General features: G+C 31.2%; 4 protein-coding genes across 14 annotated transcripts in view; 2 read left to right on the plus strand and 2 right to left on the minus strand.

Moving 5' to 3' along the window:
- Positions 1–229: 229 nt before the first annotated feature.
- Positions 230–38,781, minus strand: LOC148617289 (phagosome assembly factor 1-like). Its single transcript, XM_088584888.1, has 14 exons — positions 38,586–38,781; positions 34,229–34,311; positions 33,336–33,419; positions 19,268–19,311; positions 13,854–13,933; positions 12,216–12,295; positions 10,098–10,201; positions 9,100–9,212; positions 8,083–8,159; positions 7,273–7,413; positions 6,566–6,648; positions 4,955–5,066; positions 3,416–3,547; positions 230–1,319 (listed from the first exon to the last, which is right to left on the minus strand). The coding sequence occupies exons 1-14, from the start codon at positions 38,647–38,649 to the stop codon at positions 1,257–1,259; spliced, it is 1,260 nt and encodes a 419-aa protein (XP_088441014.1). The 5' UTR covers positions 38,650–38,781; the 3' UTR covers positions 230–1,256.
- Positions 38,782–42,465: 3,684 nt separating this feature from the next.
- On the plus strand, positions 42,466–76,651 carry LOC148617290 (core-binding factor subunit beta-like). Of its 3 annotated transcripts, XM_088584889.1 has the most exons (7): positions 42,466–42,660; positions 42,772–42,858; positions 45,288–45,407; positions 52,068–52,184; positions 55,149–55,268; positions 59,054–59,112; positions 74,089–76,651. In XM_088584889.1, the coding sequence occupies exons 1-7, from the start codon at positions 42,499–42,501 to the stop codon at positions 74,189–74,191; spliced, it is 768 nt and encodes a 255-aa protein (XP_088441015.1). In that variant the 5' UTR covers positions 42,466–42,498; the 3' UTR covers positions 74,192–76,651. The 3 variants fall into 3 exon arrangements, with proteins under 3 accessions (XP_088441015.1, XP_088441016.1, XP_088441017.1); XM_088584890.1 differs by lacking the exon at positions 59,054–59,112 and having other exon boundaries at positions 42,468–42,660; XM_088584891.1 differs by lacking the exon at positions 59,054–59,112 and having other exon boundaries at positions 42,469–42,660; positions 55,149–55,346; positions 74,089–74,220.
- A 23,827-nt stretch (positions 76,652–100,478) lies between these two features.
- LOC148617291 (nitric oxide synthase, inducible-like) lies at positions 100,479–131,795 on the plus strand. Of its 3 annotated transcripts, none has more exons than XR_015922465.1 (27): positions 100,479–100,520; positions 101,238–101,730; positions 108,579–108,709; positions 109,268–109,430; positions 109,830–109,921; positions 113,487–113,628; positions 113,733–113,872; positions 114,716–114,890; positions 115,519–115,620; positions 116,453–116,647; positions 117,374–117,459; positions 118,066–118,210; positions 118,651–118,755; positions 119,317–119,366; positions 119,624–119,885; positions 120,359–120,503; positions 121,514–121,592; positions 121,837–122,036; positions 122,841–123,007; positions 123,363–123,573; positions 123,851–123,932; positions 126,078–126,202; positions 126,711–126,868; positions 127,321–127,512; positions 128,166–128,244; positions 128,900–131,319; positions 131,642–131,795. XR_015922465.1 is itself a non-coding variant. In XM_088584893.1 (27 exons), exons 2-25 carry the CDS (start codon positions 101,386–101,388, stop codon positions 128,241–128,243), a joined length of 3,570 nt encoding a protein of 1,189 aa, XP_088441019.1. In that variant the 5' UTR covers positions 100,479–100,520; positions 101,238–101,385; the 3' UTR covers position 128,244; positions 128,900–128,936; positions 129,873–131,588. The 3 variants fall into 3 exon arrangements, 2 of the variants coding, with proteins under 2 accessions (XP_088441019.1, XP_088441018.1); XM_088584893.1 differs by lacking the exon at positions 131,642–131,795 and having other exon boundaries at positions 128,900–128,936; positions 129,873–131,588; XM_088584892.1 differs by lacking the exon at positions 131,642–131,795 and having other exon boundaries at positions 128,900–131,588.
- Positions 131,796–134,627: 2,832 nt separating this feature from the next.
- LOC148617292 (katanin p80 WD40 repeat-containing subunit B1-like) overlaps positions 134,628–144,179 on the minus strand; it is a 23,753-nt gene continuing 14,201 nt past the window's right edge. For 6 of the 7 annotated variants that reach the window (XM_088584900.1, XM_088584898.1, XM_088584895.1 and 3 more), the window contains 6 exons: positions 143,162–143,283; positions 142,346–142,501; positions 141,909–141,985; positions 140,635–140,709; positions 139,439–139,555; positions 134,628–139,070 (listed from right to left, as the gene is read on the minus strand). In XM_088584900.1, coding sequence (XP_088441026.1) covers positions 138,938–139,070; positions 139,439–139,555; positions 140,635–140,709; positions 141,909–141,985; positions 142,346–142,501; positions 143,162–143,283 — 680 coding nt within the window. In that variant the 3' untranslated portion in view covers positions 134,628–138,937. The remainder of the gene's footprint in view (positions 139,071–139,438; positions 139,556–140,634; positions 140,710–141,908; positions 141,986–142,345; positions 142,502–143,161; positions 143,284–144,179) is intronic. The other variant, XR_015922466.1, reaches the window with a different exon arrangement.

A 144,179-nucleotide genomic window follows, 5' to 3' on the forward strand; every position in this document is an offset into this window, starting at 1 on the left:
AGTTTTTTTAAAGTAGGTTACTTTGTATTATCATAAAAAATATGGAAAAAAAACATCAATTCATTGCATATGTCTGCAAAAACAAAGCTGAAACAAATTGGCAAACTTTCAATATAGGAATTTAAAGATTTGACTTAAACCCTACGAAGACCTTACTTTAAATCCTTTCCCTTAATTACGGTAATGTACTAATCTATAAACATTCCATTGCAGTTAATAAAATAAAAAGTTAATAATACTTCATTTTAATACACTTGATAAAACTGATAAAATATAATACCAGTTGTATTTTGAAATGTTCAGTTGGACATTACATCTGAACATAGCACTTTCCTAAGTATATATCACAAATAAATCATTTCAGAAACAGTAACAGTTCACTTAAGAAAATGTAAAATGCAAAATCAAATTTCATCTGAAAAAAAAAAAATTGGCAACTGCCGTATACACTAGTATTTTTATAATATTACAATTTTTTTTGTAATTTGTTTTTCACAGGCACCTTCCCCACAAATAAAATACAAAACAAAGAATAAAAAAATTTAAAACTCATTCATAAACTAAAAATGAAGTTCAAGTATACAAGACCAGATAATAAACATTGCTATGGCAACAGCAATCTCTCCTTTCATACAGATGAGTACAACACAATGCTGAAATATACGTAACTACATATGGGATATATAAGATGAAAGACAAAGATATTTTACTACCAAAATCCCAATACAATACGCATGACAAGGAAATATCACTTATGAATTGTGTATGATTCAGAAAACATAAGGTCATGTACACAGGTTTTCATTAAGGCATACATATATTGAGAGTCATACAGAATGTTTGAGTAAAAACATCACTCGTTGATAAATATCATATAATATGTACAAATCACATCATAGGTTCTAATCAAACAATGACTTGTTTTGAAGAATGTGGAGATCTTAACATTGCCATTACCAAAGTCCCTGCCGTTAATTCTGGTCCACTCGACAGTTAAACAATGAACTCAGTTGTAGTTCTTCTATCAATGTTGTTCTTTCTGCCAAAAACACTGTGAATCATAAAAAATTCTAAGATTTAAGTTTCTTCTCATTCAAATCAGCAATATTGATCCATAATGTCAAGAACAGATTAATAAGTTCTGACTGGTGATGATATTGGCCAATCGCTGTTGCTGTCTGCTGCTGAATCAGAGGTGCAATGCAGGAGTAAAGCAACATCAACAATTTTTGCTAAACAATACTCATATTTTAAGATCAAGAAACACTAGTTTTATGTTTATATAAAGTAACTGAAGCTATATGTTGATTCTGCATGACCTGAAAAAGAAAAGAATTCTATGAATCAAGTATGTCAATAATATAAGAATGTGAAAAATACCAAATATATCAAAAATATCAGACAAAAGTCACAGACAGAATATTTTCGACTTATCCATTAAAGTACTTTATTATATAAATAGCAGTGATTTACCAAATGTTCTCAGTGAAAAAATTTTCTATATTTCACTGTTAAATAAATTCGGTAATTTCAATCTATGGCTTCTCCACGCTAGACATAACGACACAAATATCAATCTGCCATTCCCCAAATCTGAAATTCATGTTGAAATAGCAATGATGAAGGAGATCCATGTAATAAATAGAATAATCATATGGTTATCATGAAAAATCCAAAATATGATCACTCAAGAACCCAGCAACATTTAAATTGTGTCCAAAACAAATTCCACACACTTGTTCAATCTAGGTGTTTTTCAGCACTCGTGATTATGTTTTGGTTTATTCACTCTTTCCAGTTACTTATCCTATTATTCCAGTATACTTCAAACACATTATTAGGGGAAGGTAAAGCCATAAAAAACTTCTAGCATACACCATTTGCTACCTTTATGCACCCATAGCTTTCACCAAAAGCTTTTCAGTTTAAATTGAACGTCCCACTCCTTAAAGCTTCCCCTCAGATTGTAAAAAATAGAAATTATCTCAGACTATATGCATGTAGAAACAAAGGGACTTTCACTGAGAGTTTAATATTCTTGTCACATTTTGGTAGAAACGGGTGCCTGTATTCAACTTTTTTTCTCACGACAGACTTTCATGGTCACATATTATATAAGAGATGTTCAACTCAAATTAAGTATAAAATGGGACAACTGCTCAATTTACATTGTAACTGCCAACATGCCTTGATCACATTATTTTCACATAATAGAATTATGTTGGTTTTTCTATCCTTTAAAGTCAGCATCATTCATAATTTATTGTTTTGTGTGTTTAAATATCACTGGACAAGTATGGAAAGAGTGAGATCCTTTATCACATGTATGCAATCCTACCGTATTTTCATACACCTTTCCTAAATAAGGCTCTCTTGTTACTTTTTGTTTCATGTTGATGTATGCTAATTGATTTTGAATAACACATTAACTAGAACATCACATAAAATCATGCAAAATGTGATTCATGGTTGGAAAGCCAACATATTTATTTTTTTTATATATGTGTTCTGTTTAAAATTGTCATAATAAACAGAAAGTAACATGTGATTTTCATATTACTCAGGTTCATAGAAGATAAAAATTATAGAATTCTGTGACACCCAAATACAATACAAACTATTGGAATTTCCATGTGGATTATCTCCTTAGAACAGACTGATTTGAATGAATAATTACACATTTCATCATATTGACCTATAAAGGAAATTCAAAACAAAATTAAAAATATGTAGCCTTTTCTGGAGGTGTATCACATTTTACAGAATTTGCATGATTCTTAAAAAGACTGCTACTTATTTTTTATTAGAGCTGGTAAGCTTACTGTTAGTGTGAGTAATAGTCAGCATTGATGATTTTTGTTTGTTTTCTTTAGTATAATTATGGCTCTTCAGGTAGTATACTTAATAAACATTTTTACCATATCTTTACTTCATCATTATACAAAATATTTCTGACATTCATACCTTGTGAACCATGAATTTTTTGCTTAAATGGGTGTACAGTGCCTGGCTTCATAAAAAATTCTCATTGAAATTTTCCTCAAATTCTTCCAAAACTCAAACTTTGACCAATCAAACCAAATGAAATTGAAAATTTGAGGAAATTCTCAACCTGAGATTATTTTTTCATGAAACCACAACCAAACCTTGTTTCTAATTCTTTTTTTCCTTTACGGCTCTCCAGATTTTTTAAAATTTCCTTTCTTAAGGAGGTAGACCTAGGGTAAGGGATATAACTCTTGAAATCAGTGATATTTTCATTGGAGACAAAATGAAATCGATCCAAGTTTTACTTTGATGCTTACATGAAATTGATGTCAAATGCTGAATACAAAGGTTCCAATAATTTGTAAGATTTGTGTCCCTTACCCTAGATCTACCTTCTTAAACTGCTACATGAAATTTCATAATATACCTCAAATATAAGATCTTGCACACCATAACAGAATGTTGAACCAAATGGATTGCTAGTATTAGTAGAAGCTGATCTGTTTAATATCACTGGCTGTTGGTCAGGTCTAATTAGATCTTTCTGTACAGCATCCCACTGAGAATCAAAGCATTAAATAAACAATTACAGTTAAACCCGTTTTTAAGTGTCAGCCTCTGTAAGAATCAGGCAGTGGGTGAGACATGATATGAAAAAAAACACTGTTTTGAAAGATTAACTTGAATATTTGTACCATTAAAATCAAGGAAAATAGACAGGATTTCCATATCACTTTGATTAAATGAGTTATAATTTCATTGAAATGCACTGGAAATGAACAAGGACAGACAACTCTCTCAAAAATCTCATTTTTCTAATGTTCTACAGAAAACTTTCTGAGCAAATGCAGTGATGCAGAGATCAAATAATGGTCTTTTCAAATAGAGAAATCACCCTTAAGTGAAACTACATTGTCAGGTCAGTGGGTTTTTGACATGCATGTTTCTGATTTTTCCCATTTTGCCCGACTTTTACAAAAAACTTACAACTAAGTGTCATTCCAAGAGAGAGTGAATCATGATCACATAAAACAAGCCCTCTTTACATAAAGGGTAAATTTACTTTGAATGCACTACATAGGGATTTTTAGTGATAGTTATAAGAAAAGTTATTGCTGAATTCAGGTTGTCACTGAGACAGGTTTGACTCTATGTCTCTAGGAATGAAAAAAACATCAAATTAAGACAAAATCCTACTTTTTTACAGACATTAGTGAAAAAGATGTACAACAATGAACCATATTATTGAGGCTTGTGAATCTAATTTAGAGATGAAACAGTATGCATGGCTAACAATAAGATAATTTTCAATTTTTAATTCTGGTTTTATTTCCTATCAAAGTAAATTAGGTTTTTGTTGCTTTTAAATGTAGAGGAAGAGAGGGTTGGCGTAAAACTTAGCAGAAATAAAAAAAATCTGAAAAAACACTGTTTTTGATGTCATAAAATCTTTGGCCAATTGATGACATTGGCTGCAGTTTTATGGTGCTGGGGCCTGTTGTTTTGAGTTCATTTTATCAAATTTAAAGATATGCTCTAACAAATCTGAATTATTTGAATTATCTCCCCTTTAAATATATTTATGTATTGATTTTATACTCAATACTGACAAACTTAAGGAGGTAGACCTAAGGTAAGGGACATAACTCTTGAAATCAGGGGTAGATTTGTATCATATTCAATTTCACCAAAGCCTTTCAAGCTTTCCTTTGAACAGAATGAAATCAGTCCAATTTACTTTGATGCTTATAAAGATAGATGTAAAATGGCAAATACAAATGTTAAAATGATTTGTAAGAGTTGTGTCCCTTACCCTAGGTCTACCACCTTAAATTGAATTAGGTCTGATGAAATTTTAAAGGTATCAAAGTAAATGTACATAATATCGGAAATAACAGTACCAAGGGTGGGGGAGTATTACTGTCTTCTATTTTAATGTCAGGATGTATGGATTTGCAAGGTTTACCTTTGAGTAAGCTGTGATGATCACATCGTCTTCATCATTGTCTCCAGTCTGTATCAGTTTAGGTTTACTCTTCTCAACAACCACAGGAATCTTAAACTCACATCGATAGTACCTGGATTTGTAAAATTATAAATAAATAAATAAAACAAGGAGCTGGATGGAATCTTTCTCCCATAAATGAAGTTTTGGGTTAAGATGATCAACCTAAGAAGAGATCATGCACTCATCTTTACAAAGCTTACTGTCCAATAAAAACACAGGCTTTGGCAACATAACAGATGACTTGTGATTTTGCAACGTAACTTAATGATAGTTGTGGAAAATGATGGAGGTATCTTTCCTATCTACTGTATTTTGGTGTGTATAGTGCGCATTTATGTATTGTGTGCAGTGCAAATTTGAAGGTCTAAACGTGTGAAAAAAAGTTTTTTAGACTTAAGTTGCAGTAAAATTTTGTAAGACACAAAAATCGATATTTTACCCTTGATCGGTCAATTTATTTATCTTGATGCAGTATTTCCTATGAAAATGTGATGGAAAGAAACTTCTATGCAGACTAAAACATCATGTAAACATCAGTAGCTACATACATTGAAGCATGATAAAATTGACACAGGATGTATGAAATGGCTTATAAAATAAAATCGAAAGTCAGGAAAATAGGACATTTCCGGTTTTGGTTGTAACTCAAATTTCACAATTTTTCATTTAAAAACATACTTTTAAGAAAGAAAATCGTAAGGAACAATCAAAATAAGTACATGTATCAGAATAATCATTTTCAACTGTAAAAGCATATGAAAAGGAGGGTTTCACAAAAAAGGAAGTAGTTACTTTTTGGTTTTTAGTTGTTTCATATTAATTTCTAATCATGCCTTATAAGAAGGAAATATTGTACAACCTTAATTTGAAACATGTTATTAAGTCATTTGAACATGATTTGAAGAAAATATCACTAAAAATTTAATACTTAAAGATGCATTTTATGATTGGATAAACTTTCTGTCAGTAACATTTCACTTTCAGTTTGTTTGTTTATATTACGCAATGTCTTCACATACTGAAATCCTTAATTTCGTGGCCAATTTTTACGTATTGATGTATAATCTGCACCCCATGTTCTGGAAATGATTCTATGTAAAAATGTGCACATAATACACACCAAAATACGGTATTGATAGATTGTTTATAAGAAACAGGTAAAATGTCCTTACAGTCATTCTTAATGAATCTCTGATATTTCTGAAACATGAAAATTCATCGTCTCTTAATTTGTTCTGCTGAGCTTCACTTGTGTAAAGGACGAAATATATCAAAAGTTGTATGAAAAATCCCAAATTTTCAACAGGGACTTGTGTCAGAACCTATCATCCTTACCAAGCAGTAGATTATCATATTTCAAAACCTGAGAGAGTGAAACTATAATTAGCTCTTTCAATTTACCTGAAAATTACTTTGCTTGGATGAGATATCCACTGACCATTTTATACATAATGTTTTGTTTTAATGTAGACATGCATTCAGATTACACAGGTTTGAAATGCACTATGACTGAAATCAATGACTGCATGTGTTGTATTGAGAACATAAAAGGAATAAGTTTCAACTCACATATTAAAGTTATAATGGCCAGGAAAGTTAGTGTGAAGGATGAACTTTTTCACTTGATGTGTATTGGCATCTAGTAGAATGTCCTGTAAAATAGAACGAATAATTACGGTAATGGTAGTTTTTTCCATGAACTTAGACCAAGTTTTGCATGGAAATCCAATAATTATATTTGTTTTAAAATTGAATGTATTTTGCACATCTCTACATTATATACATTAAATTACTGGGTATCTACTGCATTCAATCTAAATATGAGAAAAATTACAACTGTAAACAATTCAATCATTGAAATAAAGACAAATCCTACAAAAGGCAATTATATTGCAGATCTGATCATTTAAAACAATCATCTTAAAAGCCAGCTTACAGAGTTGGGGAAAATGGTCGGAAATGGCAATATTTGTGAATTTTGCAATAAAATGTAAGATGAGACTGACATGAATTCTTGATTGATCACCAAGGTAAAATCAGCTTTCACAAACTCTGAGCTTCACAATTTGTATGAGAAAAATTTCATTTGGCAATTACATGTACAAACTTACATTCTTAAAGTGCACAATGTCCATATGAAGTATTTTAACTGCTTCATGGTAATAATTGACTAGGTTAACAACAACTTTTCATCCAATTAAACTGTTTATGCAAAAAGTGTCTTGAGTGAGAAGTAATGAATACCTGAATACTGAAAAGAAAGCAATAGCACTCACCACCCCTAGAGTAAAGTAGTTATAGAAATAATCAGAACATTGAGACCGGATCCTCTTCTGAACGTTAGGAGCATGGATTTTCATCTTGTCTTCAGCCTTGTAGTACACCTTGCCAGGACAACCTAAGGCACTGATTACATCCTGTCAATATAAAATTATATAGGATGTAACAATACATGCTGTAGAACTGATTGGTGGTTGTTCAACATCAAGTCCATAATGAAAGATTCTAATACTTTTATAATTTGAAGGATGCTAGTTTAGAGAAAAGTACTTTGAGATGTAAATTTCGGGGAGCTGGTACATGTATATTGGTCACTGAAGGAGCCAGTTAAGGGCAGATGCAGGGGACTAAGAAATTTCTCACCAATCAATGAAAGCCCTAAGACACATTTTGGCACCATTTTTTTTTATATTGTTGCCATACACTCCAAATATGACTACTATGAAAATATATCAATGATTCAATGTACTTTTGTTGATAGCAATTGCAAAAAAAAAGTTTTTAAAGATATAATCTCTTTATTATTCACTAAATAATATTCACAAAGAACAAAAGCATGACCATTATTTTGATATTATAATATGACATGCTTCAATGGTCTTTAAACTATAGTTGTGGCAAAATTTAGATAATCATATGACCAATGTCATAGATAAGTATAGCCTAATTTTAAAGATGTCACAACAGAATTTTGTTCCATAATGTTCACCATTTCATGCAGTATATAGGCTGCATCAATTAACCATAAACAAGCTAGTCCTATCCAGAAAATGTTAAATATGACAAAATTACACTTGTCTGTTTACCTGACTTGAATCACCAAATCTAACTATCCTCTCTACGACCTTCTTCCTAGGATCTATCAGTTTACCTGGACCATTACCTCAAAATAAAGAAATTCTAATAAGACATGATTCAAAGACTTTAAGACCACAGCCATGGTAAAACTTTGATTAACATATGACAGTCTTATTTCAAACACAATAGGTAAGTTTTACCCAATTGTCACAACAGAATTCTGCTCCATTATGGTTGCCATTTTGTGCAGCAAACAGGCTGCACAAATTAAAAGATATGAAGAAACTAGTCCTATTAGATTAGAAATAAATCCTGCAAACTCTATCATATCATTGTTTTACCACAACCTGGCCATTAATATTGCATTATTTTACCCCTAGTGAGGTAAAATAATGTGCCATAAATGACCAGCCCTTGGTAAAAACAATGATAAAACAGAGTTTCCGTAATTTATTTCTTTAATGGATTGAAATCTCTTGAATGACTTTTAGTTTCTAAGGATGCTATCAGAGAGAAAAGAACATATTTCCTTAAAAAGAAATGGCAAAGAAAGTTTTGAGGCAAAATATAATCTTTTATCAGATGTTAAACTTGTGACTCTTTTAGTAGTCATGAACTAGTAATTTAGTGAGCATTTTCTCAAAGGGATATCCCAACTACACTTAGAAATCTATCCTGTAAACCTTAACTTTGATTATTTCCCCTTGCTAGCATCCATCTACAATGACATATATACTTTTTACCATTTCGAGCGGGCATTGCCAGTTAAAAAAAAATTTGTTTTACTTTAAATATCAACAATCCAGATTGACGAATATTGTACAATTAGAGGAAAAACAAGTTTTTTAAATGTTTTAAGGAATCAAAATCAAGAATTGGCTTTAAAGACAATCTCAAATATGATTTTTCCAAAATCCAACCTCAATTAAAACATAGTCTTATCAAACTGAAGGAATTCATAAGCTTTGAGGAATTAATTCAGTCCCTGATAGTCAACCTCTCATCTACACCTTCAAATTATTTACCTTCTGTAACTAACAAAAACTTAATGCCTTTGGTCACATTTCTCTCACGTAGCACTTCTAAACAATCTAAATAACAGTTGCCATGGAAACAAATAATTGGTAGTGGGGGAGCCCTGCAATGAAAAAAATCATTGGAATAAAGATACATGGTTACAACACAGAAGTCATTAGCAAATGACTGTTGGCCAGACTTTTTTTTTTAAAAATGTTGAAACTAGTACTGTGTTTTTAGTGTATCTTTATTCAAATTAATGACAGCACAGCACAACACAGATTTAAACTATGATTGCCTGGAATCAAGCAATTGATAAATAACTGTTCCCATTGAAAGATAAACCACATAATAACTATACACTTATTCATAAATAGATTAAAAATTTTAAGAGTGCAATAAAAAGTACTGTTTACAGTGCATGAAATAATTCATTTTGTACATGGATTCCCTAGAAATTCCAAAGATTATTTTGTACATGGATGTCCTAGAAATTCCAAAGATTATGTTGTACACGGATGTCCTAGAAATTCCAGAGATTATGTTGTACACGGATGTCCTAGAAATTCCAGAGATTATGTTGATACAAACAATTATGACTATCCAATATACAAGAACTGGAAAAAAATACACAATGGAACAAATTTTTTCTTCAACTGGTGAAAAATACGTAAAAAAAACTTCAAAAATTTGAGTACACACTATATACCTATATAATTTATTATTAATGTACTGTAAATGTACTAATTTTTGCTATTTTCACCATGAAAAAAAAAATGGGAAAAATAGTACATGCAAAACTGATTTTAACACTATATAAAGCTAATCATGCGAATATGCTCATATGACAGAATCCTCGAAAATTAATACATTTACAGAATACCGAGGTACCAACTTTTTTGTCTTCAATGTATTTTATGTCTTCAAACCCAACACCATTGCCCTGGTACAATACCATAATGATAATAATGACAACAAATGTTTAAAACAAGACTACGATACTTACTTAGTTTCAGCTAAACTACTGCCAGTATATATACACATTCTTGATACAATAGGAGATGAACCATTAGGAAACTGGAGTGATCCCAAGCCATGAGCATATTTCGGCTGAAAAAAAAAAAAAATTAACAGACAAATAAGTTTCACCCATAGTAAGTACTTGGAATAAATGTTATAAATGATCATATCTTTATGGAACTATATGAATACAATGGATTAATTCAATTATTCAACTTGTATGCAACATTGTGTATACTCGGCGTCACATAAATAACATACTGTTAAAATTTGAATAAAAATATTTTCTACGACTTTATTGACACCTACCTTCGTTTAAATTGTCTTAAATGACTTGCTCATTCGTTTAGCCAAACGGCTTCTCCCTGAACATTGAATCGTTAAATTCCGGTCAGATTTTAATTCTAGGTGCCAATATTTAAATTGTAAAAAGTCGGCCATGTTTACAGTGATCGGGTTGCTAGGAGATGTTGTTTACGTTTAAATGGTTTGTCCAAAAACCGAAGAACCCAGAATGCATTTCGGCGTTATTTCGGATATCTCAGATTTATTTTACGCGAACAACGTACAATACCGAGAAGTTAATCAAGCAGACGATTGTCACCGGAGTTCGACGGGAACTTACGCACTTCGTTTGTAAACAAATCGTCCCGTAGAAACCAACATGGCGGATATTAGTATGGGATTTTCCCGTAAGGATTTGTTACGCATGATTTAAGCTAAAAGCGACTTGTTCAGGGAGAAGCCGTTTGGCTAAACGAATGAGCAAGTCATTTAAGACAATTTAAACGAAGGTAGGTGTCAATAAAGTCGTAGAAAATATTTTTATTCAAATTTTAACAGTATGTTATTTATGTGACGTCGAGTATAGTTGTAGTGTAGTACTCAAAATATGCCTTTAAAAATCAGGAACTCCATGAATAGTTATCCCAGAATGAAAAAAAAAAGGATTCTTATTTGATCAATTACAAAACTACTAATACTTCTTTGGTGGAAGTTTATTCTTCTCATATGAATACTAATTTGTGTGTTGGCTGAAAAGTAGTTTAATTGCACTTTTAAAGTAGCAGTCTTAGAAAGAATCATGCAAATTTTTAAATCTGATACACCTAAAAAAAGGTTACATATTTTTATTTTTGTCATTAAGTTGCTTTATAGGTCTGTATGATGAAATGTATAATTATTCATTCCAATCTGTCTGCCCTTAGGAGATAATCCACATTTTTAAAGGTCTCACTAACCACTTCCGGGTCAAATGGCCACCCCCCTATGCAGTACCAAAAAACACACTGAACCTAGACATATGCATTGTAAGTGCATTATTTGTGTGTATTATGATTAAAAGTAGTCAAAATAAAGCTGAGAATGTGTACTTTAAAATCATATATGTAATTAACTACAAAAGTGTATGAATATTGTTAAATGTGTGAGTAATTTGTCTCCAGGTAAAAATGTGGATTTTCAGTATCATTTATTCAAGTAAATTTTGTGAAGAATTTCTACAATCATTGTACCATTAGCATAATGATTTTGGAAGCCTTACTTTCCAAGCTTCGCAACGGTATGCAACTTTAAGATATCATTTGTCCTGGGAATTCACAGTGAGAACTTTGAAAATTACCTTTTTAACATGTAAAGTAATGGAAACATTAAAAGTTGTTAGTGAGACCTTAGTATCATTTACAGTTATCTCCCTTAAGTTTGAATTCTACAGTACATTCTAAATAATTTGTATCTCCTAAGAACAGGGGTTATATGAAAAGCCACAAGTTAATTTCTGTTTACCATAACATTTTATACAAAACATCAAAAATAAAAATATGTACGCTTTCCAACCATGAATCACATTTTGCATGATTTTTATATGGAGTACTACATGTACTTAACAAGTATCGGTAACAAGTAAATTAATTCTGTTTATGGATATCACAGATGATATAAAATTACAGGTATTTCTTCATAAGAATTCAGCACAATTCACATATCAATTATCATAATTTGCTTGAAAAATTATGAATTATGCATTTGCCTTCTAAAGTGTAAAGGTATTTTTCATTATACCTGCTAAGACATTGTCATTAACCTTAAGCAATTTATTTCTTACCTCAAACTTGGATTCAATAGGAAAATCAAATGACAGTCCTCTAAAATTTAGCACAAACAGCTGCTTCTCAGAGTTATATACTAAAAAATAAACACATTTTAATCTAGAGTTATCTTTCTTGATAATATGAAATACTTCATCAAGTAATATTTAAAATTGCAAATGGTAAGCCACTAAGCAAACATTTTTTTATCAAAACAGTGGTCTCAGATCATAGTATTAAGGATTTATTTCATTAGTTTCTTACAATACGTGAAGTACAGCCGTAAAACTTGTAAATGCTATGCCTAGCCCAAAGATTTCAAGTTCACAGATCAAAAATTTTAATTGTAAATCATCTTACTATTATTTAAAGAAAAATAGAACAATGGACTGTTGCTTTAAGCATACCTCACTCATAATCATAAAACTTATAAATAAAAAATAAAATAAATTTAAGGAGGTTGGCCTAGGGTAAGGGACACAACTCTTGCAAATCATTGCAACATTTAAATTTCATCAATCTTGTGTTAAGCATCAGAGTAACTTGGATTGATTTCATTCTCTTTCAAATGGAAGCTTGATTAGCTTTGGTGATACTGAATACAATACAAACATATTACTGATTTCAAGATTTATGTCCCTTACCCTAGGTCTACCTTTTAAGCCAATACAAAGATGATGTTCAAGGGATAGAGTTAGTCTTCCCTCAATCAAATGACAAATCATCTATAGAATGCCTTTCAATTAACTGCTAGTAGTCCTTTGTTTGTTTCTTTACTTCTGTTTTAACAAGGGACTTGGATATCTTTTAACTGACTTTTAGGTGTGTTTAATTGTGTGATATTTTTTTCAAAGTGACCAGATTTAAAAGGAGAAAGGTTGTGATCACACTAAAGTACTTGCCACATTTTTTTGCACCTGTCCCAAATCAGGAATTTCTGGCCTCTGTATGTATTGTTTTGTTCCCACTTTCAGTTTACTTTTATGTTGTTGGAGTATATGGGGGCAACTTTTTTGCTGTACCTGTATATTACATTGTTTTGGGGCCAGCTACAGTTCACTGAAGACCCATGGGTGACCTTGAGCTGACATCTTGGTGGGGTTGTTGTCGCTTTGACATATTTATCATATCCATTCTCATTACACTTCAATAGTTAACTGGACATTTGACAAGTAGATTTTAACTTATTTCCATTTCATATGAATTTTTAAATTTATTTATGATAGAAAAAAATATTTAATTTTTAATCTCATTTAAAATTGTCCAGTTCACTTCCCAAGGCAGTTTATCGGGTAATTGTCATTAATATCAAAAGAAAATGGACTTAACCCCCTGAACATTATCATTGTATTTGCAATAACAGGAAGTAAGTAAGCAGGAATCTTAGGAGAGAAGAGATATGGTACAAGTTACTGAAATAATAATCAATTCATACAAAACAGATTGGTCCAGTAGATGCTCACTATGTTACAGAAGTATGAAAATATAATGGACAAGGTAATTGTAATGTAATACCTACTCCAAGAGTGAGAATATATGTATTGTGGGAGTTTTATTCATTGTTTAAGAGAAAAATAAAAGTTTTTCAAACCAAAAATATGCTTTCAGATTACCTCATCATCATAAAAACCTACATGCATCTTGAGTAAACGTACCTCCAGGATGTGTGGCTCCAAATGATTGGTCTATCTGTTCTATAGTTGGTTGTACCTGGGGAGAACTGAAATGAACTCCACTGAAAAAGAGACAAAATATATATATTTACTATACAGCTATATTTATCAACCGATGAAAAACTTATACTTAGGTCACATGACCATTTTGAACCCTTTCTATTACACAACCTGAAGTTTCATATTGGATGTTACCTCCGTTATGCTCTATTGAAATAGCAATATGAATTATGTATTCGACACTAGAAAAGTAGGTATAGAAAAACCTGTCTATACCAAACTCCTTTTGGACTTTAAAACTGGTTTTCTTTGGACAGGTGTTTGGTTTACAATGGTTCAGAATACATTAATTCTGCAACTGTTCTATTAGAACAGTTCAAATGTTTGTTTGTTGGGGTTTAACGTCCGAGCAGCAATATTTCAGCTATATTCAGACGATGCATTCACTGTATATTTAAAAGTGATATGCAGTCAATGACTAGATTAACCTTTCTATTGTGAAATCATAAACGTTACACTGTTCTGCAGTTGCCTGGATGTTGCCTGCTTTGTTGTTATTCTTGATTATAACATCATTTTTCTTTTAAAATTATGTTGCAGAATGAAGACAAAATTTAAGATATACAAATTCGGTTTAAACCAACACAGCCTCACACTTTCCCATAGTTGTAAACCTCATCCGTATATCAGTTTTATGTCAAGTCTTGTTAATTTTAGTAATCACATGTATGGTAAGTGTTTTGTCCATCATTGAAGATTGTGTGGTGACCTATAGAAGTTTAATTGTTCGTTGCTTGGCTTTTGGTGAATGACGGTCTCACATCTCCCATCTTTTCATGGATGGAGCATCAATGACGTCCTATATATGCAAAATATAAGACCAGAACTATGAATGGCCACAATTTATTCTGATGGAAGTGACAAAATTTATTAACATAGAAATAGATGATTGTGCAAGTGCGGATGCACTACTTTGTCTTTGACATTGAGCTTCGTCTATCATAGGCATGGCTGCAATCATATTAACAATTATTGGCAAAAAAGACAAATAATAGTCTGGACCTGGAACATCTACTCTCAAAATCTTTGAGCTGTCTTAAAATTGTCTTGAATGCCTGTAAATTGTGTCAGAATTTTACTTACCATGTACATGGATGGTCAGACAAAAAGACAAGTAGATTTCCTTTATAATCAAAAGGCTATGTTGGTTAAAACAAAAATAGAAATCACTGGAGCCCCTTCTTATTAGCCCCCTTTTCAGAATTTCTGGTTCTTCTTTTGCAAGAGCTTGGAAATAGCTAGATATTGTTTCATCTCCATTTGTTATATAAATTTAATGTCAGGTCATTTCAAGTTCAAAAGATACAGTTTTGACTAAAATATTTCCCTTACATAACAATGCCCTTAAATTACACAAGACCTTATTTGGTATTAATATGTCAAACATGACATGATAAAGCATAATTATATCCAATGAAGATTAAATAAAGAATCTGGTATTTGACTCTTGAACACACCATGCAAGAGATTAAAATAAATGCCAAGCCGCAGGCTGCCATTTGCTGTATATTCGTCTAAATGGTTAAACACCAACTCGTGTACATTTATGGTGGTCAATCAGGTACTAATCACAATTTTTTTTATTACATTCATTAATAGTCATTCACATTTATTACTGGCCTGTTTTTCTCCTTAGAAAATCATCGATAGAAGTATCTATATAAAGCTTGGCAATCATGATTGTTACTAAATATAGAATTGGTAGAACAGCAATGGTATGCTCAACAGCAGGTTTTCTCACTCAGAGAGACAAAAATAAATCTATACTGCTAAAAATAACTCTTTTTAAAAGCTGTGTAGGAAATGTATTTAGTCATAATTGCAATAAAACCCTTTATAAACTGATTACTTGTGTTTTAATAACATCTGATCTTTTATCATGTTTATTGTTTATTTTTATAGGTGTATAAAAGTACAACAAGGTGGCGTTTTGTTTTCATCGTCAACAAATAAACAAGGGATTGCAGGTGATGTTATGCATGGAAAACTCCTACACAATAGAGGCCTTACAATTATGAGTAAACAGCCAACAGGCCCAAGGAGATAGTACAACAGAATTATCAGATTACAAAATGATCACCAAAAATTTTAAACTAATGAGATAATGGGTGCACCCAATTATCACTACCTTAATACTAGATAGAAGATAACTAATTTTAAATACATGTACATGAAAAATTTTCTAAACAGATTTTTTGTGTTTTCGACATATATTAAAAGCAATTATGTATTTCTTATATAATAAAGGTTTTTTGAAGAGGGTCCTCGAAAGTTGAATAGAAAAGAATAAGTAAGCGTAGGTGCCTCACATACATGATATTTGTTTCACATGTACCACAACTTCAAAAATTCTAATTTCTCCTGTAAAACTTGCATCATCAAAAGAGCAAGGTGAAGGTCATGTAATAGCTAAAAACCCAATGAAATTTGACTAACACTGTAAGAAAATTTAAATGTAAGAAATCTAGTATCTTCAAAAAATTGACTGAAACTTCAAACAACATTTTTAATGGATTAATTGAAAACTACATCCATATTGCAATCACCAATTAAAGTTTGTTTTTGCTTTCAAATACTTATGTCTATGCCGTTCCAAAGTTCAAAGGAGTATAACTCCCACAAAATTCAATGGATCATACGCATAACTACATGTCCCTACAGCATTTCAGGTAACTTAGCAATATAAAAGTGTGACAGTCAGACAGATAAGGCAAAAACAATATGTCACCCAAGTGGCATAATTACATGGACATTGCAGAGTATTTATCAGTGTCATACATATTCTTTTTTTTTTTTCTTTTTAAGTGGTAAAAACAAATATGTTATTAGAATTCAGGATTTAGGAATTTACAAAAGGTGTAAAAAAAAAAGGTGTAAAACTAACCCTACTCTGGAAGGTTCAGCCATGCCAGCATGTCTATGGGGTTAGGTCAGTAAAATAACAGAAGACATGTTAGGATAACTAGTCATGAAGGTGTGACTAACCCCACTTAGTAAGGGTAGGCTTACAGTTGTTTTTTTTTTTACTTGTTTTCCTAAACTCAAAATAATTCCAAATTCAATTACATGTAATAATTTATTTTAAAGAGAAAACCTATCAATCTATTCCTCATATATTCCTCTTTCTTAAACTCAAGGTCAATCATGTAATGTGAAAGTACTTTTATTCGTGGGTACCAATTTTTGTTGTTAAATGACATAACATCAGTTCGAAGATTCTTGAATTTGTGGAATTGAAAACTCTTTAATACAAACAAATGGGAAATTTCCTTTTCATTGGGAACTAAATTTCGTGGTTTACCAAATCTATGAAAACCACTAAAATTGGTTCTCCACAAACAATAATATTTCATAAGTATGATGTGTAAAAACAAACACCAGTAACTTGCAAAGGAGACACAATCAAAAGATTTCAACCTATAATAGGCAAAAAATGTAATAATTTTACACTGATCAATGATATCTTATATACATAGATTTCTTCATAATTCAAGTCTCTCCACCTACATAATAATGCTGAATTATGAAACAGAAGAACAATAAATTTCATGATAAAATATAAGTAAAAAAAAAACATATTCATACAAACAGTTTTATATTTAGGCCTATAAATAAATGAAAAAATTTGTTTCTTTTTTTATGTCAAAGTTTTTTTTTGTTTTTTATTTTGTATAATGAGCCATTGCTCACCCTGGAGAACATCACAATGAGTTATAATCATACTTTAATTTAATTGCACACTCAAAAGGTAATGGTTGCATCTTCCAATCCTCAACTAGTTCAACTAAGTCAAACACTTAAAACCAAAATTAACAAAAGTCTTCAGTTTCAATACAAAATGTAGTACTCCATTCAGTTATGGCTCTTAACAAAAACAGCATTTTGGACAGTTGTAATGAAAACATCTATAACAAATAATACATAAATCTCTTCTAAATAGACACAAAGGGATGTTTCTAGCCACGTGCCTTGACCACAACAAAAGGGGCGGGTGGCTAAAACCATGGAAAAATTGAATAATAGTCAAAAACACTATGTGTCCAGTTTAAGTGGCCTAACATGAAGTGGGAACTTCATTGATGGACAGATGTTTTTGAAGTTTTAAAAGATAATACGAAACAAATTAGCATAAACTGTGATCGTAGCAGATTTTCTTAAGCAATTTTAAATACACAGGTGTCCATACTTGAGTTATAAGTGTGAAATACTTTTGCAAACAGTCCTAACATGAGTTTTTAAACACTGACAAGAGATTTTAAGTGTACAAAGTGGCTTTAAATAAGGCAAAATAATATTATGTCTGTTTCCTGCTATCCTACCTATCCTAGTTTTTTGTGCCTACCCTGAACATTTTATGGCCATTTTGGCTCCAGCACTGTTAAAGTCTAGATTGTTTCCCCATTAACTTAATGCAAAATATTTTTTAATAATTTTGCTACCTACCTACCTTATTTATTTCTTGATGGTAGCAGGAAACAAGACTCTATTTATTCATTAATATTACTTTATTTCCCTGACATGGACACTGACCTAAAAATAGCCAGTACACAGAAAAAGTTCTTACTTTATTTTTATCCCATCACTAGAATGGTAAATCAAAAACTTTTAGAAAGATTTTTTAATCAGTGACCTAATTATATTACAACAGTTAACTTTTATGTAAACAGAGAATTATGGGTTTATTAGGTTAGTATAAGGAGATAAAACTGAACAAAAACAGTTAATTTGAATGCAAAATTATTTCATGTACCATTTCAGAAAATTATGGGGAGATACATGTATGAATGCCTACCCTACAAAAGAGGAGTTGGAGGATGGGGTATGATCACAGCTAATGTAGCCCTACTAATTCCAGTCAAATACCACCACGGGAATAAAAATCTGCACAGATCACAATAGAGTTTATTATATACCCTAAGGTTCTACAACATTAAACGATTTCTTTCACTTGATATTAGATGTCAGTTCTGGTAAGAATAAGGCAACATGGGAACAATCAGATAAGAAACATGCAATCTGACAATGTAATATCACTCAAAAATGCTTTTTCTATTTGAACAAGACTATTATTTAATATCTGCATCACTGGATTTGCTCAGAAATTTTTCAATAGAATTTTATCAGAGTTATCTACCCTTTTCATTTTCAGTGCATTTCAATGAAATCATAACTAAATTTACCAAAATGATATGGAAAATCTTTTCTTTTTTCCTAGATTCTGATGGAGCAATTAGTCAAAATAGTGTTTCCTTTTCTTGCCATGTTTCACCCCACTGCCTGATTCTTAGAGATTGACACTTTTAAAGGATGAGACAGGCTAAAAATGATGTACCTACCAATACTTCAGCTTGACTTTTCCCATATTGTTTACTTCAATCACCTAGAAAAAAATAACCATAGTTTATTTCAAGTGTAATGAATGGTATACATAGATTAAGTCCTAACATGGAAGTAAAATATCTAGATGTTATACTTCCATGGTCCTAATAACTATTAGCAGTCTCAGTGCTACACGTACAGGTTAATATTACCTGTACATGCATAGATTATTACAAGTATGTACCATATTAAGACATACGATACCAAGGAGCTTTGCTTGTTGGTTGATATAGGTTGATGATTGGAACTACAGCTATGCTTTTAAAGAGAATGGACATATTGAGAACATGTATGTCATAAAAGACAATAACCCCACCAGGATGAAAATTGTTAGCTCAAGGCCACCCACTTATCTTCAATGGACGATGAGGAAACCCTCATACCACCGGGCATGCTGCTGCTGTCCCCAAAACAATATTATACAATGGTGTATAGCAAAATAGTTGCTCCTACAGACTTTATAATCTATTAATGTATATTTCTTCAAGAATACAAATGGCTATTTTATTCCATTCAACCCATAAATATACATATATTTTTTTTGCTTTTTAATCCCATTGTAAAGCAACATCATTCAAAATTCATCAAGACTTTGCACACAAGGACCATGTATTCATAACCATAAAAACAGGACAAATCAGTTATTAATTCAACAAGATAGCCACATGTCACCCACTGCCGCAGAAAAAGATAAAAGTGCAAAAGTCCTAATAACTCCTGTTAAATTTGTCAAAACAAAATAGAGGCACGGCATGATTATCTACATATGGTGAATAACAATCCAACTAAATTTGAACTAAAGTTTCTGATGAGTTGTGTCCATAAAGTCAAGTGTGATGGATGCCAGCATGGACACATACATTTGTCCTTTTACATATTGTGTCGAGGGACAAAAATGGGGATTATAAGCCTGATATCAACAACTTTTTATTTTGATGGAGCAAAACTGTTTATCATATAGATTGCAGTGTTTATCAAATGTCCCTAGTGTGATAAATTTTGATAATACACACTGTGAAATAAATTCAGTAATTTCACTCTCAGACTTTCTCCTGCCGAAACGTCACAACTTTGATACTCAATCCACCAATCACAGAATTTAAAATTCATGTTGAAAATATCAAAAAATTAGGAAGAAAACCTATATAATAAATAGGACAATCAATTGGTTATTGTGAATAACCAAAATATGATTATGTGTGCCAAGAACACTTGAAGATTTAACTTGTGCATGGAACAAGTTCTGCTCACTCATCAAATCTAGGTACTCTTTAGCACTCATGATAATATTTTAGTTATTCACTCTTTTCAATTAGTTATCCTATCATTATATCATTACTTATAGTGAACACAGGATATTCATCATTAACTGATTTGTTCAACATGTAATAGTTTTCCTTTCCTCTTTCGTCTACCCCGACTTACCCTACTGGTGCACCTGGTCCATGCTCCCAGTTTTTAGTGGAGTCTGAGTTGCTCATTTGCTTTTGTTACTTTGAATGTATTATTTTAGTTAATTTATAGTCTTTGTTGTGTATGTCTGTTTTCCATGTGAGGTCTTTGTCCCTGGATTACATTCTTTTGATTACTGCTAGAGTCTTGTTTCCCCTTGCATAAATAAAAATAGGGCATCTAATGGAACATTTAATCATACCTAACCACAAAGCAAATTTTATTTAGACCTGCTTTAAACACTTGTAACATAAGTAAAAACCACTTTGCAGTGGGGGTATAATAAAAGATTTGTCTTTTCTGACCATGATTCATTATTTTTTAAGTATGCCTGTAGCCTTTTTCACAAAAAATCATAAGAGTAAAATTAGTCGTAAGTTGTGACGTCACAATACTTAACCCTATTATGATATCATAACTTACGACTAATTTTACTCTTACAATTTTTTGTGAAAAGGACTGCTGATTCTTACAGATTCCAGTTCTAAAAATAGCATTAGTGTCAGAATATGTAAAATTTATAAGACAATGTGTCGTTGTGATGCAATAATTAATGAACTAATCTCTTGGATGTTTCAAAATGGCATTTTGAAGAAAAAAGTTGTTTACATAGAAAAGTGAAAAAAGAATATCCCACATGTAAGTAAAGCAGATAGCAAACATGACAATCAAATAAAAATAAAAGTTATACCTATCACGCTTTATCTTGATATAAATGAAAGAAAACATGTGATATAAGGATTCCAAGAAATGGAAAAAAGACTCATAAACACCAAATAATCATAACCAAACATGGACAACCCTACTGTCAGTGGGCACGCCACAATGGTTTTAAACTTGTGAAACCATCATCATATGAATTCCACAGGAAAACAAATTAAAAGACTGAAATCAATTTCATAAGCATCTGATGTCACATCATGTTTTGGTCTGACATCAGATGGTTTTCTACGTAATTTACAGCAAATAAAATAACCATTGTGAAACCATAGCCAAGAGTAGGCAGGATTGTCAATCTAGATTTATGGATAACAATACACTAGAGACAGATAGAAAATAACCTATTTCAGTTAAACAAAAGTACCATGGATTTGCATTGTCATTCACTGATATAAATTCTATTCATAAACATGCTTGAAGACATCAAATATCGATTGTAAAAGACAAAGGCTTTGATTTGCCATGACGTATTTTTCAATATGGCTTCTCCCATACCAGTGAACATATGATAAACTTTCTTTTATAATCATCCTACTGGAAGTGAATTCAGGGTCACAGAGGGGCATTATTAGAGAAAAACAGCATAAAATATTGCATCATCACCACAATTACAGAAAACACAAACAAGTTTTGTATGATAAACTTACCTAAGGAGATTAATAACAATAATTTTCAATTTTTTTAAAGCTGAGGTGGGAGTAAAAATATGACGACTTCGTCACCTATTCAATTCCTCTTTTTTCAGAGAAATTTTTTTGGAAATGCTTAGGTTAGCTCCATCTTTGCCTTTTAAAAAGTACAAAAGTAAGGAAAGACAAATCATTTTATTTTACCATCAATTAATAAGCAGATGAAGAATCAAGAACTTTCAGACCCCAAATAGCAACAATCACACCGTATTAATTATTATAAGCAAACAAAGATAGTTTATAACTTCATAGAAATATGATTTATTGACTCTTTAAGTATGAAAAGATCATTTTTCATCGACCCCAAACATGACCAGATCTTTTTTCAAATATGCCCTAGCAGGTGGACCAACGGTCACTCCTTTGTCCTTATCTGACCACTGGTTACTTTATGTCCAAATTAACCTTCTACCCTAAAAATGACCATTCTCCGTCCACTTAAGGTGGACAAAAGTCAACAATATTTTTTCTTTGTTTGATGATAATGTGGATTTAGTGCCATTGTTTTTTTTATCCAAACAACTGGCCAAGCCACTTACAGTGACCATCGGTCACTTTCTTTTAATTTTGAACAATTGGAGGAGATTCATTGATGACCATGGCATCAAATGACCCCAACAGAAGGTCATCAAGATAAAATGAATTAATAGACTGTATCAAATTAACATTAATTTCTTTATTTAAAAAAAAAATTCACATCCAAAGAAAACTTGCTGGTTTTCCTTCCTTTTAGCAAGATTTGAAGTACTGAAATATCCAAGCTGCTGCAATAAGTTGCACACTCTTTAACTATATTTATAGTTTTAATAGATACAATTATTGGTATTTTAGTACAACATACTTAGTCTTCAATTCATCCATCAAATGTTCAGTAACTTATTGCCTTTGTTTGTAGTTCTAACTAGCTAAAGATGTAGCCATTACTGGTATATTCTTTAAACTTATTTTCAATTTCAATATAATAAAATTTCTGGTCCTTAAAACAACATTCTTTTTTTTATTCAATATTCAGTAATTTACCGCTTTTTTTTCTCTACTTCAGTGAAACATCACACCTTTCAAAAATTTAAACTGATACCATGAAAAATCAATTCAAATATGGAAAGTCACATATTTTTAATTGTCAATCTTATGTTTAAGCCATTTAGTTAATTAAATATAGAGTCGAATTTATCACTTAAGAAATACTTGTCTAACATTACACATCATTAACTTTGTTATTAAGCTTCAAAGGTCAAAAAGTGAATACAGCTGCTCCTATAAAACATGGAGTCTATAACCTTTTAAAAAATAGGGCATTGATAGAACATTAACTGATACCCTGCCACATAATGGTGAAAAAATCCTTGGATTTGGCTGGAATTTGAACTTAACCTGTATATTATGGTGATAAAGAACTGAGCAAAGCTTGGAAAAAATTCACTGATCCATTCTCAAAATGTAAGCAATAACCTGTCTTAAAAGACCATATTCAACATATCCCTGTGTGTAGGATTCTATGTAAAACATCTGTGCATTAAGATTACCTGTCTTATATGACCGTGATTTTGTTTTTCTCTAAATGGTCACTCAAAACAGGTTTGACTGTTCATAATTAGTTTTGTGACAGGATTTCATTTGCATATAATTTTTATTAATTTTTTTCAATGGTTGAAATGAAAAAAGGAAAGTGTAATTTACTGATTAAATGGAGAGATAAAAATACATAAATAAACAAGTACAAGTGCACTTAAAATTAGACATTCAAAAATGCATGTCAATGTCAATTTAAAGCCACTTGAAAATGACATTAAATTAAGATAATTATAATTCTATGAAACAGGGTGGTCTATTTATTCAAAGACAAAGTCAAGTCTTTTTTTTTTTTTTTTTTGGTCTCAAAAACATATCTGGCCTTTGTTTGCCATAACCATTCATTGCATTTTCTAAAAACACATCAATTAATCTCACTAAATGCTCCACACAATAATTAAACTGTTCAGCAGACTTTTTTCGGTAACAAAATCATGTTAAACAAGAAGTTAAGTTGACAGAGACAAATTCTGGACGTTGGCTCATAACATTTATATGAGAAGGCTAATAAGACACCATACAGAGTTCATCCTAATTTAACAAATTTGTCAATTGTTCTATGCCATTGAACAATAAAAACATAATTCATCACCCCTTTATTCAAACAATTGAGCAATATCCCGTTGAGAGGCTGACAAATAAATACAAAAAAAGGAAAAATATAATCTATCACTTTGTGATTCCGTTGTTATTTTTTTTGCATTGCAAAATATATGAATTTGTTGGAAAGCCCTTGGCTGTGAAGTGTACTACTGCTATATCTGACACTATTTGATATGGAGGATCAATGTCCTTAGTTTCTGTTCAATCAAAGGTGAAACTTCTACTCTATCACTTATGCAACATGGAAATGAAAAAAATGTATAATTTTGCCATATTTGTTTGATTAAGACCATAAATTTAACCCTGACCAAAAAAAAAAACATCCCAAACAAAAAAACATTGTAAATCCTGAAGACACAGTAATTTTTACAATATTTGTAAAACATGTTTGCATGTATTGGTTTTGGTAGTTTGGAAAAATAGTTTTGCATTGAGCCAAAACAAATTTCATGCATACTTTTTTTCATACTATAATATCTGTCTATCACGAAAATAGCCAAAATTAGTACACAATGAAAGTTAGTACACTGTTTAATTGATACATATGCAGTATACAACTATTACATGTAAAATGTAGGTAAAGGAAAAAAAGAAATGGACAAAGTCAAATGTTTGAAAAGATAGCATTTAAGCATGAAGCATTGAAAATAAGTGAAGTGTTTAAAGACCTCTCAATATCATAACATGATCAGAGGTCCATTTACTAAAATAATCTAATAGTAAGGATCACATTTGATTATGGCGTTTAATCTGTATAGATTGTCCATAGTTCTAGGTGGAGAGTCTTCAAATATCAATATTTGATCTATGATCTTTCAACTCCTTCATATATAGGTACAAGTACACACTAGTTATTTCAGTCTCAAGGCCGTCAAGTCTCCAATCTTCACTGCAGCCCTGTAACTGTTTCCTGATGAACTATGTATCACTCAGCTACATTACAGGCTTTGCTATAGGGTATGTAAGTCTCGTCATGTGACCCTGTGATTTCACAAAAATGGGTCCTCGTCTACCATTCAAAAGCATATAGATTTGTCATTTAGAGAACGTTGAGTTCAGTCTTAAGGGCAAAAATCTTTCTGTGTAAAAAATACAAACATAGTAAGAAAAAACATAAACTAGAAGATTTTGTATTGTTATACAGCGTTTCAAGTACCCAGAAGTAAACAATAAAATACAGATCAGTCTTCCCTTTTCAATATGTTCTATATCGGAAATTCCGGTAAAGAAAATGAAACTAGAATGAGACTTACATACCCTATACAGGATATGAAAAAATTCTCAGGGCATGAGCACTACTTTTTAAAAATTCATGAAGCTCTTTCCTGTGTACTGTACTAATTTGCATGAAGGGTGGGGTTCAGCACTGATTGTGACAGAGGTGAAAAAGGTAAATCAAGGTAACTGAGATTCTAGCAGAAATCAAAAGAATGTAATCCAGGGACAAAGATCAGACATGGAAAACAAAATCACACAACTAAGAGTAAAAAATAACCAAATAATGCATATACCAAGTAACAAAAGTAAATGAGCCACTTTGACTGCACTGAAAGCTGGAAGCATGAAAAGCTTTGAAATAGTATATCCATCCTTTGCACAGTAGATAGTAAGATCTCATGCTTTACAAGTATCATTTTCAAAGTTCCAGCATGATGAAAATACTAAAATGTACATAATTCAAAATAAAATGCTCAACAGAAAGCAGCTTGATTTGACCACATAAGTCAAACACTGAACCCAGGGGCAATTGAAGCTTGATTCAGTTCTAAATTCAGGTTGAAAACTAGACAAAGGGACACCCCCATACTCCATTTTAACACAGCTATCGCATACTGTTTGGTTGTCAAAGTTCATTTATGAGAAGATTGTTGTGTCTGAGAGAAACATCTGATGCCCCTGCATGTATTTTCTGATATATATAAAAGACAATTTATACTTACAAGCTTTAATTCTTTAGAATGGCAAATTCCATTAGAATGTAAAACATTAAAAGAAACAAAAACCCTAATAATACGCACATATATAATCATTCTGAAAAGTATCAACTTTGAACCCTAAATACTTTAGGAGGATTTAAGCAGAATAACTATATACCCTGAACAGGACAGACAGACAGAATTATGGACGGACTGACAGGGGTAAAACAATATGCCCCTCAACTGAATATTACAGGGGCATAAAAATATTTAACATACCATACATACTTGACCAGAATGAAAGTTATCAAGGAACTTAAAGTTTCAAACAGACATAACAAATTTCAGGAAATGCTTATTTTTTGTGCCTTTTATGACATCAAAAAACAATCCCTAAATTGCTTTTATATGGGATGGAACCTTGTAGATCTATATCACTAAAGAATCCATACACTTTTACTCTGGACAGTATCCAGAACTATAAGCTACATGAAAACTGTGAATGAAGAAGTACATGATCTGCCAATCTTCCAATTTTGAAATTTCATGTCTGATCAATTTTACCCATCTATATTGGAGCCTCTCAAGAGGTTACAAATCTATTGGTTCTGGTCCTCACTGCAACAACCCATTATAGCCTTATGTGCATAAGAGTTTGTATAATCTAATTATTTCATCAAAACCTATTATGATTTTAGGCCTTGCCTATGAGAGTTGGAGTAACTTGTGTTAAACCTCATGTTAAATACATGTACATGTAGTGAAGGTCACACATTCACAAGAGGCTATCCTCAGTTGAGATACATATACATGTACATGTTTATAGATTTTCAAACACTTTTGTCAAAACACATTTCATTTACTAGTTGTAAATAAGGTTATCAAGGACACAAACATATACAAATAAAAACTGTCAATATTTTCATTACTTTAATGAATAATGAACACAAACATTCTGAAACGCTATGCATACTTCCCAATATATTTCTTCTATATATCCAAATATATGAAAATATAGTAGGAGATACATTTTTCTATGCAATTTGGTATTTTTCCATAAAAAAAACTTTTCTATTGATATCCTGTTGTTGTCCCCCAATGTTGGATTCATTAAAAAATTGCAAAAATAGAAAATGCTTAGATTTTTCTATTTATCACTGGATCAAGGATATCTACTCACCGCACAAAACTCATTTATCTTTAAATATATTCCCCCATAAAACCAAGTTTGGGTTTTATATGTCAAAGGAACAATTAACAAATGTTTCGGAATGAAATATCTGTTTATATCTACTCACCGCACAAAAACTCATTTATTTATCTTTAAATGTATTCCCCCATAAAACCAAGCTAGGGTTAATTTGTCAAAGGAACAATTAACAAATGTTTCAGAATGAAATATCTGTTTATATCTACAAAGAACCTTAAAATACAATGTAACTCATGCAACTCATGAACTTTCTAAGTAGGAACTATTTTTGTGATGCAATAACAACTTTGTTTATAATTCACCACCATGTTGTATCGGTGATGTCTAGACCAGTTGAAATAGGCAAGACTTCTACTTTGTGCCTGTAAGAAGGTCAAATAAGTACTTCTGAGTCACCATTGCCACAATAATAATTTTGAGCCATTTATGTTTCAGACCTTCTACATAATATTAACATTACTGATGCTCCATCTAAGTTTTTAAACGTACTAAAAAAATTCTTACATCATAATTTCTACCATTTACAAACATACATCTTTTGACTATCCCTGTTTCCCTCAAGCTAAAAAGAGCCAGACTATTTTTTTTATATGCATACATCCTTTCCTGACAAAGATGGAAATCACAATTAACTGTAATTCAGGTGTTAAAAAACCACACAAATGTCTAGAGGACTTTGAACCCACAGTCTGAGTTGTTAAGAATGGAACAAAGTAAAATAATGTCTGTAGCATCAGGAACTTGAGTGGGATAATATAAACAGGAAACTGGTTGAAACTTTTTTCTACTTCTAGAGGGCTTTTTGACATCTATGTGGTATTTTGTAATTACTTTGAAATCAGTAGTTAAGGTTATACTGTGGAAGTATTTTAATTCATGCATACCGATTCTTGTGGATCAGGGAAGAAACACAAGTTCATGCATTCTTGAACTCGTTGTTTTAAAGAGTAATCAAGGGAACCAAGGTCCCAGCGGTAATCAAAAGAATGTAATCCAGGGACAAAGACCAAACATGAAAAAAAGACATACACAACAAAGAACATAAAGTAACTAAAATCATACATACAAAGTAACAAAAGCAAATGAGCAATTAGGGCTCCATTCAAGTTTTCAGTATAAACATTAAATGGGAATCTACTATTTGTTGGGAACCATATGTATGGTATGGCCTACCCATGAAAACCAACTGGTACCCCATGAACAATAGTACTTTCACATTAGCTTTATGACATAAACAAAGCTCGTCATACAAAATCAATTAAAGAACCTTAGTGAGCATGCTCACATACCCCACATGTCCCAATGTTGGATACTCAAGTAAACTTGACCTGTAACTTATCATGGTGAACGTATATACCAAAAATCATGTCAGAATCTGCAAGCGTTTAGAAAAAAGTTCGGAAACTGTTATTTCTTGGAATTTTGCTATGTTCAAGGCCCATAATTTCGGTAACAATCAACAGAGTGGATCGAAAGTTTAACTTGACCAGTAACTTATCATGGTGAGCTTATATACGAAAAATCATGTCAATATCTGCAAGCGTATAAAAAAAAGGCTGGAAAACTGAAGATGGACAAACGGACTGAGGGATGGACGGGTCAAAAACATTATACCCTGCATAACTTCGTTGCAAGGGGTATAAATAAGCCAAAACTGAAACCCAACTTTGTCTAAACCACAATACATGTACATGTACATTGACTTTGTAAAGTCAAATCTAGCTCAAAGACAATGTGTACTCTGTAATAACCTGTATTAAAGACAACATGTATTCAGCAATAACCTGTATTAAAGACAATGTGTATTCTGTAATAACCTAAATTAAAGACCAGGTGTATTCTGTAATAACCTAAATAAAAGACCATGTGTATTCTGCAATAATTTGTATTAAAGACAATGTATTCTGCAATAACCTGTATTAAAGACCATGTGTATTCTGTAATAACCTCAATTAAAGACCATGTGTATTCTGAAATAACCTAAATTAAAGACAATGTGTATTCTGCAATAACCTGTATTAAAGACCATGTGTATCCTGCAATAACCTGTATTAAAGACCATGTGTATTCTGCAATAACCTGTATTAAAGACCATGTGTATTCTGCAATAACCTGTATTAAAGACAATGTGTATTCTGTAATAACCTCAATTAAAGACCATGTGTATTTTGCAATAACCTGTATTAAAGACCATGTGTATTCTGTAATAACCTGTATTAAAGACCATGTGTATTCTGTAATAACCTAAATTAAAGACAATGTGTATTTTGCAATAACCTGTACTAAAGACAATGTGTATTCTGCAATAAGCTGTATTAAAGACTATGTATATTCAGCAATATTCTGTATTAAAGACCATGAGTATTCTGCAATAATCTGTATGGAAGACAACATGTATTTAGCAATAACCTGTCTTAAAAGACAGTACTAAAATATAACTATGAAGTGCTATGTTCTAAAGACCACCTGCCCTATGTGAACATGATTCCAATTCTTCCTTGGAAGGTCAATGAACACAGATTTGATTGAATACTGTATTTCGTATATCTGTACTTGTAAGGTTTTTTTTTTACTCATCTGTGGTACATGTGCATGTAGATAAATATTTACATTGAATATTATTTTCCATCCAAAATTTGTTTTCAATTCAAAACATCAATCCAGTTTCCATGTGGATAAAAAAGTAGGATCTGAACAGTTTAATCTTTACTAAGTGCTTTGGCAGTGCTTTATATCAGTTCATATACATTTAGTAACCGTGTATTACAGTAATATAAAACTGCACATGCAACCTATATATTGAGTTATTGATTGACCTCATAAAATTATGTGTAAGGAAAGTTTTAACTGTATAATGTTTATTTTATGCAGAATCGATGATCGATGAAATTTTATTTAATATTTTAAATTCATCATCAGTAAAATAGACCCTTTCATGTTAACTGAGGGGTAGTTGATTAAAATGTGTGATATATACTTAAGCAAAGTATGGCTGTGGTTTAGAACAAAAGAAGTGTATAATAAGCATAAACTTGGACTAATCCACAGTTAACACATAAGGGCAATATCAAATTCACTTTAAATATTATTAGTCTATCAAAACTCCACAGCTGTTATTATATCCTTGCAATGTTTACACACTTTTTAAGATCAGTAAAGTTAATCACAACTGATCAATAGTTTAATCATGTTCTAACATTAAAAAGAAATTTCAGATGAAAAATAATTATAGAACATTGCTAGAATGTCTTAAGTAATGTCTGAAGTAGTGTTCAAAGTCTGTAATTATCCTTTTTAGTGTTTTACACCATAATTCAACAGAATGGTCTTAATAGATCAGCCTATATCAAAGCATTATCTAAAGATGACCACGGAAACTGTAATAACACACACAGCAGTTGGTTGGTCAAGCTGTTTTGTGGCCAGTTCTATACAAAATAATGCAAGCAATGGACTTTAATTTGACAGTAATTATTATGTGTCAAAGTTCTATAGAAGTAAGTGTTAAATGATGTTTTTTGATGATGTTCCAAGTGATGGGCATTATTCAAATAAATACCACATTGACCCAAAATATTCCTTATCAATAAATTTTAGACACCATAGAGAGACTATGGCAAAAAAATTAAGTGGTCTGATTTCTATTCTTGTCCTTTAGACTTTCTTACCCTGGTAACCAGAATGGTCAGAATAGTGTTAAGGAACAAAATACATTTAAATTGTCATTTATAATTAAAATGAGGCTGCACATGTTGTTGCGCTTGTACAGAATACTTTATAATGAAAAAAACATTTCCTATAAATAGAAAAGCTAATTTTCAGACAGAAACCAAAATGGTTTACAACATATGCCCCATCTTCATGAACAATGTATATAAAGCAACATACCACATTTGATATCAGTCTGTCCGGTGGCAGTCGAGGTTTAGGGTAAAAAATTCCCTATCATTCCACATAGTGAAAAATAGCCATGAAGAAAATTTGTTAATATTGGACAAAAGGTATGTCCCATTTTTATTATTCTACAAACAAAATTTGAAATTAATCTACGAAGTTGAGATAATTTCAACAATTTTTTGACAGATGAACTAACAGAAGGAGATGTGATTCTAATATTCCACCCTTTAATTAAGTGTAATATAATATAGAATTAGATGTACTGCAAACTGAGATATATTTTCTCCTATTGTCATGGTAGGACATGCACCTTGTAAATATATTGACTGATTATTGTTTAACATATCCATTGGCAGATATTTCATGCATTCCTTGATGAGAACCATTGACCAATCAAACAGACTCTGGTAAAATGTACTACACTGACAGGCTAAGACAGAAATTTTATGGTGCTAGATGTCCTGAGCAGGTTGAGGAGTAAAAAGAATAAGCCAGTTGCTGTGTTAAGCTTGTCGTAAAAGGTGACCAAATGTCAATAAAACATTTTGTCTTTTACAACCTTTAAAAAATGTTTCTACCATAGGTCTTCTTCAGTTTCCTCTCCATCTAATTTCCTACACAACATCTTTCGTTTGAAGAAACACCAACAAAGATGCTAAAATTGCTAAAACAATGTAATTAACAAGGATACATGTAGAAAGATAAGCTATTGATAAAACAGCTGTTCAAAACCTATTACTTTGTCAGCATGATCTTATATAGCAGTTTACACTTTCATGTAATGTGTAATGATGTAATATTATAATTCAGAACATAGATCTCCTAGTTTCCACTCGGTACAAGAACACTATAAATTATGCGTAAGTACCAGCTACTGGTATACTGCACTAAACATGATGACTAAGAGGCTGGACAATCAATGTTGCAGGGTGGTCTAATTTGTCAATTAACCACAATATTCAGAATTAACTACAAGTCTGACAGACCATGCTTGTCAAAGAAACAGTTTACAGTGTATACAACATGCAGGTTTGGGTGAAATGATATGTGATTCTGACATGTGGTCTTAATAGTTTCTTGTAAAATGTATATGTACATGTTAAAATCTCTCAAAATATTAGGTCTTAACACTTTTACGGGTTTTTTCTTCTCAAAGATCACCTTTAGGTCAGGTATACCATTACAAGACATTGTGTCCTAGGAGCACGGGTATATCCCCACTTATACATGTCCCATAAAACAGCAAGTTGATATGGATGGCAACCAAAATCGCTTGTAACATATGCAATTTCTCCAACTATATAAAGCCACAATCTAATAAAAATTAGACCTATCAATTGTTCCATTCAGTCACTGCATGTAGGATCTAACAATACTCCATTCTACTTTCTGTTCAGAGATAGTGGGGAAGTTCCAGACATAAACCAGTGACATGACATATTTTCATCATGAATGATCAAAAACCCCAAAAATGATCAGGCAAGCCCTAGTTTAATAAATGTATTGGTGATTTTAAAAAAAACTTCCTCGATCAAATATTTTATTTTTTGTTTTAAAATTCCTTAGGGAATGTTTCTATTCTAAATTGTCTTTCCCATCTTAAGAAACATTACATCCAAAGGCCTCCATCAGTTTTCTACAACACATCTTTGTTGGTGTTTCTTCAAACGAAAGATGTTGCGTAGGAAATTAGCTGGAGAGGAAACTGAAGAAGACCTATGGTAGAAACATTTTTTAAAGGTTGTAAAAGACAAAATGTTTTATTGACAAATCTGGTACATGTACCAGTACAGGTGTAAAACTAGTTTTGAATATTGTTCATCTCAAAATGACAGGTCATAAGGCTAAGCAATTGAGTCAATACCTCAACAATTATAATAAACACAACAAATAATGTTACATTAATAAACATGTCTTAAGTTCAAAGATGTAAATGCAGAATATACAGATATTGATAATAACAAACCTTCAGTCTTTGTGAAACTGGGTCAAAGATCAAACGTATTCCATCTTGTGACAGAAACAAAACAAGATCCATCTGTAGTGGATACTGAAATAGAAACTTAAGATTATACAAGTGTAAACAACTTTATGAGTAAGTAACAGTACCTTGAACTGTTCTAGTTTGTTCTGTTAGATGGATGTGTTTGCCCAGCATAGTGTAAATTATTACAGAAAAGATTGTTGTACATGTACATGTACTTCGATTGAGATCTACATTTTAAATTTAAACTTTATCTACATGTAAGCATGTAAACCAGACTTTCCAAAAAGAATGGATTCTTACTCAAGTTGCAAAGCATAAAGATATGTATCAATTTACAAAAATTGGTTCAAAAATTTAAGTAGAATTAAATAATATACAATGTAATGAAAAACCAGTTAATCTACACTGAGTTTTCAATTAATATTCTACAGTAAGAACACCAAATATTGTACATATTTAAGAAGAACCAAAAGAGGAAGCCTATGCTATCAAGCAACTTATTTTCTAGGAATTGTTTTCACTTACTGTGAAAGTAATATTGTTCATGGATACAAATTTTAGTGGTTTTTGTGGGTTTGGTAAACCACAAAATTTGGTTCCCAAAAAAGGAGATTTCCACTGAGTTGTATACTGAAGACCTAAAAACCATGAATTTAAGAATCCACAAACTTGTGTTACTTTCCTAATCCACGAAAATTGGTATCCACGAATAAAAGTACTTTCACAGTATCTCACAAACAAAAAAATATGATTATTTCTGGACCCTAATTCCTATCGTATTTGGTTGAAGTCACAACCCCAAAATATATGTGTACAACAACAACTGGTTTACAGTATATACATGAATAAGTACATGTCAAATCTCTCCCTACCTGGTCACTGTACCAGACCTGTACACCTTTGATGTATCTATCCTGCCTCTTCAGTATACTTATTGCCTGATTGAAAGGCATACCTGAAAATTCAGTATGAAACATATAACATGTTGTACTATACATTAAAATATTTTCAGCTGAAATTTTCTAATAATTATATTTTTACCTCAATAAACGAAAAATCAGAAACAACTCAAACAATTGCTACATTGTAACTGTATGTGTTAATGTGAATTGTATTTACATGTACCAGTATAGCTTTCTAAGTTCAAGTGAGCATTTCAATGTAGGTGTATGTGAAATTATATATCAGTTCTGAGGCTACAAGATACTTTGGGAAGTATAAAAGGTTATTTTTTCATGTTTTTCCAAGGGTCAAAGATTGGTGCTGTATTCTAGTAATTTTTCAGACTGGCTTGTACATGTACACAATAAAAATAAAAGTTGATGACAAAGTCACTCAGACAATCACAATGACCAGATAGGTGCATGTGTAGATACATACATGTACATGTATGCTAGTCAAGATAGATCATTAAAAGGTCAATTGCATTTTGATATTTTATAAAAACTTGTATTGTCATGACCTATGATCTGTTTTTACTTCGATTCCATCATAGCCAATGACTTCTTTTATAAAGATGGTGAACTTACAGCTGTTTTACATGTACACTTGTATTTGCAGTCATCTGACTATTTTAATGCCTCATGTACATTCTTTGTACCACCAGATATTATAATATAATGCTACATTTTGTGTATACTTTTTTTTATTTACTTCCCAGGATACATACATAATTGTAGCCACAAATGTAAAAACCTACTCCTTGGAATAAAACAATTTAGGTAGTACTTTAACCCTGCAACATTTCTTGCGCATGTATGTCTTGTTTTGTTTTCACCTTTAGTTCGTTTTTTATGCAACTTGAGTTTATAAGGGCAACTCTTTCACTGTACCTGTGTATTATGTTTTGGGGCCAGCTGCAGTCTGCCCTATGGTATGAGGATTTCCTTGTCGCTCACTGAAAACCGATGGAAGGCATTAGGCTGACATTTTCATCCTGAGGCTTTTTTTGTCTCTTTGACTAACACACCATTCCTATTCTCGTTATATGTCATACAGACTTTTTTTATTTACACATGTGGAGGATTATTGGTGTATGAAGCCAATGAACGAAAATTTACATCATTCTTTATCAATCAGAAAGTATATAATAAGGGTAATAACAAAATTACTGAACACTTATCCAATCCATAATTAAGTCAAGTCTGAAAACAAATATGGTAAAACAGATTTGAAACCACCCAAGCAGCTGGTACCACAATGATCCTGACTTCGTACCAGCATTTCATACGAAATGGTGGGTTGAATCTAGGTTTTTCAGCACTCTAAACCTCCCTCTTCCACTGGGGTGTGAATATACCGGTGGTGATTAAATAGCATTTGCATGCCACTGTGTTGCGTCATAATCAGGAAATAAGTGGTCAAATCAACATGAAGAACAATTTACAAAAAAAATTATTACTTATTATTTTAGAAGAAACTGAATATTTTTCAACCAAGGACTGATATCTGAAAAAAGGATTTAGTAAAAGATCTTTTGAGACATATTTCTTAATACCCCTAATTCAGGAGTCTGTTATGTAGATATTTAAGTACAAGTAATTCAGAGTAGTTAGTACTTGCTCTAGCAATAGTGAAATATAAACGCAATATGCCAAAGATGAAAGTCTATTGCTGCACAGGTAAAGAAAATTTATAATATTAAAATTGAAGACATCTCTTTTATCATCAATACAAATGTAATAGTGCTGGGATAAAAAAGATTCAAACTATACTAACTATGCTTGGTGGTTATACAGACTTTCCTTTTGACTATAGCCTAGAATTTATCAGTTCTGTAATTTTGTTATTACCCTTCATTCCCTTTGTTACTGGTAGAACATTTAGTGTTGATAAAATATTAAACCCCCAAAAAATAATAATTTATTCAGAGTAATTTTATGTAAAATCTTGATTGGATTTTAGCAAAACCTATCTGTATGATTAAGATTGCTTGACAGATTACAGTTTAATGTCCAATGGCAGATATTTCATGCAATTCACTATGAGAATGGTAGACCTATCCAAAAGACCTTGGTTTGTACTAGTTGGACATGTGTAGGGAGTCGGAATTTCGGGTATCCCGAGTCCGAGCTCAACTTCCCCGAGCTGAAAATGATTATTGCCAATATCTTTTTTAAATTGAGATGAATTTCTTACATTTTTTATAAATTAATGACTGTGAGTACCATATAAATGTATTGAAATATTAAAAATAATGAGATATTTCGTTTGCTTTCAAGTATTGAAGAGAGTGTGTTTCAAAATGGGTATTTTAGGCATTCCGTCTCGGGAAAGGGAGGTAACTTGATCCAAAAACTGCCTAAATTAAAGAGTGCAATATCTGATCATTGAGTTTTGTTGGATACTAAATTAAAGAGTAATCAAGGGAACCAAGGTTATATCAGTAATCAAAAGAATGTAATCAAGGGACAAAGACCAGACATGGAAAACATACATACACAACAAAGAACACAAAGTAACTAGAATCATACACACAAAGTAACAAACGTCCACAGGAAATAAAGTCTGAGTTTATAAATACATTGTATGTTAAGTTTTTACCGAAAACATCTGCTATAAATGATAAAAATGTATATTTAATACTGAATTTATATAATTTTATATCATATTGCTATACATGTATTTTGTTGTTTGAAGAGTTGAAAGTCTAATTATTTTCACAAATATCCAAATGAAAAAAAAACAAAAACAAACTTTTTACATGAAATATGAAATTTGAAAACAAAACAGTTTAAAAATTAACTGTTTTTTATTAATTGGCAAGGGACCCATTTACTTTCATAATCTACTTACTTGTAACATGTATGAAAATAGGGGAAGGCCACATCTGTTTTTTTTTCTTTTGTTCAGTTTATTTTTTGTTTCAGTGACTTTATTATGACTTTTTTTCGTTAACCGTATTTTCAAGTGGTGTAATCTTTCATGTTGCAATTGTACATAAATGGATTAAAATACATCCTGACTCGCATGATGCTCTGTTGAAAATATTTTAACATTAGACAGGGACTTTATATTACACTAATATACACTCCCTGAATAAGATAATAATAATAATGATTACCGAAAAAATGAAAGTTAAGTTTAAATATATGATAAAGAAAAATAGAAATAATAATTTAAATATGACACTGTGAAAAATCCATTATTCTTATACTAGGAACATCTTTAACAAATATATATTAAATGAGACAAAACTATAATTTTTTTATTTGTTTATCATCAGAATTTGCACTCTTTAATTTAGAAAGTTTTTACAACCAATTACCTCCCTTTCCCGAGACAGGATACCTAAAATACCCATTTTGAAACACATTTTCCTTGATACTTGAAAGCAAAATTTATTTCTCATTAAATTGAATATTTCAATACATTTATATTATATTCATAGACATTTCTTTAAAATATCCAAGAAATTCACCCCATTTTAAAGAAGATATCTGCAATCATCATTTTCAGCTCGGGGAAGTTGAGCTCAGGCTCGAGATACCCGAAATACCGACTCCCCATGCTGTACTGGTTCTTTGTTGTGGTACATGTACCTCACATTCCATCCCACCCTGACACATTATCATACTGCAAGTTTCTATCACTACCATGGACAACATGACATAAGACAACTATTAAAAACCAGCCTTTCTTTTTTTTCTAAAATGGCATCAGGGTCTATTTAATCACCTTTTTGTGGTTGAAGGTGAAGCAACTACATGTACATATAAGTTATATATGAGGTAAACTTGAGCAAAAATCTACTGACTTCCAAGTATGATGTTCAGAAAGTGTGGGTTGGAGTATGGATGAACTGATTTCTACCCTCTCATTTTGTAGTACAGTAGTTTCTGATGTTATATTGGAATTAATTGGTTCATGCAATTTCTTATAGGGCCTTACTAGCTTTATATTAAGCAATGGGACACCAAAAAGGTACATTATTTATATTATTAAAGGTCCAATGAAAGACAGATTGGTACCTAAGCTTGAATCATAATTTTAGTACGAGTAGTTTGGCGATCAGCTGTTTTTGTGTACTTCGACCTTCACCTATACAGTTGGGGACGACGATCAATATTAATATTAAAGTAATTATCATAATACACGTTGAAGAAAATTGAACACCCTATCTTGATTAACTGGATATAAAGTGTTTGTTCCTTCTCCGCTGCGCATAAAGAAAATTTTATAAATTAATTTGATGTCTGATGAAAATCCGTTTATCCATCGAAAACTTACCAAGAATAAATTCCCATTGCTCGTTTCCAAGTGACCTTTCCGGGACAACTTCCAGATCGAGCATGGCAATTTTTAAAATGGTTTTCAATAAGCATGAATAAGGGGTCGTATTCTGTAATGTTAAGGAGTTATTTAAACATTTTAAGCTCTCATTTCTTGTTTGTTGTCATTATAAAATCGCCATCTTTGTTGTTTTGGTTTTTAGAACATGCGTACACATGTACAATACGTGAGGAAGTACTTTTTAGCGGGAAACTCAAAACTTATTCAACATCATCAAATTCTATTATTTTCATGTAGTACATTGTAAAACTTGAAAGCATGGTCTAGGATTTATTCTAGACTTCACTATTATCATAATGGTCCTACTACAACGTGATATTCAAGGCAACTAAGGCCCGGTTTCATAAAGGATCCCAAATTGAAATTTTCTCGGTCAAATTTTCATTTTCAATGATTGGTCGAAATTTAAGTAATTTGATTTGAAGAAAATATTAATTTGAGATTTTTTTATGAAATCTGGCCCTAGACTTTGCTAGAAGTTGAAACACTAACTAACTAAGGTTTTTTTTTTTAACGTCCTTGACTACCCTGTCGGGTCTCGCACGGACGCCCCGATTTGGTGGACTGTAGATGATTTTGCTTTTTTTATTTAAATTGTTTTTTATATTAAAAAAAGGGGGTAAAGGTAATATACTAGTAAATTATTGCTCAAATGTTAGAAATTAACTAGTAAATAGTAAAAATGAAATTTGAAAATGGACCATGTAAAGGAGGAAAATGCCAATTGAAACACTAACGTAATACATTTTTTATATTCGTATGCTATGATTGCAATATTACACAATGAATTGCAGCAACAGCAAAATATGCATACGATTTTATTGAATTTACGCATATTGATGATAATTTACGACCGAAGATATTGTTAATGTTATTTCACAAATAAACAGGTTAAATACTGGCTGACTTGTAACATTAGAGGCTGATCCTCGCTTGTATAAAAATTCTATCGATACTTTGATAAAAATGCTGTTGTAGTTTTTTTTTTAACTGACTACCTCCTCCATAAAAGGTTCAATTTATGATGTTGGCTATATTTGCATTATTATTTAAATCTTATCATCAAATTTCCTTTGAAGCGTAAATAAAGAAATGGACTTTTGTAGTCAATCCTTAAATTAAAAAAAAGGAAAAATCAATTTATTTTCTTAACGAGTGATGTATAATGTTGCGACTGTTTTATGATAAATAATCCAATACTATTACAAGTATTTTCTGCCTACTCGAATATGACTCAATGTGTCACCCTTCCCAAGTGATGATTAAAAAATTGTATCTATTTAATCTCGAACTATATATTATCACCCAGACAGTAGACGGATTCAGAAAGAGGTTGAAACCCTTTTTCATATAGAAAATTTGTGCAAAATTTACGCTTTAGCTCATAACCCCTTTTAAATTTCTGGAAGCCCTTTATATATACCACGTCTCAGAATGTGACGACTCTATTCGCTACACTAGTGGTCTAGGGCTTTAGTGCAGGCGGTGTTGCCATAGATGTCACAGCGGTACGAGTTCGAGTCCCGCGGAGGGAACGACCAAAAAATGTACAGCATATATAGTAGATGTACGTATGTAAGGAGAAAATTTAATGCACATCGTGAGGCTCTGAGAAAACATCTATATGACCTGGTGTGATATCGGGGTTTTTACGTGTATTTTAAATAAAAAGAATAATTTTTCAAATGAAAAAAGGAAGGAAAAATGGTATTTTTCCTTAGGTTATTTTATAGACATTAAGGAATAATGCGATACATTAATATATTTCACAAATTGTCAAAGTGATTGCATGACATGATGCTATTTCCTTTCATTTAATTTGGTTTTGGTTTGTTTATTTTCGACCGATAATTCCCTTTTATGTTCTATTGATTTTAACTGGAAGCTATGCGTATTGATATCTTTCTTTTTTTTTTTTATAAGAAACCCTTTATAAAGTTGGCGTTTGAAATAACTGGATGTTAACTATAGATTCGCTTCTTGCTGTGTATGAGATATATATGTTTGTTTTAAAGAAATCTATAACTCCTAATTTTCCTTACGCATATGACCGGCAAAGTTATAACGAAAATATTTAAAAAAAATAATAATACAAAAATTTTAATAACTACATGAGAAACTTAAACATCTTCCCACTGCATCTATATGTAGATCATAATCGTAATTCAAATATTGATTAAAATTATGAAGATGACTTAGCGAAACCAAAACTTCGAGAATGTCAAGTCTTCACGGCAAGAGTCGCCTCCCGTGTACTTGACATTATGATCGACTAAATGAATGAAAACATTTTCATGCAAATTGAAATTATATCGTTGGAAATGACTAAGTCCAACGCAAGGACTTGCTCGAATAAACACAATCTACAAAACTGTAAATGCTTATATTTGTGAATAAAATTAAATGAATTGGTTGATCTCCCATGTATACGCATTTGCAAAATTCGAAGGTTAGTTCGCGAAAAGAAAACCGTCATAATGACAGGTGCTTTTACGGGTTTGTCCTTCTCTTATTCTACATTGAAGTTGATCGTAAATAAAACTACAACTAAAATTCTTCTTGTGCGTTCAAACCTGAAAGTTAAGACTCGAGAACTAAACTATTCAGACCCACAAAAATATTCTGATTGTGCATGAGCAAGGAGTTGAAGGCAATGAAGTAAATTTGCTATATGTAAATCCTTGTTGTGAGTTACCGCAAATAAATATTAGTACAATAAAAAAATTTGTAGATATATATGTGCCGAATATGGAAATGTTTTCTCACTTTGTCTATAATGATAATTGCATTTTACACATGAATTCAAAAGCCAATCATAAAAGATTGCAAAACAGCGATATGTATTAACATGGAAAACACAATACTGTGAATCTTCTTCGCAGGCCCTGAAAAAAATGTATAGCTTTATCAGGGTCCATGATTTATACAATTGCGATTAAACAATTGACAAAAGTACTCTATAGCTACTCTGAAAGTCGAGGAAGCTTCAAATGAAGCTTTAATATTCTATAGTTTTCTCAAACCTTGTTTTGAATCCTTTTCATAAAGGAAAATTCACTAATTTTCTTTTAACTGTAATACAATCGTTAAGATCAAATCACTCCAATCCCCCTTTTCCAAATAATAAATGCGTATTAAATATTTTTAAGTTTTAAATATCAAGCCAGTCCCTTCCTAAAATCAGACTGTTTATCATGAAAATTAAAAGTATTAATAAAATATACACGACTAGTGCTTGGTGTAGGAGTAAGCATGAAATGTCTAAGTTCAAGTTATGATACAAAACAAATACTTGAAAACAAAGTCCAGACTCCTGTACAAAACCCTTTTGTTTATTAAAAGACGGGTGCGACATGCATTTTAAATCTCAGGGGCGTTACGAGTTGTTTGTCAATGAAAAATCACGCTTTCAACCTTTTCTGCTAATTTACAGTAATTAAGAACAGACATGGAGGCTCTCATTTAACAAACAACTTCGTGAAAACAAACATTTCTTTAAAACCGATTGCTTCCTTTCTTATTGAAATGCAATTATGTTTACATGCGACCAGTTGTAAATGTGTAGTAGAAAATCTAGGCCACGTCATTCCATATAAGGAATGGCCTCATGAATAATTCATATAATTCTCCGTATAAGGAAGATGATAATGAAATATTGATTGTCTGATTAGCATAATAAATAATTTCCGCTTACGTAGCGTAAACATTGAATTCCCGAAGTCGAGGATCGCCATATAAGGTAGTCCCCGGAGATCTCCGTGATCCCGAACATTCATGACTTATTCTTCGTCAACCAATCAAATCATATTCCGGTATTTCGTCACACCGAGGATATTGTTGTGATGTAGTAATGAATGAAGTGACCTCAGAAAGCATGCTTTCATTTGTAGCGAACACGTTGTGTTGCGAAGTTGGAAATAATAATTTTAGAACTATGCCAAGAGTTGTGCCTGATCAAAGATCTTCATTCGAAAACGACGAACTATTTAGAAAATTAAGCAGAGAGTGTGAGGTTAGGAATTAATAGTGTTTCTTATGTCTTACCTGTGGAAGTTCATATAAGTTCATTCAATGTACCGTGTCGTACAGGGAATATGTTTTAGGATTATGTCTTATATTTCAGGTAAAATACACTGGATTTAGAGATCGACCTTCAGAGGAACGACAACTGCGATTTCAAACAGAGTGCCGAGAAGGGCATGCTGACATAGTAAGTCTTAGATATTTTTTCTCAACCTAGTGAACTTATATTACTAAGTATGTTTTCGTGAGTAATATTGCATGAATTTTCTTTTTCATGTAAAGTGGACAATCCCCCAATAAGTTAATTCAGACTTTATTCATTTAATACGACACCAATGTGTATAATATAGGTCATCTTTTGTTTTCATTTTCAGCAAATGCCCGAACTGATTACCAATATTTGGCCGGGATATAATATGTATAGTACAAAAATAGCAATTTGGGAAGCCCAGATTTAACCCTTTATTTACGCAAAACCACAAACATTTACGCGTGTTCAATAGTGTACTAGAAAATGTTGGGAAGTAAATTGTGTTCACTATTTCCTGCTTTAGACGCATAAAACTTCGTGATCAATATATGTTTGTAAAAGTTTATGAACAAAAAAAAGTACAAAACTATATATGTTTGTAAAAGTTTATGAACAAAAAAAAAGTACAAAACTAGAAACTAAAGTAAATTTCAAAATTACAATTTGAAGATTGCTACGAATTAGGATGGGCGAATGAAATACCAGAGACTTTAGTATTCCAAATGTATACCTTACTAGGAAGTCACATGCTGAAAACTATATATATACATGTATATGAAAAATATTTCATAAGAGAAAAGGCGAGGCTGTTAGTTTTTATATTGCTAGTGTTTTCACAAGATAAAGCTGCAAGTACATCGTATTTAGAAAAAAAATATTGAATCATATAAATTTGGAAAGATCTTCAACAATTGATCAAGTAGAAAGTATATCCTGTTTCCTATATCGTTCGTGTATATTGTCACGTGCTTTTCCATGTTAAAGGTGCACGTAGGAACCTTCAACTTTTTTACCCATTTCTATGAATATACATGTATATCAGTTTTTTTCGATCCAAAGATCGATGTACACAAAGTTCAGCAGAGCATATTTTTCAATTCTGAGTAGCCCAGGATGCATAGAAATAGTATCCATGGGTTGGCCTCGAGCCACGAGGTCTGACCCTTGTATTAAGATGAGTGCTTGCATTTCTCAATACTTTACGTTATTCACAAAACAAGACCAATTTCTAGTATGTATTTAGCCGTGAAAAGATATAATATTCTGCCTCCATAACAAACAGGTCGAGCGCACCCTTTTCGCGCAGTGTTGTCAAAACTCAATTTAGGACTGTTAATTCAACCAAATATTTCTTGACTTTTCAATTTTAAGAAAACATACATCAAGCTTGTGGCACAAACTCCACTTCTAAAATTTTGTTTTCATGATATAACATGGTCATTGCTTTGAAATTTTTCGGTTGGGCCCAATGTACATTTGTTTACGAAACAACAACTTATTAATTTGTTTGTGAAAGTGTTGCTTATAAAATTGGATTTCTTATTTCATTTGGGATGAAGGGGATTTCAGGATCCCAGAATAGACCTCCAGGTTTCTGTCTTTTGATTTATTCATAGTTTTCCTATGATATTAATATTTTTGTAATTTCCAGCCTTCTTATTGTGTTGAAAATATATGGCACAGTTAAATGTATTTATTAGGTATTCATAATTTCATTATGATATTTAATTCAAGTCTAATAATGTTTATTAAAAATCCCAAAAATTAAACTTCGGAGTGGTTGTTGAAATTTCATGTTTATTTTGGTATTTGGTCAGTAAGTTTAGTCAATCAAGTTTATCCTTTCTGAAAGGGAAGGATATATTAAAAAAAAATGTTGCTTTAAGAAAAGTGATCAAAAATAATATTTCATGTTTTTTCTTGCACTGAACAGTTAATAAATGAGGTTACTGTGCATACAATTTTTAAATATTATACTAAGAAAAAATATTTCCCTTTCTCTCCATCTCTGTCTGTCTTTCTGATTGTCTTTATTTTTTTTATTTTTATTAATTGAGTTCAGTTTTTTCCAGTTTATTGTTAATGCATGTTATGCCAAGTAAAATTAATTAGTAGGTTCTCATCCCCTCCCGCCCCTAAAAATTGACAAAAATAATAAAATGGAGGCAGGAATTTCAAAATGAGGATATTTTGTGCATCAGTTTCTAGTACATTGTATTGAGATACTATAATGCACAAATCTTTCATTTCATGGTGGCTAAAAAAATGTTTTTACTCCGAAACTGATGTGGCCATGGATTTATACTTCCAATGGCTAAAATTAGGCTAGCAAATATTTGGTAAGAAATTAGAAATAAAAAACAAAATCCTCATATTTTTGTGATGGTTGGATAAGAATCTACCATTTAAGTTTCTTGGCCTTTCAAAAGTTTCTGAATTACCCATCCTTTTACGTTGATTTGAATAGAATGAATGATAAATCATCAGGTTTATTCAAATATTTTATTCTTCTTTTAACCTTTAACCCTAAAAAACATTACTTTGTTTATTGTTACAAATAAAGAAACAAATTTCTTATTTTTCAGTCATTTGTAGCTACAGGAACAAATTTACCTCTTTTATTTTCATCGAATAGTTGGTCAGAACGAGAGGAAGACCACATAACAACAAGAGAGTTTGTAGATTTTGACAGGGAGCCTGGTAAAGTAAGTAATTTCATACTTTTAAGTGGCACTGAAGAATTATTTTTTTATTATGAAAATTATCGTAGAACTATACCACAGCTTTGCATGAAAGATATTCTAAATTTCTGCAAACTGAAGATGTTTTTGTATGAATAATATGAATGTGCATTGTTGTGATGAAATTTGACTTGGGATGGGTTGTGGAAATCCTTATTTAAGGACTGTTATGTCATTTTCATCTTGGATATTTGATACAAGTGTATAGTTCTTAGATAAGATGACTGATTTTCCTCAAAGTGCATCATTCTAAAATGTACTAGTTTACAAAGTCAAGTTTCTGTACATGTGGATTTCAAACCATTTATCATCTTTTTAAGATTTTTGTCAAAACTCTTATGAATCAGCATGTACCTTTAGTTTTTGTTTCAGGAATAAATATTTTAAAGGATTGTTCATAAGTACAATATGGAGGAGTTGAAAATGAAATACTGAAAAAATCCACATGCATCAAAACATATTTTTAAAGCTAGAAAAAAATGTTAAAAATCTAAAATTAATTGTTTTTGTAACTAATAGCCTTGAAAAAGACATTCTTCTGAACAACTTTATATGCCATATTTTAAATTCATAATTATAATATTACAAAAAAGGTATCAATAAATGTAATATATTTATGAGTCTTGTATATGATCTCTAAAGACAACAATATAGTATTGTTTCTTTACATAGCTAACAAGGAAACAACATATTGAAACAGGGGCTGAATAATTTCATAACAATTTGATATACATACAAGCTATCAAGAGGGATTTTACAGGATATCCTAAGTGTCCCATGTTAAAGCATGTTTAAACAAAATTTCTTGGTATAAGTAATTATAACAAGAACAATATAAAGTGGGTATTTGTTTCTTTTGCTTTTCGTTGATGTAGACATTCCTGCTCTTTACAAGTTTGTGCAGAAAAAAAATATTCTTTGCAACTTTTATTTATTCTGTTTATTACAAAGTATCCCTTCCATGTAAATCTTGTATGACTTATTTCTACATTATCCTCTTTTAATTATGACACACATTGTTTTATGTTTCAAATGAAATTCACATTTTAAAATTTCTTCATTCATGGTCCTCAGCTTTTAAGGAATATATTCATCATTATATAGTTTTTTTTGTTTTTTTGTTTTGTTTTTTTTTTGGGGTGTGTGTAAAAATTCCACCTGTGGTTGATCCTTGAATTTGTAAAATTAGGATTCAGAGGTCCATTTGATTGAAAGTCTTAACTTTGGTAATAAGTCCCTATTACAAAAAAGTTACAACTGATCTAAAGTTTTAAGTTTAGTCAAACAGACATGTCGGGTTCAAAGGAGGGGGATGGTTGACTGACAATTATGTTATCCCCTCTTCTACAGCATTTAGTGATTTTCAAGGATTTCATCTTAAGTATTCAGGAAGATGACGAGAGGTTCCAAATGTTACTGGCATCTTTGTTAAATGAGTAAATCATTCTAAAGGACAAGAGAGAATTTCGTTAATGCATACCAGTCATTATAAACAACTACAATCTATAATATATATCAGTATATGTGCAGACACTTCCTGAAGCAGACATTGCTTTTCAAAAATATTTAACAAGAGATTGGTGTTTCCATCTTGTGATTTATTTCCTTTTAATTAAAAATATATGTAGTCATTGTCATCATTCAGAATTGTGTAAATGACAGTGTGTGACAGCATGTTTACTGAGTGCCTTTCTTGACTCTTTTCCTTCCTCTCTGTGATGACATCACAACATAAGTATCGTTACTACGTAATATCGTTGTTGATGATGAGAGCATCATAATTACCTTCCATGGTTCTACAACGATATTGAAAAAACGATCAATACTACCGCAGCTTATGGAATTACGCCAAACCGCAAGACAATTTTAACCATAGAACATACTCTAGATGATTACATTATAGGTTTATTCAGTATCATTACTAGGTGCATTGCTTTATAGGGCAAATATTGAATAGGGATAACATATTGTAATTGACGTGATTATGTATCAAAGCTTGTTTCTTTTGGAAGACGTTTTTCAACATGTATTGCCTGATCATAAGGCAATTACTCACTTTATGTACAAATGTGTAAACGTAGATATGTGTTTTGAACAGTTTTATCTTCGTTTGTCAGATTTTAGCCTTAGGCAGGTAAAAACGACAGCAATTACATATATTTGTTGACAGTTAATGCAAATACATTACGTATGTAATACACTAATGCACAGTAAGGTAGAAAATAACACCTTTCCCAGTTCCTTGTTTTCAGATTATGATTTTATGTTGTTTGTTATTGGAAAATCCTTTTTATTTGTAAATATTTTTGAAATAGTAGGTGTTTATAAAGAAGTCATGGCATTATTGAGAATATGATAATGATCTCCATAAATATTACATGTTGTAGGATTGTGTATTGAATTGTTGTTTTATTTCATTTTTATTTTTTAAATCTATGCTTTGATTTCTTTTGATCATGAATAGGGATATTTTCTTTTGTTCTTTTCCTAATGGTTGATTTTTTGTGCTGATCCAGAAGTTTAAGGTTTATATTAAAGAGTGTATGGCTTATTTACCATAAGAATAATTTTTAAGTAAGATTAAAAGAAATAACTTTGAAATTTCTTATATCAATAGTATTTTTTCAATTAATTAACATTTCAAAATTTAAATCTCCCAAGTTAATTTAATCTTTTGCCTTCCCCGAAGTCAAATTGTTATGATGTGGGATTGTCCATAAAAGGGGAGACAAATCCAGCAAGATTTACAAACATAATCAGAAATGGGTTTGATTATGATCTGCATTTTTCTAGGGTAGTGTATTTGCAGTGATTAAGTTGATGTTAGTGGGTGTCCATATTATTATCTAAACTCCCTCAAAGTAGGAGATCATTCAAAAGAATATTTTATTTCACCTGTTAAAGGTATCATAAATATAAAATGTACACCTTTGAAATATGGAACAGAAATTCAGTGGGTTGTATCAATTATTGATTATGTAATTGCATTCATTAAGAAATTGATAGAAGTCAAGCTATTTAAACAATTTGGCACAACATAGTTCTTTTGTCTGAAGGTAGGGTTGGTCAGTGATATAACCCTTGATAACTCATCCATGAGTCACCTGGCCAGTGACCCATTTACCTACCAAAATATTGGAAAACCCCCACCCACTCAAATCATTTGGCTTCACTTCAGTTACCTATGTAAATATACATTTACTTGAATTTTCTTTGTCCCAGGTCAGTTTTGTCAGATTTTTGTGAATTGATAACATAAGCCACTATTTATAGCAACATGTATTGAACACATTCCAAGTCCAAATTTTAGTATTGATTTTTAAGGCCTATCGAGAGAATACATGTATTAAAGAGCTTTAAATCTCACTTTAATACAGATGGGTAAATTAGTAAAAATATGTTTTTGTGTTGAAGAAAATTGAAAAGATAAAAAAATCATATTATTGTGTCGTGATGTAAAATATTTTGAAAATAATTGATTTACATAAATGTATGATTTATAGACTGTTGATTTCATCTGTATTAAACACCTATACAAGTTCAAATGGGTGCATGTCATTAAGTTAAACAAAAAACACTTTATGAAAAAGCACTCATAAACAAGGAATGTAAAAGCTATTAAAACATTTGTAACACATTTAGTGTTATTAAGCCTCAAAGATTTGGGAATTAGTCATTATAGCATAGGATGGTCAATTGATTCAGTGCATAGTTCTTTAGCAAGTGCTCTCTGATTCTTATCTTTCTGAGGCAGTAACCATAAAAAGATATGTTTCTTGCACTTTTCAAAACATATAACTGGCTCTGGTTTAGAAAAAAAACATTTAGCAATTAAGTCAATGGAGAAGTTGAAGTGTAAATAAATTGTTTTGAACCTTTCTTAGTCAAGATTGACCTTTGCTTCAAAAAACAGTGGTAATAAGCAAAGTACTTAATTTTAAGACTTTAAATGAAAACGTCAGTGGATAGCATATTTTTGGTCACTTTTTGTCTTAGAATATTCTTTTTTAATTTCATTTATGAAAAGGACTCTGAAAAGAAGCAATCAGGTGAAAAAAAACTTCATTTCAATAGGGACGGAAACATTTTTTTGCTTGGCCTGAAAGTGGCTCCCAGTGCAGTCTAAGTTGTTTTTCGTAACATATGTAATCTTTATTCATTGTGTTTAGCTACGAACCCATAATTAACTTGCACATATTGATATTCCATTTTAATAATTTCTTTCTATATGTGATTGTAAACATGATATTTATACTGAGATTACCGTCATGCAAGAAAAGTAAAAGTTAACAGCAGATGCTTTCATAATGATATTACTTAATGCATTTGATATTACAATGTGTTTAGATCCATTGACCTGTTTAAGGTGTCACTTAGTTTGTTTGAAAAATTTACAGTAGTTTTGACTACGAAATGAGTGTTTTATACTTTTGCCTGAGGCTTTATTTTTCACTCCTATATCACACATTATATGAATGTGTATTAACCATTTAAGACCGATCTGTCTGTCTGAATAATTTATATCCAAGTTTTATTGAAGGTTGTTTACCGAAAGAGTTCATTTTTGAAAGAGGGGTATTTTATTATATTTGAGGTCCACAACCCCCCTTTTATGAGATACAAAAATGCAGTTTCTTTTCCAAGTTTGCGTTTTTTGTAAACGAATTTCAAGTAAATCAGAAAAGGAATGATTCAACAGTCACTAAGCACTGATGTGAGATTAATGGGGGATTTTTTACAGAAACTTTTAATCGTGTATAGGTTTCGTTGGTTCATTTGAATATGGTAATTATTTTTAAATAGCTGTTACAGATGCTGTTATTGAATACATGCAAATACCTCAATTTGTCACAATTTTTTAGAGGACATGCACTCTTGATTAGCATTATTATAGAAAAAAAAATCTCCATAATTGGTATCAGTAACTACACCTTAAGGGGTGATTAAAGGCTGGATCAGTTTTTTACTGCTTCAGATGGTAAAATAAGATGTTAAACTTCAACCCCAATTCTACCGTGAACAAATCTAATTTTTTTATTTACAATGTGTGATAATTCTTTTGATACCTATGTATTTTTTATGAACAATTTGAATGGAATATGAAGTTTTACGCTTGTTAAGTTAAATTTGAGTTGCACTTCTGTGTAAGTTATAAATAAGTTTCTAAATTTGCAATCTGCTTTCTCCAGATTTTTAATGGTTTATTTCAACTGCTAGTAGAGTAAAAAGCAGATGACACTTTTTATAATACTCTTTTCCCAGCTGCAGCAATGGATCAATAGCAAGGCTTAAAAATTGAATTGTACATGCAAACAATAGTTCGGTAGTTTTCAAACCCTAGCCATTATCACTAAAATTTCTATGGATATACTATGCATATTTCTGTGATGTAATGCACATATTTGCATCACTGCATTCTTGCATTGTGACATCAGAGAGTTTATGACACACTTCGTCTGTTACATCACAACAATGCAGGTATCTATATTTATTTTGTATTTTGTGTGGGTGGTCAGTAATTAAATGTGGAGACTTGCCAGAAATAATCTTCATAAAATGGTTTTATCTGCATTTCTGATGACACGTTTATTGATTGTTGCCAAATCTAACTACAATGTAGTCATTTTCAACAACAGTAATAGCAAAATAAATATTGAGTAGGAAGTGTGAGTTATAATAACGGATGATTTTTGGCATAGCAGAGAGAATATTTGGGAAGTTGTGAATGGCATACCATGTGAATTTGGAACCTTGATTCTGGTGCAGTTAGTAATTTGTGGTATACAAGTATCTAATTACTTATTATGCATCATTACTGCTTTTAATTAAATTTGGAGGATCCTTACAGTTATTTTTAGCATGCAATATTAGAAACATGTGAAAGAAACTTTTTTAAGCAATAAACTGTGTAGAAAAAGGGGGGTGGGGTTGTTTTTTTTTTTTACTCATACATGTATTCGTTTCTACTGTGTTTGCAAAAACTTGCTGATAGAAAACATCAAAACATTCAATATTTTTACAATGAAAATATTTGAACTATCAGTAGTTTCCAATACATTTGACGGGTGTCCTTTCTGAAACAGGATGTGTTTCTTATTTTAGAATAAATGTAATTTCTTTGTAAAAAGTGTTTGTAGACTTACGGTAAACATACTAATTTCCCCAGTGTACTTATTTTCGCTATTTTCACGATGGACAGAAAACAGTGTAAAATAGTACACATGAAATTGATTTTAACACTTTATAACGCTAATCATTTTTTGGAAACTGCAAATATTGATAACCACAAATATGTTCACTTGACAGATACTGCGAAAATTAAATTTCTTTACAGTGTCTCCCAGTCTGCAATTTCCAATGTTTCATATTTGAAGAAAAATGTACATATTCCTCTTGGGTTGCTAGTTTATTACTCACTTTCTCAAAAAGGAACTCCTTTACCTTTAATGGAAGGTCTTTATTTTCACATTTTCTATAATCAATGAAAAGTCAGGTTCCTACAACTAAATCAGTCAGGTTAAAGACTTTAATGTTTAATCTTTATCCTTTGAATGCCATTACTAGTAACTTTTGACCTCATGAATTTTAACCCTTTATTAATACCAATTTTTGCTCTATTTTCAGGTCCATCTAAAGTCACAGTTCATCATGAATGGTGTATGTGTAGTATTCAGAGGCTCTATAGATTTAAACAGATTAGACGGGGTTGGATGTTTAGAGTTTGACTCAGAAAGAGCCGAGGTAAATATTTGCTCTGAAAAGTTATAATTACAGTGAAACCAGTGTAAACTGAACCCTGAATAAACCAGTAACCTGTCTTAACCAGACACTTTTAAAGTCCCCTTGTATCAATTTAAATGTATTTATAACCTTGTTTAACTGAACCAATTCTCAAGTCCAAAGGGATTTCGGTTTAGTTTGCAAGAATACAATTTTCATAAAGAAATCTTGTAAAGGTATATTTTTGCTTTTATGAAACCTTGTTTAATACTTTTGCAAAAAAAAAGAAAAAAAACAATCTAATATTTATTTATTTTCTTTTTTGTGATAGAAAAATGTGGGTTTTGCAAAGATGGTTAACATATCCTTTTCATTAAAGTTGATTAGCTTTTGGTTTTTCTCAGAGCAGTACTGATTCATGGTAGATTTCACCTTGTATTTTGTTACCCGTTCATTCTTTGTGAGGCCGAAAGGCATGGTCACTTTAAATTGTACAATTGATGTTTGTATTGCATCAATAAATCATTCTTATCATGCTATCACTCAAATTTTTAAAATCTTAGTAGCTTTAAGAGCTGACAAGATATTTGCAATGTTTTGAATTCATAGAAATTTAATGACTATTGCTAATCACATTTTATTGACCAATTGGAAACAATTCAACATCGTGACCAATCCTCCATAATGCCCTTTTCAAGGTCAAGCTAGCTAGTGACCATTTTAAATTTATGCAATACTTTATTTTACGCAAATGCTCGAAGCATGACTCTCTCTCCATTGTTCCTTCCACCTGCTCTGGATATGTTTTTCCGAGTCTTTTGTACTCTCGATACTCATTGCAAATAAATATTTGAATATCAAACTTCTGAAAGTTTATTATGAAGGAATAATAATAGTTAATCAGTTATTTGTCTCCATCATGAGTAGGAAATGAATATTTATATTAAAAATTAGATGGACAAATTATAATATCAGCTTTATATTAAGAAATCTCCCTTGGGACACAACATTCAAATAAATTGTTGGATAATGCTAAACCCTGTACATAGAGATGAAATCATGAATAATTTTTCCAACTTCAAAAGTTTCATTTTGATTAAAATTGATGCTAGATTCAAAATCAGGAAAATGGAGTTTTGAAAACAATGGGTTTGCTTCCTTTAGTGTTACCACAGAGCATATGGACTTAAAAATAATAAACAGCAAAAGGTCATGGCTTGTTTGCAGTTGTATCATGATTCACTGAAATTAAAACTGCAATTCTGGTGCATTTTGGTTTCTAAATGACTATGTTGGGAATAATTTCTACAGACAATTATTACATTGCACCAGAATTTGTAATGTTGCTTAATTAAAGACCAAGGTGGCAATACAATTGAATAAAAGGAAGAGATTATGACAGTTTTTGTGCTGTTTGGTGTTGTTACAAACAAAGAGAATTGTCATAGTTTGCATATGGGAAGGAAAATTTGGTTGATATTAATACTTAAGGTTGTTAAGGGGACTGTTTAATAAGAAGTGATTTATGGAGTCTGTGACTTTTCTGCTTCAGAATATCTCATGTTTTCTCTGTGTTAGATTTGTAGGTGTCTTAACATGGAATATGCATTGTCTTTAATCATGCTTCAGGAAACTTGAGATGATTTAATAAAGTTTGACATTTTGATGAGCCAAAATATCCTTTTTTTTTGTTTTAACATCTGCAGCAAAATTTTAAAATTCCATTTTTCAGTCTTTGCTCCAACAAAGCCCTGGATAAAGTTAGGAGTTTAAGGCCATTTCAGAAGTGTCTCATTTGACAAGAGTTATTAGAACTCTTTACATAATGTTTGAGGCCTATTTTCTATCTCAAAACTCATGCCATATGCTGATTTCTGTCAACTTGCTTCCATTATCATTCATTGTGGTTTCTAGACCCATTATGTAACTTCTAAGTAATCAAGACATTGCATTTGAAGATGGGTCATATGAGTAAGCCATAGCAGACTCTTCTTGAACGGGCTGCTATTTCGCGCAAGCTGCAGATAACCACAACTTCTTTTGGCTCCATCTGCTCCAGACCATATTCTTTCTCTATCTGTAGATCTATAACAATGAAAACAAAGGCAAGTGATGCAGATTGCAAACCTGAAAACTACAGTGATCAATTCTGAACATATCACATGTGTTCTCTAAATCATCAGCTTGCATCAGTTTCATTATGTCAAATGTTTCATAATTCTAGATGCAGCATCTGAGAAAAATAAACGTCTATGGGACAATGAGAACAAAAAGACAAAGAAAAAATCAATATCTGTTTAGATTGTCAGCTGTTTGAAGCCTATTCTCCCATTTTTATTGCATAGTATCCTATAATAAATGGGACAAACTAGCATATGCACTATGGATGCAGAGAGCTTGTGGGGGTAACAGAAAAGACAAAAAATGCCCTTCAACCAATTAAATTTTCATTTTGTTTGATGTCTTTGAATTAGCAGCACAATCTATACTAGCAGCTGACTGAATTTTTAACATCCTCTAATTCCCATGTTCCATGATAGCCATACTAATGCAGCTTAAACTGCATATGCCGCAATCACACTTTGGTTGCAGATGCTGCATATTAGGGGTGTCCTGCACAAGTCCTGCAAGTGTTTAGCATAATGAGATAATAACATAGCTTTCAAAGCTTCCAGGTGATGGATAGGTTATGTAAAAATCTCAAGATGCGGCATCTGAATCCTTTATAATTTCAACAATCTGTCTTGTTATTAAACTCAAAATAAATATGTGTTCAGTTAAAATACCCTCAAGAAAATCACTGGCAAATTATTTTATTGCATAATAGATGATCATGGCACTTGGTTTATTAAAATACAGCCATGTCAGGTCATATTTATCCCAAATAGCTTTGATAGTTAAATAGAGGTTAGGATAACAACTGCTTTCAACTAATTTGTCAAGTTCAATTGACAATCTAATTTGATTACCTCCCTTTTTTTCCAGGTTGAAGATGCAATGCTCAGAGAACAAGTTGAACAATATAACAGACGAATACGAGATTTTGAAATACGACAACAACAATATAGAAACCAACAAGATAGACAAGCCGAACAAGAAGCAGAGGTAGTTGAAGCATTGTTGTGCTTTTCCGAGGAACGGAAGTCGTAGCATTGTTTGTATACAATGTTGTTCGTGATTGGTGTATGTGATCTTAATTTGCTCACTTGCATGAAATACTTGCTTCATGCTATAAATGTCTTTATATATCAATATTATTGTATTCATTTGTACATGTAATTATTCTCTTTATAATTCTTTTGTAATTGGTCTACTAGTCTATTTTTGACATTGTTTGAAATCATTTTACAAAACACTTTTGTTATGAATCTTTACTCTGTTGCTAGAGGATAACTTTTAAGAATTCTAATTTCAATTTTGATAACATCAAGAAATGTGATACACTTATTTCAGAAATGAAAAGAGTCATCAGTTTAAAAAATATAGTTTTAAACAAGAAAAATGCTTCAATCAGACAAGATTGCAATAGTATATGAAATATTGAGTACATCTAAAAAAAACAAAAAAAACATGATATTTGTTTATAAAAATCTCAATATCGACTAGAAGTTTGTAATAGAGTTTTGCATTTGATTAATATAATTATTTAATACATAAATAAAAAAAATATTTAATGAATTTTTCTCTTTCAATTAAGATCAAATAAATGCTTTTTTTGTTGTTGTTTTATACATATTTTATATTGTAACTCTCTTCCTTTAAGCCTCTTTTTGTTGTTCTAGTTGACTGCTTTACCAGATTTTATTATTGTTTGTAGCTCTGATTTCTATTTTCAATGTTTTTCATGTCAATCTCTCTAATGTTATGCATGTTTTAAGATTTAAGACATCAATATATATGTACAGAATCTTAGCTGTTACTTTAAAGTTCATTGCCTTAGCGGACATATGTTCATTATTTTTCATTCACAACGATATTGTTTTGTTATATATTTGTTGGTAAGATATTGTGTTCCTCTAGTCAAATTTATATATTTATATTTTGTATATAGAAATCACACATTTTTGCCTTGCAGCTGTCATTCATCTCTGATAAAAGTTTGTTTCGCATTTGTACATAGACAAAATCATGTATGTTTGTTGGATAATGGGAATATTAAAGAAGAAATATTTATTCTTATCCTTATCCTGTCAAGTTTTTGCAAACATGCAGAATCATCCTTTAAACCAACAACTCAAAGATATCGCTCCATTCTTCAAATGAATCATATTCAGCTATGCATGATATTTTAAAAATGATTCTATTAATTCTTTATAGTTTAACAGTTTGTAATCTCCCATAAAAGAGCTATTTGTATGCACATCTCTTACAAAGTGTGCTTGCACAAAATTTTGCATCAAAAACACATTGTTTTGTCTTAGAAAGTTCCTGCTAGAAAAAATCAATAATTCCATCATAATGATTTAGAGTTATCTCCCATTATAATGTTTATATTTCCCATATCATAGTGTTATTCTGTTTTGTTTTTTTTTTAATTTCATATTCTATAAAATGACAAATGGTTGTACAGAAATCTTGTTTAATGTTAAATAAAAAAACTGTTGAATTCATTATACTTTTCTTTGTTTTATTTAGTTTTTCCCTCAGTTTTGCATGCATGTTTTATTATTTTTTTTCAGTAGCTATTGCTGTTCTTTGTTAGGACTTGCATGTCTTTTGTTGTGTGCTAAGGCAGGCTGGCACATGACTACTTATTGTCTTCTACCACCTGCAGTTGAAAGTAGGAAAACTATTTATTATTTAATATTATTTCTTATTCTGGTTTTTATTGCCTGATTCATTCAAATGCCAATTTTGTACATTAAGTTTGTAAATAGGTGTCACACTAGACGAACAATTGCATTTTTACTATTCTTAAATCATAAAAAGTTGGTTATTAAATTTTGAGTAGGGCTATTAGAACATAAAAAGTAATAACATTTCATTTTTAATATTCCATTGTTATATCATTCATAATTTATTTCTATAAATTCATTTTCAAAACCATGACCACCTGTGTATTGAGCTTTATAAAACACTACTGTATAATATACAGCAAACTTGCACTTTCAAGAATTTAAGTTGAATTATCCCCCTTTATTTTATGAAAGGTCTTTTCTAATTTACAAAGCAATGTAATCAATTATGTTTCCATAACTTTTCCACTTTATTCTGAATGGAACTCCTTTCTGCATTCAGTTCAACACTATGAGAAGTACAAATTATTTATTTTCTGCATATTTCACATATCTAGTCTCCTTCTGAACAACTATAGTTATTCAGATTAGTACACATATTGAACTGTTTAAGTCAAATGCATTTAAGAAGCGTTAAAACTCGTATTATTTCAAAAAGGGATGATACTAATGTAAAGGATATGTTGGTTTTCACATTAAACCTCTTATATAATATGCTAATACTTTGCGGTAAAGATTCCTTTGAATGTTTGTGTATGCTTTGACTAGACTTTCACAGGGTGATCTTTTAATGTTTGTGGGTACTTTGATAGCTACGCGTCTCCTAGAATTCTGTTAATCATAAGGACAAAGTAAGGAAATCAACGAGCCATTTGGTTTGATGAAGATGTTAACCGATTTTTTTTACCTTTGTTTGAGGAACTGATATTTCCTTGACTGACACTAACATATGTAATGTTTGCATTTATTACGTGGTTGTCGGAAAAAGTTATAAGTTGAACAAAGTGGATACAGTTTTTGTCATTTTATCCTGTCCGAAAAGTTGTGAATTTCATACAATCTCTGTGAAGTAAGAATACATCCCCATTTGAATCTATCACATTTTTCTCTTTTTTTTTTCTCGTAGAAATGATTCAATTCAAACTGACCAAAGATTTCCGTGAAAGAAACTTTATTCGCTCTTTACGTGAAAAATTTTTGTTGTCAGACCCATTATTAAGGATCTTCCCATAATTGTGATGTAACTCTTAGGAGCATGAATCAATTTCCCCCAACGGACAAGACGTTAAAATTTATTAATAGGACGACCTTCTTAATAATAAGTCACACTGATGTGCGTTTTAACTTCAAAGAGTTTTTTTTATAAACGACCATTGAAATTTGTGAAATAGCTCTATTTCAATAGATTGATTTTATGTTTTTTGTGTTAACGAATTGTTCGACAAAACGATGACATCTGTATGATATAAAACCTGTAATTCACACTGAGATGTTTTTTCTTCCAGCTTTTTATAGATAAAAACATCTTTCCTAAAGATTTTTCTTAATCGTGTGCTCCAAAATACGTGCATGCATGTCCATACGATAGGAATTTTGAAATAGATTTTAGTAGATATTTTTGAAGTTACGAATCAAAATTTTATTTTCGTAAGTCGTTTGAGTAGATCGACTGTTTTGGAAGATTTTACTTTAGATACATGGAATAGCTATTAGTTCAAATCGGAGTCAAGAATAAATGACAAGATGTATCCTTAGTGTTTCTGATCATTCAAAATTAAAACTTCCACGTTGTAAGGATTTTTCATAGTACTGCCCATATCAACGACGGGCTCCCAGAATGCAATGCGATATAAAGTTAAGTCTACATTCATGGAAAAATTGAGCATTTTGATCTTAGCTCAGGAATGTATAGGGTGGGCTTAAATTATATTTTTGTTTTCTTTGATTTATTGACTCCGGAATTTCAGATGAAACACTAGACGGGGAATATTTCTACATCAATATACTGTCCTTTTCCAAATGATGATAGTCATATTAAATTTATATTGTATGGTACAATGAGACCATACTAGTCAAGACCTGTACTTTGTGCATATGCTATATCAATTTTTGTTTGATCAAAAATTAATGTACATGGCTTATTTCCCAACACAGGTGAGTTCATCCACACAAACCAGAGGTGCCAAAACCATCCCGGACCCTCCAGTCAGAAAGTAAGAAACTGTATGTCTGCTTATAATGTACTGTAATGTAGTAGCGATTTATCACTGCTGACAAAGGAACTAGTAACGTTACGTTGCCGAAATTTTTATGAGCAATTGTAAATAGCTCAAATATAAGCAGATACATACAAAATCGGTGTTTTTTCCTTAAGTTACCCATTTGAGTTTGTTTGGTAGTAAAGTATACATACATAGCATTATTTTTTAATCTTTGTTAGAAAAAAAGTTTTATCTGCATCACAGCCGAAGTATATTTCAAGTCAGTAATAAAAAGAAATCACAATAATAAAAAATCAAAATCCTCTATAATACTTCATTAAAATGCGTTTTCCATACTTAAGAATTAACCGGACATAAATATAACATTATAAAATTTATTCAAGTCTGATTTGGATTATCAAGTCCCTTGCTTATATTTGTCTTTAGCAGTGATTATGTGTAACGTTACCAGCATTGCTAAATATACAATACACAAAGCGCTACATTACAGGGCATCGTTTATTTGTAGTAACTTTGGTTTGTGGGCATGAACTCGTTGTGTTACATTGCTTTTATATGTCATATTGTACGCATTCAATGAGTTTTTACATTCCTTTGAGGGAGTTTTTTTTAATTATACGTTTAGTGTCCTGTCGGCGTGTACGTTACAGTTTACATAAGAGAATTAATAGTATATTTGCATTACTGATAGGTCAGGTTTTTTGCATCCAGTTCTGAAATTGAAATGTTCTTTTATTTTGAATATTTAGTATGAATGATTAAAAGGTTTGCTCTTTTCATTTTTTCAACCATTTCATATCCATTTTATCAAACCATTAAAGATAAAATTATCGAGACAATTATGCGTATATAACAGTTGTAATACGTGTGGATTCTTAGCAATAAGAAAAATTGAGAACTTCGATAACCATCTGATACAAATTGTCAGTTTGGAAAAACATGAAAATTAAAGTGTTCTTCAAACAAGAAATCTTCAGATAAGCCAAAGTTAAAGAAATATGAAAGATTGCATAGTGTTGACGTTGAAGTTGTTTTGCTTGCTACCATCTGTTAGTGCCCTTATTTTTTTCATAAGAGCAGGTAAAACTTTCTAGTTCATTTGTAGGTTGGACCACACTATCATAGCTCAATTTTCTGTTGACAATGAAAAATGTAAATATTGGGTTACTAAACTGGTTGTTTGACAATGCTACTTCTTCATTCTTCTACCAGCATGATATTTGAATGTCATGAACCGTGCGGTAGAATCATATGTGTTGACAAAAAGAATAATTATCAATCCATTATCTTCAATGAAACAATGTTGTAGCAAATATGGTATTACTAGTTATTTCCGTTTGGTGTATAGTTGATTAAAATATGTTACATCGCTAAAAAATTTGTACTTGTAAAAGTTCCTTCTGTTACAAAGCGCATTTGGTTTAATATTGCGTTATTTCTTTGAACTGAATGCTAAAGGCTAGTTTTATAAACCACCATAATTAGTATCTAGTTATGAGAAGCAAGAGACACGTCTCCCAAAAGAGAGATTCAAAGGTTTAGCTTATTTTAATTAATAAAGACACGTTTTATATTGCAAAAGTTATCAACGAAGATGATTGATAAGTAATTCTAGTTTCACAATTTTAGCATTTCATAGAAAATATTTACTTAAAGGTTATTTCAACATTTTATAATGTTATTGCTAACAATATTAAAGATTAGTCCAAGATGATAAAAATATTATTACTTAAAACCCTTTGTGATAAAGACGACAAAGCTACGAGTTCAAAGGTATTTTTAGATTCAAACTCGTAAAACGTCATAACAGACAAATTTCAGTCACAAGTTATGGCAATATAATAAATATTCCCTAATGGAATTGAACATGACTAAATATTTTTTTCTTGCGCCAGCCTTGTTAATGGCATTTTATCATTATTTAACTATTCACAATGAACACAGAAACCAAGATAAAAGGATTCAGTTAATTAATCACAAAAAGACTCCTTCCTCCCTTAATTAAAATAAAATGAAAAAAAAAGTTTTTTTTTTATAATAATGATATTCATCATTGCATATTGAAAACAACAAGGAAATATTTGTCCTTCTGAATGTCCGACATTCATTCCCTTTTTATATCCAGAAAATGATGAGTTGTTCTGATAACATCAACTTTTTGATCTTTTTCTTTCGGACAATATCAATGTCAACATTTATCATGTTCGATTACAACACCTTTCAACACGAGTGAACAGCTGACACTTCCGTGCTATCAATTTGATCTCATTTCAGATAGTTTGCAAACAATAATTACAACAATTTAAAGTCGAATATCAAAACAACATTTAGAATTAAAATTGACAATGTTTCACACATCTTAATAAAGATGTCACATAGCAAGTCCGTTGAACCTGTTCCGATTCAGCAATTACATCAATAGTAATTAAATAAATTAAAATTTGTGTTTTTTACGCTCAATTGTACGTGCATCATGTAGGTATTTTTTAATTTTCTATGACTGATGGCTTAGACGATGAAAAATATTTATGTTGGAGGGAGCAAATGAAATGCAAATCTGGAGTCAAAGAATATCGTTTTAGTCTATAACCTTTTTTTTAAAACATATGCACTGTTAAATCGAACTTTATTCGAGAGAAAATTTCGTTGAGAAAATGATAATGATTTCCTCAGTGTGCTGTGATTAAATATAATGCATTTATATACTGTTTAGCATCCCCGAAAGGTTTTAATTTTTCCAAATACAATATACTGTTTTTTTTCTGAAGTAATTTAGAATTTTTTTAAAATAAAAAAAAAATACAGAGTACTTAGTACTCAATGACAGAGAGTTCTTCATTTTAAACCTTTTTTTCTGCTTTCGCAAATAATCATCATGCCCTTAAGGTGTTATATTTTGACAAAATTAATTTTATATCAATATTCAATAATTCAAGGTTTATGCATAATCTTAAAGGACATTAAGACACTAATAATGTTATAATTCAAGCTTAACAATCCGAAAACTATTAGAATTAAAAGGTCACACAGGGGCAATTGCATAAAAGATGAATTAGTAATCATATTTCCAGTGATGATGTAAAGACATCAAACATTGCCTTTACGTGCATAAGCTCCGAGGAGCTCTTATCGTAAATTTATCAGTTTAAATAGCCCTCAATTTTGCTGTAAATTTCTTTTTATGTTATTGGACAGATGCGATGAAGTGACCCCCATTGTCTTTTGATTAGACAACCTTATTTTCCCGGACAACACATGTTTTCAATAGTACGATTCCATGCAAGTCCTTCAGAAAAAAAATCTTGTTTATTATCAACACGTAATGAAAAAGAAATTTGAAATAATTTATATGAAGTGGGATATAATACTGACTGACATGTTACAATCGTGGGGGCAAGATTGGCCATAATAGGTTATCTTCATAGATCCATTTTCTGGAATGAACATCTTTCATCACTGTGGGGGTTACTAAGATTTCATCCAAGTTTTTTCATGATTGTATTATGAAAGTGAAGAGGACATTATCGTAAGATTATTATCTTCTGTATAGCGATGATGGGATGTTTTCATTCGATCTAAATTTAATTACGTTTTTTTCCTTCCTGTCCGTAGAATGTCGTGGACAAAATTTAATAGGTTAGAAAACTCTTTGTAGAGATGTGGGACCTTTGTGCGAATCTGTACCAATATGATTTTTATTGCATAAATTTTCGTGATCAGGAATAATAAAATTGTGGTCAAGATCAAATTAATTGTTGTTTCAATTATTTTTTCCCTTACAAAGCTTGATCAAATTGATAATTATAACGATAATTTACTCTAACGCATAAAAAATGGATAGTTTTCCATGTTTTAAAAGATTTACAGCATAAATTTCTGGTAAAATAACACCAGTCACACTTTTAGAGGGATAAGATAAACATTGAACAAATACGAATAAAACATCATCTGTTGTTAGTAGTCAGGCCAAGCGACCATTACGTATGATTTTTCGGCTAACCAGAAATCATGTAACAATTAACAAACTGTTGTTATTTTTATTTCTTTTTTTTTATGATGTGTTTTATTGTTTGCACACTTATGGTTTCACATTTTTTGCATAAGTTTCATTTTCCACTTTCTAATATGACATATTAACTCTCCTTTGAGTTTTTTTTCTCGCAGGCGTAAAATGCGTTACTAGCCTTGTTTGCATATAGTGTAATGATACAAACAAAGTACTCTAGACGTATGAGATATTTTTATTACATTGTTGGCGAGGATTTCTCGTGCAATCCTCGTGGCATAAATCTGGTAAATTACATTTGAAAGGTCAGCCAGGCCTCGCGTTACAGAATGCCTCGTTAAATGTGTACTTTTATTTCTTGTTTATTTTTATCAATAAAGTAAAATCGTCTATTTGACAGAAAGGACAAAAAAGAAAACAGCGTCAAAGGCGAATGAATTATTCGCTAATTGCATATGCTCTTTATGCACCATTATTTTTTATTACTTTGTCTTGTAGTAGTGAAACGCAATGTTTATTAATGTAAACAAAATTATTAGGTGAATATATAATTTGATATAAAGAATATCGAAAATATTTTCTTTGAAAATGAAAATGACAATTACTTGAAAATATTCATATTACATTAGAACATTTTGAAATGGAAAAAAAATAACGAATCTTTTTTGTTGGAAGTTTTAATATATTTTTTGGATTCTGTTTTTAATAAATGAATATAGAAATATTTTAGACTAAAACATAATTTGGTCTTGTTTCAAATGTTTTCATCATAATGGTTACGAGTGTAATTTATCATTTAGAATTTTCTCAACCAAATACCGACCGAAATTTCGAACGGATCGTCTTGGGGTTGATAAATCTTTACGAAAGAAAACCACTGTTTTGTTTAATACTAATATTTGACCGAACATCCATCAATTTTAAAGTATTTTTGACATTGAAAATTGGTTTCTAATTTCAAACGAAAAAGATAAACTGATGATCACATTTCTTCTCAATCAAATAAACGCTAATATTTAGTGCATTCTTAAGTTTGATTATTTTGCAATATAATGCGACCATCAAGCCCTGGACTGCTGTGGTTTATTGAATTACTAGCGTATTTTATTGGGTTTTAATGAAATATGCATGAAGCTGTGTGCACATCCGCTACCGTATTTATGTAAGGGATTAACAAGACGATTTCCTTGTTGACAAAACTATCTAAAGAGAGATCAAGTTTAATTGCCTTAATTGGCTAACATAATGATTTTATATGACTTTATAATGATGCACTTGCAATGTCTACTGCAACGCATTAACAAGCTTAATAAATTTTCTAAGGAGGTTGTTAACACACACAAAAGATCAAATTAACGGGACGTCAATAATGTCGTTCAAGTGAAATTATACTTCATGAAGAATATCTTTAAAATAACATTTGGTTTTTGTTTGAGTATATCTCGGGGAACTGAATCACGCGTTATCAGAAATGAGATTTTTTCCCTCTGAATTACCGTTTGATATGTTAATTTCATCATAAACCGATGATAATAACATTTTTTTTTAAATGTATTTATTATTTTCAACATCTTGGTGGTCAATAATACAAATATCCCATAAACTGAAAGAAACTTTTTCTTTTTTTCTTAAAAAGCCCTTCTGGAAGTGTATACTCTAAAATGATATTTATTCTTCATTAGTAGTATTTTAAACCTATGTTAGAAATAGACTTTAATAACGTTTAAATTTGTATACTAAGTTAACATTAATGGCAATTAAATTAACATTGTCAAATATTTATATGTCATTTGTGTAAGTATGACATTGATGACTAATTTTCATATCTATGACATACAGACAGAAATAATGGCCGGAAATAACTGACGTAACGTAATATTACCGGGATGTATTATTGAATAAAAATCTAGCTTTGTTTTATCAATGCATGTGAGGAAATGTTTAGAGAATTTCTTTATGTGCTTCCTTGCTGATTAAACCTGAATTTAGTCAGGTTTGTAATAGATATGCCAATATTCGTACTAGACATGTAGTTAAACTGCTGTCAGTACGTTAAGGTGGGTTCATAACAGTTTGTGAGTTTGTTGTATGCCAGTGCTCTGCAGTAGAAATAATCTAAAAGGTATTCTTATCTGCTTATTAAAAAATCTAAATTGTTTTTTTTCCCCATTTCATCCCATTATCGAAAATACATTTCAAGGAAGGTTTTATTATGACAGGGAAAGTTAGAGAGATAAAATATGCAATAAAACCAGCCCAAATTATTTTTTTATCAAATACATTGGTGGCACTATGTCATCATTATGATCAAACATAAATTTTCCATATTTTGTAATGTTTTCATAAACAAAATGGGTTGTTTAGTTAAAAATGAGCGATTTACATACAGCTCTGAACACAAAAAAGCAATAAATTTGCGAAGCATAGATCAACATCTTCACCTTCACTATACGGATCATAAAACCAGGACTCCATCATTGTCCAAAATGTAACTTGAATTGCCCGCACCATTTGTCATGGGCGTTATAGGGGTTTTTAGCCTGTAAATGTGATTGTAAGTCTTTCGCAATGTCGTGTGACTGACACGCTCCAGCCACACACCGGTTATTGTAAGGTATAGATAGACAGTATTTTAACATACCAGTATTGCTTTTTGAACTCGAATGATAATGTTCTTGTCACCTGTCCATCCTAATACAATTTTGATTTTTGTCATACCATTTAATTTTATGGACGGATTGAAAGATTTAAAATTAAAATGGATGTCAAGTTTTCCCTTTAATAAGCCAACATCTTTGTATTTTATTACTCTATGGGTTATAAAGGATATTTTTCAAGAAGTAAAAAATGAAATTGAGGTTTGTGATGCATAAGAATACTTTTCTGCCCTTATGAACAAGGTTAAACGATTATCATATAAAACCCTAGGGGCAGGTATGAAGACATTAAGAACGAGTATTGGACCAATGTTCAACATTACCATATTTAACTCAAAACCAGCCTTTCAATAGAAAGGAAATAGATAATATAAAATATTAATGTGGAAAGACATTGGTGCCTTTTCAAAAAGAAGGTCTTAATCATCATTATGATTCCTTAACCTAATGGTTTCACCAAAGGTGTTTGGTTTTTATGTTTGGTATAAGAATATTAAGGCGTATCAGAAGAACAGCTTGTAATGGTGATTTTTTCAATAATATATCCCCTCTATAATTATGTCCACGTGTCGTTGTTATTCTTAAATGTGAAAGTACTCGATACTTCAGAAAAAATATCACTTTTTCTTTGAACTAAATACAATAGGGGGCTATTGAATCGTTTGGAATAATAATACAGGCTTTTGCCATCTATTTCTCTGTTTTCATGATCATGACTTTATGGATTTTCGCAATAGCCTATTAAAGTGATAAACACTATTTCATTATTTCTAACGGAGTCTACAAAATTGATGAAAAAGTTTGAAAAATATGCAATATGATCAAGGCGGTGTCTGATGGTGTCTTTGTTACACATTATGTTGAAGTTAGCAACTTAACTAATATCACTCCATAATTAAAAAAAAAGTTAGGTTTTTCTAAGAGGAAAAGTATGGGATTAGTATTCCATTTTCTTTATAAAATAACAATTTTTTTTTAGTTTTTACTGTCCATTTTACCATTTATTTTGATCGAACTTGTAAGTTCCTGCATTTAAAAAAAAATCATCTAAAATCATCTTAATATTCCTTTACGGTTATATTTGATGACAAAGATGTTGATGTTCTGTAAAAAAATAGCGAAAAATAAAATTGTTTCAACATTCACAACAGGCTTCGTACATTATCTTAGTTAGTAAAATAAAACGCCCAAAACGACATAAATTTATTGCGAAATTTGGTTGAAAGCGAACCTAGAAAATGACCATCAGTCACTGTCCTCTTTGCAAGGATTAAAAATTGCGATAGCTTTTTCATGAGGAACGAACAAATATTGTAGTACAAAACATTTTGGTAATATTGTTTATTGGGCTTTGTTGACATCGTCAATTTACTTAGCAAATATTGCATTTAAAAAAAATCACATTGACGTTTTTAAATCACAACCCTAGATTAATCCTACGAGGAATGACCCATCCAGTGAAAGCTATATTTTTATATAGCCTAGCTAGCCGAATGGTCTAGGTCGCGGACTTTGTGCAGGCGGTGTTGCCATAGATATCACGGCGGTACGAGTTCGAGTCCCGCGGAGGAAACGACAAAAACGTTGCTTCGCAAATTTGACAGTTCTTACATCGTTGGGAATTTTTCAGACCTATATGGCTGTACTTGTATACCGTATCAGATCCTATACTGCCTTACCTTATACCATCAGAGATTGTTCTATTCAGTTACATCATTTGCTAATGTTCTCGCATTGGATTTACTTACGAGGAAGATGTCTAGAGCGTTGGGCTTAGTGCAAGCGGTGTTGCCATAGATGTCAGAGTGGAGAAGGGTTTCGAATCCCACTGAGGGAGCGACCAAATCTGCATCGCAAATTTGCAACCTTGCATCACACACACACACACACACATATATATATATATAGAAAGGTCTGAAAAATTCCCAGCGATGCAAATTTGACAGTTCTAACATCGTTGGGAATTTTTCATACCTTTCTATACGTTTACATATCTTCCCTGTATCAATTTGATCCGATGGAGCAGTTTAGCGAATAGAGTCGTCACATTCTGAGACGTTGTATATATATATTTATTTATTTATATAAAACACGAACATTCCTTTTGTATTCAACAGTTAAAATTAAGGGTAAACAGTTTACAGCAGAAAATTTGAAAGCTAGAGGAATAGATAGGGTAGAATTAAGAAGTGACAAAGAAAATATATGATATATTTTGCATGCATTATTATTATAACTTTTCTACTAAGTTCGAGAAAGGACGTACAAACATTCTACTGTCCATAGCTTTATTTATTTTCGCTTAAACAGGCAGTTCAGTCAGTTATTATCTTCGTTATAAATCGCACCCAGTTGCAAGATTATGTGTAGAAGCTTTGATTTTAGAATTTACTGTCTTTGCCTCTTCTTTGTAATCACTACTGTTATGTATTATACTACGTGCTTTATAGCAACAGATAATACTAAACATGCAGGTAAATATCCAATTCCCCACAGATACGTGTGGAATTGATTGTTGTTTCTTCTTCAAAATTTGTTTAACCTTTGATTATTTCTTGAATACAAAAGATGCTAAAATGACTCAACCGACTGCCTACATCTTATTTATTTTTCAAATTAAATTTGTTTTAATATTCTAGCAACTTTGTTATTTTAAGATAACTCAACCTTTTCTTTTATATTTATTGGTATTGTAAAAAAAATACCTACCCAAAACCTAAGGTGTATGGGCATTTAGCTATGAATATTGCCTGAAAATATCAACTGTATTATAATGACATAGAAGTTGTTCATAACAAAGTAAAATATACAAGTATACAAAAAATAATGAAAATTTGTGGCATTAGCTCATTGTAATGACATCATTATGGTGTCATAATTTGCGTCATTTAGCACAAAATGCTGAGAATTATATATTTTGTTGTTTTTAATTTTTTTGTTTGGACAAATTTACATTCAGAAAAATATGTACACACACATGAAACAATTTTATATTTTTACATATGTAATAATGAATGTATTCACCAAATATGACATAATATCTGACTATTGGTAAACTTCAAGCAAATTTTCTGTCCTCTTACTGCAAGAAATTACCAGAAGTCCTACTGTTTTATCATTTGTGATGGATCCAAATCTCCAAATTCACAATTAAAATATTTATCACTTTATTCTTAATTGCCAATGAGACCCTTTATCGCCCCTTCTATTTTAAGAAAAAACAGAGGAAGGGACTTAAAGGTATTTATGTAAAAATTGGTTCGTATCAAACGTATTTGGAAAAATCAATTTAAATAATTGAACACCACTGATTGAGAAAATTGACATTTTTTTTTTTAATATTTTCATCGTCCTTCTTTGATTCAGTTGTAACTCGTACCACTAGCAGACGTCTTCGGCAAACTTCTAAAATTAATCTTTAAAACCATTTAAAGGATATAAACGTAGCGTTTATGTCTTTTTATGTCTTTTCCCATCAATCTTGGAAATTAATTTTTGATTTTATGTCCGAAGAACAAATCTTTGAATTTTAAGTTGCCAATGAATTCTAAGTTGCCAACGATATCAGAATTTGGAGAAGGCCTTAAATTATCAATGTTTAGATAATATTTTGAGTTTTGTTGACTAAATATCTCATTTACAGTAATTTTCTTTGTGATCTTTGATTTATCTCTTTTTCTTGTATCATTTTACAATTGGCTATTGGCTGAAACATTGTCCACAATGATGAAAAAAGATGCTTTTACGGCTTACTGTAACAAGGGGCAACTGGTCTGGCCATTCAAAGAGATTACATCTGGACCAAAAACATCTTATTACTAAAATATCAAATGGGAACACATTTACAATTAATACCGATCAGGTTTTCTATTGAATTTGTTCCATTTTTCACTCTTGATTGACTGATTAAGAAAGGGCCATGTGATGTGACCATAGCTAGAGGATTAGACCCAGTGAGATGGACATGGACATTCAGGAAATCCAATTTTACACTTGCGTGGAGTTACATCCTATAAAAATATAAAATCTATAACAAATAAAGAAACTGGTCAATTACCATTGTAACTTTGTATCATTATTTTCCACAATTGTCAACGTCTGTCCACGATTTGCTTTGTCCGCCTTAGGAAAAAAGATTGAAGGGTTAATAAAGGACTTTCAGGTGATTTGAAACTTTTATTCTGTCAAAAATGACAGGACCGCTTGCAATTTAAAAACTAAGTCATCTTCACGTGCCCTTTTTATTTGTGTACAATTGTTCATGCCAATTGCATTCATAATCCGTTTTCATAAGTCCATCTGAAATGTAAATATGATATTTCATGTTGAGATGTTTTGAAATTTTATGAAAAGAATTGAAATTGTTTTTACCTTTGGTTTAACTCTTTTAAGAAGATAAAGATGTTTTCTGTGTGTTTGTTCCCAGATCTATATTTGAAAAATGCTTCTGTTTCTTTCCCAAGGTGTTTGCATTTCAATATATATATATATCTTTTTTTTGTTTTTTGTTTTGTTTTGTTTTGTTTTTTTGTTTTTTGGTTTTAGCACGGCATTTTAGTTTCTTTATATGTCTTGATTTGATCTTTGTTTTTCCTTTTGAATGTATTACAAAACTCAACTCATTTCCATTGTTATTTTTTCTTCCTCAAATAATCACGCTAAAAGTAATGAAATGATAATGATTATATTAATTATTATATATTATGTATGATAATATATTAATAACAATAAAGATAACTTGCGTACTCAGTACAGATTACTCTATACCTCGAATCAACTTTATTAACATCTGCGTAATTTCTAATTTTTTGCATTAATTTAAGTTTTTGTAATACATAAATTTGCAAAAATATAAAACACATTTTTTCATCTTGGATAAAACTGTCTGATAATTTTAGACATTACCATTCATCATTTACCACCCCAAATTATATAGTTCTTTTTTTTTGTAGTGTCAAGATATAAAGGCCCTATCCCTTCTTATTATATCAAGGATATGACTTTGACTTATGACCGACAAAATATGTCGCACCTGTCCAAAAATGCTTTTCTTATTGAAATCGCCCACGAACGTTATGATTTCTGTTTTGTTAAGCGTACTTTATGTTGCATTTGATGTATATCAGTGTATTTAGAACACAATGCAAAACAATTATACAGACCAGCGACTTAAATATATTGTTGTAGGAGGATTCCTTTGTTATTTAATTTGTATCGTAAGTCAAACAAATTGTCTATTCCATTTTTAAATCCCCCTCTATAATCTGTGTTATGCTTAAAAAAATCATAGTCTTATAGTGTGGCATGAATAAGATGTCTTTTTTCGTTTAAACAAGTTTTTATTTCATTATTTTTTCATTTTTTATTTTATTCTACTTTTTTACTTTTTTGGTTTTGTTTTTTTACTTGCTTGTTTTGTTTTTTGTTTTGTGTCTAAGCTCATCGGTCAGCACCTTTTAATTGGTTTATGTTTTTTAATCTTTTTTAATCTGTCGAAATAGTTTTTCCTTTGAATTGACCTTTTTGTCAATGATTCTATAGTTAAAAACACGATAACAAGTCGCATTAAAAAATCTATCTTCCTGATAAATAGAAAATAAATCTTTCAAATTCTTTTAAAATACCTCACATAGAGAATGTAATACGGCATGAACAAAAAAGGAAATCAAATTATTTTAAATATTTCAACTGATCCAGATGACACAATGACTAATATTTCTTTTATTCGACCGTTCTACATTTATATTCCTCTAAATTATATAGATTTTCTATCAGTGTTAACTTATCAATGGAAAGCTTACATAGTCACAATTTTATACTCTTTAAGACATAATAATCACTTTAGATCAGTAAAATAGTCGGATGTCAATGAAACTTTGGGTGTACCCGTTGACATTGAAATGTATACCAGGTACTAAAGTCGTAAAAATTCGGAAAGCTGTGATTTAGAATTGTACAGTCATTTCCTTTGGCAGTATATATGTTAGATTGAATAGGGTTTTTATCTGTAAGCTTAGCAATAGAATTGAATATTCTTTTATGTCTTATTGCTGTAAAAATTCTGATGTGGTCACACTTTTGTCGAAAATGTGCATTTTGCATATTTGGTTGGGCATAAAAAAAACGGAAATTTCAAAATGTTAAGGTAAAATATAGGGAAAAAGAAATATATCCTGCTCTTTTAGAAAAAAGGATAAAATACACCGGTATTGATCATTTTTAAAGTGTAAATTTCTTTTTTTAAAACGAATATTTAGAATTTCATTCGAATTTCGAATTTATATATTTTCATAGTTTCTTGTGAGAAACAATTTAATGACCACTGGATATAAAACTATACAAATATGATTATCCAATATATACAGTATGACTAATATGACCTGGCCTTGTAAATTGGCCAGTATGACATAAACGTGTTCCTAATCAAATTTCAATTTTATGGAATTTTGACTGTGGATCTAATAAAAAGTTACAATAGCTTCAAGTTTACATAGAAAACCACAAAAATTACAGGTATGTCTTTGTGACAAAAATACCTTAATTACTTGTCAATTTGACCTTGATAGACATTCCATATTATTAATGTTGGGTCAGTGTGTAAATAATAAAGTAGCTATACGCACTGTTTTTACTCTTTGATGGCATGCCTGTAATGATTTCCACGTTTTATATGAGATCATAATAACGTTCATAGTTTTCATTTATTTTGACAGATAAAAAATTATTTATAACCATATCCGGCCACCCCCCACCCCCCCTTACAAAAGTTAGCATTAAGCAGTAAAAAGTGTGGTGATTATGGTTCAATAAGAATGTAAAAGAAATAGAATCCACCATTTCCTATATTTAGTCTTATTTTTTCTGTTTTCTTTCCTTTTTAATTGTCTTAGAAACAATTAGTATACTTTTGGTTCTCTGAGTTGTTTCAGATTTGATAAGTACTAACAACTTGTTCAAGCTATTCCAACTGTTTGACATTATGGTTTGTGGTTAGAAATAAATGTAGATAAGTATTACCTAATAAAGACATTCATGTAACTGAATCACTTTTCCACACTTCTTTTTTTTTCATAAAGTATAATTGCATTCATATTTAAACAATTGTACTCAAAGTCACATTACTTTCGGAACGTGATCTTAAGTATTTTGCTTTCTAGCCACAAGATGTGGGTGGGCTTAAAGTTTAACTAAGTGTCCATATAGTGAATAACCGTGGTAGGTAAAACTAAGTTAAATAAGTTCATGCGTGTTAGCTTATATTTTCTATGTAGACGTTTTTTCAAAGTGGTATTTTGTTTCTGTTCTTGGAAATGTCGTTCTTCTTATTTTTTGTGTAAAGCATATTGAATGTTCTTGTTTCTGTCATTCTTTGAAAATTATTGTCTGACTTTTCTGATTTAACTAGAACACAAATAACTCATATTTTAGGTACATTAGCATTCGAGTCTTCATATTTTAGCGAAAGACGAGAAATTATCTATGCATATAAATTTCAAAAGTAATAAGAAAACATTTTTAAAAAATGAACGGCCTTGTATCATATTTGATTTTTGGCTAAACGCTGAAGGGAAGGTGAAAATTGAGTTGCAGCAAAGAAAATATCTAAATAATTCATCATTTATCTAAATGAAGAATCGGTCTATGGTAACCATTCACTTCCGACTATCAGAAATATAAGACCATCCGACATAAAAAAAAAATAGAAAAAAAATCCTTATCAATCGTAGTCAGAAGTATTATTACTAGATTTACAGACTTTAAAATTTGCAAATGAATTATTCAAAAGTTACTTCGAGGTGTCAACCAATATCAAGTACTTTTCCCTATTTTTTATTGCATTTGGTTGTGAGGTTTACCACAAAGTATATATTTTCCTTTGGTATATTTTTAAACGACAATAACTGAGATTTGTCTACGTAATCTAATTATGGGGAAATTATTCCCCAAAATGTACATGTGAAATTGTTTATTTTTTTGTTTTTTTTTTGTTTTTTTTTTTGAGTATACATTTCATATTGACGCATGTATGAAAAATGTTGTTTCTATGTACGTAAGAATACCTAGCATGGGACATTTTTACTTCCTGTTTGATGTTTCGAAACTAGTGTTTTCTACAACTTGCATTGTTTTCTTTCCATTTTACGTGAATATGCAGAAATATTTTCATTATAAAAAAAACCCAAAACAATCATACCCTCAGCAAAAGTGCAATCTTGTCTACAACGTCGACGTTTGTTAGTCAATAATTATTTCATATTCCTTGTACTTGTCAGTTTACTTTATTGAAACTATTTATTGTTTCAGACAAGTCGTAGAAGTTCGCGTTCCAGTCCCGCTGAGACCAGTGGTAGTGAATGACCCACGTAGAATGTTTCCACTGAAACGACGACATTTGTACATTTTGTAAATACAGAGCTCAAAAGGAAGATGATTTATTTATATATCAGAGTTTATCTATTGAAGATTATCATGCGAAGGTTGAACGATTGTGCAAGTTGTCCAGCAGTTTTTCGCGATACAGTAAGATAGATTGATGGGTGTTTAAATTTAAGATTTCCAGAGGTAAAAGAAAATCTTAATATAAACTGTTGGACGATACAGCAGCAGTGTGTCGGAGACAGTGGAATTATTCTTTGTTCTGACAAAAAAAATTATTTCGAGATTATAAAATGCCCTTTGATTTTATTGATGTTTAAAGCACTTCCACATATTTTCCTTTACCTTGATTTGAGCTTTTTTCCTTTTTCCGGATCATCCACTTGACTTTACAAAATGTCTATTTCAGACAGGTTTTCGGATTATTCCGGATTTAGTTAAGAAAGGTTTTTGGATTATTCAGGGTTCTGTTTAAACATGTCTTTTTAATATTTAGAGTTTTGTTTAAACAGGTTTTACTGTACCAGCCTCATTATGAATTAAAAATAAAGAATAAGGTGAGATTAACAAAACGCAAATATGAAATAATGACTACAAGCGTTTATCTCATCCATAATTTTCTTATCTGGCGTTTCAAGTCGGTAAACTTTCAAAAATGTGAAATAATTAACATGACGTTTTTGACGAGCTCATCAAAACAATAAATACTGGCGATTTTGTGTATTTTACAGTACAGCTTTTGTTAATATCTTAATATCATCAAGTAATGTACATTTCGATACTGTCTATTTCTTAAATCATTGATGTGGTTGTTCGTTGAAAAGTTACAAAATCTGTTTTATTTACAAGTTGTTTCTTTCTTTGCTGCCTGGGTTAAACAATATTTAAACAAAAAATCAAATAGACATTTTATCTTTTTCTTTGTAAGGAGTTGATTTTGTATTATTTTTCATTCTGTGTGCATTTATCATGTTTATTCGAAATCCTGTTTTGTTTACGAAAAATTTTATTGACAGTCATCGAAACACCATTTTAGTTGAAAATATAAATGCTAACATCACTCGTGTGAAATGTTTACGTTGAGTCCTATAAACTTTTACAAGCTTTTATGTTATTACTCTTCTTGTTTTTATTAAGTACTTCTAAAAGTAAAACATGGATTTCAGCTGGTAATTACGTATCTAAAAATCCATTTCATTATGTTTTAGGGTGATAATGTACGTAACACCTCTAGTCATTTTTGTTTTTCTTAAGGTATAGATATATGTGAACTAATATTTCATGACATACTTTATGAAATTGTATACCATGAACAAATGGGATATTTTTAACTTGTTTTATTTCATTGTATTTTTTTAAAATTTATTTATTGTTGCAAGTATTTATTTAAGTGTGACTTTGTTTTGTAGATATACAACAGGGGACTTTTTCAATTACACTGAAACTTGTCTAAACTTGACCCCATTTTGGACTTTAAAATTTGTTTAGTTTAAACAGATGTCCGGTTTACTGAGATTCAATATACACTGAAGTGGTGTTTAGGGACTTTAAATTGTTTCATGATAATATATAGAGATTTTTAAAAGATTTCCCAGGATTTGCTTTAGACAGGTTTCACTAAGTTTCAAGGTGGGCAACTGTCATTAAATATAAAGCATATTGTTTGTTCGTTCATTCCACATTCATATCATTCCACTTTTGCAATTTATAACCGGTGACTTTGATCTTTATTACTTTAATATATAAATGTGTGTTTTTTAAATGGCATTAATTTAATATTTGTGTGTAATTATGTTCCTTTTGTATATTTCTCAGACCTGTTTTACTACGTAAATATTTTATAAAATGAGACATGCAAGCTTGTCAAAATTACAAAATTTAATTACTTACATAGCCAATACGAACTCTTAAAAGCAAACGAAAATCCCCCAAAACATATCTCCGTAAGCGTATCACATATATCCCAATTCGTATTATACTTTCATTTTACTATGACCATAATTATATATAATTATTATCATAATAAAATGAAGCTTCAATACTAATTGGGATAAATATGATACGCTTACAAAGCTTGCAGAGATGATATTCATTTTTAGCGAAACTTTACGGACCTACAGAATAGATATGAACGCTTATTTTATTATCAAATTTATATTGTATTTAATATTTTTTTTTCATACCTTAGAACTATGTATGTGTGTAAATATTTTCTCGTATTGGAAACTTATTTCCATTTTTATTTGAAGGATAAAATATTATTTGGTTAGTTTGCTTTTTGTGTTATTCCTGGTCATACAGATTTAGATAACAACCAACTTTAGCTTATGTTTTTCTTATTGAGGGGTCAGTTCATTTTAAAGTCGATGGTTTTTGGATGAGTTTGTTTTCTAATTAATTTATGAAGCCACATAAGCACAATGTATATTGATTACTATTATAGTGTAATGATATTTGTGCCTGAATGGTTAAATAAAAATATATTTTTTGATTTGTTCATATATGGATGTAAAAAAGACATTTTTACGACAAAGATTAATTTATAAAACACTGAAGTGTCGGACACCATAGGTGATGTACGATAGTACTTGAGTTCTAGAAACTAGAAATTGCATCATTTATCAAGATTTTAATAAGTCAATAACATTGTATGAATTAACTGAATTAATTTATACATTGAAACACTCCAATAAAAGAGATCTCAACAATAACACGAAAGTCATATTACAGTGGGGACGATTAAAATGATAGGCAATAACAAAAGTTGATAAACTTAATGCAATAGTCATAAAGAAAAGTCAAAAGAAGATAGCGCTTATAGCAAATGACAATATCAAGACAGAAACCGGAAAGTTAGAAGCAATCGTAATGATTAATACGGAGGAAAAAACAGGTTTTTTTTTCAAGAGGGACGTCCCCTTCTGGTGTACTGTTTTAACGTGGAATTCGTGATTCTTATATAAGGTTTACTGTTTTTCTTGCATATATTGTTCGTTCCCTCTCTCTTGTGTTGGAATATCGTTTTGTTGTTGTTCTCTATATTTTAATTTCAATGTTTATATTATTTCATTCACTTGGTCTTCTATTTGGTGAAGTAACATTACGAACATCGAGAAAATTGTTGTTTACTGTTTCCAATATAGTGTTCGAAATTATCAATATTTAATTATGTCCGGATAAAAAACTAATATGTTTCTAAGCATAAACTAATATTGGACGATATTTAAAGAAAAAACATTGCGATAAATTGTATATTAGAATTACAGAAAAACATTCTAACTGGACATACAGCTATGCGTAAAAGAGAGAAAAGACAAATAAATTATGTGAAGCCAGTTAACGATAAGTATTTTTTAATATAATCACATGTAAACTACGTTTTATAAGTACAAAAACCGAAGCAGTCTTTTTTCTTATATAGTTGGTCTACCTTTCTTCTTTTACGGAGATACTATAAACCGCGACATGCTTTATATAGAAACCACAATCGATATATATATATATATATCTTAATTTTTTACTCCTACAACATATAAATTTGTATTGAAACTGCAGACCGTATATGGACTAGAATCTTCAACAAAATCATTAAAAATGGTTTAAATATTTAGTTAATTTTTTTTTCATATTGTAACCGAATACTGTTTCCAATCAACTATACAGCAAGGATGGTCTTCGATATATCAGCATTGAATATATCGGTTTAGAATTTCTATTGCTAATTCAGTTATTGTAATTACTTGAAATACATGTATCAGTTATTGTAAAAAGGTTTCATGTTCTGAATGAGATTAAAATGAATGACAATAACATATTAACAAACCTCCTACAACTTCTTGTGACTATTTTTAACTGTTCCGTATAAGGCATGATGAGACGAAGATATTCATTACTACAGTGGAGTGAAAACCTACGATTGCTGTTGCATTAGCGGTTACATGTTTGTGTGGTCTTGAGATTAAATGTCGTCAATCAATATAGAAAGTATTAGTAAAATGTGTTAATTTAATGCGATGACGAACTTCACGCTTTAAACGTAACAAAACGAAAACAACGACAGGGTATCATTTAGAAATTGGATTCTGATAATGATTATTTCCCTGTCATAAGTAAAATCTGTAGATATCCAGATAAAACTGTACTAATTTTTAACTTCGTCATTTTACCCTGTTCAACGAAAGAATCTCTCGGACTAAGATTTGGCTGTACAAATGGATTAGTTAAATTCAACATTTATAATGGCAGACATTTCATAGCGGATTGATGCCTTATACCAAATGACCGTATTATGAATTGTATAAGAAATAGATAAGAAGTGTCAATCAGTACACAAAATACAGACACTGCCAACGGTAAAGTGATTCATGGTGTAGAAAAACTCACCAATCAAACGATGCTTTTTCAGTCTACATCTGCAATACTTTCACATAACGCATTCAGATTGCACTTTTTAGAAAATCGTGCATTTATCTCCCAATATAATCCACCAAATGAAATCAAATCAAGAACGATAACTCTTGCAAAGTGCCAATTTCATGAACAATCTATATATTTTTTGTTTATCTCAAAAGCGCAACAACCAAATGAAAAACAATAACTTGTTGTATGATCAGTATCTGCGTCTGAACCAGAAAGAAAACTGAATTCGAATGGTTTTTGATATGCATGAATCACCTCCTGTCTGATTTTTTTATAAACACTGATACTTGAATAAAAGGAGCAGGTTTAAAATGAAAAGCCTGAACAAACGCGTATCTAACTTTCTTTGCACCTTTAACAATATTAAGTCTGTTAGTTCTACAAATCATTATATTAGGAAAAGCTTATAAATATAAAAAAAAATTTGGGGCCAAATGCAAGATATAAAACGCAATATCGTTGTATATTTGGCAACTTGACAAAATAAGGAATCACATGAAGTATTATCTTTGTAGACATGATAATTAATCATAATATCATGCATTTTTATATTTCAAGGTTTCTTCAGTGTATAGTTCACACAGACATGGTTAGTATATCATTGCGCTTTCAGACTGAAAGTCATAAAACGTATTCATGACATGATTTTGTGCAATGTCCTTACAGAGAAAAAAATACTATGTTACATCATGCATATTTTCTAGCGGGGTTTCATATTCCGTGATGATGTATCTTTATAACGAGGATTTTTTTAAGTTTTAAAAGCCGTTCCTAATTTTGCTCTGGAAAAACATTCGTGCTTATAACGATAAGTGAAATTCTACAATAAAAAGTCAGGTGCATGTTTCATATTTATGATTTTTATAATAGTCATTTTTATTCATTCTCTTATCTTAACGGTTTATCAAGTGTTGCGAAACAAGTAACATGGGGCTCAGTAACGACAAACGTAGAACACAATTTTTGAGAACATGTAATACAAAACAAACACGAAACCACTAATTTATCACAGATTCGATTTAAGGAGGTAGACCTGGAGTATGGGACATAACTCTTGAAAGCAGTGGTATGTTTGCATCATATTTAATTACCTATGTCTATAAAGCATTCATTTGGAATAGAATGAAATAAATCCAAGTTACTTTGATTCTTAGATAAGATCGATGAAAAATGCTTTACACAAACATTCCAATGATTTGTAAGAGTTATGTCCCTTACCCTAGATCTACCTTCTTAAAATCGTTAGCACGACCTGACTAACCGATAAAGCGTGTCCGTTTCCATCATGACAAATAACCTCATTCTATGATAGATATCTTCCTCTTTTATCGGTATTGACCATCCGCGAAAAACACACGGGAGTCTTTTGAAAAAAAAATTATAGCTCATCCTTCTTGTATTCACCCGGTCTAGTTTGGTTCGTGTTGTTTGTTTTTCTGAATGAATGTTTTATTTCTGTATGAATCACTCTTGGATCTGCTTTTGAGTTAGTATTTCAGGCTGTTTTACCAAATGATTTTCTCACGTTTTCACTTTCCTTATTGCTAATTTTCAAATGTACAACGATATTATGTGAACGTAATTAAGACCAAGCTTTATACCCGTATATTGTTTATTAGCATTTATTCATAATCAATGAAGGCCCAAATTGATAAAGTTTGTTCAAGGCGAGGTAACTCTAACGAATATAACATTATTACCGAACTGAAAAGAATTCATATTAAAACCTAAAAATATCTGAATTTTTGAATGTAAAACAAAACGAATTAATAATTTACAAAATTTTTTCGTGGTTTTGTTTAATATTGCACGTGTATATATTGCGTTTCTGTACCTCGGTCGCGTCTTTGTTGTTTTGCTTGTGAGTAACGAATGGAAATAATTATGCATTCATTTTCTGTACTGTTAAAAAGATAAAATATTAATTGATAAACAAAAGTAAAAGCATCATCCCTTAAACTTCAATGAGAAAACAACTGCAAAATATTTTCACTATGAGTTTAGACCACAAAGCAAACCTTGGTTATCGGATCTTTCAAAGAATAATCTAGGGAATCAAGGTTATAGTGGGAATCAAAGAATGTAATTCAGGGACAAAGATCAGACATGGAAACTAGACATATACAACAAAGAACATGAGTAACTAAAATCATACATACAAAGTAACAAAAGCAAATGATCAACTCGGACTCCACTAAAAACTGGGAGTATGGACCAGGTACACCGGTAGGGTAAGCGTCCTCTGCTTTTCTAGAAACACCCGCCGAGTTGCTCATAAAAAGTCAAGACCGGGGTAGACAAACGAGGAAAGGAATACTATGACCCGTTGAATGAATCAGTTTTCATGGTGCAGATGGATACACCATAACGATCCACGAGTTCATGATCATAAAACGTCTGTAGTGATGACTTCAATTTTGTAGCAGCATAACCCTGTTCCAGAAGCCTATTTGTTAGAATTCTAGCGCGATACAAAAAGTCTGCGTAGTTTCGACAAGCTCTGGCTTAACGTATGAGTTGTAATATGAACACTACATACGCAGGTGAAGGGATGTTGTCACAGATGAGAGGAAAGTTGACAATTCTGAATGAAACGTCATCACGTTTGTCGTAAAGTTTGGTCAATAGTTTTCCTTTACAATGTATTTCTAAGTGTAGGTCAAGATATGAGGCTGACTTTACAGTGTCTGTAGTATCCTTTTTCTCAAGTTCTTTGGGGTAGATGCGATGTATCAAATCCCCAAAATTAGGAATGTTTAAAGATAATACGTCATCTATATAGCGGAAACTGAGATTAAAGGATCTACCCAAACGATATTCTTTCTTTCGGATCAAATCAGCAATATAGTCAGCCTCATAAGAAGGAATAGGTCAGCCAGTAGAGGAGCGCAATTTGTTCCCATTGGAATGCCGACCGTCTGTTGAAAAACACGCCCACCAAACTGGACAAATATGTTGTCGATTAAAAATTCCAGCATTTTGTAAACATCTTCCTCTGTATATTTGGAAGATGATTTGGAATAATTTCTTACAAAGTATGAGGAATCTCTTACAAGAACTATATATACTTGTATCTATGTGTACCATCTATTTTTTTATAGAAAAAACAACGATGTGTAATGTTTTTAAGTCGGGAATTTAACTTAGTATTGGGAATAGAAGTATACAGTGTTGAAAAATTATATGTTTTAATGCTATTATATTCTGATGATAGTCTTGAACTGATTGTCTCCAAAAGATCTTTCGAATTTTTCAGGATCCATATTGAATTGATACCACTACGGGAGTAATAAGTGTTGTGGTAGGACTGCAGACCCTCTTTGACAGTTGTGAATATAGAAGTTAAAAGTTTTGAAAGATATTTAGTGGTATATTTTGAAGATCCAGCTATGCAACATTGTTTGCATAGATTCTTGTGAAGTTTAGGAATCCAGTACATAGACGGTAAATCACATCCATTGTCCTTGGTATAGAAACCAAAAGTGGATAGCACAGATTTCTGGTTTTCCACAATCTCTTCTTTGGAGAGTGTGGTAGCAGTATAGGTTTGTTGGAATTGACTTTCCTTTAATAATTCCCAATTACAACATTGATTCGTGAGTACATTTCTGTGAACAAAAGGTACATGGGTAAAATAAAATTTGCCCTTGAATTGCAAATTCATTCAAAAGGAAGGAACCTAAATATGCAATATTAAGCGGACAGTAATAAACACCGAAACACGAAAAATGACTGCACACAACCAAGTACGAAAAAAAATAAAAATCTGGAACTATTTTCATCGTGCATTTTTTAACATAGTGAATATTAAATAACTGACAGGTAGTCAGCTTTAAGTCATAGATGTTACTATACATGAAAAGATAAAATAATCGTACAAATAGTATCCGAAAATATTCGAAAGTCATCTTGTTTTTTTTATCCCGGTAAGTATGATATACATAATATAGTCTTTCATATACCTGCAATGTTACAATCTTTAGTCTATCTGGTAATATCCGTATAGGATATTTTAAAAAATCGTGTATCGTGAATTGTTCGAAGATACAACATTAATTCTTACCAGAAAATTGATATATATATTAGCCATTCGGTCGTAAGATATGATATTCGATATCTAAAATTTGCCTCTTACGTTTTTTGTACTTGTCATTCTATAGTATGTCATAATAAATGATCCAAAACAATAAACAACTTCTTTAGGACGATCAATGAGATACCATAAATCTGACAGACAAATATAAATTATAGAACTTTTTGTGAGAAATGACAATCGACTTCAATCAAAGTAAAAGAATAATGTTTTAAAAAACCTTTAAATTTTCAAGCTAATACTTCAATGATACTTCTTTTAAAAATTACTCGAGGTTGAGTAAATGCACTGATATGTATTTGTTTCACACTTACAGTGTTAAATGTAAACTTATAGGTGGTTCCGTATTTCAAAGACTATATGTCTAATACGTAAATGCTCTAGATAAGAGACATCTATGAAATTCAAGTACACTTTGTGGTTTGAAAAATATCTAATAAGTGGTACTCCTACAAATGTCATTGGTATAAAGTTGCAAATGAGATCAGCTGTTCATTTAAGGCAAAATAGTATTCTATAAATAAAGAGAAGAAAGAGAGTCTTAAGAAAGCACGTTTATACCATTTTATTTTTACCACGAGCAAGGATGAAAGGATGAAATTACATTAAATATCCACCTACAATTATTTTCTATTTTTAAATATGGTTTATTTTAATTGATACAAATTAATTTCTATTTATGGTTTAGAATCTCTTTTAGATTAGTTAGTTGTAATTACATGGAAACCCATTATTGTGGTTACAATTTCACAACTACGGAAGCTTTAAAAACAACTTATCTGTCAGACGCACTAAGAGAAACAACGTCTTAAACTGGAATGTGAAAACTAGAAACATAAACATAACAAATAAAAGAAAAGTTAAATCACAATGAGTACTCAAACAAATTTGAAACCATGGAAGTTTACCATTGTAAGCAATTGCTTGACATTTCAATTCAATGTCGTAATACCTAGATTTCTGTATTGGAAACATATTAACTAACAATAAAGATTGATGTATATTTTGGCCAAGGATTCTCACCACTGACGCAAATGGCTATACAAAAAAAAAACGTGTAAAAATAAGTCGTGTTTGTGATATGTACACTGTCTACGATAGTACTTCATAAAAGCCTTTCAGACAGGGGTATTTTCAGCTTTTATTCCTACAACCACTAAATAATTATTAGTGACCGATATGAAAGTTTCCAAAAGAAACCTGGCGGAGAACCATAAAGAGAGAAAGACAAAATATAGGATTAAAAATGTGGACAGAAGCACCAAGATCAGCTCAGAATCGTGAAGGATGGAGAAGACTCGTTTACTCGTTAACATAACCAGCCTTAGATTTTCATTTTGGGTTGCACTTTGAGATAAAATTTATGTGGATTGTACGTGAAATTATCAATGTGCAAGAGTTATCGTAATTAATTGGGTTTGATTTCTTTGATTTCAGTGAGAAATTAAAAAGCAGTTTTCTCAAAATTCAGATATAAATACAAAAAGGACTATTGTCATGTCAAATTATAGCGTATATAGACCTACAAAAACACCATCTGATCCATGGGTTTTTCTATACCATGAATCACCATACCATAGGCAGCGTCTTAGTGATATATTGACTGGTACAAAAAAAATTAAAATGAAAGAATTGAAAATGTTGTAACGCCATGATGTTTGTTTTAATTGAAACGAAGTATCGAAGTATCTTGGAAGCTTTTTGGTTGTTTTTGTTATGATGATTATCCTATATATACTATGCGATATTACATCACTTAGGGGGAAACTCCTTCAAATGTCTTTAAATATATGAATTTTCAACAGCTATCATGTAAATTCTTAATTCACACCGAGAAAACAAGTACTAGGGTAGCTCTGGTCCTCTGTGTATTTTGCTTCATAAGGTGTCTTGAGTAAACAAATATTTATAACATAAAAAAACTCACCTTAGAAAGATGTTGTGTAAACCTGTAGAGAATTAAATAGTAAAATGCTGTGCTAGCCACTTATTGTAAATACAGTTATATCAACATTTTAAAAATGTCTCACGAATATGCAATATTTAAACAACTTCAAAGAAAGGTTGCATATATACAAGCAGAAAGACAATTATTTACTCCTACAATCGAGCAATGTTTATAATGGGAAAATGCCAATATTTTTTTTCAATTCCGCTCTTTGATGTTTTAGTATTTCTTTTTGGATAACGATAACTTAATTGTCGTAACCTTTTATAAAAAAGCCCAATTTATTTTGCCTCGAAAATGGCATTTTTAATCAGAAAAAAAAGAAAGGAAAGAATACAAAAATTACCAAACATAAACATAGCGAAGTTAGATATTCTATCTAAATGTTTAATGGACTAACCTCTCATTAGCAGCATTAGAATCAAATATGTAGGAAGATCATAATCCAAAAGTTAGTTAAATACAAGAAGTACTCAAAACCAAAAAAATCGAAATAGAAATCGAATCCATCACCGAAAGGATCTAGAAAAGAAGAGATTAGAGAAAAGAAAAAGAAGTACGTCCAAATGTAAACTTTCTGGGTCATTACGATCACATTCGTGAACATATACAACTGCTGCTTCAGAATGACGACGGTAAAACTTCAATGATTTAAGTCCTAATTCAATATTCTTTTTATTTAAACTATAGAAGGTTTGCTGTAACTAGCATGGTGATGTTTGCTTGTTTTTGTAGCAAACTGTTTGCTTTATTAATCGATTTACACAAAAAATTAGTAAGATAATTAGAAATCACATTGATAAATGGTAAACAAACTACTGACACCCGTGCAGGTCCGGGTGACAAAAGAATAGGCCTGCAGCAGCGCTAAGCTTGTCGTAAAAGGCGACTAAATAGTGCTCAGAAACCTAGCCGGGGGCTAGGCGCTCTGCCCATAGAGCAACTGGGATGTGTGCCCCAAGTGGTGGAATGGGCTACCCTTGGCATGATACATGCTGGGGTTGTCAGGCTATAATACGGAAAACCTGACCGCAAACCATAGTGGTGCACCGTGTTGGGAAAGATGCCACGTTCCTCGCACGTTAAAGAACCCTGCTGTGGTATTCGATAGGAGTAGGAACCTTTGCGCTCCGCCACAGCAGGCTAAATTGCCAAACCTTACCCATCCCTCTATTTTTTAAGTGGCAAACAAAATTAGTTGATCCTACTATCCTTATCTCCCATCCTATTTTTTTTAAATTTCATTATCATTTAATGTTCATTTTGTCATCCATTTCATGTTCATCGTCTGAATATACTGAAATATTGCTGCTCGGACGTTAAACCCAAACAATCAATCAATCAAACTACTGAAGACAAAAATGAAAATGTTTGCTATTTAAAACTGGAATTAACATTAAAGTTGATATACTAAAGTATGCAACATATGAACCAAAAAAAAGAGAATAAAAATAATGTTATTTTGTTATTAATATGCATTATAGAAATATATGTTCTACAGTAAAGGTAAAATTATAGTCATATTATGTTAAATTATCCTGTCAATCTGTAGTAATAATGTCATACTTCAGAGTGACTTGTCCAGTAATAAGAATGCTTTCCTGTTGTTACTGTGTCATTGACTAATATATTTGAGAAGTTGATACATATATGTAATATGTGGTTTTAACTAGTAATCTAGATGCTCCTACAAATGTCATCGGTATGAAATTTCATACGTGATCAGTTGTTCGTTTAAGAACTAAAAGAGATCTTGAATATGTCATGCGCCAAAGTGAGGTGTATTATTTTAGGATTATAATGAATGAGTTTTAACATTGATTTTTTTCTTGCGTAGTTATATGATGCCAAAATTCCAGTTTACTTTATTACTGAGTAAACTTTCTTAACTTAGTTTGATATTAATGAGTTTTCAAAAGTGTATACCATTTTTACTAAAAAAAATACATTATTGTATGTGGAATCTTAAAATGTAAGAAAAAAAATTCTGCATAGTGTGTATGATTTGTAATTTTGCCATGCCCCATAGAATGGTAACAGGACTGAAGATGGGTATCCTCTCGATAAAAAACAAAAATATATAACGATACGCAATAAATAAGTATTCAATCATTAACGACAACAATTAGAAATCACTTTGTTTCACTCTTATGAAATTTTCAGACCTACCATATTTTACACAGCTATATCGGACTGTTGCTTATGAAAAATCACTCTATTTCACACATTCTGATATCTATACGTGTTGCAGATTGACGCTCATTTACCCATATACAAAGTTCACAGTACACTGCATTTTACAGTTATATACAAGTGTTTTCCGTTATCAAACAATCTGTTTTTTCAATGAATTCTTATAAGATAGACGAAAAATTTTTTTTTTGATAGTGAAACGATGTTTTATTATAATAATAATGGCATACTATCGTTGTACAGTCTTAAAGACTCCATTGTATATATTCAAAAAGCATGAAGGTCACTTGCTTTTTCTTTTACCCTCCTCTCTCTCTCTCTCTCTCTCTCTCTCAGCCTAGAGATAGATCACTAAATTTTTGGTATTTACATTGCTTAGTGAATAGAAGGTCAAATCAACACATTTTTTATGTTTGAACAATGTTACTTTCTGTGTCGAATTTAGCGGTACATAAGGCCAATTTTATCAAATTTTTATTAAGCATTTCTTTATCCTCCACTCAATAAGGAAATTGAAGGTTCTGGACTACTCGTCATAAATTCCGCGTTAAGATGATTTCTTTGTTTATACTAAGTTCTGAAAATAATAATATGAAATATCGGATCTACTTAAGCTTCTTCGTAGTATGTGCTGGCTACTTATTCTCGTAATAGTGGTATTATGGAAGTTACAACGAATTGAAATTCCATGACCAAAAAAAATGCAGAAAAAGCAAAATATAGGCAAAGAACAAGTCGCCCAACACAAAAGAACTTAAAACCATAGATAGACAAGCAAGCAGCACGCACTGTGCCAAAAAAAAAAGAACAAGAAAAAAAACCTAGGAAAGAACTCAAGTACACCAGAAGGGTAAGCAGTTTCCACTTCGTTGAAGCTACTGAGAGGTGACCAAAAATTTCGAAATTCAAAGAACCCAAAGGCTTCATTCTTTCCTTGTAATGCTAATAATTTCTTAGTGTTGGATTTGACTACCTATTTCGACACAAATGGTTTTGAGTACTTCTTGTATACAAGCAATTTTTTAGTCAGAACACCATGTCATATTGTTTCTAATGCTGCTGATGAGAGGGAACTCCTTAAAACACTGAAAAGCATATCCAAACTCTCAATATTTATATAATTGGTATTTTTGTATTTGAAAACGGGTAAAAACCCAAACAACGAGCTGTAACAAGTCAAGTAACGACATTCAGATATTAAAAGGAAGCCACTTACTGATCTTCAAAGGATACAACACATAAATATTCAAGGGAAATACATACATAGATACACAAGGGAAACACCATACATAGTCCAAAGGTATACACCATGCATAGTTTCAAGGGAAACACTATACATAGTCTAGAGGTAAACACCATGCATAGTTTCAAGCGAAACACCATACATAGTTTCAAGGGAAACACCATACATAGTCCAAAGGTAAACACCATGCATAGTTTCAAGGGAAACACTATACATAGTCTAGAGGTAAACACCATGCATAGTTTCAAGCGAAATATCATACATAGCTTCAAGGGAAACACCATACATAGTCTCAAGGGAAATAACACACAGATACCGAGAGGAAACAACAATAAAGGGAATCAATATACAAACATTTAAGGAAACAACGTACACACACTTAAAAAGAACAACCGTAAAGATGCTAATTTCACACAACATGGAAATACTTAGAGAAACACACAGAAAACTGACAAAGCAAACCATACTCTATCAAGAAGGTGTATCAAGCTTGAGATGTTGGTTACATACCTAATCTAATCTTTTTTAACCGAGTTTTGAACCAGAAAACTCCCAGATTTTTTTTATTTCTTAACAACCAGGTTCGTTCAGGACATTATTTTACAAGAGCTACATCCTTATGCAACAATATCAGAGTTATGTCATGACCAAATATTGATCTGAAAACATATTTTACATTTATTAGTCTCATACGTTTAGAAATAATGCCAATGTTCGGCAAAAACTGCCCAACATATAAAGCATTGTCATATTTCTACAGTGACCCAAGCAACATCCAAATAATACGTTTATTGAAGATCTATAATCTAAATATTTGAAGAAATTTTCTAAATTACTTATTCAGAAAATGCAGACACTCGAACAGATCTTGTCATAACTTTCAAATAAGTAAAAAAAATTGTACAATATCATATCGTCTCATACTAAAATATAAGTAAACATTATTATTTGTGACAATAAGATAACTTTTTGTACCTATTCTATTTGAAAGCGAAACAAAAGTCATGCGTATTTCCACGTGCTTTCACATTTCAATAAAAATTAGATAAGCGGTACTTAACCTACAAAGAAAAGTAAGCATGATCTTAGAGTCAATATTTATTCTATTCCTCCCTAATGAAATGATGAGACGAGTTTTATAGAAAACTCACATAATGGGAGCAAATTATAGCATTTAACTTCCAAATTACATTGGTGAATATTCATCGAGATTAATTTAAACAGTATCTAACTTGTTTTATCACTATGTGTGAGAATTATTGTTCATCTGATGGAGGCGTTAACTAGTGAACTATTCCAGGTATATCTATTCTAGTTTTTATGCAGGTTACACTGTAAGGGAGAAACATATTCTTAAATGTTAAAGTCTATCCTTCTGAAAAGAAGTTTCAAGAATAAAATAGCGTATATGGTACAATTGCCTAGAGTTATTAAATTACTAATTTTAACAAAACACCCAGGCAAAATGAGGATAACTTAAATCAGAGATCTTCCAAGATCCAAGGATCTAAGAAACAAAAGAAGAATAACAAAAACAATAAGAGTAATAGTTATTTTGATGAAATAAGGATTGTGGCAAATTTTAATCATTTTATTATCAATGGGAAGCTTTCTACTTTGATAATTTAATTAATTTTCATTTAATTCAAATAAGAAAAATTTAATCAGAGATCTTCATACAACCTAAGGGGTAAACTCCAAAACAATTTTAACATTCTCCTCGTGTCTTCATCAATAAAACATTTGATAAATATTAATGTTTCAAGGATCTAAGCATGACAAAAACAGTAAAAGTAATTTTGATCAAATAAGGATTGTGTCAATTTTTAATCCTTTTATTTTCAATAGGAAGCTTTATAGTTTGATAATTTAGTTAATTTAATTTCTGTTTTAATTTAATTCAAACAAGTAAAATAGAACAGCTTCTCTATTTTATAATTTTATTAACTTTTTGATTACTGAAATAGTTTAATTTATCTTTAAGGTTAATAATCCTTTCGTCGACCGGTAGTTGCATGGCTTCTGTACAGCCGATTCTTTCAATGAATTCATTTCTACGATTCAATTGTTGACTTCGCTTACCAAAATAAACGAATACTTAGACAAATTCCAGCTAAAAGTTACTAAAAGCTTTGGGATGAACTAGTTTTAAGAAATTATATCGCGTATAATCCTTACGTTAGAAATATATCTGAGATGTTAGTTAAGAATTACTAAATATCTATCATTTATTCTGCCTTGGAAATAAGTGTATGATATTTTGACCTGAACTCGTGTAATTACATTTAAACGTATTTCAGCATGTTATTAGGTCCGTTTTGGAATTTCATTTGATAGAAATCGTGTGTAGGAGCAAAGCTGGTATTTTCTTGTGTGTAAGTCTGTCAGTGTACATTTGCCTTTTAGATCTAATTCGACTTTGTGTTACACAAACTCAAACGTTCGCACAAATATTATTGCTGTAATATGGTTTTATTTTAAACATTATTAATTCAGAAGAATTATATCTAAAATGTGTTTTCAGAGGAATATGCCGTTCTATTTGCATTGAATGATAACACATGTTAGAAAAAAACAGGTAGACAGTAATGCACTGTTTATATTGTATTTTTTTAAATCATAGTTTAAATTGTAGCAGATCAATCCATAGGTTGAGATATAAAACTGATATTTGAATGTCGAATGCATTCACTAATATGTATCATTCATAGAGGAAAATTGTATTTGATATAAACACATGATATTGATAGAAATCGGAACATTTTGATATGAAATTAGTTATAGATTGTGCATTTATGAAATAATTCGCACCTTTGATGAAGATGTCAAAATATTAAAAAAAGAATGCCCCGTCTTTTGGTATCAGTCTTGTATTACATATTCCTGAGCGGGTGTACGTCAAAACATGGAGGCTACAAATATAGTGCGCTTCCTTTTTGCCTTTTCCTGTTTTTGTTTCTTGGCATATGACTATCATTTTTCATCAAAAGTACAGGGTAAATATCAAACTATAACACAAAAAATTTGTTCTTGAGGAAAAACAGTATTTTCATGATAAATAATGCTTCAGAAAAGGGGGCTATTTTATGAACTGAAAATAAAAGTGAAAGTAGAAAAAGTCTATTTTTAGTTTGACCTGCCCTGGTGTACCAAAGTTACTGCCTTTTTTTCTAAAATGGACCTAAAAATTATTTATGACATTTTCTTAATTGAAAAACATGGTCAAAAGTTAGATTGAAGCCCATTAAAACCCATGATTTTTCAACAATGTATACTTCTATTCCCCATACTCAGTTAAAATCCGACTTAAAAACATTATACACCGTTGCTTTTCCAAAAAAGATGGTATACCTAGATACAGATATATAGTTCTTGGTAGAGAATCCTCATACTTTGTAAGAAATAATTCCAAATCATTTTCCAAATATACAAAGGAAGATGAATTATAATATGCTGGCATTTTTAATCGACAACATATTTGTCCAGTTTGGCGGACGTGTTTTTCAACAAACGGTCGGCATTCCAAAGGGAACAATTTGTGCTCCTTTACTTGCTGACCTATTCCTTCACTCTTATGAGGCTGACTTTATAGCCGATCTGATCCGAAAGAAAGAATATCATTTGGGTAGATCCTTTAATCTCAGTTTCCGTTATATAGATGACGTATTATCTTTAAACAATCCTAATTTTGGGGATTTGATACATCGCATCTACCCCAGAGATCTTGAGATAAAGGATAATACAGACACTGTAAAGTCAGCTTCATATCTTGACCTACACTTAGAAATCGATGGTTAAGGAAAACTTTTGACCAAATTTTACAACAAACGTGATGACTTTTCATTCAAAATTGTCAACTTTCCTTTCATCTGTGGCAACATCCCTTCAGTACCTGCGTATGGAGTGTTCATATCACAACTCATACGTTATGCCAGACCTTGCCGAAACTACGCAGACTTTTTGTATCGCGCTAGAACTCTAACAAATAGGCTTCTGGAACAGGGTTATGTTGCTACAAGATTGAAGTCATCACTACAGAAGTTTTATGATCGTGATCATGAACTCGTGGATCTTTATTGAGTATCCATCTGCACCATGAAAACTGATTTATTCAACGGGTCACAGTTTTCCTTTCCTCGTTTGTTTACCCCGGACTTTACTTTTTATGATCAACCCGGCGGGTGTTTCTAAAAAGGCAGAGGACGCTTACCCTATCTGTGCACCTGGTCCATACTCCCTGTTTTTAGTGGAATTCGAGTTGCTCAATTGCTTTTGTTACTTTGTATGTATGATTTTAGTTACTTTATTTTCTTTGTTATGTATGTCTGTTTTCCATGTTTGGTCTTTGTCCCTGAATAACATTCTTTTGATTACCGTTATTACCTTGGTTCCCTTGATTACTCTCTCCTTGAAAATTTAAGATATACTATATAAGCCTATGGGACAAAGAATACAAGACTGAGACCTTTTAAGAATCATGCAAATTCAGTAATATGTGATAGACCCCAAAAAGCCTACACATTTTTAGTTTTTTATTAAGTTGCTTTGTAAGTCTATGTGATGAAATATATATTTTTTCATTCCAATCTGTCTGCTCTTAGAAAATAATCTACATTGAAAAACCAACCGTTTCTATTGTATAATTGTGTCATTTACAGAGTTATATCTATTAATTTTGAATTCTACATCATATTTAATTTTATCTACTAAGAATACAGATTATATGAAAAGCCACATGTTAATTTCTGTTTACTGTAACATTATAAACAAAATAAAAAAAAAAATATGTAGGCTTCCCAACCATGAATCACATTTTGCATGACTCTTACTTGGAGTGCTACTTAATTGGTCTGATAAATATGAAATAGACACTAACGATGAGTGTTATCAATATCACTGAAAATATATAACTTATGTAATGTGCATGCCTTCACCAATGAAAATGTATTTTAGAGATAGGATTAATCAAGGGAATCAAGATTCTAGAGGAAGTCAAAAGAATGTAATACAGGGAAAAAGACCAGACATGGAAAACACACACACACAACAAAGAACGAACCAAAAGTGACGGAAGTAAACTCGGACTCAACTAAAAACTGGGAGCTTGGTAAAATATAAATACAAAACGAATTTCAATGAAAACCATCAACCCCACCCACTCATTTGACATTATAAAATTTTGAGCATCTGTTTGATATCTATTAATTTTCCTTTCATAACTTGAGGTTGAATTATTTATATTATTTTATGTGATCTTGCTGTCTGTCAACAATGATGTACAAATAGAAGCATGGAGCATTGACCCTACTAAAACCTTATATTAACTAACATACTCAGGAAAGGTGCGCCGTTTCTGTTTCCTGAAAGGCATGCGCAGTGCTATTGATTCTAGTTCATGCTAGGTAACGGAGGAAAACATCTTTACCAAATGATGCCGTTTGAATTTCTAGAATTCATCAGAACCTTCGAAGCAACGACTAAAACTGATATATACATGAGAAATAAAACATGAAAGCAAGAGCGCAAAAAATGAAAAAAAAACACACGGAGTAATATTAAAAACACGGAAAACAAATACCATTCTTTCCTAAGTATATACTAAACAAACTCAGTGATGTAACCTTTTATTCTCCAACCATATGAGCATATGTAAAATAAGGAATCGGAAGAGAAAATATCTTAACTGAGTTTTAATGAACTTTAAAGTTGGAGAAATCTGGTGCATTTAGTCTGGACAGAGAACAATCAAAAGGCCATAATTCAAACTGGTTTTCCGTTATTTAATAGTAATGTGCAGTTATATGAAGACAGGGCCAACCCAACCAATAGCATTGAACAAAAATAGTTTTGTAGAAAATGATTACATTTTTTGCGCACAGTTTACATTACGTAACCTACAGTATTTGGACAAAACCGATATATTATGTCATAAATATATTTCAAATAATAAAACGCAAGAACAAATCTAATATTCAAAAGTTGCAGTATATTGAAAATCACGTAAGTCATCATAATGATTATTGTCTGTCCACCAAACTGTTCTACTGTTTTTTTTTTTTTTTTGTTTGTTAGTTTTTTTTTCTTCAGGTTTTTATACGTGGGAATATTACCGTCAGCAGACCTTTTATGCCATACACTTTTAAATATACGGTTTTAAGACAAGTGCAGAGTTAGCCCAATTGCATTATGGTGAATTATCCAGAGATTCACTTTAACTTGAAATGCGACAGGGTATTTTTAAAAATGATCACTTAGAATTGTCAACTAACGAAAATATGAACCCGTCAAAGATTTTGATGTGTATAAAGAGAGTCATAAATTTTAAAGAAAAGTGGATAAGGTAATTCTTATGCCAAGCGTACTTTCGTTCTTGCCACAAAAACAAAAAACAACAAAAAACTACTACTGATATTTCTACGTTTGTTTGTGACGTCCTTAGTTATGTTTTTATGATTACAATATACATTAAATTCAATGTATTTAAACTTAAGTATTTTTATTTTATATGACGCTTAGAGCTGGTCAATGAAGACGAAGGAAGTGGAGGATGCAATCTTTATCCACAGAATATAAATCTACTAAATCCACTGAGGGCATTAATTGTATGGTACTATTTGTTTTTTGTGTTAATTCAAAAACAGGGCAGGGGCTGATTACTTTAATATGTAATCAATTACTTCATAATTACATGGGGTAAAAAATGTAGTCGATTACACCATGATTACCTATAATTTCAAAGGTAATCGACTACATATGATTCCTTTTGACAAAGTAATCATAATTACGTAATACACTTACTTCCATTGCATAGGTAATATAATGACATATTTGGCAAAATAATTAATATAATTTTAAAGCAGAAAGAAATATTCGTGTATTATATACATAATTTCAATACTGCGATAAACACGACTTTTGAAAGTGGTAGATTGACAGTTATATTGAAACTCTACTTTTATTAGTAGATCAAACGTATTTGACAAAAACTTGTATCGTCTTAAGGGAAGTTAATTATAGCATTGAGTAATATGTTTATGTTGTGATTATGCACATTAATTTACTCTTTCTTGAGGATATTTCAATCTTTAAATTGTAATTAACACAGATATAACAAAGTACATGTATTTTAGTTAAATGTTTGTTTTTTAAGCTAAAAATATGATTACAGTTTAAAGTATAGAATTCCATTGACTTGATTTCTTCGTTGGTTCAAGCCACAACAAAACAAATTTACAAATAAAGACGAAATGATGTTTATTCACCAATAGTTTCACAATTTTTATTTTTAGGAACGCAGAGGTCTCTTAACTTATCAGCACACCTGGTCCACGCTTCAAATTTTTAATGGAGTCCGGGTTGCTCATTTACTTTTTTCCTTCGTACGTATTATTTGCTTACCTCTTCCATGTCTGAATCAAGAACTTAGAAGAGCAATATATCGCAAACAAATGTTATATACACAATATATTAAACATCACAGTAACAAATTTTGGGGAAATTTCGCATGCAAAGGAACCTGATTTTTAAAATGAAAAGACAGTCATGAAAACTAATTTTTAAGACCATTGCCCTGATGGGTCAAAATCTATTGAATTTTGAAAAAAAAACTGTTTAACCATTTTTTTTTCGAAGAAGGTGAAATATGGGGAACAAAAATTGTTTTATCTGATAATTATAGAATTGTTAGTAGTCCGAAGGAGATTGAAAATCATTCTAATGATTGTTTCTCCACAGTAGCGGACAGTATAGGGAAAAAACATTATACATGACTTTTCTAAACGTCCAAGTATTTTAGATATTAAGAAAAATGTGAAGAAAACATATTTGAATTTAAACACATTACAACTGAGAAGGTTATAAATAATATAAAGTTAAAACAGGCTACAGGAACAGACGGCACTCCAGCCATAATAGTTAAAGAGTAATCAAGGGAACCAAGGTTATACAGTAATCAAAAGAATGTAATCCAGGGACAAAGACCAGACATGGAAAACAGACATACACAACAAAGAACACAAAGTAACTAAAATCATACAAACAAAGCAACAAAAGTAAATGAACAGCTCGGACTCCACTGAAAACTGGGAACTGAGCAACTGGGCGGGTGTTTCTAGAAACGCAGAGGACGCTTACCCAGCTTTTAGTGGAGTCCGAGTTGCTCATTTACTTTTGTTACTTTGTATATATGAGTTTAGATACTTTATGTTCTTTGTTGTGTGATTCTGTTTTCCATGTCTGGTCTTTGTCACTAAATTACATTCTTTTGATTACCGCTATAACCTTGGTTCCCTTGATTACTCTTTATCAGTTACAAATTATTGATCGGTTAATGCATTGCGAATATTCTTTAAATTATCAAAAAATAAATGAACTGTAGATTGTGGATTACTTTCATAGTATATTTGATTCTTTTTTGTGCATTTAGAAGGAGTTATGTATGTGGTACCACACTGTTGTGACTACTAAAAGACTGACGTGAAGCACTTGATAAAAATCAGTGTATGTCCTCATTTTTTATGGATCTCTCAAAAACATTTAATATCTTACCCCATGATATTCGTCTGAGTAAGTTAGCACTAATGGAATCTAAAAAAATCAGTTTCACTCTTCTATCTTATTTGTCCAATCGTAAACAGCAAATCAAAGTCAATGGCGTCTCGAGCAGTTGGGATGATGTCTACAAAGGTGTTCCTCTAGGCTCTATATTGGGTCCTCTGCTATTTAATGTATTCATAAATGATACTTTTTATGGTAAAAAATAGTACATTTTCTAGTTATGCAGATGTATCGCATTATCCTTTTATAGCGTAGTCCTGATTTTGATTAATTAATCACAACCTTAGAAACAGAGTCAAATATTCTTATAAAATATTTCAAATATAATAAGACACAAGCGAATGCAGATAAAGCAGTTCTGCATTTCCTGGAGACAAAATTGTTAAACTTTTAGGCATTTTAGAGATTGATTAATTAATTCAATTTTCATATAATTATGATTTGTAGGAAGGCATCGCAGCAACTTAATATTTTGGTCCATTATTTGAATAGGCTTAGCAAACCTACTATTTTTCAAACTTTTATACAGGGTAATTTTAATTACTGCCTACTTAAAAGTGCAGGAAAAAGAAAAAGCGCTTCGTTTTCTAGACGATGATTATATTAGCTTGTATGAAAATCTTTTAAATAAAGCTAAAGCGCCTTCCTTATAAATCAGGAAGTAAACGAACAAAATTGTAAATAGAATAGCACCAGCATGTTTACAAAACTTAGTACATTTAAAAGATACAAAAGACTATTTCAGATATTCAAACATCCTGAACACACCAAGGGTTCAGGCTATAAGGCAAGAAATCTTTCAATTCTTGCCTGACAAAATTTTTGAACTATCTCCAGGACCATTTCAGGGCAGAAAACAATTTTCCACATTTTACAAGTTTGATTTAGTCCTGGAATTGTTCAAAATGTCACTGCTCTGTTTGCAAATAGCTTTTAATTGTCTAGCTTAACTTTATGCTTAGTTATTTGTTAATATTTGAAATATTTACATTTTAAGTTTTAATACAGCTCTTATATGTTTTGCTTATACTCAGTATTTTCTGTAGTTTAAATTCGTTATCTCAGTGCTTAGTGCTACAAATATTTAGATTGTGTTAACTTCAGTGCTCAATCTATGTAATATTGTATGCGATGTGTCTATATATGTGCTTGTAAATATTTTGCATGCATGTGTTTTCCTTTGGTCTCACTAACCACTTCTACCGTTTCCATTACTTTACATGTTAAAAAAGTAATTTTCAAAGTCTCACTGTGAATTCCCAGGACAAATGACATCTTAAAGTTGCATACCGTTGCGAAGCTTGGAAAATATGGCTTCCAAAATCATTATGCTAATGGTACGATGATAGTAGAAATTCTTCACAAAATTTACTTGAATAAATAATACTGAAAATCCACATTTTTACCTGTTCTGCTAACTGACAACATGGAGGCAAATTACTCACACATGTAAACAATATTCATACACTTTTGTAGTTAATTACATATATGATTTTAAAGTACACATTCTCAGCTTCATTTTGACTACTTTTAATCATAATACACACAAATAATGCACTTACAATGCATATGTCTAGGTTCAGTGTGGTTTTGGTACTACATAGGGGAGGGGGTGGCCATTTGACCCGGAAGTGGTTAGTGAGACCTTTATGTAATATGTTAGGTATATGTATATTTGGTTAAAATGTCCTTAGAGTTAGAGCTTATGTTTTCTGTTAACCTACATCGAATAAAAATCAAATTTACTTATCTTATCTTATCATGTTTGTTTGTTATGTATGTCTGATTTCCCTGACTAGTCGTTATCCTTGGAATATATTCTTGTGATTTTCGCTCGAACTTCGGTACACTTGGTTACTCTTTTGTAGCTGTGAAACTCAAATCTATCATTGTAAAAATAGAATGAAGCTGCTACAAGTATGTTTGTGATAAATTATTGGTTCAAGCCTCTCATTTTTTTTTATTTGTTTTCAAACTATAAGTCTTTACATTTTAAGAATATTAATAAAAACGAAGACATTACTGAAAATTGTTTTACACCGATTTCAATGTTAATTTTTGTTCAATATCTTGATAAAACAATTTCAGTTCGATCAATATTTGCCTCAGTGTATATGAATTTGAATTATAAATAATGTTTTTTTTTTACAATATACTGAAAAACATTCTTAGAAACAAAATAATCCTTCAATTTGTTTGAATGATTGTCAAATTTAAAAAAAAAATGAATCCCTCAGACGACATGCAAAAATATTTTCTGCCAAATTGTGTGACCAATATCAGATGCAAGTGCAAGAAAATAATTTATTGAGTCAATATGAGTTGAAATGATATTCTTGTGGATTGCATAGTTGATAAATAGGACTTGATTATAATCAACAGTCTAGTTGACAATAGAACCAACTGAATCTTTCTTTTTCCATAAGGCGGTAGACCTCGGGTAAGGAATATAACTCTTGAAATTAGTGTTGTGTTTGTATCATATTCAATGTCACCAAAGCCTATCAAGCTTTCATTTTGTGTAAATGACATTAAAAGGAGAAAACTAATTTGATTTTGGCAGGTGTTCGATTTGTTCAAGGTTATAGCTGGTTCCCTTGCAATTTGTTTGAGTTCTTTTGACAACAATCCTATTACCTAAACTGACATTGTAATCGGTAGAACTAAGTATGAGAAAATTTTGATTTACCTTTCATCAAGTAAAAACTTCTTTTTATCAATTTGAAAAAAAAATGGATTGGGTTACCATTACATAACACTTTATATGATAATTCATTATCTTTTCTGTGGGATTAGAAAAAGTCCTACAGCCCTTCATATATGTGTTACTTATTTGCCGATCAGAAATGTCCTGGTAATTTGAATGCTTACAAGCCCATTGCGTTTATGTACATGCTTTAAATGTATGTATCAGTAGATTTCATAATTTAGTGAAATTCTGAAGTATGTTATCCTCATTAATCTCGTTAATTTTAATCATACTATGTTTTGTACGTACGTTTTGGGGATACTCGTATTTATGCAGTTGATTCAAAAAGAATAAAAACACTGAGCTGAAAAAAAAGCCGAGCTAATTGGTTCGAGAAATTAAAGATAATAAGTTGACATTAAATATTTCTCTTACGAGTTTTTTTAAATAATCAATATTTTATCGTTTTTACTTTCTTTTTTTTTTTTTAATTTTGTTTGTATTTATGTTCAGATTTGCCTTAGATTTATCTATTTTCATTTGTTATTATTCTGTTGTATTTTGTATTTGTACTTAGATTATAAAATAAATCAATTTGAAATTGTTTTTATCATCATTTCATCCGTTTGAAATGCATGTAAAAAGTCAGGATCATTGTGGCACCAACTACTCCGGTGATGTAATATCTATTATGTCAAATTTATTTTGGACTTGACTTGATTATGGATCGGATTGGTGTTCGGTTATTTTGCTGTTACCCTTATTATATATACATACATTCTCGTTCACTAGTTCAGAGTTTCCATGCATCAAACCAATCTAAAACACGCCTTACTTGTATAAAAACTAACTTGTTTAAAAACTGTTTCAATGCCAATTTAGACAGTATAAATATCGGTATGAAAGTTTCATGTGTTGATTTGAATGGTTAACGTCATATGACCTAATGTACAATAATCTTTTCAGTATACCTTAGGCTATAATTTATTTTACTTTCCCCAATATTGAGATCGACATTTTTGTTTGAGGGGAGGGTCTTTGTTTACTCGGCAATGATTTTTTGTAAGAATACAGTCAAATTATGTTCTTTCAATTATTTTCTCCATATTTATATAAGAATATATATTTTCCATCATATAAAACATTTTCAAAAGAAAAGTTTTCATTCAGATGTAGTGTTTTGAGTCGATAAGATGTTGAATAAGTATAACAAATGAAAGTAAGTATTTTAGCTTCTAATTTTTTCACTTTGATGTTTTTCAGTAATAAAATATCGAGTTTTCGCTAATGAGATACAAAAACGTCTTGCTGTTCTTGAGCAGTAAAGAATAGCTTTTAAAATTTTCAAACCAATTACTGATTCCAAATCAAGTTAATTAAATGTTAAAATTAATCTAAGCAATAGAAAAAAATAATTTAATTGCTGTGTTTCTATGTTTTTGTTGGGTATGACAACAATTTTCTTCACTGTAATTCTATGATTACCTCATGACACTCGAAACCTCACTGAAAGTATATAAGCTACTCTATTTTATTTTTAAGGGGGTTCTTTTTTTATTCCAATAAAATCTCACTCTAAAATGCTCTATAAAATGAATATATATTTCATATGATAGGGACCTTCGGATTGGACATATGTTTTTCAAAAGAATAGAAGAAATGAATAATACATTCTTGTGTTAAGTAGTGGAAAATAACTTTTGACGACGGCTTACTTCACGCCCTTTTTACTGTACTCAATTTGTATTATTCATATATTTCAATTGAACTGAAAATGAGGTTTGTACCAATTCTATAAGTACGATTTCGATTGGTAAGTATTTTTTAAAACAAGTTATGAAACAAGATATGCTGTCTCAGTGCTATCAAATAGTTCTCAACTGACGGAGATATCAAACTGATTTCACATAATGAATTTTTCTTCTGGAAATTTCAGGGGGAAGCTTAAACAAAATGGAGCACGTGAAAGTTCCTTCAATTACAAAAATTCAGAAAATAATTTGCCTCTTGTAAGAAACTACAAAAATTGGCGCGTTAAAAAATCTTTGAGAGAACCAATTACAGTTTCGCAATCACTGCAGCCGATGGAGGATACTTTTTTGAGACTACCACGTACTAGAAACGCGTTTGTAAAGTCACTAATAGTAAAACATAAAGAAAATGCCGATATACATAACTTGTTATACGGTGAAACAAACCAGAAAATTCTAGATGGAAAGACGAAGAGCAGGGATCAACCTGAAATAAATTTTGGAGAGAATTCATTTCAGCCCATAGTAAAAAACGAAATGGATTCAGGAATATCTTTAAATAAACCTAAACAGTGTTCACATACAGAAACGTCACCGAAGACGTCTTTAGTAAAGCTGAGAAATGTAGCTGATAACGAAGTGCATTTTACAGATAGCATTCATCGAAGAGCTCTAGAGGTAACTATCAACCAAAAATCCAAGTTTAAGCTGTCTTTTGTTCTTGATTACACTTTTGTATTAAATATCATTACAGTGGAACCTGTGTTAACCGAATCTCTTATGGACTCTAAAATTTGTTTGGTTTAGCCAGATTTTTGGTTTATCAAGGTTCAAAATGCATTTACATTTATATAAATTATTTTGTTTTCGGATAATTCGGGGTTCGGTTTAGATAGATTTCACTGCACATGAAAACCACAAGTCTTTCTGTATTCCAGGAGAACAAGTAACTTGAAAAGACACGATTGACGTATGAGTTATTCAATACCGATCAAAACTGTCGGTCGTCATACGGATACCGTATGAAATTATGTTTTCACTTTTTCAATTTCATAATATATTAAAAACTCTAATTCCAAATTTTTGAACATCAACGTAAAGTAACGTTATAAGATTTTCCAGAAAAATCATGTCGGATAAATAGCGTCTGAAAGACTGCAAGAATAAGTTGCAAATTAAGATGCATTCTTGCTATAGAATCTTTATGTATACAATATTTAAAAGTTCAACAGATCTTTTGGTATTATAATTATGTAACATTATTCACCAGTGTTTTATCGATTTAAAATGCAAAAGATCATACAATTTTGGAGGTCTTTCAATGATAGTTTTATAACAAATAGTAGAACGCTGGAACGAGTGTCCTAAAATCTAAGACTACTCGGTTATCCTGATGAATTAATTGCATAGAGTTAACACATTTTGTTTCCTAATATCAGCATAAACAATCAAGCCACTTAGCAGTCGACCAGTCGTCCAAATAGAAATTTTTAAAACTCCAAAATTCCTCATCTTTCTACTTTAAAACTGTTTTGTTAAAGTGAAAATGAAATCATCTTATACTACGATTTTTTAAAATTTTATTTTGGGGGAAGGGGATCTCTGGCGAGATGAATTACTTAATGACTATATGGTTATCAGGTCTTTCTACCAAGAAATCAAAAGAAATGTTTATATATAATATTTGCTTTAGTGATTATATTGGTCGAACAATTACACTTGTGTAATTAAGATGTATACCCGTGTGTATTCCACATCCTCGATATGATCAACATAATTTAAATTTGGAGGATTTTGTCCAATGACCATACTCCCTTCACACATCGATATTTAATTGATTTGCAAAATTTAATACATTTCTATTTTCCTTTCAGTGTGATTAAATTAGTGTTTTACTAATAAATTATGTATTTATTATTTTCCGTATCATTTGATTATATTGGAGATAGTGTTTATTCTACTGTTAATGGATGAAAAAAAAAATTAACTTTTACATTTTAACAAGCAAGAGCATGCAAATGCCTTTTTCAATAGCTTGTCCTTTCGCTTCTTTAGTAAAAGAATGACAAATAATGCCAAATCGTACAAAGTTATACAAAGGTGTAGGGGCATTAAGCTATAGATATTGCCCCCAAAAATGTCAAATTTGAGAAAACAAAAACATAGTAAATATATAAAAAAAATTAGGAAAAATACTGTTCTGTAACATTAGTTCAATGTATTGATATCATAATAATGCACACTTGTACTTCATTTAACAAAAAAACTGTTGCCAATTTTTTAATTCTCTTTTTGTTTTTGTCAGGCATATTTAAATCAAGAATACTAAATACTATGTCCACACCAAAGAAACAACTTTATATTTTCGCATATGATAAACTATATAATAATATATAACTCAGTTGTTTCTTGGATGTGAACACCATTTCCATGCAAAAAATCTCCAAATTCACAATTAAATCTTTCAACACTTTACGATTGATTTTCAGTTGCACTTAAGTCTAATGAGAGCCTTTATCGTTCCATCTCCTTTACGACGCTTTCTCTAAATATCATTCATAACTTAAAGTATATGTCATATTTGCTATTTGACAGGATAACCCTTAAAAATTGAGTATATTATTAAACAAACATTGTCAATACATGTTGATTCTTGTTGAACAAATACTTTTTAGATCTCTTTAGGTTTCAATGGATGTGTTAGCTTCGATGAAAGATAGGGTTCAAAATACATAATCATTTTTTAAATGATTTTAGAGGGTGTTTTCTTATTTCTTAAATAAAAAATGGAAAAAACTATGGACTGTACTTTATGCATACACATATTGTTAAATTATCAAAAGTAAACCAAAATTTAAACTAACTCTCTGTTCAATCATATAACTTTCATATACAATTTAAAGATTGTGTCATTAAGGTATCTATTTTCGAAAACCATCTTACAGTCCTAAGTCACTCTAGACGATACAACCAATCCTCTCAGAAAATGTAAGAATCTTGCAAAGTCTGGAAAAATTATTAATTTAACGCGGTTTTCCCATTGTCAAACGGTGTTTGATTTTGGAGAATTTCGAAATGGCTGTCTGCAGGAGCTAGTAAGAGAGGAAATGATGGGTGAAATCAAGGTTTTATAGCGCGCTAAATCTCCCTCTTTCATTGCGGCATGACTATACCAGTGGTGATTAAAACGGATTTGCATGCTATTGTCATAATCGGTAAATCATCGGTCCCATCAACACAAAGAGCAATCTACAAAAACAATCATTACTCATTGTTTGAGAAGAAACTGAGTAATTTTCAATCAAGGACTGATATCTAAAAATGTTCCCATACCCCTGTTTCATAAGTCTGTTACGCAGATATTTATGGCGTTGAAGGAAATCAGAGTAGTTAGTATTTGCTTAAGCACAGCGAATCAATGTGAAATATAAATACCATATGCAGATGAAGAAGGAATATTGCTTCACATGTATGGAAAATTCATGATATTAAAATCCAAGTCGTCTCATTTATCATAAATCTTAGTGCTGAGATGACCACTGTTGTCAAATTCGAGATGACGGACCAAAAAAGATGCAGAAGAGGCTGTCTGTAGTCTCCTTTATCCCGAGTTCTGGTGGATATATTGACGTAACCATTTTCCAAAAGAAGGGTTGTTGATGGACGATACATCATCAATATATCTGTATGTAAAGTTAAAGGATTTAACATCTTATAAATTTTTATTCTTTACAATGTTCTGAAGAAATGAATATGAATATAGAAACAAATCGGCTAGGAGAGGAGCATTGTTAGTGCCCATTGGAATGCCAAATGGCTTCTCCAAATGTGACAAATATCTTATTAATTAGGAAATCATGCATATCGCAAACATGCTTTTCTGTGTAGCACACTTCGTCTTTCTGTGATGTTTTTGAAAAATATGTAGATTTGTAACCAAGAACAGCATAACTTTTTGAAACAGAAAAAGATTTACGAATAAGTCCTTTCAAACGAGATTTCAATTTATCATGTGGTAACGTAGTGCAAACAGTTGAGAAAAGCTGCGGGATTTTAGGTTTGAAGTAGATCTTTAGAGTTATAAAGTATCCTCATATGATTAATGACCCTATGAGAATAGTTGGTGTTGCAATAAGCTTGCAGTCCATCCTTCACTGCGGACAATATCTTTGTAAGATGTATTAACATTTCCTACGTGGAGCAAGATGAAGATCCTGCTGTATACCTTTTTGTGTATGGATTCGTATGAAGTTTGGGAATTCAATACAAGTAAGGAAATTTCTCTCCAAAAGAATGAACATCCTTTAGATAGATCCTTTAATCTCAGTAACCGTTACATAGATGATGTATTATCGTTAAATAATCTAAGTTTCTGGGAATTGATACATTGCATCTATCCCGAAGAACTTGAGATAAAGGATACTGCAGACACTATGAAGTCAGCCTCATATCTTGACTTACACTTAGAGATCGATAATAAGGAAAAATGTTGACCAAACTTTACGACAAACATGATGACTTTTCATTCAAAATTGTCAACTTTCCTATCATCTGTGGCAACATCCCTTCATGTCACAACTCATACGTTATGACAGAGCTTGCCGAAACTACGCAGACTTTTTCTATCGCGCTAGAATTCTAACAAATAGGCTTCTGGAACAGGGTTATGTTGCTACAAGATTGAAGTCATCACTACAGAAGTTGTATGGTCGTCATCATGAACTCGTGGATCGTTATGGTGTATCCATCTGCACCATGAAAACTTATTTATTCAACGGGTCATAGTTTTCCTTTCCTCGTTTGTCTATACCGGGCTTGACTTTTATGAACAACTCGGCGGGTGTTTCTAGAAAAGCAGAGGACGCTTACCCTACCGGTGTACCTGGTCAATACTCCCAGTTTTTAGTGGAGTCCGAGTTGCTCAATTGCTTTTGTTACTTTGTATGTATGATTTTAGTTACTTTATGTAACTTTTAATGCTCTTGCCACTAAGACAAAGTCTTTTATCTCTGTCGTGTGAACTTGACTACGCCACATAGTTCCGTTTTCTTTCATAAACTGGAACTTTCCAGAAAGGAAGAGAATATTGTATACAGCGTTAGTGTTGCAGGTTTTTCGTGTGTGCGACTTTTGGTCCAGAACAGCTGCCTGTTTAAAGGATAGGTGATGGAATTCGTGACCTATAGACATGTTTCTCCTAGTTTTAAAACTACGTTTTTACCTTGAATAAACAAAATTACAAAGCGACAATTTTTCATGTAATTTTCACATGTACAGCAATGATGAGTTAAAATATTTTCATTTTGAATGGAATTTTCGTCTCAAGAAGAAATATTTGACCTTTACCATAAAGCAGTGTTACAAAGTTCAATATACAATATTGCTTTTATTGTAACGAAGTGTATAGTTAAAAACTCTTAAGCAAGAAACTGAAAGTAAATATTTGATGAACAACAGGAGTCTAGACAAGTTCTTGTTATCGCGTTATTGTTCGCAGTTATGTAACGATCAGTAGGTCGAACAAAAAAGTGAGTGAATTATGAGACGTTACAAAGAAATAAAGACTATTTTTGTCTTGAATTTTAACATGAATAAGGCGAATTTTGATATTACAGTTGAACATGTGTGCAAATGTTTGCTGAAAAAAAAATGAACAGCAAAGAACTTTTTAACATCAGCCTCCTGTTAACAACTCTTTTTCATAAAACTTAAACTTTTTCCGGGAAACAATATAATGCTAAAAAGGGTAATCAAGATTTAGGCGGTAACCAAGGATACAGACAGAGAAAATAGACACGCACAATAATATTAAATAACCAAAATAGTAGGTACAAAGAAACACTCGCCAAGTTGCTAATGGAACATCACGTCCAAACATTTCACAAAGAGATTTGAAACAGCGGGCTTATTCAGTTGTTTTAGGTCACCGATGGCAAAGCTTCTTTCGTTTGAGTTTTGAGTCGACTTTAATGTTTGAGCATCACAAATAATCAAAATATATTACGTTATGTTATCAGTTAAAACATATTTAAATGTACTTTATTTAGTGCAAGTTTTTTTGGAAGAATCAGACAAAATAGGGAAAAATCAGAAACATGCATTTCAAATCCCCAATGATCTGACAATATAATTTCACTCAATGATGCTTTCGTTATTTGAAAATACCATTATTTGATGTCTGCGTCCTATATTTGCTTAGAAATTTATCAATCGAATGTAAAGAAAGTAAGATTTTTGACAAAATTATCTGCCTTCGAAAAGTTCATTTTTGATGCATTTCAATGAAATTATGACTCAATTAACCAAAATGGTATGAAAATTCTTGTATTTTTTTCCCTTGATTGTGCAAATAGTCAAATTGAACCTTTTTCATACAATGTTCACCCACTACCTGAATCTTACTGAGACTGACATTTATAGCATTTCATTTTGGAAAAAATAGTTTGGGTTACGTAAAACAAAATGATTTACACATACGTTGTGCTGTATTATTCGTCAGTTGTCATGTTTGGTGTTTTGTACAATTCTAATTTGCGTTTGATTACGCTTCGGCACTTATGAAATTTACTATGCGTATTGTACATTTTTGCTCCATCCTTTTGGTCTCCATTTTGGTTGCTCTTACTAAGATGTTTTTTCGTTATTAAAAAATATTACAAAATCATGTAAAAGTACGGTACACAGGAAATTTGAAATGATCTAGGGTGACACAGGTTAAGTGAATACATTTGATCATTTCGGGTACAATCGGATCTTTTATAGCGTCTATCAACTTGTTGAATCCAACTCATCACTAACTGTTTTTTTAAATCTCATAGCCGCAAACGTGTTAAAATTGGGAGCTTGATATAAACGTGTAAAACACTATATAGAGTTAAAGAAAGTGTAGTTCTAATATAAGTTTAAATACACAAAAAAAACTAGAAGTAAGTGCACCTAATATGCATCCGGTCAAGTTCTGAGCTCACCAACTTCCTATCAAAATCTTTGAAGTCGCTGTTAAAATTAATTCTCTCATCTTTAGATATGTGGATAACTCATTTGTTAGATTATCTGACACGGACACCTTTGCAAAGTTGTTTAAAGATGGTTCATCACTGGTTTGTAATTGAAACCATGTTTAAAATGCAGCCAAAAAATACCTTTTTCAAAATAGGAAGAGTTGTCGCGGAAGCAATTTTTTTTTCTCTCACTGGAATCAATGTTTTGTCTTCTTCGTTAAAAGGTTTACGCTATGATTTTAGCGTTGAAAGTGTTTTAAACTCAAACTTGTCTTTATTCTGTGCATTTCTTAAGTAATGATATATATCATGGTACTCAGAATCATTTCATCGATATACCTTGGCTTCCTTTAAAAGTTCAGACGTTTCTTTTCTCAATTACTAATTTTTGTGAATAGAATAGAACATAAAAATGGTGAAATTAAATATAAACGTAGGCTTAAAACATGGCTAATGTAAATTTTTTTATGTAAAAGAACCTCCAAGTCGGCTTTTTTTTCCATATACATTCAAATATCTTTGTAGAATGTTGGGTGTGGAGCAAAATGCAAAGGTTCATTGATGGGCACTTTAGGAAAACAACCCCCAAAATCAAAAGAAGACATATTGACGGAAGCAGAAGACTTCTTCAATCAATACTTTACAAGCATGAAGAGGTAAAAGCTTTGGGGCAGTTTACGCTTTATGAACAATGAAGCGGTTTATGAACAAGCGTAAACTGACTAAAGTTGGTTTGGCGAGCATAACTTGGTCAAAAATTTAAAACAATAATTATGATTTGATTTTTAATTTATTTCTTTCAAAATTAGGATTAGTTCTTTCATTAAAGCCTTATTTAGTTTGGAATTATTTGAATTGAGGACTGCGGACCGATCGACATAAATGACGTTACAGTAAAGAGTTAGTTTTTGAAAAAAAAAGTCTTACCCAGATGAGAAATAATAAATGAAATTATCATGTCGTGGCAAACCGTCTTTTCTTGTATAAAAAGGAAATTACCTTCGATACAAAACATGTTTGCCAATGATCATTTTTGTTCTTACAGTAAGACCTTAAAATTCATATTGACATTTATGTTCCTCTGTTTACATTGTTATTGGGTTCCAAATAAAAACGTACCCGTATTTTAGTTCCATCTTCTATAATACTATATCAAAAATATATTTAATTGTATGAAAAAGGTATTTGTGAAAGCATTTAATTGTTTGACAAAGGAATGATTCATCAGAGCATAGTAGAAGATGGCAAACTGTGAAGAGGTCAATAGAAGAAACAGGCACATACCATATGACAACCGAGGAACTGACGTTTGGTGCTAAAACCGGTTGGCGAAATGCACCCCGTTGTATTGGAAGAATTCAGTGGTCAAACTTGCAAGTAAGTGAAATCAAGAGCTTTAATGGCAATCCAGATATCAGTAATCGTTCACAAAGACGAAAGCTGCACTAAAATCAAGAGAAAAAATGAAAAGATAACAACTTAAACTACAAAGAATCATCAACAGGTAAACTTAACCTAACAAAAGCATCCTGATTATAACCAAAAGCGCACGTTAAGGTAAAATGAAACCAAAAGCTCAAATAAACTTAAATTCAAAACTCACATTAACTTTGCATTAAAAGGTCACATCAATTTTTAAAATCCAACGAAAAGCTTACTTTAAGGAAGATATATTAAATCATTTCCAGAAATGTTTACTTTGTTACCTACCAATTGATCCTGATTTCAAATTATAGTATTTTTCTGTATTAATATAATGTATATTACAACTTCAAGGTATTCGATGCCCGAGATGTGACGACTGCAAGAGGGATGTTTGAGGCCGTTTGTCGCCATATCAGGTTTGCCACAAACAATGGGAAAATCAGGTTTGTAAAAAATAAATCTAATATAAAACATGATCATTCGGTCATTCATTTCAGTTTTGGTTTATTTTTACATACGATTGTTGATCTTACTCCTTTTTTTAAATGTGTAAAAGCAGATAAGAGTTTGTAATTCAATGTAAGTCTCACTCCGATGCTAGTGTTTTCCCTTCTTACACACAAGCGCACACACTAACACTGTTGCTTGTCTCAAACTTCAATTTTTGAGATTCATTTGTTATATTAATAAGATTTTATTGTCACTTCACGTTGGTGGACTAACAAAACTGATTTGATTTGTGCTATACTCAATGTATGTTTGAGGAAAATTCGTTTTGTAGCCTCTATGAAGGTCATGTAGTATTGTTTTACATATTCTTCATTTCCTTATATATATATATTATGCAAAAAAGGCATAGGCTTATTTATTCGTATTGTTATCTAAGGGAACTGAACAATTATTGTCATAAAAAAATTTGCAAAATGTTTCACAATATTGAAATTGTTGTTTGTTTGAAGTAGGGAAATACAGAGTTACATGCATTAAAGTGCAAATAGTTGTGACACTATAATTTTTGCATAGCGAAGAGAATCAAATAGTTTGTCAAAAGAATTCTAAAAATCAATTTATTTTAAAGAAAACGCAAGAATTGGATCTAAAAATCATAAATTAAATATTTATTTAGGGAAAACTCATTTCAGTGCTTGGTTGGAAATGTATATATAGATTTGATTCTTTGTTCTGTTCGAAGTAAGTCCTTAGAACGTGGTTCATATCAAAAAAGGGTCTAAAAATTGCAGATTTTCTAAAAGATTAAACCCAACTCAAAAGTAATCAACCTCTTCAGCAAAAACAAATCGAATTTCCTTTCCCAAGACAGGTTTAATTTAAATAGAATGGATATGGTGAGTGTGTTGATAAAAAGACAACAACCGGGATGAACATTGTCAGTTCAAGGCCACCCATAGATCTTCAATGAACGACAAGGGAATCCTCATATCACCGGGCAGGCTGGAGCTGTCCCCGAAACAACATCATACACAGGCACGGCGAAATATTTGCGCATATAGACTCCAAAAAAATAAATAAAAAAAACTGAAAATGCACACAAAAAAGGAGCCAGGAATATATTTTACTTCCAGTTCATGCAATTTTGTGCCATTTCTTGCAATTATAACAATTAAATCTTGAAAACGCGCTCTCAGCAACATAATAAGAGAGAGCAAATTAATGCATTTTTAAGTAACCTATTCTTATGATGCTTTTGACCCAAAAAAATCCACAAACTGTACTAAATATAGGTTAGTACCCATATTCAGTTTATTTTTAGACTTCGTGTATAACGAATTGTTAAAACCCGGCAAACTAAACTAGAGTCTCTTTAATCTGAACACTCATTTAAGATCAAGAAAAAAATGCACAATATTTAATATAATTCAGATCATAAGTAGGACAATTTAGAAAGCCACCTAAATGATCGATGATTTCTCTGAACTTTGAATGCTTTTTAATTTTCACACCACCTCAACTAACAGACTTATCAATACCATTGTAAATTAAGCAAGAACCATTATATTTCTGAACTTCCTGGGTATTTGGCTTCTATGTTGCGAAATGGGGTTAATCCTTGAAACACGAGTACAACATACCGAAATTTGCAATATTTATATGATTTTTTTAAAATTTTGTCTTTTGTTTCAATTGTTTGCAATACATTTGAAGTGGTTTTCTTATTTTTATCCATTTAACCCGTGTTATTGTCTTGATGATGGAGATATTGACACAAAAAATTCCTTATAAGAAGCGAAGTCTTATACTGAAAATTTTTATTTGAAAAAGTATAATATAGCGTCACTATCAAGTATGGAGAAATAATTAATATTAGCTTTGGCAAACACAGAAATCTTTTTTTTTTCTGGAAGACTGCATAAAATTCGAAATGATCTTTATCTACTCACCGCTTAAATTTAAAAAAAAATGCGTGTATAGTTACTCACCAAAAGAGAAATGGAAAAAGCAACAGTAGTCAAATTATTCATTATAACCGCTTTTTTATTCGTATATGCAATTTTGACAATGAAAGTCACTAAAAGGACGTCATCATGCCAAAAACATATGCTTCATATCAAACACATTGATTCACACGAGGGCATTAATTATGAATGTCAAAAATATTTGGGGCGGTGCCAAGGTTAAAATGACCCATATTTAAGCCTCATAAAAACATATTAGCACCTTAAATAAAACAATTTAATCTTTTAGAAATAAAACTTCTTTCAACGCGTATGTTAGAGGGCAATTCACATCATATTACAAAAAATCTTTTTTTTTTCAAATTCTTTTTGATGTTTAACTAGATCTTTCAATCAAAATGTCATATTTGCACAAATAATTGTTGAACTGATAAATAAATATGTACCTTGAAACTCATTTACAATGTTGAATATGTCATTATTGAATTTATGAAATTGATTTTCGAACAGTATTTACGAAATATTTTGGCAATTTCATTTTCTATATGAGGTTATGGAAAACAGTCCGTTGGTGAGGAACAATAATCAAAAGTTCAAATACCACGAATGTAGGCTACCTTAACAACAAACGTTTTATGTTGAACTTTGGTAAATTGTACAAGGCCTTTTTCTGTTAATGGGAATCGGGTCAAACTTCGATGTAGGTCTTACAGTAAATTAACTGTAATCAAAAGATGAATTGACAAAAGATTCATCACTTACAAATACTCATTAAAAAGTAACAATAAGACCGTGTTCAATCATAAAAAAATAAATAGCAAATGTTCTCCCGCAAACAATCTGGTTGTGAGGCTTATAATTATGACAAGAGTACTTAGTAATTTTGTAAATTAAATCGTTACTTGCGTTAGTTTTTATTCGTTCTGATTGAAATATCTAAGATTTGATGCTATTAATATTTCACATAAGAAATTAATGGGTACTTGCAGTAAATAAATAACTAGAAATCTTCAACGCCTTTTTTATTTTAAAGATTGCATTTTCATTCCCACTAATGCGGGTCAGGGAGCAACGTTTTAATCCTTTTTTTTATTTCTTTCCGTGTATAGACTCCAGACTCTCGTATAAGAACCTATTAATATTCACGAAATATTTACATATATCTCAATTGTGCTTACAATTCTGAAATACGCTCCATAACACAAATACCCCAAAAGTATTTTAGAAGTTTTTTTCCTATAAGAAAAAGAAAACAAAATTTGGGTATTGTGTATTTTATTTGCGATTTCAAATGTTTTTCCGCCCTTCGAAAGAAGGAGGGTGCAGCCAAGATTTTTTTAAATGTTAGTTTTAGTATACCTTTAATAAGTTACAAAAATCTACAAGTAGCAAGTTTTATACTTAAACATCATATAACTTCTCATAGATCTTAACTTTGATCGAATAATCCTTCTTATATTTGCGACATTATTCAAAAGGTATGCCGCTGTTACATTTAAGATTAATCATACTTATCTGTCATACATTATTATCTTCATCGAAAGAGATTATACGATTGTTATTTGGAATCAATTCATTCGTTTTTGTCCAACAGGTCCACAATCACCTTTTTCCGCGAGCGAACAGACGTTCAGCATGACTTTAGAGTGTGGAACGTACATTTAATCATGTATGCAGGATACCGACAACCAGACGGAAGCGTTATTGGCGACCCTATGCATGTTGATTTTACTGAGGTAATTTCATTTGTTACAGAAATCTTTACGATGCTACTAAGGTTGGAACCGTCAAAGGAAATTATTCTTAAAAGTAAATCAGTATAAAGAACTTATATTTCTAGGTCTGTATGAAGTTGGGATGGAAAGGAAAGTATGGTATGTTTGACGTATTACCACTTGTTGTACAGGCAAACGGTGGAGAACCTGAATTTTTCGAGTATCCTAAAGAAATTATACTCGAGACTGAAATTACACACCCAAGGTAAATCAAACATGATAAAATTTAGTTTGTCTATTCTTGAAATATTAGCAATGTAGTTGTGAACCTACAACGACATATCTACTAGACTTTTAAAAATATTTCAAATTGGATTTCAAGTTTTTCTTTCCTAATTTCTTTTCAGTCACTAACTGGGGCTGTTTTTGCGTATTTGTAACTTAGTTAAATTGAAAAAAATATCTTGTAATGTACGTGAAAATCGCTTAGGAAACCGTTTGCTCATTATTAAAAACTCTAGGTAAGTAGTGACTTATATAAGTATAATTGTTTATACTTAATGTCTCAATGGCAATTTTACCACACCTCCCATTTTTATAGATGAAACAAATCTGAACATCTAGTTATGGAAGCAAATGAACAAAAATGAACAAAAACAAAAAACAAAAAAAAACAAAAACAAAAACAAATCTGATGAATCCCTGTTTTATTAATTGTTGTTATACAAATCTGTTTTTCAAATAGCGATCTTTGAGAACAAAGAAACCAACAGGTCATAATGAAGGATGAGAGCTTAAGAGGCTCTTCATGTAAAAACCAGACAGTTCCTTTGATATGGGTGGCACTAAGTAAATTTCAATTTACATAATTTTTATTCCAACGTAATGTTTATACGGTATGTAATTCGAATAATACATCAGTTATGTATGACTCAACATTGAGAAAGGATGCATTTGTGATATGAAAATAAAATTTGTCATGTGCCACCCCCTGCCTGTGTCAAAGTTTAGTGTGAATGTGTCTTTTCGTGATCATCTATTATTTTGACAGATGTATGTTTTTTTTTAAATATATTTATTCTACCTACTGTTTGTTGTTTTATTGTAGATTTCCCCGAATCAAACAACTGGGTTTACGTTGGTATTGTCTTCCAGCGGTGGCTAACATGATGTTTGACTGTGGAGGTTTACAATTCACTGCCTCCCCCTTTAATGGATGGTACATGGCTACTGAAGTTGCAGCTAGAGACTTTTGTGACAAACACAGATATAATCTGATTGAGGTAGTTACAAAATAATAAATTTTGTTTGTCTGCTTTTTAAATCAAATTCCCTGGTAACTCGAGAGGTCATATATAGATACTGGGTTGAAATTGACAGGGAAATGCTTTTTAAACAGCTATATCATATGAATAGATGGCAAGGGGACTGTGAAAAACATAAATGTTAAATTATACTTTTCCTTTTTATTATAACATGTTAACGCTTTTAATCATTTGGCAGACTTTAGACACATACAATGACAATTCTGTTAAAGTCAATTACCTCGTGTAATTCCCTTCATATTAGTATAAGGTTTGTTACAACATTTACTATAAACGTGTGTAATTCAATTTCGAAATACTTGCTGACGAAAATGTCTTCCATCAAACACGTCTTAGACTTGAACTTTTATTATACAAATGAACTACAGCATACCTCAGTAGGAAATTAAGTGTCTAACCAGAACAATTTTTTTTCAATTTTAAAGGTTTTTTTCCTTTGTTTTCTTTGATTTAACCTGTTAATCACATCTCATTACTGGATTTGTTTACTTTTAACAAATTACCTAATTCGAATATGCCATCAGTTTGTTGTAAACTAATTAATTTGGAGATCATACGTTGAATACTGTCATCGTTTTTTTACTAGAAATTGGCAACTGCCATGAACTTTGATACCCGGAGTAATCTGTATATGTGGCAGGACCAAACCGTGGTAGAAATGAATGTCGCTGTCCTCCATAGCTTTCAGGTAAATTATTAAACCTGTACTGTATAATTGTGTAATAATAAAGTCATACAATAGTCTAGTCCATTCCTTAAGTTGATGAGCATGCTTAATATTCACTTACGCGAGGTAGGGCTTGGGTTAAAAGTCGTCACCATTGTCCTCAACACCCGTTTCTGCAATCGTTGTAATCGCATACATGACAACTTTATCTTTTTTAAAACTTCTCTTTTCTGTGCAACTGTACATTATAAATAACAGGTTATTGCTATTTACATGATTGGTCAGTAAAGGCTTTATCTGTTTATACACCATTTTGTGCTAACTGTGGAATAGTTCAAGGGCATGTGCCAAGCATGATCAATATACACTTCGGTGAGAAAAAATGTTTTATTCTACCTCAGCCCTACCTCGTGTAAGTGTATATTGAATTTAGCGAACAACAATGTTTATTCCATTTGGTAAGAATTATAAGTTGTTAAAATATAAAAAGTCCTGCCTATGTTTGAAAAGCAATTATTTAAATTTTGGTGGTAAGGATAGCACCAAAAACAAAAAAAATGTATGTATGCAAAGAATAAAACCCAACATGTAGACATGTGTCTCCAATCATTTAACGGTTCGGGCACAGTTTATTGTTATGTTTTGAAACCAAATGCACTTATATATTTTCAATTAGATCGTTACAATGTAAGGCTTAACTGACAAAAAAAAAAAAACAATGTGAATGGAAACTAGTAATATAATTAAACGTTTGAAATACAATTTTAAAGGCTAATGAAAAGCAAAAATTGAAAGGCGTTTGTCATTTACAACTTATTATTATTTCAATATCGGTTAATTTGTGTATGTTCAGAATGTAGGAGCCACAATAGTTGACCATCACACTGCTTCAGAGTCTTTTATGACTTTCATGCAAAATGAATACAAGCAAAGAGGAGGTTGCCCTGCTGATTGGGTATGGATCGTTCCTCCTATCAGTGGGAGTCTGACATCTGTCTTTCACCAAGAAATGTTGCTGTTTAAATTGAAACCATCGTATGAGTACCAGGTATATAGACTAGTTTATGTCTAGTGTTAATCTTTTCCTTGCATTTGTCGGTTTAATGAAATTCTCGTAAAAGCAACAAAAACCAGTATTTTTGCGTCTGCTTCTGTTATGCCTGAAATGATCTATCAAAACACGTTTTAAGTGTTAGAAGACACTAGTGATATGCATTAGTAAGGTTTATTACACTTCATATTTTTTTAATTTCAATGGTAAATAAAGTGTAATATTTTTACTAATTATATCAAAAGGCCTTGATTGTACTGTTTACCCGGACAACAGTTTTCTCTAATGACCGGAGAAAAATAGTTTCGTAATCATATTTTGCGTTTTTTTTTCTTCCGATTTTTATTTGCTAAAGTTTATATGTTCTCGAGGTTTATCCTTCTCAAAACGTTTAAATTTGATCAGACAACAATCAGCAATCATGGTCGCACATTTTGTTCACGGATTCTGAAAATTTGTCGACTGTTCCTTCGGGAAACAGTAAATTCATTACCACTAAATACCAACTCTTGCCTCAGGTAATAGAAGATATCTCGGGGTACTAATTTTTAGTTAAAATCATTAAGACTCTAATTATTTAAATCAATGTTGCATTCTAAAGACAAGACAAGCAACATATTTTTAAAAAGAGTCTGAAAATTGTGACTGCCTTTTGTTAAAAATATATCTTTACCAGCGGAATAAGTGGAATAACTTTATCTTATTGGTGTATGCATTTGAAAGGATGAAGCATGGAAAACGTGGCGGAAGGAGATACAAATGAAACAGGGGATAACAAAACGACGACTTAGTTTCAAGACTATTGCTAGGTATTTATTCAAAAAGAGGCTTGTGAGTATGTTTTTATATATCAGTATTTTAAGCTCCCAATCTGAGGATTTAATGAAAAAAAATGATCTTCATTATTGAGACAAAGGCTGACCACTAAACAACGGGGTTGTAAAATTGTAAAAGTTTTGGATGAAAGAAATGTTTACGACTCAGATGGAATCAACAAAAATTATAATTAAACCATTGTTGTCTTCTGTTTATACCATGTGTGTTTCTCTAGTTTTCACAGAGTTCAAGATTATTAATTTGTTCATTGTAAAATCCTTATTATAGAGCGTCAGTGATCAAATAACGACGTATGGATAGTAAATTAAAGTGAAAAAAATTGTAAATTCTCAAATTGAATGAAAATTATGAGTGCCACATTTATAAATTATAATCAACTTGGAGCGTGTTCTTCTTGGCCTTTTTAGTGAATATTTAATCATTTGAAACATGTCCTAAATAAAAATAAAATTTAGAATAGAACTGCCATTGGAGAAGAGGGTTAGTTGCTAGATCAAGGAATAAAGTTCTACAGCTTTTCATTATATATTTCTGAATTTAAAGTAAATTCCACTTAAGGTTGTTTTTTTTTATTTCAGTGCAGTTTTCCAATGGATTAGACTGATGAGACAGTGTATGGGAGAGCGAGTGAAATGTACCATTTTATTTGCTACCGAAACGGGCAAATCGGAAACGTTTGCCAAAACTCTACATAAAATCTTCAGGCAGACATTTGATTCTAGGGTACCATTTTTCATAATTTAAGACTAAAATATTCACTTTATTCCGTTTGGTATTCGCTTGTCTTGTATTTTGTATTACTTGTTTTATCATCATCTAAAAAAGGTTGATTATATCTCAGTTAATTTTATGTCCGATGTTTTCATGTAAATGAGTAAATTTGACATCGACAAATATAAATGATACGATTTTTTTAAAACTGAAAATAAATAAAAATAAAATAAACTGAATTTAAAAAAAAAATAGTACTTTCACTTAATTGTAACTTCAAATGTAACACAATTTTGTTTATAAAGTGTTAAGTTCAAACTTTGCTTTATAGTTTTATATTTTCATTTAGTCATTCTTCATAATAAACATATGTATGCTTATATCAGCAATTACCAAATCACCATCTACAAAAAAAAAACAAGGTATTAAAATACAATTGGAAAATTTAATAGATTTTAAATATGGATCAGTACAGTCTAGTAGATCTCCGGAAGGAAGCACTTGTTTTGTTTGTTACCAGTACTTTCGGGAACGGAGACCCACCTGAAAATGCAAAGGTAATATATGATACCGCCTTTCCGTACTTCAACATCTATTCATGGTTATATGACTGAATTGCCAACCTCTGCCTGCCAATCTGTTTTCAATCACGAGGTAAACTTTATGGCAAGTTGTTTCAGAAGAAAGAATGGATCTGCGACTCCGATTTCGATAAATAGAAGATTTTCTATCATTTAATAATCAGTGATTAGAAGGAGTTAATATTTTACATCGCATCTATAAAACACAGATAAATGACACTAAAGGTCCTAAAAAGATCTGCACATTTCTTGAATTATACATGTACAACAAACGTAACAACTTATCATTTATGTTAATATCAAATTTACAAACGTCTCGTGGCGACATCCTTTGACCCACGCGAATAGAATTGCCATATCGCAGCTCATGATCATATGTTTTGTACCGTACTGAACTTTGTAAGCAAACAAGGGATAAGAATGTCAAATGGAATGTTATTACTATAACTTGAACAAAAAGCAAAAAAACCTTAATTATTCAGAGTGTTTTGTTTGGTAAATTGAATGTACAACATTTCTATGAACATTTCGTTGCAGCAATTTGCACACGACATTACAACAGTCAAAGACCTTCCTATTCGTATGAAGTAAGTTAGAACAATTTAAATTGTAATTATAATTAAAAGAAAGTACACATCTAATGGATTGATTCAAAATTCATAAATCCATGATGTATAAGTGAAAATGTTTCGGATTTTACAGCATATGTTTAACGAACTAAAACTTCGATTTTAAAGACAATATTCTTTTCCTATAAAGTTATTTATTGATTATTTAAGAAGAACAATTAACAGCTTTGAAACATTAAATTCGATTATATTTAATGCGCTTCATTTTTTTTCAGCGGCGGCAAAAATGGTGATATCATCAACGGGAGACGTTCACTAAGAACACCAAACGGACGTTCTTTAAGTTCACTAGGACATATCAAGTTTTCTGTTTTCGGATTGGGATCTAGGGCTTATCCAAAGTTCTGTGCATTTAGCCATTTTATAGACAGAACAATGGAAACATTAGGAGCAACACGGATATACAGCTTGGGAGAAGGGGATGAATTGAGTGGTCAGGAGGAATCGTTCCGAAACTGGGCCAAAAATACTTATCAGGTATTATTACTTAATTTCAGAGATATTGTATACTTGTTACATATATAAAATATTGAATTGCCAGTAAAAGAATTGAGAACTTTCGTCATTTTCAACAAAGTCACATGAACTGTCAGTTGGATAATCAGTTTCCATTTGAAGTCGGTATACAAGAAAATATTTGATTTGGAAATATGTGGACACATTGGAGCAGTATGGAAATATATGTTTAGTGCATATAAATACATAAACACATAAATGATTTCCAAAATGATACGATAACATATTTATTTCATACATTATTCAATGTAAAAGCTTTTACTCCACGTATTTTAATTTTCATGAATTATTTCGTTAGTCCTAAACATATGTCAACAGTTTTTTATGGTGTACCTAAACGTATGAAAATTATATGATAATCATTTTATATCTGTTTTTCAAACTATATAAAAATGCTCCTGTGTATCGGTTAACAATGCTCCTTTATTCCACAGGTAGCATGTAGGTCCTATAATATTGGCAGCAAAAGTGGAGTAAAAAACGACGCGTCAGATGTATTGGAAAAAACAGACACAAGTTGGTCGCCTGGAAAGTACAGGATAGTAATGGCAACTGATAGGCCTCTTCCATTACAAGAAGGTAAATTTACATAGTGTTAATTAATTACAGCTTCTGTAATAAGGTTATGTTGTTATAGGATTAAAGTCATAACTACAGAAGTTTTATGGTCGTCATCATGAACTCATAGATCGTTACGGTGTATCAATCTGTACCATGAAAACTGATTTGTTCAACGTGTCATAGTTTACCTTTCCTCTTTCGGCTACCCCGGACTTGACTTTAATTAGCAATTCGGCAGCCGCTTGTAGAAAAACAGAGGACACTTACCCTATCGGTGCACCTGGTCCATGCTCCCAGTTTTTAGTAGATTCCGAGTAGTTCATTTACTTTTGTTACTTTGCATGTATTATTTTAGTTACTTTATGTTCTTTGTTGTGTTTTCTGTTTCCCATGTCTGGTCTCTGTCCCTGGATTACATTCTTTTGATTTCCGCTAGAATCTTGGTACCCTTGATTACTCTCTTACATTCGCGAGTAATTTATTTTCACTATCTTAGCGAGCAAGAAAACACACCGAAAACTACTATCCGCGAATGATTATCTTTCTAATAAAGCACCGTTGGATGCGAAACTTAATAACCGCAAAACTGAGTTTTCTTCCAAGATTGCGCAAATATGTATTCGCGAATATAAATTGGTTAGCCGTATTAATTTTTGGAAAAAAATGCAAGTGACATGGAATAGATAAGCCTGTCTGTTGTAAATATCTATATCTAACCAATATATGACATTTTTCTATGTAGAATTTAGTGGATCAAGACATAAACAATTATTTCTCATTACAGTCATAGGCTCCTTAAACTTTTTTTATTAAGTTATATTTTTATCAATAAAGAATTAAACATTTAATTCTTTACAAATTCATGATGTTATACTTATACAAAGTTAATTACGTTTAAAAAAATGCAGAGAGAACAGCTCAATTTGTATATATTTGACTTTGGATTTTCAAATTAAGATTTGAAGAATTTTTTTTTGTTGAGAATTCTTGATATCCATTTGCAATAATTCCGTTTGCTTCCATTCAAGAGCTGGAACGGTTATTCAAGAAGATTGTATTTCCATGTAGACTGAAAGAGAGAAAAAGACTAGACACAAGAGGCTCAAGGTATGTGCAAAGAACAATAAAAAAAAAAACAAAATAAAATTAAAGCATTTCATTTTAATGGCTTTCTGCGACCACGCCAAAAAAACTTAGAAATGCTGTACGAATTATGTTTTTCAAGGCTTTATGTCAAGTTTAATAACGAAGACTATCTTCAAATAAAAGCAATTATGAACCAATTAGAGGATAAGTTCACTTTTTCAAAACTTTTATTTATCCTAGATTTTTATATTGTTTTATATTTCAGTCGTCGCACTATATTAGCGAAAATCGACATTAGACAGCATCTGGATGCAATGCAGTATAGTCCAGGAGATCATGTACTATTGTATCCTGAGAATTCACCTAAACTAGTGTACCAGCTTATTAGACTTCTAGATGATGTTCCTCCAGAGAATCAGCAAATAATGGTAGAAAGACGAGCTCACAGTCAGGGTTCTATTTCAGGTAAAGAAAATAGAACCTGCTCTTATGGAACAAGATAAGCTGACCATCTATTCGAACTACTTATTTTGTTGCTTAAGATGCTTACTTTTCTTTTGCACATTATACCACATGAGTTATATATTTTTTTCTGAAAAATTGTACTAAACGCCGTGATGTTGATAATCTGTACGTAATACAATTTTAACACAACATACAAATGACTAACTTCAAAAGATCATGTATAGCGAATTAACTTTTACAGACAACTAAAACCAAGACTAGATAAGGTATGCTGTACTTGGTTGGCAAAAAAAAACACATTGAGTGGCATGAGGCATCAAGTTTAAATCATTCTAACTTTATCATTTTTAAAGATAATTTAATCATTCTTTTTGTCCCTAAACTGCAAATAATAGTCATAAAATTTTAATAATAACTTTATCTAGAAATAGAGGTTTACATATAAATATGATTACAAATTTATTTTCTAAGTAAAAGTGTTATAAATTCACATACAAAATGCGAATTTCTTTAGCTAAATGATTCATTTTACATAACCAAAATTGGATATAAAATTACAAAGTTTTGAAAATTGGGATTCTAATCATGAAATTGTCAATTGTTTATTTAGTTGTTTATTTGCAAATTGACACTTAATGATATGCAAATTAGTGAATATGACATCAATAATAAGATTGGGGAACTCTCTCATACATTTTTACTTAGTCTGTAGATAGATATATGTGAGATTTATTTCAACTAGCTGGAAGGAAAGGCTTTTTAATTTCAAAAGCATGTCAAAATGTAACACTTTTTAATATTTAGAAATAAGTAGTTGGAAGCCACATGACCGATTACCAGTTGGAACATTAGAGAGTTTACTGACTACATACCTTGACATAACAACACCACCCACTCAAGAATTTCTCAGCTTACTGTCAACACTTGCTGAATCAGCAGAGGATAGAATAAAAATAAAACGTCTAGTTAATGTAAGGATTAGTATTCAAATTAAAACAAGTAAGGTTAAAGAAATGATGAACAGAAAAAAATTCAAAAGCAGACAAAAGGTGAAACAAACCAAAGACATAAACAACACGATCTACATTATGAAAAAAGAGCAGATCCACCAGTAGTGTAAGCGTCATCTACTTCAAGCCACGCATTTACATCATATATGTTATAAATATGTATATAAATTGGCATAGTTTCAGGTGGCATTTTTCATGACGATAATGACTTGTGCCTTTTTGTGTTCTTTTATATGGTCTGTACTTGGCATTTCAAATTTGTTTTCAACAATGATAACAATTTTATGTATACTTTATTATCTTGAGTTTGTTTCAGAGCTCCCTGGCTTACAATGAATGGAAGAATTATGGAATGCCCTCTGTACCAGATACAATGAAAATGTTCCGATCTTTGCGAGTGCCCGCCGCCTTTCTTTTGACTCAGCTCCCCCTACTACAACCGCGGTATTACAGTATAAGCTCCTCCTTAGATGCTTGTCCAGGTGAAGTACACGTAACGGCTGAAGTAGTGGAATATCAGACACAAGGTACTGTTGTGAGAGAGCTTAATTGATGTTCGTATCAAGCGTATTTTGAAAAAAAAAATTATTCTGGCAGAAGCAATGTACTTTTCATCAGATTTTTTTGTGTGTCAAATTCGGAACTCCGTTTGGATTGCCGGCACATATTCTCTCCGTTATTGACTAGGCATGGAAGGTGATATTTTATTTTTTTATAATATCATATTCACAACTACGGCTTGTCGTGATGATATTTTTTCTTTTTAATTTCTCTTCATTTACTATATGTGATATATATTTCCAGATGGCTCATTACACAAGGGTGTTTGTAGTAACTACTTGAATGACTTACCCATAGGAGAAAATATCATGTGTTCTATACGAGTGTAAGTTAGCCTGTTCGTATAACTTTAAAGAACACACCTACTTTACCCATATAGGTTTTTTCAACTTCTGAATGATTTTATTACTATTCTCACAGTAAGCAACAAGTGGCATGCAATAGTTGATTTCACCAAAGTTTCAACGAATCTCTGCATAATATCCTTTCTAAAGGTCCCAAGTACCGTGAACCACGTTCATAAATTGGAATTATAACTTTAAAGTTCTTATGGATGCCGTCGAGGACTATGCAAGAAAAAGAATAAAACGAGAACAAGAAGATAATGATTTTCTGTCAGAGTGGTTAAAGGCCGTGAGGTCTGTAATTTTGAAACGAATGAAAGTTTTAAGTTTGTCAATGAGTGCCAAGGCTACATCAGTTTTCAAAGACCCCGATGTAGCAAAAACATTGTCTACTAGACATGAAAAATATGTTGTCATACCAGCAGACAAAGCCCAAAACAACATTATTTTTGTCTGCTAAACGTTTTACATCCAATGTTTACTATCAGAGGTAGGCGAAGAAAATAATAGCAGTGATTAGTCTTACACTGCTACCACACTCTCCAAAGAAGAGATTGTGGAAAACCATAAATCTGTGCTATTCTCGTTTGGTCTCCCTACCAAGGACGATGATTGGGATTTACCATCTATGTACTGGATTCCTGAACTCCACAAAAATCCATACAAACAACGTTTCATAGCTGAATCTGAAAAATGTACCTCTTTCAAAACTTGACTTCTATACTCACAACTGTCAAAGAGGGTCTGCAGTCCTACCACAACACTTGTTACTCCCGTAGTGGTATTAAGGTTACAGACCACCAATTCAACCAATGAGCATTTGGAACGTACGCAAAAATAGTCCTACGCAGAAATTACCCCTGTTCCTCATAGTGCTGTGAAAAAAGTTCTCATCTTATTTAAAAAATTTAAACAGTTTCTGACAGGAAAAAACATTTCTGTACATTTTATAGGTGCATTTTGCTTCTCGTGATGTGAAGCCTAATCTCCATAATGATTTTTAAATATACCCCTATCTTGTGAAAACACTGGGATTTCCCATGCTATTTATAGACCCTTCACTTCCGGTGACCAGTACTGCACTGCAAGTCTGCTAACCCCACATGCCATTCTGAGGATTGTGAGCTGACATATGTAGAATCATGCTGATATATAGTCCTCTGCAGGTTAAAGTTAAGGTAAAGTCCAGAGAAGCCATTGAATATTGTGAAATTAGCATAGAAGCCTATGGGAAGTGGAATTAGTGGTTTTTAGCCTTAATTCAATGTGGATTCTGAAAAATTCGAAAGATCTTTTGGAGACAATTAGTTCAAGACTATTATCTTAATATAATAGCATTAAAATCTATGATTTTTCAACACTGTATACTTCTATTCCACATACTCAGTTAAAATCCCGAATTAAAACATTATACATCGTTGTTTTTCAAAAAAGATGGTACACCTAGATAAAAATATATAGTTCTTGGTAGAGATTCCTCATACTTTGTAAGAAATAATTCCAAGTCATCTTCCAATTATACAGAAGAAAATGTCTACAAAATGCTGGAATGTTTAATCGACAACATATTTGAGTGTGGTGAACGTGTTTTTCAACAAATGGTCGACACTCCAATGGGAACAAATTGTGCTGCTTTACTTGCTGGCCTATTCCTTGACTCTTATGAGGCTGACTTTATAGTTGATCTGCGCCATGAAAACTGGTTTATTCAACGGGTCATAGTTTTCTTTTCCTCGTTTGACTACCCCGGAGTTGACTTTTTATGAGCAACTCGTTCGGTGCACCTGGTCCATGTTCCCAGTTTTTAGTGGAGTCCGAGTTGCTCATTTGCTTTTGTTACTTTGTATATATGTTTTTAGTTACTATATTTTCTTTGTTGTGTATGTCTGTTTTCCATGTCTGGTATTTGTCCCTGGATTACATTCTTTTGATTATCGCTATAACCTTGGTTTCCTTGATTACTTTTTCATAATTAGAATTGTTTGTATGAAATAATGTCATGACAGCAAATAACATATAACATGAATATTTACTAAGGATTACACTTAATAGAATTTTTGCGAGGTATACCACTAAACTTTAATTGCTACTTTACATATCAATTCTGTTCATTTTATTACATATAGGGCACCATTGTTTCACTTACCGAAAGATCAATCTGTTCCAATATTAATGGTTGGTCCTGGAACTGGAATAGCTCCTTTCCGGAGCTTTTGGATGCAAAGGAAATTTGACACAAGATATTCTAGAGGTGGGTTTGTTTTCGAGTACCCACCTTGTGTTGTTAGTAATCGCAGTATTTTTTTTACACTCAACGACCTTTTCATTCTTTATTACTTGTTGTCCTACTTTTCTTTCTGTCAATCAAAATTTTTCAAAGTTTTGAAGAATTTGTGAAAATTTTAAAATTTAAAACATGACAGTACCTTTTTTGACAAAATTGTTAAATTATCAAATGGCTAATTGTTCAAACGTCTAGCTTACATCATATTTTTTTTCATCCTTTATATATGTTTATCATCTAATTGTATCTTTCACAGATTTTCTTTTCCCAGTTCTACGTTTGAAATATTGTCATTGCGTTGCTAAGTATTAATGTCTGTATTTGGTTGTTCTCTTAATATTATCTGTTTTCCTTGTACTTAGTCATCAAAGGCATGGAATTTTCCACTGATTACATTGGAGAAACTCTACGTAGATGAATTTAATGCCTGTTTTTTAATATTTAATTTTTTTAAATTTTTATATTTCTTTTGCAGGTTACTATGGGAGTACATATGGCGAGATGTTTCTTTATTTTGGTTGCCGGAATGCAACTGATGACAACATCTATGTTGAGGAACTGCAGATTTGTGAGAGAGAACGAACTCTGACAAAATGTTTCTATGCGTTTTCGCGAGAAGTAGGAATCAGGAAAGTTAGTAATTAATCCGCTTTTTGTTTTTTTGTTTTTGTTGTTTTTGTTGTTTTTATTCTTTTTGTTATAGATATAAGCAAAATGTATTAAACAAAGAGCAACAAAAGTTGATGAAAATTATGTATCATATCTAATCAGACTGCTATAAATATTTTATACGGTTGAAAATATGAAGAAAAAATTGTAAAATTTGATTTTTACTGGTAGTGATTTGGTGACATATTAAGAGGTCATCTTAAGGTCAATCTGTATCTTCTACGAATGAAAATAAAGCTAAATAATGAAGGTATTTTGGCAACATATCCAGAGAGTATTGATATAATATTTCAGTGGGAAAAATATATAGATTCTAGTCGTCATGGGTCATAATAGCCATTTGTAGGATTTATTTTTGTTCATTTCCAAATAATCTGCATTGTTTTAATCTGGTCAAACATTTTATGTTTCTATAGACCTACGTCCAGGATCTTCTGAACAGAAATGGTAGAGATGTATACAGGAAGCTTATCATAGAAAAAGGACACTTATACATATGTGGTAATGTGCAGATGGCTTCTGATGTGAAAGCAATGGTTCGAGATATTATCATGACTCTAGGAGGAATAAATGAAAGACAGGCAGACGAATATTTGTACAAAATGAAGGTGAATTTTATTTTTATAAGCGCCGTGCGAAAAAGTAAATTAAAACGTTTCTCGATCTAAAGGGAGCTTTGCACTTTTGAGGTTGCAACTCTAATTAATTTTCAGGCCGATTTCCTGAATTTAAGACTCCCTTTATTTTTTTTTAATTTTATTTGTCTAGTTCTTTTTCTATTATCATTTTACTTTGTTCATTCTGGTCACCGTGCCTGACAAAATCTAATATGATTTGTTGATTATTTATGCCTATATATGAGATAATGGTTACTAGTATGTGAGAGGTCTTTGCCTTGAAAATTGGGCAGTTATGCACATAAATATTTTATGTTCGGTTGAACAGGGTGAATTTAAAATATAATTTCTATTATCATTTTTACTTTGTTCACCCTTAGCTCTACGTCACAAGATGTCTTGTTTAGTTCTTGTACTGTCTGCATGAATAAGAAAGGATTTCATTTCTTGTAATTTAAATCTGATGATTGAATTAAACCACTCACAACACTGAATTTGAATCAAACTATTCAAGATTTTCCTCTTTCTTACCCTGACAGACTTTTCCCAAAAACGTTGCTGAACCTAAATGTAGCAGTTTAATTGTTCGCCATTAAGGTTGAGCATAGCTTAAGATTAAAGTCTGGGATATTTTGTGATTTCAGGATGATAACCGTTTGCATGAAGACATTTTTGGACTGGCAGTAAGAAAAAGGAGAAGTGCATCTGCAAGGCGTTATTAAGGTATTGATTGATGATGTTTTCTGCAAAGGCACGAAACTCAAAAGCGACAGAGCATTTCAGAAAGATTATGCCTATCACGCGCATCCTTTTCTGTCATCTTGCAAAATCCTACAAGTGACGGACATATGTATTTACTATCAATTAAAAGCATTTGAAGTGATGTGAGATAATTTATTTTAATTATTTCAAATGATTTTCACATCAAAATAAGAATGGTAAAATTAAAAACATTATTTTAAAAAGGATGATAATAGACGGGAAAACGTTCCATTGAAATGTATACGGAAAATTAGTATTTTTAATATTGTAAGATAAAAAGTTCGGTGACCCCAGTTTTTGTTTTGACCGTGGATTTTTTCACTTTCGTTGTCGGGGCATTTTGGGGCTTACTTGAAGATGTATTTACACTTTTGATGATTTCTGTAAGTATTTACTATTTTTAGAAAGGTATGTTATACGAAGGTTCAATTGTTGCGTTTCTACATATTTTTTTCCTTTTTCTACTATACGATATTTTACATTTCACTTTTTTTTCGTTTCTTTTATTTGTATGTTTGTTTCTTGGTGTTGTGTGGATATTATTATAGTTTTCCTCTTTTTTAACGTCATTTTAAACTTATTTTGTTATATTTATTTGTCTATTTTCATTTTTCAGAGATTCTGTAGATACACAGTCGTCAAAATCATAAAAGGTGATGAATTGTTTACCTTAGTAGTTAAAAATTCATTATCATTACAACAATCTGTGATATTCAAAATGTAAATCGATTTTCTTGTGTGCATTAAAGCATTTAATTTTTGCAAATTATTCAACCAAGGAGTTCGTCATAACAGATAAGGTATTAATAATGTCTGGCAAGTTACACAGTTTTTCCGACGCTGTCGGTATAGTTTCACTTTTTACCCTTTGACTTTAAGGAGGCTCTTCTATGGCAATGCAAGTCACCTGATAGCAATTCCGTTTCCCGATTGGCCAAATACTGATAACTTATGGCGTTCAAAAAACGGTATAGAAAATTTTAATTTGCGTTGGCAAAAAAAAAAACTGTAGTGAAATTTGAAATTGCGTGCCATGTGTTATTTTCTTGAAAGAAATTTTGAAACTTAGAAGTAAAATTTTACTGCGTCGGCTCTCTTATTTTTAAAAGATAGTACTTGTTTTCAATAGCATACTTTATAATTTGGTATGAAGATTATTTATGAAATTAAAATTAATTTCTAGAAACATAATTTGGCACTTTCTTTGTCAATTTATGGTGTTTCATTTCGAGTAGCCGTTCTGTCATGTCAATTTCTTAACACAAATTAGGAAAAACATACAATTATTTTATTCACGTGCAATTTAAACTAGTTTTGCAAAAGCTTGACATTGCTTAGTGCAGAAAGTTTCAGCCAAATACGTTATACTTGCATGGCATCTATTAAAGTGCTTTCTGAGCAAATATGTGCTATCTGAGCAAGTATATAGACAAGTAAAAATCAATATTTTTGTACGATTTTCCCTCCCTTTCTATAAATTCATTCGTTTTCTGTCTATAGTTTTAAACCTGTGTATAAACATATATCTAGTCATTATGATATTCAATTTAACCGGTTTCATTTGTTCTACAATGAGACTTCTTCTACAGTGCGTAAAGATAAAATTGTGCGGTGAATAGGCCTAGGTGGTTGGAGAGGACAGGAATGAGAGAGGATGATGAGGATTACTATTATTATTATAATAATTGATACTTTACATTAGATAAATAGATCTTTAATACATAGATATATTTATAGCTACTCTACTAAATTTATCAATGTTTATTAATTTATATAAACCAATTTATAAGACATACGCTATTGTACAGTTTAAATTGAATCATTTCGCATCCGTGGAAAATGAAAACTGAAAACTCAAAAATAAAATTAATCCAAAACAGAAAAAAAATTGTTTTGGTGTATTACTTCGAATTCTTTCTAAAGAATACTTTGATTTTGTGGCAAAACAGAGCTGGAAGATTTTTTTTTCAAAGTAAAGCCAGTTGGCTAATTTCAAACAAATCGTCATTTGAAATCGTATTTTATTAAAGTATGATCTAGTTTAATTTTTGTGAGTATGTTTTGTACTTATAATCATATGAATATACATAATATTGTTATCTGACTCAATATATAATATGGGAATATGAATATTATATATGTAATTATTAATTTATTTGCACCTGTTTGTGATGCTTCCAAACACATTATCATGACTACACTGTCAAACATGCCATTCATCAAAGTCATAGAGCTACAACTTATTTATCTCTTAAGGAAATATGAAACGACAAAACATAATTTTCTCTCAACCAAAACAAACTTATGGTTTTTTCATTTATCATGTTGTTGAGTACAAAAAAATATCCATATAATTACTAGTATTCTTACATTATCATTGGTAGAGGTGTTAAAAGAATCGCAAAAACCTCCCGAACAAACGTTGTTTTTTACCGGTCTACATATTTTTTTATGTAGCTAAATTTCTTTCTGTATGCAGATATGTATTTTGGTGATAGGCCATGCACTCTTATCCCATTAAATCAATCAAAGCAAGAATATTTTTTACTCTTCCAAAGTACCAACTCCATATACAATTTATTTTATTTTTATCTCAAAAGTGCATCAATCGAAAGACAAACTAAGAATGGTTATGTGGTCTGTTACAAATTCTAAGAAATAAAAGTGAATTATGCGTGTTTATACAGACTGCTTCTCAAAGCATGTGTCAAGATTTAACACGCGTCCGTTTGGTATTTTCTAAGAAAAATATGACTTCTTTTTTCATCCTGAGCTCGTTTCGCATTAGTTTAATTGATATGCTAATCGTATTTGTCCATTATCATATGATTATCAATTTATCATATGTTTACTCTTGAGGATCATATATAAATCATGTGACTGCCATAAGTAAATTAGCGTATGTCTCTTTCACCCTGAACTCGTTTCACATTAGTTTAATCGATCTCATTTACATGTTAAGTCAAGCAAATGCTAATCATCAAATGATTATCAAATGCTTACACTTAAGGATCATTTATAAATCTTTTGACTACCGTAAGTAAATTATCGTATGTTTTACATGATTTTAGAAGTTTATCTCATTAATCGAGCGTCATATATGATTATCTTACATGCGTGGCATGTTTGGCTTTTAATATGCTGCGTTGGTTCAATAAAGCAGTTTACTATTTTCGCTGTATTTTAAATTTATCTACCATTTCGATGCATGTTACCAAGTAACACACTTCATGTTTATAGATATGAATATTTAATCATATTGAATTAAAATGTATTGATATATATTTTAGATAAAATAATAAAGTTATATTCATACAATTTGAGAATACTTATTAATTCTATTAACACTACTACATAGATGGAAAACATAACATCAGCTTGCACAAGGTCTGCCACCAGTGGCAAGTCTAAAAATTCCGAAAAGAGAAAGGGCTCAGACTGTGCGGAAAGGAGGGGGCTCCATCGATTTCATCTTTTTGTTAAACCAACCAAACTTTTGAAGCATAAAAATGGTCTGCCTAAGAAAAGGGTTCACCTGGTAAGTACATTGTATTTACTACTCTACACATACATTCAATTACTTCAAAGAAACAGACATGAGTAAAAAACAATTTACTGAAAAAATGCAAATAAAGGGAGTAAAAAATTTAAAATGAACAAAACTACTTTAACTAAAATCTGGGATAAGGGATCCAAATGAATGGAAAATGGCCAAGAAAATGTGACTATGAGTTTCCAACTTTTGTCCATCTATATAACGAGGTCGAGATCACAGGTATGGGGCACGGATGGTTTCGACCTCCCCCTTTTTCTCGACAACCTATATTTCCTTCCGATTCGTTAATTTGCTTTGAAATACAACAAACTACAATTCTTATATGCACATTCAAATTTTTGGTATCTTGTATACCTGGTTTCTAGGGGTAACCCCTCATCAGCAGAATTAGAACAAATTACATAGGAAGATCAAACTCCAATAAAAAAAAGTCTACAAGAAGTACTCGACAACAACAAAAATCATAATAGGAAGCCAAATTAAGCACAGAGAAGATTTACCATAATCAATACAAGGAATAGACCCTCATAACTGTTTTAAGGGGTGGGCATTTCTTTGTTAAATTTCCATCATACATCATCAAAAAATTTGAATTGTGAAAAGGAAGTAGATAAGTAAAGAATCTGGTAGAGGAAAATAGGTACAAATCATGCAAAAGCAAAACACCAGATATCTAAGCATTCTCTCAAATAGAACCAGAAAAAGGTGTAAAGGACAGATGGAATAGGTGATTGCAATATAGTCCCATTCTAATGTGGGGTATAAAAAAATTGTCTGTGTAGTTTCGTTTTATCCGACTTTCAGTATGGATATTCATGTGTTCATTGAGCAATGTTTTACTAGTAGGTGTACCTTTCCTTTGTTTACACATGCACACCATATTATGATCGTGAGCAGTATATACACACTTAAACTCTTAATTTGGATTGTGATTCAATGCTGGACAAGATCCTGACCAACATGAAAGTAGTCAAATAACTTTATATCTAGACATCGGGAATAAGCAAGTTATAAACAATTTTTTTAAAATTGGTCATTAATCCAAACCACCCTTTTGTGGTGTGGAATCTAAAATTGCAATTTCATACAGATCAAATTACTCTGACTTGCCCTGACACCAGAAAATTGTTTGACTTCTTTGTTCCTAATTTCAAAATGGATATGTTAACCACCCAAAATGAAATAAATGCTAGCATAACTTTGGCTATATAGCGATCTATATGCTATTTAAGTTAAATTTCATCAAATGCTTGCTTCTGATCAAAATTCCAAAATGGATGGAACCATAACCACTAAAATCAATACCTAGTTTATTTTTGAGGTTTACAACCTTGTTATTAAATTTTATCAAGAACTACTCACATATATTCAAATTTCAAGGTATCAAATGATAATTTAATTTCAGATGAAATTATGATGAAAACATGTTTACCGATTGGATAAAAAAACTGTCCATCATGACATAGACCAAATTGTGTAATGTGACTGTGATGTCATCAACATTTTTGCTGCTTTTCCTCTAAAATTTGATACTGAAATTAAATTATAAGGAATGACTGCTATAATTTTTCGGTCTATCTGAAATAACCTCAATGTTCGTGGTGCACACTTGAAAATAACCTGCTACCCAAGTTATTTAGTCTGCACTACGTAATTGAGATTGTTTCCTTATAGATTGAAAATATAAAATTCCTAAAAAACTAAGTGTCCATGAATGAAAACAGAGAAAATAAAAAGACATTACAGACATCAGTGTGATATCATGATAAAACTGCAATTTTATCTTTTTTTTTCCAGTTGTATAAAAATGAAAGCTACCAATTACACTTTATAATACCACTGAGTTAGTTAGTTGAATTATTAGTTCAAATAAAATACTTCAAAGGGTGCAGCTTGATACAACTGGAGAGGTCAAACACTGAACCATTGGGGCAAGTATGGACTCACCATTCAAACTTGATACAGCTTTAAATTTTTAGGGCAGTTTGACATTTGACCAAAATCAGAGTGGTCCCTTATGCATCTGGTTTCAGACAAAACCTCCAAAACCTATTCCAACCTTGCTTTGAGAATATGGCACGTTGATGCACAATTTCAAAGCAGTGCATTTCCTTTTCAAAAGTCAATTAATTCAAAACTCAGAAAAATGCTTGTTTCTGGACCCTCTGTATGCCCTAATTTATAACTGGATCATGTCACAATCTCTAAGATAAATACCAGTCTTCATTTGGTGGTGTGTGACCTTGTAGTTAAAGTTAATAGATCACTTCACTTTTACTCAGATTACAGTCAGAACATTGGGAAAATGCAGGTTTCTGGCTCCTAACTCTTAATTGGTCATAACACCCAAAATTAATTCTTTTCTTTTGGTGGTATGGCAATTTCAAAGAGATCCATTTGCCTATAATCAAGTTATTGTGCTAATGTCAGAAAAATGCTTATTTCTGGCCAATGTTAAAGAGTCTTAACCCTGAAAGCCAAGTCTGGCCTTTAATGGTTCAGAATATTGTGGAACAAAATCAATATCCATATGCTTTTATCGGAGTTATATAGTTAAATTCTATGAAATGTTTATTTTTGGGCCCCTTTCTGGTCCCATATTTTAAAATTGTTGGTGCCATAACCTCTTTAATCAATACCACTTCATCTTGTATACTGGAACCATGTGAGACAAAAAGAACAACAAACTAATATTTAAGTAATTCCACTACAACCAAGTGTCTACAGAAGACTAATGCCATTATACCAAAACAATCCTTTTTACATCTATATAAATAATAAGCATATGTCAGGCAAAAATATTTTTTAATATTTTCAGAGTTGTTATAATGTATGAATAACAAAAACTGACTGATGTGTAATGTATTGGTCCTTCAGACAGTGCAAACACATCCAAAGAATATCTCCTTATTTACTAATACTGTAAAGTCAAAAATTGTAATGTGAAGGTGTTATATATAAAGTGAAACCTGTCCAAACAGAACCCTGAATTAACCCAAAACCTGTCTAAACTGAACCCTGAATTAACTCAAAACCTGTCAAAACAGAAATCTGAATAAACCCAAAACCTGTAAAAACAGAACCCTGAATTAACCCAAAACCTGTCTAAACAGAACCCTGAATTAACCTAAAACCTGTCTAAACTGAACTCTGAATTAACTCAAAACCTGTCAAAACTGAAATCTGAATAAATCCAAAACCTGTAAAAACAGAACCCTGAATTAACCCAAAACCTGTCTAAACAGAACTCTGAATTAACCCAAAACCTGTCTGAACCAAACCCTTTTTGAGTCCTTCCACATCAGTTTAAATGTTTAAAACCTGGTTAAACCGAACATCTGTCTAAACCTGACAAATTTTGAAAGTCCAGAAGGGGTTTGGTATAGACAGGTTTCACTGTACTTAAACCAAACAAATTTATAGATTTGTCCTTCATAAATAAAATTGTAGCACAGCATTCAATATTTGTTCAATTCATGTATATAAATTAAGTTAACATTTTTATGCAAAAGTGCAAATACATTATCAAATATTTGGGAGTAAAGCACTTGTGTCATATTTAAAACAAATCATTTGGAACTTAGCAACAATCAAGCAAATAACACCTCTATAAGACATTATAATTACACATATATTATTGTCTTCACATACGTGTACAACCACACACATATCATGCATCACCACAAAATACATACTCATTTTTAACACTGAAGTTTGAACCAAGACTGGGAACACACAAGAAAATTCATGATATACCATGAGTATAAAACAAGTAGGAGTTGAGACAAAATGTTTTTATACTATATAATTCAATTGTAATTGTTTTTGTTGACAGGACATATTTAAAGGTGATTGCGTATTGTAAATAATTGTTGTAATCTTATAGTACAATATGAAAACAGCGAAAGAAACAAAATTATTTTACTATCTAAACATTAACTGTATATTCAGGCCGTTTATATCAAAAGCACTACCAATTAGCCTGATACATAGGGTTTCACTTTAGTGAGATAAAGGTTGCAAAAGCCCCCCACCCTACCCCAAAAAAATAAATAACCATTTGATAAATCTTCAGTTTCTAAAAAAGTATCTATCACTACTATTTCAATATAAAACAGAAAATGATTGACTCTTAAATTTGTACATGTAAAGCTTCTTTCTATTTAACTGATATAAAAATAAACTTTCTAATTAATACCTGAACTTACAAAGAGGAGAAAAGGGTACATGCTTACAGATCTTCAACACATCACAATCAAAACCATACAGCATGCATATATATATGGCCTCTACCATTGGTATAATCTGGTGGAATGAAAGACACTGAGCACTAAATTTAAGTACAATTTCTCTTAAGATCTTGCTGTCTATGTTAATCAAATGCCCAACCATGATTACAGTACATATCATAGCTTGTAACCTAAAAATAGTAATACATTGTACATGTACAGGTATATAAAGAAAAGATGGCACTTATGGAAGACTGCTAAATTCTCACGCAATATGAAATAATGTCCACGTCATTTTATAGTATAAATTCATTATGAGAATTTCAAAGTTCTTATAACTGCTTATAATCAATAGAATCAATAAAAATATTCATTAGGAAATTTACTCTCCCTCTCTAAGCCAGTGATTTAAAAAAAAAAAAGCATGTGACTTAATCCTCCGAGCAGTTATCAAATTTTTGCAAGATGTTCCCTGTCATTTTACAAGTTTTTTTTTAATACAGATTTTGCGGGAAAAAAAATTGTCTTTAGCTAATTCTTGATTTAACCATTTCTCCGCTCTTTATGGTAAAATTCTGATTTTTTTACATGCTCACTACAGCTTGTATGTTGAAGATCTAAATTTTTCCACTTCGAATTGAGAAAAAATTTAAACCAATCATTACTCAAGGTGAATCTACATGTAAACACTGTATAATCCTTATAGTTGTCTTGTTTAATATTTCTCATTTATTTAACAATGACAGTAGGACCTTATGAGACTAGTACTATAGAATGTCAAGCAGTTGCTAATACACACTTAAAGATACAACAAACTCATAATAAACCATTTTCATGTTTATGCAAATTAATCTTTAGACATAAATGCTCTTGTATTGATTAGCAATTAATCATGGAAAACGCTTAGCATAATAGGCTTCATCATAAAACTAATTCTGAAAATAGGCAAATTTTTAATTGGGATGATTTTCACTATATTTCTTGTTATGAAATATCCACAAAAAAAAAAATAACCCCAATGTCAAAATGTTCATACTTACCACGAAAATTTATTGTCATTCATAAATACTTAACAGGACAACTATTCTATTTAATGTCAGTAAATGTAAGAAAACATGGGGTTTACAAAATTCTTTAACACGGCTTTTTAATGCAAAATTAAGAAATTAGTTAAGGGTGCAGGACAAACTAAAAACTGTAAACAGAAAACTAAATAATCAATGGGTTTTTTACTTGAAATACATGCAAGAATGATTAATTTCTGCACAGTCAGGTTAATTCATGGTAGGACTTGCCAAAGTTGCCACAATCTTCCAGTTGTTTTTATCATCTGGATTGAAGGTCAGAGACAAGATATATCCTGATGACAATATTATGGAATGAAGAAGAAAATAAGAGATCACTCTAGTAAAGCTTTGTAATATTAAAAAAAAACAGTAAAAAGGTCAGTATTCATAGATTTTGCAAAAGCCTTATTTTACAGGGGTTAAACTTTACCTATAAGAGTGAAAAGTTCTGTTCTTTCTCCACTCAAGGAAAACAAGTCCCCAATAGAGTGACAATCATGAAGTTTATAGTCAAGGGCCAAGGTAAATGAAAATTTTAAAGGTCAGAGGTCAGAAACTGGGAGTCCTGGACCTCAGACCACAACTAATTTAATCCCATTGTTGTGTAACACATTGTATATGTAATTTTGAAAATCAATGCATTTTTTCTATACAGAAAACACCAAGATGTTAAGTTATTAATACTTCAACAAGTATATACTTAAATATTATAAGCATTACGGTAAAAAATAGCACAATATACAAAATCTAGTAGTTAATTAAAGTTACTCTACTCGAAACAGTTATTGCATCTTGAACATAAATATGCATATAAATAAATTATCATCTATCCCAGCACTAATTTATTAACAAAAAGTCTAAAGCATTTAAATAAATCAATTCAACAACCTACATAGCACTTTAGTTATGACACTGTGGAATGTTTAGAGGTCTTCATCAATGCAGATTAAAAATCTCAGAAAGGGCAACATTACCACATAAAGACTGGTATAATTTTGTCACATGTACAGTACCAGTTAGTACTATGAAACAGAGTGAAATTTCACCAAAGTCTTTGAAATAGTTAGAACAGTATACCTCTTTAGTTTGCAGGGAGGTCAGCTGGGTAAAATTGTGTTATATTCTGTAATAACCAGTTATTGGAATTTGTGTACACAACTCCCTCCTTATATTAATCATATAACAGATGAAAATTAAAAAGGGGAATAATCTACAAAAGTAAACAAAACCTGGGGAATGGATAACCATAAAACATTACACCCATCAAATTAACTTACAAAAATACCATGGTAATTACAGGTAAAGGGTAAATGAACTTACATTAAGGGAGCAGAATGAATAGTTAACACTCTCTCAAATATAAGAAGACGCAAAGAGAAGCTTAACTGCCATTTTTAAATGCTTTACATATAGACTATTTTTTACATGTAGGTAACAATCATAGACTTACTCCAGTTAACAGTTTTAAAACATGTACTTTCTAGATCTTTCACGGTTTATTTATAATCACGGATAGAGAAATGTTTCCATCCCTGAGCATAATGAGCTATTGTATCATAACAAAACAAGACAAAAAGCAGAACTTTAGTGTTTGTTCACTGGCTCTCACACTTTCAATGCATTATTAGCACAGAGAATCACAGAGTGTGTCTACTGTTTTGATTGGATGATATCAGTGAAAAAATATGAGTGATGTAATATGGCCTGTCATTGGTCAGTCTGTTCCAAGGGAACAAATGCCTCCAGATAATTGGTCATGTCCAAGCTGCCATTCCAACAGCATGCACACAGCAGAATACTTTTTAATCTATGACAGACATTAAAATTTGTACTTCTTTATACAATTGTCCCAATTTTCCGGGTGACGACTGTTTCTTTTGTATCACAACTCTGACTTCACATAAATGATTATAACAACCATTGCACTTCTTGATTCTGCAAAAAAATGAAAATCTAGAACAAGATCCAAGATCTGTACTCATAGCTTTCATATTCTATCAATTGGGGTCAAATCATAACACAATGTCTTTTATACTGCAACTGATCTATACAACCAGTAAATAAATTGACCATATACTTCCAGGTGAAACACAGTCACTATCTGAATAAAACTGCATTGTGACTTGAAGTTAACAAGATAATCAACATTTTCTTTTTTTTTATTGTTTTGTTATGTTTTAAATGCTGGCAGTTGGTCCTGATGATTGTGCCTGAAGAATTTCAATATACATGTATTAATACTCTTCTGTAAAATTGAGACTATATTTGAGGCTGTTGTCAATATTTAGTTGTGTATAATTTACCTTTCCTCTCTGGACAAATCAACACCTATACTTGGCGCTGATGTAATATTAGACTTTATCACAGGTCCAAAATTTCTAAGTATAATCTTCAAGGCATTACAGGCAGCTTCAACATGACTGAAAAAAAAGGTCATTTGAAAAGAATTCAATTCCTTCTTGATTTAGCCAGTAATGAATTATCAAATTTTCGTGTGTAATAAATTTCACTCCTTATGATTTGGTTGTTTCATATGCTTCTTGGACGGCAAGATATTTGTGATATCAAAAATATATGCGATATGAAAAATTTGCTGTCATAAATGGTTTTTGTGTATCTTTCTCTACAAAACTGACTTGTTGAAAGCAACCTTGTGATGTTTCTTATGATGTTCTCCAAAAATATTGGTGAAGTCACAGACAGAAGATCATTAAAATTTCTATCATGGCAGATGCCAAATGTCAAGCAGACAAATATTTAACAATTTTTTGCCATAACCTCCAAATTTAATAAAGCTTTTCCATCTTGACTGTATACTGTAAAAGTACTATTGTTTGTGGGTTACCAATATTTTCTCCATGTTTTCATATGGCACCTCCATTAAAGAAATAAAGTCCTACACTGGTTTCACACATTTTTCCACTTTCATATAGCAAATATGTATAAAATGAGTATAAGAAAATTTACTAAGTTATTTCACAAGGATTTTGACAAAAATGTTTGAATTTGTATTTTATTGCATATATTTTTTTTCATGATATTGCTAAAATCAGTTTTTAATGGTAAATCTGCATTTTTCCCTTTGATCTTGTTGACAGACAGTTCCTTATCTCTAACTACGGCTATTCCAGCAAAATTTCCCTGGAGGGAGTGAAATGCCACTTAAATATTTATACCTTGGTTGGAGGTATTTCTGATATTCTACACAATTTAATGAATTGGTACCCCTTATGAATTGTGGCATTCCACCTCCTTCTGGGAAATTTTACTGGAATAGCCCTTAGAAATATATGACATCTTCTTTTAAAGTATTGAATGAAAATGCGATCACATAGCAACAGTGTGAAGACACACACCTAGATTTTTTTTTGCATGACAACAGTCCAAAAACTAAATGTACATTAAAATGATTAAAACTGCATAAAGAAAAAAAATTCCTTTCAATTTGATATTGTCTGTATCAAAACCCAAATAAAAATTATTCTGTATATCTCATTACCTTTCATATTTACTAGTCAGGAGATCTTTGACTTGAGGTAATAAACTACTACACAGATCTAGGTTCCATAATCCACTAAAAAAAAAACCAAATATTATGTTATATTAGATTCCAGGTCAAATGTCGATTTCGTTCAACTCCCTATGGTTTTGCCAATGGCATTTCAACTTGATTTTGTCTTTAGGACTATTAAAAAAAAAAAGAATGTATGGGTCTGTCCGAAGAATTTTTTTTCATTTTACCCCACCATGGATAAAACTATAATATATTGTTTACTGTCTTTCATAAATCAGGTTGTCAGAAATGACAACCACCCATCAATTATTAATTCAAGTGCCTTCTGACACCACCCCATACAATTATTTCTAAAAATAGCCGTTAGAGAAGATTAAAGTGTTAGTCTGTAGCAGCATGTTACTTTTCCACATTATTTTATCTTTAGTGTGGCTTGTTCAAAGGTTCAAATTAACTTTCAAGTGTGGAGGGTCCTGGACTATTTGAAATTTCAAATCAGTGGTACATTTGTGGAAAAAATAAGTATCATTTGGAGTTTTGAAGGTCAAGGACCCAGGTAAATGAAATTTCAGTTCCTTAGTAATAAATTGAGGGTCCTGGATCTCAAACCACTACTCAACCCTTTCTTAAATTAACCAAATTAAAATCAATAACCCTTGCAAGGTACCAATTTCATGTACAATCTACTTATATTTAATTCAAAAAGTACAAGTGAATGACAAACTAGAATAAAAAACAAAAAGTGAATTTTGTGTATTTTTGCCATGCATGAAAAACCTCCTATCTGATAGTTGAAAAGACTGCTATTTACTTTTAAGTACCATTCTGTGTAAGAATCAGGCAATGGGTGGCACAACATTTTTCCCAATTTAGTCTTTTTTGCCTAAAATATATCCAGTACATCTAGAAAAAAACCAAAAAGCTAATTAACTTTATCCTGAAGCATCTGTGACATAAATATTTTTGACTACTTATATAGGGAAAGAGTGCAGGAAAATTTTCCCAACATTTTTCCATAGATTTCAACTAAATTTGACTTATCAATATCAAATTTGACTTATCAATATCATAAAAGGGCAAATTTTACAAACACTTTGATGGTCACTTCTGGTGGTTTCAGCTATAATTAATTGGTGAATGCAATAAAATCTCTGCGTTTTTTCCCTTCATGTGCCACACCTTATATACATTTTGCCCGATTCTTAAACAGAGAAGCACTTAATACCATTTTGTAAATCCACTTTACATTCAGTACTTACGTTTTTAAATTAAGAACATTTAATAAATCTACTATCACAGATGGATCTCTCATAGATATTGCTGAGTCTAAGGCAGCCTGGAATAAGACAACTTAAATGTACAGATCTGACTAAATATGGTGTTTCATTATATTAAAGAAGGTCCATTTGTTAGGATACAGTTTTGTCAGTATTTATACCAATGTAAGCAAAGCATAAAAAAAGTTAAAACATGCACATGTATGTATAATGTAAAAACTGTTCAAAAAAGGACATAAAAAGACTACAGCTTATTCTTCTAAAATATAATATGGTAAATAAAATGCAAGCCATAATGAAGAAAAATGGCTGAGATTTACTATAAAATAACATAATGAATTAAATACAAATTGGATAAAAAATAACTTAATTGTGGCAAACATGCCAATTCGTTTGAGAAGCATGTTTAATGATCATACTTTAGTATTCCCTGATGTCCACATGGCTCTTACAATCTGTAAATTTTTACTCCTTGCAGACATGACAGCTGACATTGCATCGTGTCCATTATGTATTGTCTGTCTTACACCTTCATCAGTAGCAACAGTTTTCTTATTCCCTGGCTGTTCAGATTTCTGAAGAGAAAAAGATATTGTAACAAGGCATTTTCTACGATTTGGTTGTTTTATCTACTTCTTGGATGGCTAGATATTTGGGATATCACACCATAAACGATGTGATACAAACAAGTGATTAGAAAAATTCATTGTTAGGTTTAGTAGCTGTGTGATTATGTATAATTTTTTTTATCAAACCTGATTGGTCGAAAGCAACATTATGATGTTTCTAATGCGGTTCTCTCAAAACCACTGGTGAAGTCAAAGAAGAATCTGACTGATGCCGTATGTCAGGCAGCAAAAATATTCCAAAGGAATCATACAGAAAACAGCCTGTTTGTTATGATGTTGAAATTAAATAATTGAGTTGATATTCTGAGATATTTAACTTTCACTCATTATGAAACCTATAAATATCCAGCTCTACTACAAAAATAGTTCAAATATTTTTTTTTACCCATCAAAACCATAAATTTGACAAATTTCTACTTCAGAAGGTGTCAATCTCTATCTAACTCTTTAGAAAAGACCAATTTGAAAATCACATTAACTGGTTGCACTAAGTTACAGTAACAAGCTAAGAAAAACTGAAGGGGGACATAAATATGTAATTTACACACCCTGTTTAGTCAATTCTGTGACTGACTACACAAAGATTAAAAAAGAGATATCACTTACTGGAAGAAAATCTTGAGCTGAGATTGCTGACTCTTTGGGAGGTTCCCTGGGCGACTTTACAGGCCGTGTCTGTTTTGTTACAGTTTTGGTCACTGGTTTGGATGGATCTGATTCTGTTCTACCTGTAAACAAAACAATGCCCTGTCATTTCACATTTAATACATATCTTGCCTATTGAAGATAAGGTTGACAAATTCCAGCGCTCCAACTTCTTTCCCCTATAATCAATCTTCCCTCTCAAATTGGTAAACAAAAATAGTACTCCAGCCAACTTAACTTCTGTCCCTCTCACTCATTTTTCTAACTCTCTTCCTCCCAGGCCCTCAAACTTTACTTCTGTCAAATAAACATATTCCCAGGGATCAATTTCTATGATTTTGAATAATGTAAACAATTAATAGTGTTAAAAATCAGTTTCCCCGATACTACTTTTCACTTGTAAATTAATATATTTATATACATGTAGTATAATATTTAATCACATTTCAGTGAAATGGCCTTTATGACCAACATCATAACTCAACAGTAACTTCCTTAACTCAACCTTTGCACTTAAAAATTGTGGGATTTGCAGAAACAGTAATAGGGTTGTGTACGAAGTAAGTGCTCAATACAAACAAATCTTTTTTTTTAAAAGTGCACTAGAAGTATGTAGATGATATATGACGTGCAATGCTATTTAGTAATTGCCATTTCTGAAATATAAAGTAAAGTCAATGAAACATTGCCATGTTAACTTCATATTCCAGCTTGTGATAGAACCCAGAGTAATTAGATTTTCATTACTGTAGTATCTTTTAAACTAATTTCAGTGAGCATTCAACTGAAATGTTCACTCACACACAAACCTAACTCAAGTTACTGAGCTTCCATGATACACAATTTGAAATAGAAGAAAACTAAGTTTCATATATAAAAATCACTTTAAAAGTGAATGTAACCTTAAAAGATGGACTAGTATAATTGTTTAAACCAAAAAAATATTCCCATGAACATGACACAGGTTGAAAATATCTAT

The sequence above is a fragment of the Perna viridis genome, chromosome 5 (assembly GCF_037379345.1).
Source record: "Perna viridis isolate PV_CMFRI_1.1 ecotype Kerala chromosome 5, ASM3737934v1, whole genome shotgun sequence".
Taxonomy (NCBI): Eukaryota; Metazoa; Mollusca; class Bivalvia; order Mytilida; family Mytilidae; genus Perna; species Perna viridis.

Coding starts and splice junctions, on each gene's coding strand:
- LOC148617291 (XM_088584892.1), top strand. CDS start 101,386: ATGGAGGATACTTTTTTGAGACTACCACGTACTAGAAACGCGTTTGTA. Junction 113,873..114,715: donor ACTGAAATTACACACCCAAG/GTAAATCAAACA, acceptor GTTTTATTGTAG/ATTTCCCCGAATCAAACAAC. Junction 126,203..126,710: donor TGACACAAGATATTCTAGAG/GTGGGTTTGTTT, acceptor TTTCTTTTGCAG/GTTACTATGGGAGTACATAT.
- LOC148617289 (XM_088584888.1), bottom strand. CDS start 38,649: ATGCTCGATCTGGAAGTTGTCCCGGAAAGGTCACTTGGAAACGAGCAA. Junction 6,649..7,272: donor ACTACTTTACTCTAGGGGTG/GTGAGTGCTATT, acceptor TCTATTTTACAG/GACATTCTACTAGATGCCAA. Junction 1,320..3,415: donor TGCAAGATCTTATATTTGAG/GTATATTATGAA, acceptor TTTCTTTTTCAG/GTCATGCAGAATCAACATAT.
- LOC148617290 (XM_088584889.1), top strand. CDS start 42,499: ATGAATGAAGTGACCTCAGAAAGCATGCTTTCATTTGTAGCGAACACG. Junction 55,269..59,053: donor AAGCCGAACAAGAAGCAGAG/GTAGTTGAAGCA, acceptor TTCCCAACACAG/GTGAGTTCATCCACACAAAC. Junction 59,113..74,088: donor CCGGACCCTCCAGTCAGAAA/GTAAGAAACTGT, acceptor TTATTGTTTCAG/ACAAGTCGTAGAAGTTCGCG.